Source organism: Pristis pectinata, chromosome 4 (assembly GCF_009764475.1).
Source record: "Pristis pectinata isolate sPriPec2 chromosome 4, sPriPec2.1.pri, whole genome shotgun sequence".
Taxonomy (NCBI): Eukaryota; Metazoa; Chordata; class Chondrichthyes; order Rhinopristiformes; family Pristidae; genus Pristis; species Pristis pectinata.
The window spans coordinates 35,845,319-35,989,497 of record NC_067408.1 but is presented as its reverse complement, the minus strand read 5'-3'; the positions used below and the strand labels follow the sequence as shown (position 1 = coordinate 35,989,497).

The 144,179-nt window shown below is 39.9% G+C and overlaps 6 protein-coding genes across 11 annotated transcripts; 3 read left to right on the top strand and 3 right to left on the bottom strand.

The window, feature by feature from the left end:
* Positions 1 to 13,519: 13,519 nt before the first annotated feature.
* Positions 13,520 to 21,986, bottom strand: thoc3 (THO complex 3). The gene is made up of 6 exons (XM_052014253.1): positions 21,787 to 21,986; positions 20,722 to 20,878; positions 18,845 to 19,049; positions 18,092 to 18,253; positions 15,791 to 15,891; positions 13,520 to 14,724 (listed from the first exon to the last, which is right to left on the bottom strand). The coding sequence occupies exons 1-6, from the start codon at positions 21,964 to 21,966 to the stop codon at positions 14,561 to 14,563; spliced, it is 969 nt and encodes a 322-aa protein (XP_051870213.1). The 5' UTR covers positions 21,967 to 21,986; the 3' UTR covers positions 13,520 to 14,560.
* A 9,014-nt stretch (positions 21,987 to 31,000) lies between these two features.
* simc1 (SUMO interacting motifs containing 1) lies at positions 31,001 to 78,621 on the top strand. 2 transcript variants are annotated; one of them, XM_052014999.1, is made up of 10 exons: positions 31,001 to 31,097; positions 57,422 to 58,429; positions 62,318 to 62,583; positions 66,262 to 66,331; positions 68,013 to 68,173; positions 69,411 to 69,530; positions 70,264 to 70,392; positions 70,511 to 70,667; positions 74,477 to 74,564; positions 76,010 to 78,621. In XM_052014999.1, the coding sequence occupies exons 2-10, from the start codon at positions 57,455 to 57,457 to the stop codon at positions 76,231 to 76,233; spliced, it is 2,190 nt and encodes a 729-aa protein (XP_051870959.1). In that variant the 5' UTR covers positions 31,001 to 31,097; positions 57,422 to 57,454; the 3' UTR covers positions 76,234 to 78,621. The 2 variants fall into 2 exon arrangements, with proteins under 2 accessions (XP_051870959.1, XP_051870958.1); XM_052014998.1 differs by lacking the exon at positions 31,001 to 31,097 and adding an exon at positions 48,167 to 48,722.
* Positions 78,622 to 84,916: 6,295 nt separating this feature from the next.
* Positions 84,917 to 96,776, bottom strand: kiaa1191 (KIAA1191 ortholog). Of its 5 annotated transcripts, none has more exons than XM_052013989.1 (8): positions 96,177 to 96,776; positions 95,573 to 95,661; positions 95,103 to 95,290; positions 92,894 to 93,017; positions 89,925 to 90,049; positions 88,761 to 88,867; positions 87,474 to 87,616; positions 84,917 to 85,649 (listed from the first exon to the last, which is right to left on the bottom strand). In XM_052013989.1, exons 2-8 carry the CDS (start codon positions 95,598 to 95,600, stop codon positions 85,435 to 85,437), a joined length of 930 nt encoding a protein of 309 aa, XP_051869949.1. In that variant the 5' UTR covers positions 95,601 to 95,661; positions 96,177 to 96,776; the 3' UTR covers positions 84,917 to 85,434. The 5 variants fall into 5 exon arrangements, with proteins under 5 accessions (XP_051869949.1, XP_051869948.1, XP_051869947.1 ...); XM_052013988.1 differs by having other exon boundaries at positions 95,573 to 95,664; positions 96,212 to 96,776; XM_052013987.1 differs by having other exon boundaries at positions 96,212 to 96,776.
* On the top strand, positions 94,816 to 119,849 carry LOC127569390 (ADP-ribosylation factor-like protein 9). The gene is made up of 4 exons (XM_052013990.1): positions 94,816 to 94,928; positions 108,875 to 109,046; positions 115,087 to 115,262; positions 117,090 to 119,849. The coding sequence occupies exons 1-4, from the start codon at positions 94,884 to 94,886 to the stop codon at positions 117,267 to 117,269; spliced, it is 573 nt and encodes a 190-aa protein (XP_051869950.1). The 5' UTR covers positions 94,816 to 94,883; the 3' UTR covers positions 117,270 to 119,849.
* A 148-nt stretch (positions 119,850 to 119,997) lies between these two features.
* nop16 (NOP16 nucleolar protein homolog (yeast)) lies at positions 119,998 to 128,553 on the bottom strand. Its single transcript, XM_052013991.1, has 5 exons — positions 128,378 to 128,553; positions 125,266 to 125,374; positions 123,723 to 123,783; positions 123,309 to 123,415; positions 119,998 to 120,404 (listed from the first exon to the last, which is right to left on the bottom strand). Exons 1-5 carry the CDS (start codon positions 128,482 to 128,484, stop codon positions 120,264 to 120,266), a joined length of 525 nt encoding a protein of 174 aa, XP_051869951.1. The 5' UTR covers positions 128,485 to 128,553; the 3' UTR covers positions 119,998 to 120,263.
* Positions 128,554 to 128,758: 205 nt separating this feature from the next.
* higd2a (HIG1 hypoxia inducible domain family, member 2A) lies at positions 128,759 to 142,871 on the top strand. The gene is made up of 2 exons (XM_052015170.1): positions 128,759 to 128,957; positions 139,392 to 142,871. Exons 1-2 carry the CDS (start codon positions 128,810 to 128,812, stop codon positions 139,559 to 139,561), a joined length of 318 nt encoding a protein of 105 aa, XP_051871130.1. The 5' UTR covers positions 128,759 to 128,809; the 3' UTR covers positions 139,562 to 142,871.
* The last annotated feature ends 1,308 nt before the right edge of the window (positions 142,872 to 144,179 follow it).

The window sequence follows — 144,179 nt, the reverse complement described above, 5'->3', positions numbered from 1 at the left end:
AGCAACAATTAGTAAATTTCATAGCCTCTTGTTGTCCTTTTGAATCACTTGTAGTTCCTTTCGTTGACAATACCTCCTATTTTGTGTCATGTGCCAAGTTTGATATTATGGACCTTCCATATAAACCCAGATCATTCATTCATAGAGAACAATTAACATTTTTTCAGCATAACACAACTTAAAATTGATCTCAACCATTTTCAGATGTTCTTACGTCACTCCAGAAATTTGATTTCCTGATTTCTGCACCAGGGGTGCTTGGGATGATACTATTCCCTCTGTGGTTTGGAGCATTGTGGGGGAGGTTAAACTAAAAGTTCCCTCCCAGTACAACAGAATGCTGGATTGGGACCTTATCAGGCAAGTTCCTTACTCACTTTACACCATCACTTCATTGCACTGACTCCCTCCGTTACTTCAATATTGCTCCTGATCCTCCGAGACCCAGGCTCCAATCCTCCCGACCCTCCAATTCTCTTGAACCTGCCATTCTCTCAACAACCCCCTCACCCAACCCAACAATCGCAGGGCTGAATGAGACACCAATCATCAACACCCTCCCACCAACCCTGCTGTTCACCTCAACACTGCCACGACTTTTCAGCCCCAACCACAGGCTCTGCTCTTTCTCCCTCCCCTTCCACCCCAGATCATCTGCGCCAGTCACCTTTACCCCACCACAGCACCAGCTGTGAACGTGCTCCATTTTGTTCCCAATTATTTTCCATCGCACCACCCCTCCCCATTTCACTCCACACTAACCACAGCACAGGCCTCGATCAGGCTTGTGGTTGGTGGCCCTCCCTCCCTCTCAAACCTTGAACCCAGCCCAGGTCTTGATTCTCAGGCAGCACACTTTAGAATACCATTATCCTTGGACACAACTGACATTTGCAATTACATATGCCCTACTGCAGCACCCATGTAGAATCTCCAGGTCAATGTCCCCAATACTAACTACTGGAGGACAAGAGTTTATATCTGAAAGTCAAATATAACCATTATGTCTTTTTTAGCCCAATTTCTATCCATGTTTTCATGTTTTCTTTCAAACCAAACACCACACTAGTACCGCTTTTCAAATGTCTATCAATAAATTACTTCAGTTGTACAGAACTGATGTGACTGATGAAGAAGTTTGATAGCATAAACATAGAGAATTCTTCCATTTGTGTCGGGTTCCAAAACAAGGGAGACATAAAGATGAGAAAGTCATTTGGGAGAAGCCTCTCTGCCATGAGGATAGTGAGAATGCACAACATGCTTGCATAAGACATGATTGAAGATTGCTCCAGATACATATAAGTACAAGTCAATAAGAGAAAATGAAATACAAGTCTAGATTGCAGATGACACCACTGTAGTGGGCGAATCTCAAATAATGATGAGTCATGGTACAGGAAGGAGATAGAGAGCCTCGTGACATGGTGTCAGCACAGCTCAGCACATCACAGAAACCAGCCTCCCCTCCATGGATTCTGTCTACACTTCTCGCTGCCTTGGTAAAGCAGCCAACATAATCAAAGACCCCACCCAACCTGGACCTTCTCTCTTCTCCCCCCTCCCATCAGGCAGAAGATACAAAACCCTGAAAGTACATACCACTAGGCTCAAGGACAGCTTCTATCCTACTTTTATAAGACTATTGAACAGTCCCCTACTACAATAAGATAGCCTCTTGACCTCACAATCTACCTTGTTATGGCCTTGCACCTTATTGTCTGCCTGCACTACACTTTCTCTGTAACTGTAACACTTTATTCTACATTCTGTTATTGCTTTCCCTTGCACTACCTCAATGCACAGTTGTAATGAAATGATCTGTATGGATGGCATTCAAAACAAAGTATTTCCTCACCCAACAGTCAGCAATGTGTGCCTTGCCTCACAATATCATTAATGACCCTTAAAAAAATTTCAAATTGCATGAACAATAATGAAAGGACAACTAAGACAACTCACTGCCAGAAAACAAAATATCATATAATTGAACTAGTCATAGCCATAAATGAAAGACTAGAATGAGATATTCTTTGGGTTTTTTTAAGCGTAGGCTCTTCGGCCTTGATTATAAAGTTCATGCTGCCATCTACTGTCGAGTTAGTGAAGTTTCACAACATACGCACAAGAATTGTACATAGATGATTAATTATTCCCTGTCCATTTTCTGAACTCTAAAGCAACCAATTCATCACATTCTATGGAAAATTGGAAAAGTGTTCACCAAGGTCACATTGACCTGAAAAACAAAATACTGATGGAAGTCCATTCCTATAAAGAGCTTTGTTGGCTTTGAATCAGAAAGGGGACTCTATAAATACAAGCTCCATCCTTGTCAATGAAGACAATGGAAGAAGGTAAGGTCATGATAGAACGAGCTAAACAGGCTGTGCATGAGTTATGTGCACTTTGTTCACTTTCCTTCTATACTCTTATTTCTAGATTGCTTAGCTGTTTGCATAAAGTTATACTAACCAAGTATTACAATGTAGTGTTTAGCTCATGCAAGGTTTTCCTTTATAGTTGTTCTACCTGTATGAAAAAATAATTGTGAATTCATTCCCATCAATGTTTCACAGATATTGATGTATCAAACCCTAAAGATGAGTATGATGGCCTTGGATGGCCTTTGATTTTTACATTGGATCACTGATATCTTTTAACGAGGATAAATTCCAACAGTTAAGAGTTTCATTGTCACCAGGTTTCTACCCTTGGTAACATTTCTGTTTTTGTTTACTTTGTAACATAAAATAAATAGAAGCAGGAAAAGGTTATAGAGTCATAGAGTCACAGAGCAATACGGCACAGATACAGGCTCTTCAGCCCAATGAGTCCATGCTGACCATGGTGTCCACTCATCTAGTCCCAATTTCCTGCATTTGGCTCATATCCCTCTAAGCCCCGCCCCTCCATGTACCTATTAAAGTGCTTCTTAAATGATACAATTGTACCTGCCTCAACTATTTCCTCTGGCAGCTCATTCCATATGCTCACCACTCTGTGTGTGAAAAAGTTGCCCCTCAAGTCCCTTTTAAATCTTTCCCCTCTCACCCTAAATCTATGCACTGTAGTTTTGGACTCCCTACCCTGAGGAAAAGACTGCTACCATCCACCTTAGCTATACCCCTCGCAAATTTTATAAACATCTATAAGGTCACCCCTCATACTCCTACTCTCCAAGGAATAAAGACCTAGCCTGGCCAATCTTTCCCTATAACTCAGGCCCTCTTGTCCTGGCAATATCCTCGTAAATCTTTTCTGCACTTTTTCCAATTTAACTACATCTTTCCTATAACAGGATAACCAATACTGTATAGAACACTCCAAGTGTGGCCTCACCAATGACTTACACACCTGCAACATAATGTCCCAACTCCTATACTCAATGCCCTGACTGATAAGGCCAGCACACTAAACATCTTTTTCACCACCCTGTGTACCTGTGATGCCACTTTCAATGAACTATGCACTTGTACTCATAGGTCCCTCTGTTCCATAACATTCCCAAAATTTATAGAGTTCCCAAAGTGCATCACCTCACACATCCATTTGCCACTCCTCGGCCCACTTCCCTAACTGATCAAGATCCCTCTGTAATCTACAATAACCTTCTTCACTATCAACAACACCTCCTAATTTTGTGTCACCTGCAAATTTGCTGATCAAACCTTATGCGTTCACATCCAAATCATTTATATAAGTGCTGCCTCACTGCCTCACTGACTCAGTAAAGCAGCCAGCATAATCAAAGACCCCACCTACCTGGCCCGGAGAGACGGAGGAGCAGCAGGTCCCTCACAGTTATGGGCTAACTGTTTAAAAAGCTTGTGTGTTTTTGCGGGCTTTTTCTTGCACAATCAGCCCAGGGAGACAGAGGAGCAGTGGGTCCCTCACAGGTACGGGCTAACTGATTAAAAAGCTCGTGTGTTTCGTGTGTTTTCGGAGGCTATTTTTCTTGCAGAATTAAGAAGGGCCAATAAAAAGGAGGTTGTGTAAAGCGGAGCAGCCATTGTGGAGTGGCCATTGTCGGAGTGGTCCGAGTCAGAGTGGTAAGGCTTTGGCTCAACAGGCTTCGGCAAGAACAGGCAAGAGGCGATGTAAGTGGGTAAGTTGATTTCTTTTTCCTTGTTACATTCTTTGTAGAATTGGGTGGCATGTCTGCAGGGTTAGTGCTTTATTCAGGGTGTCAGATGTAGGAATCCTGGGAGACTTCCAGCTTCCCCGATGGCCACATCTGCGCCAGGTGCGCTGAGATGCAGCTCCTTAGAGACCATGTTAGGGAACTGGAGCTGCAGTTTGATGAACTACGGCTTGTTAGGGAAAGTGAGGAGGTGATAGACTGGAGCTACAGGGAGGTAGTCAATCCCTAGGCTACAGGAATCAGATAACTGGGTGACTGTCAGAAGAGGGAAGGGAAATGCCCAGATAGTGGAGAGCGCCCCTGTGGCCGTCTCCCTCAGCAATCAGTATATCATTTTGGATGCTGCTGAGGGGGATGACCTGACAGAGGATGGCCGTGGTGACCAGGTCTCTGGCACTGAGCCTGGCTCTGTTGTGCAGAAGGGAAGGAGGGAGAAGAGAAATGCAGTAGTCATAGGGGATTTCATAGTGAGGGGAATGGACAGGAGATTCTGTGAGCCTGATAGAGACACCCGTATGGTGTGTAGCCTCCCAAGTGCCAGAGTACAGGATGTCTCGGATCGGGTCCAGAGTATTCTGAAGGGAGAGGGCGAGCAGCCAGAAGTCTTGGTACATGTTGGTACCAATGACATAGGTAGAAATAGGGAGGAGGTCCTGAAGAGAGAATACAGGGAATTAGGAAGGAAGTTGAGAAGCAGGACCTCCAGGGTAGTAATCTCAGGATTGCTGCCTGTGCCACGCGCTAGCGAGGGCAAGAATAGCAGGATCAGGCAGATGAATGTGTGGCTGAGACACTGGTGCAGGGGTCAGGGCTTCTGAGTCTTGGATCATTGCAATCTCTTCTGGGGGAAGTATGACCTGTACAAAAAGGACGGGTTACACCTGAACCCAAAGGGGACCAATATCCTTGCGGGCAGGTTTAATAGAGCTGTTAGGGAGAAATTAAACTAATTTGGTAGGGGGATGGGAACCGGAGTGATAGGGCTGAGGAAGGGGAAAACAGTAATAAATCAAAGATAGTGCGCAGTAAAGAGGACAGGAAGGACAGGCAGGTGATGGGGCAAATTTGCAACCAGTGGGATGAGTTGCAGTGCAATAGAGTTGCAGTGCAATCAAAGCAAGAAGTACCAAATACTGGACTTAAATTATTATACCGAAATGCACGCAGCATAAGAAATAAGGTGGATGATCTTGAAATACAGCTGCAGATTGGCAGGTATGATGTTGTGGCCATCACTGAGATGTGGCTAAAGGATGGATGTCTTTGGGAGCTGAACGTCCAAGGATACACAGTGTTTTGGAAGGATAGGCAGGTAGGCAGAGGGGGTGGCGTGGCTTTGCTGGTAAGAAATAATATTAAATCCTCTAAGGGGACCTACTCTCTCCCTAGCCAGCCTTTTACTCTAACTATAGCTATAGAACCTCTTGGGATTTTCCTCAGCCTTACCTGCCAGGTCCAACTCATTCCCTCTTTGCCCTCCTGATTTCCCTCTTAAGAGCATTCTTAATCTTTTTATAGTCATCAAGGGATTCACTCATCCTCGACCTCATAAACCCAATGTATGCTTCCTTCTTTTTCTTAATATCTCTCGTCAGCCAAGGTTCCCTAAGCTTGCCGGGTTTACCCTTCACCCTAACAGGAACATGCTGCCCCTGGACTCTTGATATTACACCTTTAGAGGCTGCCTATTTGCTATTCGTTCCCTTCCTTTCAAACAGGCTCACCCAATTGACCTCTGCTAGCTCCTGCCTAATTCCCCCAAAATTAGTCCTGCTCCAGTTTAGGACCCTAACCTGTGGACCTGTCCTATCTTTTTCCATATCTTAAAACCAATAGAATTATGTTCATTAGAGCCAAAGTGCTCCCTGACTGCCACTTCAGTTACTGCCCTGCTTCGTTCTCTAAGAGAAGGTTCAGTATTGCACCCTCCTGAGTAGGGCCCTCTACATATTGACTCAGGAAACTTTTCTGGACACATTTCACAAATTCCACCCGATCCAGGCCCTTATCTCTCTGGGTAGTCCAGTCAATAGCAGGGAAATTAAAATCCCCCACTAATATAAAGCTATGATCCTCATAACTCTGAGCAATTTCTCTGCACACCTGCTCCTCAAGTTCCTGTTGACTATTGAGGGGGGTCCATAATACAGCCCTACTAGAGTGACCCTTCCCTTCTTGTTTCTAAATTCTATCCAAATGGTCTCACTGGACAACCCTCCAAGAATGTCATCCCTAAGCACTGTAGTTATGTCCTCCCTTATCAAAAAGCCAACACCCCTTCCTCGCTTACCTGTTCCTCTGTCACACCTGTAGCGTCTGTATCCTGGAATATTGACCTGCCAGTCCTGCCCTTCTCTCAGCCATGTTTCTGTTATGGCTATAATATCCCAGTCCTCAGAGCCAATCCACACTCTGAGTTCATCCACCTTACCTGTTAAACCTTGTGCATTGAAATAAATGCAGTTTAACTGGGTATTCCTTTCCCTGCCTTTACTATCCCCAGCTATACTGCCCCTGGCTATCCTGACTACTAAACTTGCTGTCGCTGCCTACTGCTTTATCCCATGACTTTCTCCTGCTCAAAGTCCCATCCCCCTGCCAATTTAGTTTAAGCCCTCCCATGTAGCACTAGCAAACTTACTTCCCTGCAAGGATATTGGTCCCTCTCTAGTTCGTGCAACCCGTCCATCTTGTACAGGTCGCCTCTACCTCAGAAGAGATCCCTATGGTCCAAGAACCTGAACCCCTGCCCCCTGCACCAGCTCCTCAGTCACAAATTCATCTGGCTTATCTTTCTATTTCTGACCTCGCTAGCACGTGGCACCGGGAGTAATCCAGAGATCACTATCCTTGAGGTCCTACTTCTTAACTTCTTACCTAACTCCCTATAGTCATTCTGCAGAAACAACACGCATGAAATGCTGGAGGAACTCAGGTCAGGCATCATCTATGGAAGAAAATGAACAGAAAACATTTTTTGAGCCAAGACCCTTCTTTAGGACTGGAAAGGAAGAGGGCAGAACCTCATCCCTTGTTCTATCTATGTCATTTGTACCAACCAACGACAAGGTTGTCTGACCCCTTGAGCCTGCTCCACTATGCAATAAGATTGCGATTGATCTTTTACCCCAACACCAATTTCTTGCATGAACCCCTTAATCCATTGATTCCCTTAATGTCAAAACATTGCTCAACTTCCATCTTAAATATACTCAGATGCTAAGCCTCCACTAATGCTAAGCATTTAGTAAAAAATTTCAAAAATTCATAACCTTCTGGATGAAAATCATTCTGCTCCTTTCCAACTTGAATGGCTTTTATTTTGAGACTGTGACATCTGATTCTAAACACCCTATTTTAAGATTTACTTCATTTACAGTTTTGTTTAATGTTCAAGATTTAATTTAAGTCATGAGTCTTATTCATTAGCAGAACAAAATTAAATATAATTATACCACAAAAGCTTTGAGAAAGGAATACATTTGAGAAGTGGAAGGACATGGGAATATAGTTTGGAGGATTGTCATAAAAATGGCTCTGCATACAGTTACATTGGTTGTAAGCACATTGCCACCTCCTACAAAACACTGAGATGCAGGCAGTCAGGCTCTGGGGATTTATCAGTTTTCAGTTCCTTTAATTTCTCCAATTTTTTTTGCCAATGCTCTTTTCTTTTAGCTCCTCATTCATTCAATTCCTGGTGTTTTCCATTATCTCCAAGAAGGCACTATTTCCACAGCATTAAATTGCACCCAGTACAAAAAAGCAATACTCATTAAAGATGATAGTCTGTTCCTTAAAACCACAAAGGCTCATCTTCTGAGCAACAGCAGCAAATTCTCTTTTCCACTTGCTGTGTTCTGTTGATTACAAATGCTCTTCAACCTGGTCAAGCTTTCTCTCTCTGTCCAACCCTATAATTGTACATGCTTTTTTGCTGTGAACTGATATGTTAACAAACAATCTCTCCTGAGCTTCCTTACTCATCATCCTTTCAAATAATACAGGATGGTAGTGTAGTGGTTAGCATAATGCTATTACAGCGCCAGCAACCCGGGTTCGATTCCAGCCACTGTCTGTAAGGAGTTTGTACATTCTCCCCGTGTCTGCATGGGTTTCCTCCGGGTGCTCCGGTTTCCTCCCACATTCCAAAAGAAATACAGGTTAGGAAGTTGTGGGCATGCTATGTTGGCACCAGAAGCGTGATGACACTTGCGGGCTGCCCCCAGAACAGTCACACAAAAGATGCATTTCACTGTGTGTTTCAACGTACATGTGACTAATACAGATACCTTATCTTATTTTAAATTGTATTTATTTCTATCCCTGTTTCTTCTTTTGCAGCTGGAACTATCCTTCATCATCCTGGTTTTCTCTCTCAGACTTTGCTACTCTTGCCTGAGACCCTCACACATTTTTTTTGCAGTAAGCATGCCATTAACTTAACTGACCATCATACTTTTCTTCTCAACTTTACACCATGTCAAAATATGTTGTATTTGCTTTAACAGCCTTTACAACACCATTCCATTACAACAATGATATTAAAACGCTAAATTAGTCTTACACGTTTAAAATATTTCATTATATATTTGAGCTACCTCTTACAAATCCCTACCTTGAGAGCAAGCCACTTTTATGCCAATCTGCCAAACTATATCCCCATATACTTCCAATTCCCATATTTATTCCTTTCTCAGAGATTTTGTGTTCTAATTATATTTAATTGTGTTCTGGTCTGGTGTCTCAAATAGCAAGTGTAATAACTCATTAGCACCATAAGCTAGATTTTAACCGATAAATATGAGAATCTAATCCAAGGAGGAAGTTCCAAGCTTAGCCCTGTACTGAGCATGACATTGCTGTAACTTCTTTAGTTACTGTCTTCCTTTATTGCTCTAACGTGTGGTAATCCTGTCAGGAGACATTCAACATTTTAATGCTGTAAGGGTAATCAGTGGTGCAGGTATGTCATAGTGACATAATCCTCTAGGTTTACATTCAGGCCACCATTTGCTTTAACATCAGTTGTTCATTTGTAGCTATTCCAAGGAGATTTTGTCTCTCTTCCTTCTTAAACAAGAGAGTCACATTTGTGAGTTTCCAATCTGCAGATACCCTCTTGAGTTTTGAAAAACTTCAACCAATGGCTCTATTATCTCTGCAGCCTCTTCCTTTAATAATTTAATGATTCCGTTGGTCAGTAGGGCCTCATGACTTGCCTGCCTTTGGTCTCATTAGATTTTCCAAGATCTTATCCCTCATGATAAGGATTGTTACAAGTTCTTCCATGTTATCTGAAACTAGCTCATCTCTTTTCTGAGATATTTACGGTGTACTCAGTGTAAAGACCTAAGCAAAAAAAATGGTTTAAATTATCTGCCTTTTCCTTGTTTCCTGTTGTTAATTTTCCATTTCCAATCTTCAATGGTCACACACTTAACTTAGCTACCCTTTTCCTTTTTATATTTTCATAGAAGCTCTTGTTTTGACATTCCTTGTCACTTTTCTCTCTTAATCAATTGCCTTCCTTTTTCCCAGTCTTTTCGTCTGCCACGAGATTTTGCCATTTTCTATGCTCTAGCTTTTTATTTCATATTTTCCTTCACATAATTTGTTAACTATGGATAGCTCAGCTTTCTCATTGAGTTCCTATTTCTAATTGGATTAAATTTCTGCTGAGCACTATGAAGCATCTGCTAAAGTATCTGTCACTGCCCATCAACTGACCTTTCCTTTACCTTATTTTTCCTATCAACTCTAAACAATTCTTCCTTCAAACCTTTGCAACTGCCTTTATTTAAGTTGAGAACATTGTTTTGGGACTCAAAGTGTTTGTGCTCAAATTATGTCTGGAATTCTACCGCATGCTCTAATTTTGTTAAATAGGCTCTTTCACGGTACTTTATTGCAAGTTTTCTGAAAGTTTACCACATTCACAGGTTGCCCATTATCAATTCTGCTAGTTACAATCTCAAAAAAAATATTCATCAAACATGCCTTTAGTCCTATTCTTTGATCTACATTGACCCTGCCCAATTGTATCATAATATTCCAAGTACTCTGTCACTACTTTCTTAATGCTATTTTCTTTCAGCTCCCCATTCACCCAAGACCTGGTGTTTTTCATTATCTCCAGGAAGGCACTATTTCCACTGCATTCAGGAGTAAACACCAACCTTTTTCGAGAGATGGATTTGTAGTATACTGGCATTGATCAGATTAGACTGAAGATTTCTTGCTTCACCACTCATCTCCTTGCACCAAAGGCTTTTGTCACTGCTATTGTTCTATGAAGAAGAATGACATGAAATCCAGTGCAACAGAATAAAAAGGCAGATGTGTATTTGCATTATCAGGTTGCTTCTCACATAGAATCAGTCCCATTACAGAACAGGAGGATGCCATTCTCTCCATCCATTTTTGCAGAGTAATTTATTTAATCCCATTAGCATGCTTTTTTCTTGTAGCCCTGCAAGTTATTTTCTCTCAAGTAGCAATCTCTTTCCCTTTTAAAAGCCCTGATGTTTTTACCAACATGTACAGACATTGACTTTGAAATCATAACCACTCTCTGCATAAAGGTCTCTCCTCACAGTCCTTCTACATCTTTTCCCCATCAAATCTGTGCCCCCTGATCCTTAAACCATCCAGTAATGGAAACAGCTACTGTATATAATGGATATCTAATACATCCGTTTATTAATCTGATACTGTAGCTTGAAACCTTTTTTCAACATATTAAAAGCTTAATTAAATTGATATTCAGTAAAATATGTTGAAAAAAATTGTCTTTTCTCTATCCAGTTTAATTACTGATTAAAATTAGCTTGATGTAATAAAATGGGATTATGACCTTTGTATCAGGAGGGCCATCATGGCTAATGGACTGGACACTATATAACAGCAAATTCAGAAAGGACTTGATGACTAGCAGGACTGGCATGTTTGAGCATAATCCATTGGATTAGAAACATGTCAGCAAATAAAAGCCACCAGTAATTAACAGATATTGACTACGTAATTCTCAGTGCCTTAGCTTTAGATTCAAGTTGTATTAATCTCCTAACTTCAAAAGCACATCGTTTTCTTCATCTAAAGATGAGGTTTTTTTTTAAAACAACTTCACAGACAAGTGAGCTAATTATAACTGGCAGTCTCTGCTGAGGTGTATGCTGGATAAAAAGCAAACAGAATCATACAAGGACTATGAGAACTGTTGCTAGGCCTGGAGCACCCAATTTAACAGAGGTGCAAAGAGTTGTACAGGAGTCAAACATTCCACCTTAAAGGATCAAATAGAGGAGAATCTGGACTTATTAAGGGAATACCTGCCACAAATCAAAATTAAATCAGTACAATTATTCAAGATGGTCTTTCAGATGTGTCTCATTTGTAACATTGGCTGAACTTTCGAATCTAAGTATGTGTGCAGTTGAAAGGATTTTTTTTTACAACTATCTTGTATATTCTAATTACAACCCAGAATACTAAAAAACAAAATACCCCAAGTAGCATCACGATGAGGGGAATGTGCATAATTAGTGTTACAACAGAGCTACTGCAGTACCATTAGAGGGTGACATGAGAAACAATGAGTTTCTCATAGTTCCTGATACATGGACAAGAGAGGTCTGGAGGGGTATGGGCTGGGGGCAGGTAAATGGGACCAGAAGAATAATGTTTCAGCACGGACTAGAAGGGCCGAATGGCCTGTTTTCTGTGCTGTAGTCTTCTATGGTTTCTAGTATGTCAGTCCTTCATTATAGGTACCAAGACTTGCATCCATCAATGTACAATTAAAGTCATTTTCTAGCAGGCTATGTAAAATATTATTAGGCAGCCAAAACCTGATTCCTACTGAGGCCAAGGTCAAGAACAAAAGTGGTACAGTATTAGAGAAACTGCCAATAGTGCCAACTTCTCTATACTGAGTCAATCTTTCTATTCAAGAGCAAAATTCTTATGCAACAGGGAGGGATTAGTGGTCTGGAGGTTGGGATGAATGAAAATCACGTGGAGAAAAGGCAGCCTTACTTTGTATCCAAATTTATTACACTTAATTTAGAAAAATGCAATGCTGATATGGGGTGATGAATTGTTCAATCTAGACTTCTGCAAAACTGACAAAAGATCTCCAACCTGAAAGATTAACTCTTTCCCCCCCCCCACATATGCTTAATGCTGAGTTTTCATCATTTTGTTTTTAATTTCAGATTTCTAGCTTCTGCAGTTTTTCCCCATTTTCTGTAAAAATTAATCTAAGTATCAACATAATCTATTTTAAAAGGAGTTCTAGATATGCTGATTAAAATCCTTATTCACTCTACACTGTATAGTTAGTTATTTATTAATTCAACTATATCAACAGGATACAGTTTACAAAAATACAGTAAGCACCGAAAGTTAAATATCCACACCACTGCCATCCTGTTTCTGGCCTCCTCTATTACTCCAACAATGCCTAGCATGAGCTCAAGGAACAGCCCCTCACTTTCTGACTAGGAACGTAACAAGTCTCTGGATTCAGTATTGAATTTAACAAATTCTGGGAAATGATCCCATCCCTTTTCCCCCCCACAAAGGTGGCTGTATACCATCCTGTTTCAATTTGTTATGGTTTCAAATTTCTGAATTACTCTGTTCCAATGGTTGATATTTAAAGTAATTGTTAGCTCGACAAATTTGGTCTGCATCTTATTAAAGACAATCCCTCTGCTCTCTCCACTTTCTCTTTAAATTAAAGCACATATCTTTCATTGCTTTTTTCTCCCCCGCAGTTCTGATTAAGAATAATTGATCTGAAATGTCAACTCACCCCACTGGTGCTGCTTGACATTCTGAGCACTTGTTTTGTACTGCAAGTTATAACATGCCCTCAGCCTCACATGGGTCAGCCAATGCAAATTAAACACTCACACTTCAGGTTGCTGGAACGTAGTTATGATTCAACTTCACTGTGGTCAAAATTACAAAGACACCAGGGAAGGAAAGGTGAAAATCTGATATTTCCATTTGCAATTGACTTATCTGGGTAAGGATTCATATATTCTCAGAATCAACCTCAAATCAAGGCTTTTTTTTTTACAATGATAATATTCAAACTAACTTCATAACAACCTAGCATTCTAACTAATTTTGTAAATGAATTTACTTAAAACATGGATTTTCAAGCAGCCTTCATTTGTAAATATTTCATGTTTTGAATGGTAAACTGAGAGGTGGTCAAAAAGCAAGCATTTCTCATACCGATTAATATTCATCATTCTGCTTTCCCTCCCCTTACATTTTTCACTAGAGTTAAATCCTATAAACATTGTTGTACTAAATAAAGGTTCATAAATTTAAGTGCACACAAAAGATAAATTGAAATAATTATGCAAAACAAGTAAATCCAAAAGTTTATTCTTAACCTTAAGAAGTCAGGTTATTGCCAAATGTTTGAGTTGACATCTTTTTATAAAACAACAAGCAGGCACATTTCAGGCCAATATCATACAGAATCCATGAACAAAATGCCAAAAGCTGTCTTTTGCATCTCTTTGAAAATCCTGGTGCCCCTTTGATTTGATAACTGGTGTCAATTTTACACCTATCCTATTTTATTACCCCTTAGCTATAAGGTTGTGGCTTTACATGCAATGAGTAAAACCTTCCCCAAAATGTCAAAAACTGCTCCGATGGTATCAAGTTGATACCTGATGAGCACTGTAGCTATAAAACAATCGAATGTAAACCAATGTGTCAAAGAGTGAATTTAGGACAAGGGCCCCATTAATATATTTCTAGAACATTGTCATCTAATACATCTATATCAAGTTAAACCATTTCAGCAAGACTTTTTTTTGGAATGGACTAGTAAAAGCAAAAACTTAAGTAATTCATGAAAAAGTTCAATGATGTGATAAGTTGCAAATTTAACATTCAATAGCTTGGTTGCCAAATGACCACCCTCTTCTGCACTTAAAATTCCTGTGAAATAACCTTTTACAGCCCAAATAAGAAATTGAACACACAACAAATAAATCAACTGTGCATTAGATATCTTGTATATGGCATTTCATGTGTAGAAAATATTCAACAGTTAATTTCTACTCCACATATTTTAGTGAAATACTAAGTTTGCCTGCAATTTTTTTCAACAACACATTTGCACATTAATTACAAAAGTTTTATTTGCATCAAATTTGTCCAGGAACATTCATGAATAATACATTTCCACATTAAGTGGAGAACTATAGTATGAGCATACAAATTCAAAATACACTCGCATCATTGTAAAAAGAACAATAAAAAATTCTTTTTCTACAAAGATCTTCCAAAAATGAAACCAATCAAGTTTGAGTCCAAAGTAGTTTTTGCATGTTTCACTCTGCACACTGTTGAGCAACTGCACTTAAGTTTGGGAGTATTGTATCACGAATCATTAGGGAGTCCAAAAAGTTTAACAGTTCCAGCTTCCCGACTGTTATCATACTTGCCATCTTTGTCATCACAAGCAAAAGCCAAGAGTGGTCGCTTCGGATGCCATGCTACAGTAAAAGTAGGTGAGTCACACTGCACCTCCCATAGCTTTTCACCTATTGGAAGAATTAGAAAAAAAATAAATACATTGCATTAAAAGGCACTTAAGACAATTACTACTGCACTTTTCATAATACTGCCATACTCAAAGCCAGTCAGGATAATTATTCCACAGAAATATGTTCAGCCATGGGATGCAGATTTGTTTTCTCTCTTCCGAAACTTATTTTTACACTTCATGCTACTCTACTCCCTTAATTATATTTTCCATCTCTATCATTGCATTCAGCTTCCCAAAACTACCCAGTTCTCAGGCCTGCTACACTTCTTAGAATATTACACACTAATCTAGTTCTTATCCTTTTACAAGGGTGTTCAGGTCCAGTGGGTTAGGTATGACCCTTCACCTTTGGGATAAGTGTTCAAACTGACAAGTCTCTTCTGCTGGCTGAGGATACAAATAAAGTGTCTGGGAGCCGCGATCAAATTCCTATGGAGGTGGGGCCAAGGATGTGAAGCTGCTCTTGTATGCCATTTATACTCACAGAAGCCCGAATGGTTTCTGTGAAAAAGGAAAAATAAAAATCTCAAATGTACTATTGAGCTCTTTGTTGATTGGGTCTGAAGTAATTTGTTCAAGCAGTTATGCAGAGCTATGTTAAACAGGTTGTTGTGGTTATGAAACCCTTTCCATTTTGTTTACCCTATGTGTCCATCAAAACATGTTGATGGACATATAGGGTAAACAAAATGAAAAGAGTTTCATACCCACAACAACCTCCCCCAAACCCAAGAACAATATTCCTCACCTCAAAGTTCAACCTTGTTTATTTTGGACTTAACAAAAATGCTTCAGATCTCAACATTTGACCCCATGACAACAATTTGCAGTAGAATTCTAGTGCAAAAGGTTAACAGAGACAACAAGTAAATTTTCAGTCAGCCATTAGAACATCAGCAAGTTCCACTTAAATAGTATACACCCCATGCATATAATCAAATTAGCTTTCTAAAAAAGCAGCCTGGCACTTAAAGAGAAACACAAGTTTACTTCAAAAGAAATTTAACTTCTAGAATAATGGCAATGGTCACCAATTAACACATTGATTTGCAAATTTGTACCAGTTTCCACTTCTGCAATGTCTATGAAGTGATCCTCAGAAGCTGATGCTAGCATTTTCCCATCATGGCTGAAGCTTAACGTTCTTACAGGCCAGTCAAGTCTGAAGGAAACAAACAAAGCGGTATAAAATTTTAATAACTGCAAATTTGCAAAAGCAAAAATTTTATGTTGCCATGTTGGTGATGCAACACAGCAATGTAGCAGGTAAAGTCGTTGGCTCATGCCTTCAGTCTTGATTTCTAATGCTGCCTATATGTAGTTTGCACATTCTCCCACAAGGGTTTCTCCAGGTGCTCTGGTTTCCTCCCACATCTTAAAGAGGTGCTGGTTGGTAGTTTATTTGGTTATTGTAATCTACCCCTATTGTCAGGACGTGGTAGGCAAACTTGTTGGGGTAGGGGTGGGGGGGGGGGGGGGGGGGGGGGGGAGGGAATTGATGACGATGTGAGAGAAAATAGGTGACAGAGAAATAAGTGCAGGATGGGGATTGATGGAATTGCTCCAGGAGCTGACATAGACTTGATGGGCCAAATGGCCCCCATCCATGTTGTGAGCAATACAAGAAACAAGCAGATGGCAATATGGATCAAGATGCAAGGAAGCTTCAGAAAGGTATGAACATTTTGGTATCCTTGTGCATGGATCACTGAAAGTTAAAATGCAGGTAACAGCAATAGTAAGACAAATGATATGCTGGCCTTTATAGCAAGAGGATTTGAGGCAAGAGTCTGCAGAAATGGAAACCGGTGTGAATTTGCAAATCAATATATTATTAATTGATGACCACTGCCATTAATCTAGAAAAGTTTGGGACCTGAAAGGGGAAATGGCAGGACAGACTATCTAGGGTGAATCATGAGCACACTGGACAAAATAAAGCAGCTGCAAACCAAGAATGCACAATAAAGGGCCTCAGCATGAAGCAGGGAGAGTAGGAGTTTGGAAATGGACTGGGCAAAGGTGAAGAGGTGCAGGGTGACAAGGCAGTGCATCAGATAGAGTGAAGCGTGAGCAAGCTAAGGCGACAGAGCAAAGCACATAGAGCACAGAGGCAGTGGGCAGCAGAGAAAATTGCAGAGGTGACAGGATGACCCGAAGTGCACCTGGCAAACTGGGTGCCGACCCGGTAGGTTGAAGGTCAAGCGGAGATGGCAGTTTGGAGCTTAAGCGGACCTGAAAGGGCAAATTGCCTTGCGGACAGTGTAGGGTGAACCAGGCGCAGGGAGGGACAGAGCAAACTGACCAAGGAACATGCAACAGTAATCGGCTGCAGGGTGAAGCAGGGAGAGTCGGGCATTTGGAAGTGGACCTGGCCACGTGAAGTGGTGCAGGGTGACGAGCTGGTGCACCAGGTAGAATGAAGCATGATCAGGTTGAGAAGGCGAAGCAAAAGCAAACCACGTAGTTAGTGGGCTGCATCTAGAAGAGTAGAGGTGGTAGGATGACCCAGAGTGCATCTGGCAGTGTTTGTCAGGTTAAATGCAGGATTGATGTTTTACTTGGCTGGGGTGTCTCAATCAGGGGTCAGTCTTAAAATGACAAGTTGGAATTCTCTAGCCAAGAGAACAATAGATCCTCACCACTAGGTATATTCAAGAAAGTATGATGGATTAAAATATTAGGAGAAAAAACACAAAATGATGTTATTGAAGGAAATGTTTTAAGTAAAAGATCAGCCATGATCTTATTGATTGGGTTTTGATGTTATTTCTAAAGCCTTGTCAGTTATTGATTCACACACACTTAACTAAAGCACAGGAACAAATATGACAAAATCCATTACTGCCATTTTCACATTACCCTCATTCTTTTCACACTCCTTGGCCTGGGCCAATTTATGATCTAACTGTAGAATCAAAACAAGTACAACTAAAGTTATCCTATACACACAATTTTAAATCATGCAACACAATGGGATTTTATGTAATCCTATTGTCAGCTTAATGATACACCTTTGTGAACTGAATCCAAATTCTTTTGAATACGCCATAATTAATAAATGCAAATCTGGCTAGATCTCTCCAATCTTTTAAACCTGCTGAGAGGAGACATTATCTGACCTTTCTGCATGCAGAACAATATAAAATATCTTAACTGTCTGCATTAACAATTCTCCTCACAAAGTACAGATCCAAATGAATAAATTTTAATTTATAATTAATAAGATGAGAAACTTGCACCACAGATATGATTTGAAAAATAGCCAATGTAACAAAATATCAGATGCAGTACTTTGTCCATTTTTCATTCTCAGTCCCAAGTTAAGTCAATATTTTCAGCACATTCCAAAGCCCACTCACCTGGAGAAGCATCTTACACACACAAGTTCATCCACACTCCAAAGGCTGACCAGTGCATCAGCACTTCCTGTAGCAAAATATTTGCCTGTTGGATCAAATTTAATGCAAATGCAGTTCGAGGGATGTGCATTGATTGACTGAATAGGTTTCAACTCTGGATAACTGAAACATAATCAAGTAAAAAACTATATCAGATTATTTCACTAAGCTATTGTAAACAATCTCACTTAATTGCAAGAAAACACAAGATCAGACATGAATGGCAATAAATAATACTTAAGTTTTGTACACAAAATACACAAATATTAATTCCACAAGTTTACAATAAATGTATACTTGTAGAAGGGTTAGGAATAATATGCTTTTTCTTGCCCCCCCAAATCTGCAGAATTTGGTATCAAGTGATTATATTCTGTCCACAGAAGCTGCCTCAACACATACACCCTATTCCCAAACCTTATCTGAACAATTGATCAGATGCTAACATTCATCTCATTGTTATCTCTTGCAACAAATTAAAACCATTGGTGCAGTTCTTCCACAACCCCAAATTCACAAATTAACAACTTTTAATCTGGTTAAAAAAAATTCTAAACTAGTAATTTTACATAAAGTTTGAAAGTCGATTACTCATACATACAAAGATAGAATGATGTGCAACTTAAAAGGCAACATCTTGGGTTGATAATACCCTCAGTTCAATTACACACATCTTTGTCAGCCCCACTTTGAAAAGTTCAAAATTTATACTACCTGAGTAAGTTGATGCAGCCATTGCCATTGGTTAGGAAAAACATATCATTATCATTGTTCCAAGAGATCTCATTTACTTCAAACTTAAACTGTTCTTCAGCCCTCGATCGGTGTGATTTTGCATCAATGAAAGTTACCACATCGTCCTTGTTTCCTACAGCAATTGTTTGGCCATCAGGACTCCAACAGATGTTAATATTCTCACCTAAAAAAAATACATTCAGTCTCCAGACAAAAAACATTGCACACATTCTCCTTATTGTAACAATAAGTCAAGACAACTCAAGCAATACAACCCAAATTCCATATTCCTCAAGAAACACACCAGTCCTCATTGTGGGGTCAGTGGTGGAAAGGGTGAGCAACTTCAAGTTCCTGGGCATCAACATCTCGGAGGATCTCTCCTGGGCCTAACACATCGATGCAATCATGACAGAGGCAGGCCAGCACCTCTTCTTCGTTAGGAGTTTGTGGAGATTTGGTACGTCACCAAAGACTCTTGCAAATTTCTATTGATGTATGGTGGAAAGCATTCTGACTGGTTGCATCACAGCCTGGTATGGAGGCTTCAATGCACAGGATCACAAGAGGTTGCAGAGGGTTGACTCAGCCAGCTCCATCATGGACACAACCCTCCCCACCATTGAGGTCATCTTCAAGAGGCAGCATCCATCACTAAGGACCCTCACCATCTGGGCCATGCCCCCTTCTCGTTACTACCATCGGGGAGGGGGTACAGGAGCCTGAACACCCACACTCAACTGCTTAGGACAGCTTCTTCCTCTCCACCAGATTTCTGAACCGTCCATGAAAACAACCTCATTATTCCTTTTTTTTTGCACTATTTATTTTGTAATTTATAGTAATGTTACGTCTTTGCACTATACTGCTGCTGCAAAACAACAAATTTAACAACATACAAGTCGGTGATAATAAACCTGATTCTGAAACAACTGGGGAAAAAAGGGAACAATTTCCTACAATTAAACATAACACAACAAAATATCTACTGGCATTTCATAGAATTATCACACAAGCTGATCCACATATGACAGCGACCAAAAAGTTTGATTAAAGAGGTAAGTGTTAAGAAGCATCTTAAAGGACGAGAGAAGATAAAAAGGAAGAGGGGCTTAAAGAGGGAATTCCAGGCCAGACAACCATAGCCACAACTGCCAACAGAGCAGTTGATGGGAATGCGTGAGTAACAAAATAGGTTAGTCGGATTAGTGTGAAGGCAGTGCTTGATGGTCAGCATGGACCCAGCAGGCTGAAGGGCCCCCCATTTCTCTCAATTATTCTATGAAGAATGGTTATGGTCTTCAGAAAGGTATCATAAGAGATTCATCAACTTTGCCTCCAACTTCCACCCTGCCCTCAAGTTTACTTAGTCCATCTCCAACACCTCTTCCCCCCCCACTTCCCGGATCTCTGTCTCCATCTCCGGAGACAGATTAACCACAGACATCTTTTACAAACCCACTGAATCCCAGTTACCTTGAATACACCTCTTCCCACTCTGTCACTTGTAAGGATGCTATTCCCTTCTCCCAGTTCCTCCCCCTCCACTGAATCTGTTCCCATGATGAGGCTTTCCATTCCAGGACATCAGATGTCCTTTTTTTTCAGTAAACAGGGTTTCCCTTCTACCACCATCAACACACCCCTCACCCGCATCTCGTCCATACTCCAGACTTCCAAAAAGGTATATTAAGCTTTCCAAAGTCCAGCGAGAACAACTCAGTACATTGAGGATTTCAATTATTTATACTGGTGGTAAGTGACATAATTTCCTTAACGTAACTAATCTAATTATTCCCAATTCTGGAATACAAGAACCACTTATAGCAATGTTGACAAAACCTCCAGTAAGGTACCTTTTGTGTTGACAGTAGCAACACATTTTGTAGTTCTGACATCCCAGATTCGTACAGTTTTATCACCAGAAGCAGTCACAAAAAGGTCTGCATTGGTAGGATGCCAACAGAGTTGGTCTACGCTATCACCGTGACCACGATAGTTATTCTCCTTAACCTGAAAAATGCAAATAGAATTTACAAGAATAACTCTTTTAGAACAGCTTAGGAACTAGAAAATATTAATTACAGTAAAACTCCATTAATCCACAATCCGTCTACTTGGAAATCTCCTTTGTTCATCATTTGGTTCAACAGGTGATGTTTGCTGAGTCCCCTTTCCATCCACCGCGGCCCCAGTTTTTGGGCACCCTTTAATCTTACTTATTTGACTGGAAAATTTATCATAATACTGTGAAACATCTAAAAAAGCAAATTAATAGAATTAATGTCCAAAAGTCTGCAAAATTTGCCAATCCACTGGGGGGGGGGGGGGGTGGGAGTTGGGGAGGGGGTGAAGGGGGGAGGGGAGTTGGGGAGGGGGTGAAGGGGGGAGGGGAGTTGAGGAGGGAGGGGGAAGGAGGGAGGGAGGGGAGTTGAGGAGGGAGGGGGGGAGAGGGAGGGGGGGGAGAGGGAGGGGGGGGAGAGGGAGGGGGGGGAGAGGGAGGGGGGGAGAGGGAGGGGGGGAGGGGGGAGAGGGAGGGAAGGGAGGGGGGAGAGGGGGGAGAGTGGGGGAGAGGGGGGAGGGGGGGAGAGGGGGGAGGGGGGGAGAGGGGGGAGGGGGGGGAGAGGGGGAGGGGGGGAGAGGGGGAGGGGGGAGAGGGGGGAGGGGGGGGGGAAGGGAGGGGGGGGAAGGGAGGGGGGGGGAAGGGAGGGGGGGGGAAGGGGGGGAAGGAAGGGGGGGAAGGGGGGAAGGGAGGGGGGGGAGGAGGAGGGGAAGGAGGACATCTCCGGCAGGAGGAGGTGGGGTGGTTGGGGAGGGGAGGGGAGGGGGGAGGTAGTTGGGGAGGGCATCTCCGGCAAGTGGGGAGGGGGGGGGGGGTTGTCTCCGGTCCCGGCTCCATCCCAGCCCTCAGCCCCTCTCACCAGCCTGTCCTTCTCCAACACGAAGACGCTGGCCGTCTTGTCGAAGGAGCCGGAGGCGAGCCTGCGGCCGTCGCAGCTCCAGGCCACCGAGTGCACCTTGGCGGCGTGCGCCGAGAACTCCTTGGTGCGGCCGTTGGATTTGAAATGTTCCTGCGTCTCGAGCAGGTACGTGGCCGCCATGTCGCGCGGCGCGGGCCATGGCACCCGCCGACCGGGGGGGGGTGACGGGCAGCAGGGCTGCTGACACCTCCCCCACTTTCCGCTGCTAAACGTAGGATCAGACCGGGCCACTGTCGGCTAGTTACAGATTTATAAATTATAGATGCAATTTCTGGGATATTTCATAATAAGGTTTTTACTTTTAAACGTCTGCCGTTTAGTAAACCCCTGAAAGCGAAATGGTACAACCGGACTCAGCGAATCAAACTTTATTTATAACAAAAACTTTATTTATCATCTAGGGAGAGCAAAACAGTCAATGAAGTCTGGCGCCTGAGGGGTTAATGCTGTCTGACCTGCAGTAATTCCAGCATTTTTTAATTTTTATTTCATATTTCCAGCATTTTTATTTCATTCTTCCAGCATTTCTTATTTTTATTTCATATTTCCACCATTTTCTGTTTTTATTTCATCTTTCCAGCATCTATGGCAAATGGAGTATAATGTGGGAGAATTTGAAATGGTCCATTTTGGCAGGAAAAATTAAAGTGCATTATGTAAATGGTAGGGGGTTGCAGATCTGGAGGCAGGGAGTGCACATAATTAGGAAAGCTAATAATGTTATTGTTTGTTGCTAGAGGAATCGAATGCAAAAGCAAGAAGGTTATGCTTCAGTTATTATACAGAGCATTGATCTGGAGTACTCTGAACCGTAAGGTCACTCAGCTTTGCTATGCAGTTGGTTGCGTATCTGTAAAATCAGTTATTTTTCTCTGTCCATTAGCAAATCCTGAGCTGGTGGCTATTTCCTGCGGCACCACAACAACCTTTCCCTCAACGTCAGCAAAACAAAAGAGCTAGTCATTGACTACAGGAAGGGGGCGTGGTGCACATGCTCCTGTTTACATCAACCGTGCTGAGGTCCAGAGGATTGAGAGTTTCAAGTTCCCAGCAGTGAACATCACCAATAGCCTGTCCTGGTCCAACCACATTGACATCACAGCCAAGAACACTCACAAGCACCTCTACTTCTTTAAGATGCTAAAGAAATTTGGCATGTCCCCTTTAACCCTCACCAATTTTTATCGATGCAGCATAGAAAGCATCCTATTCAGATGCATCACGCTTGGTATGGCAATTGCTCTGCCCATAACTGCAAGAAACTGTGGGGAGTTGTGAACACAGCTCAGTACAACACAGAAACCAGCCTCCCCTCCATGGATGCTGTTCACACTTCTCACTGCCTCAGTAAAGTAGCCACCATGATCAAAGACCCCACCCACCCCGGATGTTCTCTCTTCTCCCCCCTCCCATCAGGCAGAAGATATAAAAGCCTGAAAGCACAGGCTCAAGGACAGCTGTTCTTATTATCCCACTGTTATAAGACAATTGAACTGTCCCCTAGAACAATAAAATGGACTCTTGGCCTCACAATCTACCTCGTTGTGACCTTGCACCTTACTGTCTCCCTGTACTGCAACACTTTATTCTGCACTCTGTTATTGCCTTACCTTGTACTACCTCAGTGCACTGTTGTAATGAATTGAGCTGTATGGACGGTATCCCAGACAAGTTTTTCACTGTACCTTCGCACATGTGACAATAATAAACCAAGTTACCAATTTATGCTCCTTTTTTTGTTTTTTCTCTCTCTAACTAACTGCCTCAACTGGATGACCTCATCTATAGCTTCTCCTTATGGCAACCCTGGCCTCACCATACCAGAGATATTCCATTTGCCGAATTCATCCCTTCCCTACCCTCTCTGTTAGTTAAAAATAACTTATTTTGTCTCTTTTCCAGTTCTGATGAAGGCTCTTCAATCGGAAATGTTAAATTTGTGTCTATTTCCACAGACCTGCTGAGTATTTCCAGCTTTTTCTGTTTTTACTTCATTACCTAGGTTCATTCCTCACAGGTGAGGAATTTGAATGAGTGGAAGCTATCATCAAATTAACTTCTCCTTTAACTCCACGCACTTTCTCTAAGTCAAAGGTGTAGCTATGGAAACACACAAGGGGTCAATCCATGCTTACAGTATCTCTTTGTTGGATACACGGAAGTAGCCTTGTTTCAGTCCTTTTCAGGATGCCTCCTTCAACTCTTTCCATGTTATATTGATGACTGTGTTGGTGCTGCTTTCTGCAGTATACAGAATTTCAAAAAATCGTTACCTTCGCTGCCATTTCACATTCTCACTCACACTTGATCCATAACTGACTTTCTTGACATCACTACCTCCAGCTTAGGGAAAAGGTTAGTAATATCCCTTATAAGCTATCTGGACAACACCTCACACCCAGCTTCTTGTAAGGCCTCCATTCCAGTTTCTCTTTCTCCCTCATATCTGCTCTGATGATGAGACTTGCCACATTGGTGCCTTTAAGATATCTTCCCTTTTGCCTGAACCATGGTTGCCCCTCCATTATTGTTGACAAGCTCTCAACAGTGTCACCTCTACCTCACACACTTCCTCTCTTGCCAGCCACAATAAGCTCCCTCTTGTCCCCACCTTTCACCTCATGCTAATGAATTAATCCCAACAGGAAGGGAATAGGTTGTTTGACAAAGGAGGAAGTATAAATTTCAAAAAATAAATTATGTGGTCAGATTGACCAGCACTAAGATACTATGTAATTTAGGTAAAATCTCATTGTTCATTTCATGTATATCAATAATGAATATAAAAACCTGATTCTGCATTGCATTCACTGTCAATGCAAGTAGCTTGTATGGAACAATACTTTGCATACTTTATGTTCGAACGTCTTTTAAATTAATTGTACTCCTAGCTTTATTTTCATGATCTGATATCATGTAAATAATACCCAAACACTGTGACCTTATTGTAGTTGGTGACTGCAATCTATTTGAACATCTATGTTTATATTTAATTGTAATGTTCAACAAATAGCTAAAATCGTTATTCAATTTCTATGTCTGTGTATCATGTGATCGTGTTCTTTGTGAGGTAGCCAGCATCTGTGATATCTGTACCTAATCTTGATACTGAATTCACTATTCCAACTGGAATTTCCTGGCAGAACACAGTACTGCACAACATTGATTCTTCAAACCAAATTGATCCTTCAGTCTTCAAACTTCAGAATGGTGACCGTTCTGAAACATTAACTGTTTTTCTCCTCACAGATACTGAAAATAATTACCTGTATGTCATGTTGAGAGCATATTTATTAACTGAGTAGATAAATGCAAGCTGTTGTTCTTTTGACAGATAAATCAAGATGATAACTGGCACCTATTTTCAAAAGTTTCAAACAAAATTGTAAAATTAATACAAAAGTCTTTAACACTGAAAGATTTTAGAATAACACTAGTCCTGATGCAGGGTTTTGACCCAAAACGTCGACAATTCCTTCTACAGATGCTGCTCGACCCACTGAGTTCCTCCAGCAGGATGTTTGTTGCTCCAGATTCCAGTATCTGCAGTTTCTTGTATCTCCTTAGAATAATGCTTATTGATTCTCTAAAATATACTATTATAATTTGTGAAATACATATCCTCTGTATTAACAACTGCTTTAACTAATGTTGAAATGAAGGGCAAAAATTGAGACAAGGCAAAGAGAAGACCATTGTGTATCTTTCAAGCAGCCATAATGGCCAATCACCTCTTGTGTTTATTCATATTCTATAGTTCTAGGAATAAAACAAGCTTTAGTACATGGCAAGGTAACCAAAATTTGGTTGAGATGAATTTCAAGCACAATTTTAAAAGTGGAGAAAGCAGTGAAAAGGGGGACTAATATAAGATGAAATACCAAAGGGCATGCCAAGGTAGCTGAACATTTGATTCTTAATGGAGTGGGAAGTGCATAAGAAAACTGCTTGACATCTGAGCATATAGGTTACAATGATAGAGTGCGATGCGGTTATGTTCTTGAAGAAAATGGAAAAGAGACAGGGAGTCAACTGGAGTCACTGAGGAAGCAAGTAATGGGCAAGTGAGGCTCCTCAGACAACGTGGGGAAAAATTGATTGCTTTCTATAAATCTAAAACAATGCATAATAAGTTTCCTGGTCTTTGTACAAACCTTAAACTTACAAACTACATATTAAAATATGCATGATAAAAACCAAAGGTGCCGGTCAGGCTGCATCCATGGAAGAGAAACAAAGTAAACATTTCAAGTCGAAGGGTCTCCAAAGGTTTTCTGTTTTTACTTTAGATATCCAACATTTGCAGTTTTTTAATTTTAACATATATATGATATTGGATGGGTTTTGGCTATTGATTGTCAGCCATTTAATTTACATGAATCTCTCACAGACTTTTAACAGGAAATTGTAGTACTTAGTTATCTCAGAATAACACCATTTACAGTGGATCTTTGACCCATATGAACAAGGCAACAGCTGTTTGTCTCATTGACCCTTCAGAATGAAAAATGAATAATTAGCAGAACAGGAAGTGTCAGTGGGAATAGTAAATTGAATGTCAAACTCTATTTCAGAAAGCATAATAAAAAGAAGAAAAGACAGACTGAATTAAGATAGAGATAAAAATAACAAAAGAAAAAATATATAAAAGCAATCTCATTTTTATTTTTTAAAACAAAATTATAACAATCCAGACGAATTGCATTCCACAGTCTAGAAATTAATTAGCACCTAAAAAGATGTATTAAAACAACATTGTGCTAGGGATATGCACCATTTATTGCATTTCCCAAACCCCACTTCAAATCTGCAACAATATTCTTGTCTGGAAATTCATCAGCTGTGTGCTTGCAGCATCAGATAACTTGTGTGTTGCACCTGCATCAAATGGATTCCTTTGAAATTGATTAGACATCAGACTACCTTCATGGTACAAATGCATAAGCCTTTTTATTGCCAGAGGAATTTCCATATATGAGAAGCAGCATAGATCATATTGCTTGCCCTTTGCCTCACAGCAATCATGGCAAAGCTTCAACATTTAAAGGAACACACTATGACTGCTCAGCAATAGTCTGAAGCCAACCCACCATTCCAAATGCCATAAGCATATTCAAATTTTAAAAAATACATACAAAAATTGTTCTCCTTCCATTCTGCTTTTTTTTTACACATTGTTTTCTATCATATTTCCATTTCAAGCAGAAGGTTTTCTGGGTTCTAACATCAGAGAACTTTGTGTTAGTAATGTGTCCAAATCCTACAAAACAAATTGTAATCATAATCAGGAGATTTGGATTGCAGTGAAGCATCTTCCTTGTGTTTATTGTGATGTACCAAGATTGCTGCCACAGAAGTGAACAAAGCATCCAGACATCCATACTATCGTGTGTCACAAAGCTTTGCAGGCAATGATGTCTTTTGTACCTATTTTATTCAAGGCTGAATGTAGGCAACCATTTTAATCATGGGCCAGAACTTGCTGCCAGTCGAGTATGGACTGAGCAGTTGGTGATTGTCTGATTTTCTCAGTACTTTCCTAATCCCAAATTAAAGCAAACTAGTTATTTTAAAATTATACTGATGTCTCTCACTTGCAGCTGTTCCTCTCCATTTAAGTGATTATGCTTGCTGTTCATGCTCTAATCTAGCATGGATTTAGCAGGTGGATCCACCCCGTTGAACTGAAGGGGAATTCAAAATTTCATGCTCCACCTTTGGATTCCTCCAACATCAGAACACAGCTAGGGAATTGCTGCCAAGACTTGGCAAGCAAGATCAATACTTCTATGTTTTGTATGCGAGCCCTGCACTTCATGGGATAAATGCCGACAATTCAGGCATTCGATCTTGGGGGGAAAAGGTGCTTAAAATGTCCAATATAGGAAGGAAAAAGGGACTAAAATCTTATTTTTCTCTCCCATAAAGACCTTGGATTTTTTTCTGTTAAAAAAGCAATGGTATGATCACGCTCATAATTTCAAAGCGCATATCTGTGAATGGACAGGAAAAGAATGTAAATAGGAAGAAAGCGCAGGAAAAATCAACAATTATTTGAACTTAGACCACTCAAGAAATACGGGGGAATTTCAAATGTTTATTGGGCGCAGCTGCAGTTATAATCTGATGCCACATAACATTGTGCATAATACACTTTAGGAAGTGACAATGATCTTACAAAGCTCCAATCACATTTTGAAATGTTTGTACAATGCAAAACAAGTTTTATATCAGGTATGGTGATGTTCTTTAATCCTTGGGTCAAGCCCCAGGGCACTTTAGCTCCTGTGCATATTCTCTACAAGATGCACTCTAGCATTCACTATAACCCTAACCCTTTGACAGTACCTACCAATAAGCTCTACCCACAAGAAGGTTAAGGGCAGCAAATGTATGGGAAGACACCACCATCTGCAAGTTTCACATTGCTGGATCAGAATGCCAGAACTCCCAGCCTAACAACACTGTAGAGGTAGTTTCATGAAATAGATTAGCAGTTCAAGAAGCCAACTGAACACCACCTTTTCAGGGAGAAATAGGGATGGGCACGAAACACCGACTTTGCTTCACACCCCATGAGTGAATGAAATAAGGCAAATGTTTGTTAACACAAAGACAACATTAAAAAAAATATGAAAACCATAACCAAATGTTCAATGAAAGTAACAACAATGAACTTTCTATGTTAGTAATTCAACTGCATAATCATTTAAATGAAGTGCAAAAAATAATCTATCTTCTATCTCTAATGTTAAATTCCACATCTTATTTACTGAGCTTCAAACCAACTTTGGAGTTGGGGGAATTAAGGCACATAAACCAACCAGCACTTGATAATAAAGAAATTTTCATGATGCTGCACCAAGCTAAAAAGTTGTGGTCTAGAAACTCAATCATACAGCACTGTTTATTTCAGCATTACGCAACTGAAAATGTCCTTTTACCCATTATCATGTTGTTTCATGTCACCCTGTAAATTTGACAGGGCACTTCGAGGTATATAGTGCTTGCAAAGATTAGGATACTCACATCTCGAGTTTAGAACGAATGCAATCATTGCCTGAAATGTGTAGAGTATTCTATTGGTCTGGGCCAACATCTACAAATTTTAGTGGCTCCTGAGTTTCAAGGTCCTGGGCACTGTTGATGCTTTGCATGCCCTGGAAGGTGTTAAGGAAAATGTGCTGTCCAGGACTAAAGCTGGATCCAGGAGTTTAGGGAGCAGTGAAGGCCAACAGCTGAGCAGGAAGGAGGTGGAATAGATCAGATATCAAAGGATTGGGACTGGTTGGGAAGGAGTGAGTGAGATTGGGGCCACTAGGGTAACAATGCCATCAGAACATCAAAAGATAGGAGGGTTAGGGATCAAGGCTACTGGAGCTTCAGGGAGCTAAAGGGTCAAGTAATCAGGCTCATCAGGCCCTGGGGATCAGAGCTTCATGGATTTAAAGGGTCAGGGCCATCTGTCATCAGAGAGATGGGAGTCAAGTAGTCTGGGCCTGAGCAAGTTGGAAAGATGATATTTGGCAGCCTCGGTGCCTCCACACCAGAATCATGAGCATTAGAGCTGTGCCCACACCCATTTCATACATGCACCATTAGAACCTATTTTCCCTTTCTCTTTCTAATTAAGATCTACCAGGATACTTGGGACCAATGGGTCAATAACTAAATTATTTCCAGAGCACCCACATCGTGATTGTACAGGAACCACTTGATTGTATCATAGGCAATTTTAATATTCAGAGCCATGAATTAGTGAAGCACAGGACACAAATTAATAAACTAAAAGAGAAACAGAGGAGCTGTAACAACTAAGTGGAAGCTCAAGGTAGATATTCCACTGTTGAACATCACAAGATTTTGGTGTTAAGTATTAGCTTGTCTAGATTTTCATAGATTTGATTAGCAGAATAGCTCCACATAGTTTGCTGAGAGAGATTAAAATGCATTGCTTAAGACATTGGAGAATCTGCAGTTCTGAAATCTCTATAACAACGCAGGCATTAAAAATCTGCAATCTATCATGGGCAAGTGTCAGATAATTGCAGGTAAGTGGATCTAACTTGAAATATCTGGTTGGGGACAAGTTTGCCTGCTTTGTTTTTCCCCAGGCATTCTTTACAAATATTAGATGTTAGAAACATCCAATTAATTGTCAAGCTGAACCAATTTGCTTTCTGCATGTGATGCAGCAACTGCCAGAAATAGTACTGTGGGAAAACATTTAAGAAAAATCAGTTTTGCAGTGTAATTAAGGCAAAGCATTAGCTCAGCAGCAAAATTATATGCTGTACATAATAAGACCATACAATGCAGAAATCACAAACAGAAACCAAAACTAATGTGCACATAATTTTAGCAGCAATGGTAAAATGTAAAACTTAACTTTAAGAAGGAAATTCTTTTTTAAAAATAATAAAGCAGATTGAAACTTCTTTAGGAATATCTGGGCTTTTGGCAGGGTAGATACAGAGTTGATGTTTCCCCTGGCTGGGGTGTCTAGACCAGGACAGAGATATGGAAAAGAGTTCTTCACTCGGAAGGTGGTGAGATGCCATTCACATCTCAAGAAAGTGTAGAGCAGCAGTTACTAAGTATATTCAAAGCAAAGGTCAATACATTTTTTTAGATATTAAGGGAATCGGGGAAAAGTAGCACTGAGATGATCTTATTGTATGGCTTATCCCTGCTTCTGGTTATTAGGTTTAGAGAAGTGAGAGGGTGAAAACAAATGTCTGGAACTTCAATAGAAGTTCAATTTGCATAATTTGTAACCGTAATAAGACTGTATGCACAAAAGTAAGATGAACATTTTATAAATTTGTGATTGCATGAAGTTAGTGATCACAAAGCATACCAACAATAAATGACCATTTGGTCTGTTTAATAAGACATATTTTGGCTGTGCTAAATTTACAGGTTCAACTTTAATTTGTAGGAAAAAAAAATTAACTGCTTTGCTCGAGATTTAGGGGAAAACTATTATGTAATACATTTTTTGAAAAGTAAATCCTGCCTGATTAAGGTTCATTACAATAAGGAAAACAACAGTCCAAATGTAGTCAGTCATATGACTTCAACGTCTTCATTTGTAATGCTAAAGGAAAGTAAAAATGTGTTTGCTACAGGAAGTGGTTATGGTAGAGATGGTGATCACTCTGTAGTATTTCACATAGCTGCAGATCCACATTGTTTCTGAACCGAGAGTCCAAACAGTGTGGTGTCAAGTCCCATTTTACAGCATTAAGGTAATATATTATTTTGTTTGTAAGTTTAATAAGACCAAGATTTCCCCAGTTTATTAAGAAACTGCTGCTTTGTTAACATATTGCATTGAGATACAAATGGAGGAGGCATGTCTGTGCTTTGCTCAGTTGTATGTTACAAGCACTGCAAGTGTGGATGAAATGTTAGTATTTATTAACCTGATATTTGGAATCCAATGCATTTGTAAGATTGTCAGACCAGATTAAGAAAACATTACGCACTTGTGCTCTCCTAGTGTCATTCAGCTTTGCTTAATTCATCTTCTTTAGATATTAGTTATTCAAAATTATAACCTGTATGTCTTGTATCAGTTCATTTAAATTTATGGATTAGCAATTTGTTACTTGGTGGAGAAAATTTCAAATGTGAATCTTACATACGTACATTGTGTTAAAGTAATTTTACATATTGGGTAAATAATTGTCACACTTCTTACTTGTTCAAGCATATTATTAACTTTGTATAAAATTGAGAGATTAACAGGCTATTTTGCAAACTGTCCTTTCTTCTGCATCACAATTTAGCCCTACTATAAGAACACAATTATAAGGTCCAATCAACAGTTTAAGGTAATAGAACTGAATAAGTGATTGTTTTCCTTAATAAATGTTTCCTTATTTTCCTCTATAAATTTAATTTTGTATCATCTCTAAACTGAAAACAAATGTAAGAATGAAAGATGCAAGAGAATTTTAGATACACCGTGAAAATATCAGGTTGAACAACAATTGAATTTTTGATTTTCAAAGGAGTCACAATTTATACTATTTGACTGGCAGAAAAACATCAAGTAGGACTATTCCAAAATATGAAAAATCTACAGTATTAATCCCAGGACTCAGATCCAAGACCTTATTTTCTAGGGTGTAAGCCAACTCACCAACGTAATAGCCAAATAATGACATAATGACTGGTTTGAGTTCACAATCAGTGGCTTAAAAATGTTCATGTTTTTTCACTTGCCTTATTTGCCTCATGCAAATATAGTCAAATAATGCATACTATGCCAGCACACACAACACACGGAGCATATACAGATGACATAAATTGCGTTTCATAGGAACTTTCCCTACGAAATTTTATCCTGTATATTTCATTCTTTTAAAGTTCCTTCAAACACTGAAGGAGGCCACTCGATCCATTGAATCTATGCTAGTTCTTGGAGCAATTCTACCAATTCCATTCTGCACTGATTTCCCTGTAACTGTATCCTTCATATATACACATCAATTCCCTCCTGTTCCATTTATCACAATCGATACCAGAAGTAATTTACATTAGCCAATTAACCTGCTAACCAGCACCTCTTTGAGATGTAGAGGGAAACCAAAGCATCCAAGGGGAGAACATGGAAACTTCACAAAGACAGACCAGAGGTTAGGATCGAACCCCATCACTTAAACTGTGAGACAGCAACACTCACTGCACCACTGTGGCAGCTGACTGATGACAAGTGTAAGGATAGATGATGATGGACAGAAGCAGTGAAAGGAGTGGAATGGGGGAAATGGGTGATGACAGAATTGCTATATTTTGTGCACACCATCAGTCTGAATGATTTCCACTCCTCCACTGTTCAATGGCAGATTAGCCCATCATAGCCAGCATTTGTTTCTGCAGGTCAGTCAGCCTCTGGAATGGAGGGTCCCACTTCATTTGCCTCCTTCAATCGTCTATTCTGAGCTACTTTCTCCAATTACTGAACTAGGGCTTTTCTCTTTGAGGATGAGAGGTGACCTGATAGAGGTGTACAAGATGATAAGAGGCATAGATCGAGTGGACAGTCAGAGACTTTTTCCCAGGACGACAATGGCTAACATGAGGGGACATAATTTTGTGATTGGAGGAAGGTACAAGGGGGATGTCAGAGATAAGTTTTTTACACAGAGAGCGGTGGGTGCGTGGAATGTACTGCCTGCAGAAGTTGTGGGGGCAGATACATTAGGGACAATTAAGAGACTCTTAGATAGACACATGAATGATAGAAAAATAGGGGGCTATGTGGGAGGTAGGGTTAGATAGATCTTAGAGCAGGATAAAATGTCGCCACAACATTGTGGGCCGAAGGGGCCTGTACTGTGCTGTAGTGTTCTATGTTCTAAGAGTGTATTCTATTATGTGTGCAGAAGATGGCTGCATGGTGAACTGTGTGAGTGCACGTGCACACATGTGCATGCCTCTGTGTGTGTGTGTGTGTGTGTGTGTGTGTGTGTGTGTGTGTGTGTGTGTGTGTGAGAGAGAGAGAGAGAGACAGAGAGAGAGACAGAGAGAGAGACAGAGAGCCGCAAGATCTGTGACCGTTGGTGTAGAGGAGAATTTGTGAAGGCAGCTGTGAAGGTACTATAAGAGACACCTTGTAAGTGATTCCACATTAACCCTGTTCAGGCGAGCGAGGTCATTAATGTTTTTCCCTGCTTTGCAACCAGGTACATGGAGATTCACTTTTAGTAGGGGGTACTGTTGCCACATCCTCCCCTTGGCACTTTATCACTTCTAAAGAAGCCTCCAGGGACATTGGCATAAAAGCTCTCTAACTCTTCCACCAGTTCTCCACCTGAAAACCTGGGAATCCAGGATAAACTTGCCTGCTCCTCCTCCTGATCTTTTCTCATTTATTCTTTGGTAATAAACCATGTACTGCACCACAGTGCCTTTGCACTTCTGTGGTCTTTATAAAATGACTCATGTCTTTGCAGTTCCAGTGGGAAGTAATAATTATAAATTTTGAAGGAAGTCATGAACTTTTTTTTCCAAAGAGAACATTTGGGAGAATTGAAAACTCCATTCCCTGCTGATGATATCATATTGTCCCTCATGTTTGAAGCTTCTATAAAGATTCATTTCTAGGTGTGCTTTATAGGGCAGAGGCAAACCCTGTTACCCCCAGGAACCCAGCATTTCACAACACTCATCATCACTCATCCAAGTAGTGATTAGCTATAATTACCTCAAGGCTCAAGAGAGCTGGAACCCACAGTCCAAAAGGACTTTTTTGTATCCCCTTAATAGATAAGTCTGGACATTCTGTCCTCAGTGAATATATCTTTAAAAAACAAATGATTTCTGAGAATCACTTAAGGTGGGGGGGGGGGAGGGTAAAGTTTTTACTGCTGGATGAGGATGAGTTTGGGAGGTGACAGCTATTGGTATTGGTATTAGTTTATTATTGTCACTTGTACCGAGGTACAGTGAAAAGCTTGTCTTGCATACTGATTATACAGGTCAGTTCATTACACAGTGCAGTTACATTGAGTTAGTACAGAGTGCATTGATGTAGTACAGGTAAAAACAATAACAGTACAGAGTAAAGTGTCACAGCTACAGAGAAAGTGCAGTGCAATAAGGTGCAAGGTCACAACAAGGTAGATTGTGAGGTCATAGTCCATCTCACTGTATAAGGGAACCGTTCAATAGTCTTATCACAGTGGGGTAGAAGCTGTCCTTAAGTCTGGTGGTTCGTGCCCTCAGGCTCCTGTATCTTCTATCCGATGGAAGAGGAGAGAAGAGAGAATGTCCCAGGTGGGTGGGGTCTTTGATTATGCTGGCTGCTTCACCAAGACAACGAGAGGTAAAGACAGACGCCAAGGAGGGGAGGCTGGTGTCCATGATGCGCTGGGCTGTATCCATAACTCTCTGCAGCTTCTTGAGGTCCTGGGCAGAGCAGTTACCGTACCAAGCCGTGATACATCCAGATAGGATGCTTTCTATGGTTCATCAGTAAAAGTTGGTGAGAGTCAAAGAGGACAAACCAAATTTCTTTAGCCTCCTGATCTAAAGGAGACAGCCTGTCATAAACTCAATAGCAGCTCCAATGACTTCCACATTTAACCCAAGAAGATTGGCAAGTTCACTAAGGCAACCACTATGATATTTAAAGGAGTTAAAATCAATAATTAATAGGAGTTTGGGGATTTAACTGAATATGCACAAGATAAGTACGAGAGGACATGGCTTTAGGGTGAAAGGGGAAGGGTTTGGGGGAACATTAGAGGGAACTTCTTCACTCAAAGAGTGGTGGGAGTGTGGAATGGGCTGCCATCTGATGTAGTAAATGCAGGCTCGCTCTTAACTTTTAAGAGTAAATTGGATAGATACATGGATGAGAGAGGTCTGGGGGGGTATGGGCTGGGGGCAGGTAAATGGGACTAGCCGAATAATGTTTCGGCACAGACTAGAAGGGCCCAATGGCCTGTTTTCTGTGCTGTAGTTTTTCTATGGTTCTATTTCTATGGTTCTAGAGGGGATCACCACAGAGGTGTAGCCCACAAGAAGTCATAACCCCACCCCCCCAAAAGAAAATACAGACCTTCAATATGCAGTGGTCAGGGTCTCCAGATTAGTTGTGTGTTGTGCTTCACACAAAATTGTAAACGTTGGACGCACAGGATGCACATTCAGGCACAGGATACTGCCCTTTCAAATGAGGATGAGGAGAAAAATAAGTTGCACTAGGCAACACAATAAAATGGGCACACATCACAGCCTGGGATTCCCAGCATGTCCTCATTAATGTAAGGTTCAATAGGCAAATTCAGTCCACCCGTCCAAAATCTAGTTTCCCAACTGCTTTCCTTCTCCACATCTACCCTCATTCCACTTCCTCCAATGTAACCCAGTCCTCCACAGAGCTGTGCACATTTTGCCCATCCTCTGTTGTTTGGCATCAGTCCATGTCTCATCAGTCTATATAAGTTAAACAACCACTTGCCAGGCACTAACTAAAAATGTCAAGATGAAAGGGTGGTATCAGTTTGCAATTTTTAATGGAGTCCAAAGAATTGCAACTTAACTCTTTAAACATTGCGTGAAACTTCCATGAGCATAGAACCAGAAAACTTTACTCTTTTTAAAGAGCTTCATCATGCTGGCCCAGGGAGTTCAGCAGATAAAGAGGCAGATCCATGCTTTGACACCTGAGATCCTTTTGGCCTAAGTCTACGTTTTGGAGTCCTTTTGAGCTCTGCCATAGACTCCACCACCTTCACAAGTGCGAAGCCCAGCTGGCCAACGGGACTCAAGTCATCGTGTGGAGTACTGTTTGGGGCAAGGGTAGAGGTTGAGAAGTGGAAGCACTTTGATAGACACGGTGTGATTAGGATAACTGCCAATTCAATGGGAACTGCTAAAGAGACACTTGAAAGAGGCTGTTCGGGTGCTGGGCAGTGGCACAACTGTTTTTTGCTTATTGCACTGCAGTTGGGGATGAATAGTTTTATACTTACAGGTTCAGTGCTGCTTCTTAAGAAGTATCCTACTCACAAAGGCTTCAAGGTGCAGTAGTAAAAGTTGGACTGCCCCAAGACCTCCTATGTGGGCTTTTCACTGTCCTTGTCTTCACTGTTTTATAATGTGTGAAACACCTGACATTTGTCTAGTCTTGCCTTTCAAACCACCAAAGTTTGACAGTGCAATGTTGGCGTGCATGAGTGCATCACAGATGAGTGGCCTTTGAGAACATTGTGGCTAATCCTGTGGAACTGTGTGAGATTAAAGACATTAGTAGAACAACCAAGGTAAAAGTCATGCAGCACATGAACATTTTTCACTAGCTGAAGAATTCAAGTCCACATAAGTGAGTTCTATATGCAGTCTGATTTGATGAAAGAGACTTTTGTCATGAGGTAGTTGTTACGCCATATCTCCCCACCTCAGATAAATTTAGTGATGCTACTGTTAGTCAAAAAATACTGAGATCGCATTTTGTGCAGATAATAGAGCTGTTTTTTTCTGATCCCTGGCAACATCTGTTCCTGTCCCTCTGTGACCCAGCTGAAAGTTTCTCCACCTTTTTAGTGGGATTGCATCAATAATGTTTAACCAGCATGAGGGAGTGAGGAACATTTATTGTGGACACATTGTTGCTCTGTTTTCTAAGATATTTCTCTCTTAGTACATTAAAAGAAATGATAATATTTGGGGAGATATTCTGAATTCTTTTCTGTAATAGTATGCCATCTTTAATTATCCTGTTAAGTTCTAGGACGTGGGTTCTGAAAAGTACAATGACTTCTTGGATGAAAATGTCAAAATATTGTTCGCTCTTCTATCTGAATGCATTGACACCTGTACCACGGGTTTTTTTAAACTTCAATGTCATTGAATGAAGCTTTAAAATTGGTCAAATTAGTCACTAATTATTGTCACTCTACTGAAGCCGACAACTACTGAACCAAAGTTTGTGCAATCAGTGAAGGTACAAAGTTTACATGAGCAGTGGAAAACTCAGTTAAATGAGTGAGAATAGGAATACAGAGAAATAAATATGGAGGTGCCTAAGGAGGAAAAATTGATTTATTTATAAGAAATTTTTGGCTTGAAAATATTAGCCTAGAAATTGGATTGCCCATCATTGCAAATTTTAATTTTAACAAAGTAGATCATTCCTGGGTGAAATCATGACACAAAATTAGACCAAGCTCTTCTGGGCACAATCCACTATTGCACGCTTAACAACTTTTCCATCATCGAGCATGCATCTAATAGACAGCCATGTCATAATTATGCCTCCAGTAAAGTGTGCTACCAGTATTTTCAACCCTGAGTTACCCGTGGAATGAATATCTCAGCAACTAAAAGTAGAGGAAACACTGTTAGTTTAAGCACATTCGTCATATTATTTGCCTACACCCATTTCCACCCATAAGGACATAAATTGGAGCTGACAGCTCCACACTGCAACCATAGTGCAATAGTCTTAGAAGAGCTGGGAACTTGCTGTACTGGTTTGTTGCTTTTCACTATTTAAAGAATACTCTGATGGTCAATCCACCTGACAAAGCAGCTGAGGAATGCACTGCAGACTACTCAGACATCTTCCAAAGTCCACAGAATGTGCTGAAACTAACAGTGTTTTCTCCACTTTTAGCTGCACAGACATTCATTCCAGGGATACCTCAGTAGCGACCATACAGGCTCCACTCCATTATTGGAGACATAGTTATGGCCATTCAGTGTGGGTTTGGAACCTCAGACCAGGAGGTAAAGACATGCCAATCGACAAAGAGTGATCTATTTGAGAGCTCTTCAGAGACACTACTTCTTAACTAATTCTCTCTGATGACCAATGTATTTGCAGGCTTAGGGAGTTTTGAGGAACCTTAGAGTCCATAGATTCTTGAAGTTGGCCACACAGGGAGATAATGTGGTTAGGAAGGCATGTGGGAAACTCTACTTCATTGGTTAGGGTATTGAATAAAGAAGTCAGGAGGTTATGCTCCAACTTTATAAAATCGGTCAGACCTGAGCTGGAGTAGAGTCATAGAGTCATAAAATTGTACAACAGGGAAATGGGGCCCACCTCATCCAGAACGACCAGTGGACACCCTTCTGTATTAATCCCAGCTTCCCAGCATTTGGTCATAGCCTTCTGTGGAGGACGCAACATGGATTTTATACTAAATTCAACCGTACTTTAGTGCAACAAAAATAGATGAAAAAAGCCATTTATATTTCGGGTGAATCAATGCTTGGATACAATTCTATAATAAAATAACCAAAATAATTAAATTAAGCTAACAATTGATAAATAGGTATTAAATAGTTTGGCCTGAAGTTACAGCTGCTGTTCATCTAGTTGCATTTCCAAGAGATATTGGCTGGCTAAGAAGGGACAAAGTCAGTGCTTATTAGCTACCATTGTGAGCTGTAAAGATTTGCTTTGTTGTATGCTGAAAGAAAAATAAAACCAGATGCTAATGAAAGAAGTAGAATTCTGGGGGTGTGCCTTGGTGTACTTTTGGTGAAAAGACAAGTAAAGGTCATTGTGAACTGAAATAATGACATCTACTCCAAAATGTTCTCTCAGCCTTGCTAACTGTCACTACTGCCAGTTGCAGGAGTATTTGATCAGGCTGATTGGCAGTGCATACCCAGGCCCTGTCAACATTCTGGCTGCAACCCCTCTGGAGGTTGTTGACCTGTTTACCACTGCACTTAAAAAAACAATGTTGAGTGTTTCAAGTTATGGTGGAAATTTCAGTTATAATTTATCCTCTGATTAAAAATAAAACTGCTTTGAAATTTGAATGACAAGTTAGCTTACTAATACCACTTCCTCTTAAATCTAGAACTCTGAACAAGAAGTGTGAATTTAAGAATAGCAACCTTTAAATGTCAAATGGTGAGTGTAATTTCTAACATTCATGGCATGTGCTATTTTTATGTATCCTCAATATAACTATAAACTCCCTTATTTTTCTATTGAATCATTTTAAAATAGTTTATATTATTTGAAAGAATAATCAATTGTTAATAAAAAATACTCATTATAATCACACGCTGTCAGTTTGTTCTGCAGTTGGCAATGCTATCAAAAGTACATTGTTCTTTCAATGAGTTTGTATTCTGTCTGATTTCCTTTTGTTTCTTTAAAGAGTACTTAGAGATCATTTCAGTTAAAAGTGCAGTGTGAATTTAAGCCACTTATTCATTCCTATTGGCTTTTCCTAAAGTCAGTGACTTGTCCTATGGTAAGTTCAGGCATGAGTCTGGTGCAATGTACAATGCAAATGGTTATTTTGCAAGTACAAACCTTAACAGCAAGTTTTAGTATTTGACATTGGGTTCAACCCTGTCCTAAGCTCGCTCAAGTACATGCATTTCTGGAAAGCAATTCTTTCAATTTTTATTAGAAATATAAGAACCTGGGATTAGGCTATTTAATCTTTCCATTCAATAAGATCATTGCTGATCTGTGACCTAACTCCACATACATATCTTTTCCCCATACCTTTGATTATCAAAAGGATAGGAAGCTCAGAATTTTAAATTAACAATTAATCTGGCATCCAAAGCTATTTGCAGAAGAGAGTTCTGACTTTATCAGTCCTGAAAGTCTTGCCTCTAATTTTTTTGGATTAATTTCACTATTCTGGAACTCAATTAGCAGACATAGTTTCTCTCCATTTACCTAACCACTCAGTTTATCTTAATATCTTGAAAACTTCAATCAAATTACACCTTAAACTTCTAAATTCAAGGTAATATAATACTAATGTATGTAATCTTTCCTTGGAAATTAAGCTTTAGATTCCAGACATCACTCTAGTAAGTCAACATTGCATTTCTTTCAGGACCAATATATTTTTAATAAGGTGTGGTTCTCAGAATCGCTCACAGTAGTCCAAGTGTGATTTAATTAGGGCTTTACATACCTGGAGCACAATTTCCATGGAAAAACAATAAATTGTAGTTGATCCATTTAGAGGAGATGAATGAGAGAAACAAAAAGTGCTGGAGCTGTGAGATGTCAAAGTTTGCCGTTGCTGGAAACCTGAAATAAAAACAGAAAATGCTTGAAATACTCAGCAGTTCAGGCAGCATCTGTGGAGAGTGAAAAACTGAAATGCTGATCTTTCATCATCAGAACCGGACAGTTTAGACACAAACTGGAAAGACTGGTTATCTGAATTGATTAATTCAATGTTGAGTGTTAAGGAGTGTAATCTGTTTATTAGATTAGATGCTGTTCCTCAAGTTTATGTTGGGCAACATTGAAACAGTGTAAGGAAGAATCAGCCAGCATAATCAAAGAGCCCACCCACCTGGGACATTCTCTCTTCTCTCCTCTTCCATCGGGTAGATACAGGAGCCTGAAGGCACGTACCACCAGACTTAAGGACAGCTTCTACCCCTCTGTGATAAGACTAGTGAACGGTTCCCTTATACAATGAGATGGACTACGACCTCACGACTTACCTTGTTGTGACCTCGCACCTTATTGCACTGCATTTTCTCTGTAGCTGTGACACTTTACTCTGTACTGTTACTGTTTTTACCTGTACTACATCAATGCACTCTGTACTAACTCAATGTAACTGCACTGCGTAATGAATTGACATGTACGATTGGTTTGTAAGACAAGCTGTTCACTGTACCTCGGTACAAGTGACAATAATAAACCATACCAATACCAGTACCAGAGTTCAGAGTGGGAGTGGAATGCAGATTAACGTGAAAGCTCGGGTCACCTTGTAGACCCTGAATCAAGATATTCTGAAAAGCAGTTTTCCAACCTGCATTCATTTTCTCCAACATAGCAGAGACCACATTGTGAACACCAGATTTAGTACATGACATTGGGAGAAGTGAAAGTGAATCACAGCGTCACCTAGGAAAGTTTGTGTCCCTTAAGGTAGAAGGGAAAAAGTAAAAGGCCAGCTGTTTCATTTCCTGGGTAGGGGTTGCATGAGCAGGTGCTTCAAGAATGGGAGTGCATGCTGATGAAGATGACAGAGTGAACCAGGGAGTCATGTAGGGAATGGTTCCTTTGGAATGCTGAAAGAGAGCGAAGGGAAAGGTGTGTCTGATGTGTCATCAAACTGAAGGAGGCAAGAAATATAGAGGATGATCTACTGGATGTGGAGGCTGATGGAGTGGAAGGTGAAGACAAAAGAAATCCTATCTTGCTCAGAGTGGGAGGACAGGTGATGAGGGCAGAAACAGATGTGACCAAGAGTCTTGTCAAATATGGAAGAGGGAAAGCCACAGTTAAGGAAAAAGGTAGACATCTTAGAAGCACTGCTGTGTAAAGTGTCATCATCAAAACACATATAACAGAGCCACAGAAACTGGGAGAATGGAGATCTTACAGGAAGCAGTGTGGGAGGAGCTATAGTTAAGGTAGCTGTAAGAGTTTATGGGCTAGCTATAGATATTTGGTACTAAACTATCTCCTGAGTTAGAGAAGTCAAGAAAGGAGAGGATAGACCCAAAGACGCACCATGGAAATTGGCAGCAAAGGTACCAGAGCAGGAAGTCATACCAATACAATCATCAATGTACCAGAAAAAGGGGTAAGAGTGGTGGCCTGTGGTGGACAGGGACTGGTTGGGCTTCTGTTCAAAAACGAAATGGAGAATCTTCAGGTAATCCTAATGGGAATGGAGGTGTGGAGCGATTGAATGTCCATGGTGAATATGAGCTAATTGGAACCAGGAAACTGGAAACTGTCAACATTGGCAAGGGTGGCAGAGGGGTCACAAATGTCAGTGGGAAGGAACTGGACAAGGACAATAAGAAGAGTCAAAGTAGGAAAAATAAATTGTGTGGGACAGGAGAACAGACTGGAACATGCTTTTCTTTGTACTCCAGTCCCCTAATTGTAAAGAGCAGCTTTCCATTGCTCTTTCTAGTTATTTTCCAACACTCTGGTCCATGATATTTTTTTGGTCTTTGTACATGAACTCTTGTCTCTTTAGGCCTTCACTGGTTCTAGCTGTTTGCCACTTGTAAAGTAAATAGCATCTAGCTTTGGGATTTTGAAGCCAAATGTGTTATTGCCAGAAAATAAGATTAGATCATTCCATATTGTTCAAGGATCAATCAGGTCATATGGCTTGCTACCATATCATGCAATGCATTTACACGTTGTGCTATCAAAGCAATGGCTATACACCTTTCGATTGTAAATCTTCCTTGCTACCTTCCAAACCTACTCTTGGCCTTGTCTTTGTATTGTATAATTTTAAGATGTAACTGAAATACTAGCAATATGATTCAAAATAACTGTTCTACAGTAAGGATTCATCTTGGAACACCAGAGATATAGAATCATATTGAATATATGGGCCAAATGTGGGCAAATGACTAGCCCAACTGGCTTAGATGGGAACTTTAGTTGGCACAAGTCAGTTTAGCTGAAGGGCCTGTTTCTGTGCTGTATGACTCTATGACTCTATTCTGTTTTCTCAAGTCTTAGTTTAATCTACACATAGATAAGGAAATGGTTAAACAATTCCAATTTGGCTGGAGTTTCTATAGCAACCTTTATCTCTAATTTATATGACATAGATGTTCTTTTGATCAATTAATTCATTTGAAAGGCCCATTAAAATCTGTAATTTGGCACCAATGCATTGTGCCTTATTGTGTTTTATTTTCTCTTTAAACTTTATAAGTTTGAAGTATTCTTTTGTTTGAAAGGAAGATAAATCCTACAACTTGAGTGTAAATCATTAATTGGGTGCAATTCCACAGAGTTCCAATCATATCCAAATAAAATATGCATTAATCTCAATACTTTAATTAGCATATTTAAAAAATACTTATCAAAATATGACCCACTGCCCACCAAGCCTGCCATCTTAATATCTATGTCTCTGCTACTTCCAACCTGGGAGTGGGTGGAATTAGAAGATGAGATTTGGTTAAAGGTTTGTTTCAGAGTTTTATTGGTTCTTCTAAGTGAAGCATAATTTTCATTTTTGATTTAAGTGCTTAGATAATACAGTTAACATCTATATCGATCTTTCTGTGCAGCTTCTGATAGGCTCACTTATCAGACAGCCACTTCCCAAAACCTACTGAAGCTTGCTGAAAGTCTGACTAGGAAAGGAAATTTATTTCTAAAATATTTTAACCCATGTGATGCTGAGAAAAAATTAACATCAGGTTCAACATTTACACGGTGTCAAATTATATGCAATTTAAGTATTCTTGTATAATGGTGGAGCGTGTTTAATGTGGGTGTGATAATATATCATTATTTTAGCATTTTATTTCATCTAAAAGTGAAATTGGAAAAATTTTTAAGTAATTTTGCTCAGTAATTGATATTAACTAGTACAACTCCATTGCATGGATATTCTTCTCCTTAATACCTGGACAATGCTCAGATCAGTGATGCAACTAAGAGAAAAATAAGGCAAAGCTTTACTTTAGACTCCTTTATATTGCTTTTCAAGGTTTCCAGGGGTATCCCAGAAAGGCAAACCTGGGCCATTACATATTATAGGTGCAAGGGCAGGGCAAGCAACAGTGGAAATTAGGTGTTGTACTTGAGTAAAGGGGGACAACCTTGGTACGATAGAAGGCTGCCCATTTTGAGAGATGTTGAAAGAAACATGATCTGTGTGCTTTTTAACCCCTTGGAACAGAGTGTAAAGGGAGAGAGCAGCAAGGCAAACGAGGCTTATAAATCAATGTTCTCATGTCTTTGCAGATTTTTGAATTTGGAGGTAGACAGATTGAACTTAAAAGCATACTGTTAAGATTCATTTCCATTAAAATGCAGTACCATAATCATAAAGAGTTTCCAAAAACCCACAAAACTGAGCAGCGGAGGAGTGTAACTTCTTTTCTTTGCATGATTCTCTTACTGGAAGATTACTGAAACTTGATTTACTTTTGATATGTTTTAGGTTTGGGTTTTCATAATCTTTCACAACTTTTTAATCAATTTCACCTGGACTGTGCTGATAAAGCTACTACAGATGAGCAAAACCTCTAAGTTGCTGTACTTAACCAACACCTGGGGAAAGCACAAGCAAACCCATGCATATGGATTGGGTAAACGTTACACCTTACAATTCAATAAGTACTGTTTATTTCTTGGTTACATATCATTTTCTAAAAACAGTATAGCCTTACTGCATGAGGGAGCAGTTTTAGAGTTGATTCATTAAAGATGGGAGAGTTTAACCCACGTTGAATGAAAGAGGAAAATGACCCAGATGACCACTATTGTATTCACACAAACTATCTGGTCAATTAGTGGCCAGGAATTTGACCAAATAGTGCTATGTGCATAAGAGCCAGTTATTTTCTGAAAGCAATTGCATCACTCCATAATCTTGACCAGGATTTATGCATCCGATGGATCTGAATTATGTAATTCCTTGCGCAACGCTCCTTCAGAATGTTGTCCAGGAAATTAGGTCATGTTAGGTGCACCTATCATTGTGCATTCACAGAATAACTATGATGTAATAGAACTGCTGCCTCAGCAGATTCCAGCCTGGGGCTGGGAACCCAACTCAAGTTGCTTCTCTTACTTACCTTCCTCCTTTGTCCATCGCACACACACATTGAAGGGAGTTGTGCAGGGAGTGATGCATGTAGAATGAAGTGCTATGTTAAAAATAAAGGAAGCCTAAAGATAGTAAGTAGGGATTGGAGCAGTGGATGGAGAGGTCAAGGAAAGGCTTTAAGGAGATAAGGTGATTAAATTAGGATCAGAATCAGAGTTATTATCACTGACATATGACGTGAAGTTTTTTTTAGAATTTTATTTACAGCGTGGTAAACGGCCCAACGAGTCCGCGTCGCCCATTTTAAACCCAAATTAACCTACCTATACGTCTTTGCAATGTGGGAGGAAACCGGAGCACCCGGAGGAAACCCACGCAGACATGGGAGAACGTACAAACTCCTTACAGACAGCGACGGGAATCGAAACCCGATCGCTGGCGCTGTAATAGTGTCGCACTAACCGCTACGCTACAATTGTTTTGTTTTGGGGCAGCAAACAGTGCAAAGACATAAAATTCTATAAATTACAAAAATAAATAATTAGTGCAAAAAGAAGATATAATGAGGTAGGGTTCATGGATCGTTCAAAAATATGATGGCAGAGGGGAGGAAGCTGTTCCTGAATCATTGAGTTTGGGTCTTCAGGCTCCTGTAACTGCTTCCTGATGGTAGTAACGAGAAGAGGGCACGTCCCTGATGGTGGGGGTCCTTAATGATAGATGCTGCCTTTTGAGGCACCACCTCTTGAAAATACCTTCCATGGTAGGGAGGGTTGTGTCTGTGATGGAGCTGTCTGAGTCTATGCAGCTGCTTGTGATCCTTTATTGTTTTATTAATCTTTATTGTTTTATTATTATTTAATCCTTTATTAGCTTGGAAAGTGCAAGAAATATTTCTGAGGGAAAGGTAGAGTTGATAATATCGGCTGAATTTTTGGAGGTTTGTTTTTGTTCTAGATATTTTGGACTTTCACATTTCAGAATCTTTATAATCCAAAGATTATTTAAATTTGCTCTGATGTGTGGTTAAGTTATATCTATGACCAGGAAACAATTGTTAGATATCTCTGGATACTTTTCTACATTGTGTCTTAATGAAACCTTTATCTGTTAGTGACAAGATAACACCACATAAACTTGGCCGTAGGTTTTAATTGATAAAACTATTTTGGAATTAGTGGTAGCAAAAGCAAAAAGAAGCAATGACATAAATATACTATTTCGGAACTAATGTGATGCTGTCTAACCAATGGAAACCACACTCCAGACCCAAGGCTACCCAAACCTTGTTAAGTTGCAGTCTGCAGACAATGTTTGCATTGGGACAGGCTTACTGATTGAGTTCCAAGTCATCATCAACATTATCACTGAAGCATATCAGAGGATGGGCCTTACACCCAACATCCAACGCCCAACACCCGCAATAGAATGGTCATCTACCAACTTGCCCCTGCACTACCCTGTGACAAAATAGGTTTACAGTGGCTCTCTGTTAAATGTCAGGCACTGGAAAAATACCACAAACACTGTCTCTGTAAAATCCTCTAAATTCACTGGAAGTACAAATAAACCAATATCAGCTTCCTCTTCCAGGCCAACTGCATTGAGGCTCTGTTTATATTCAGTTAACTACATTGGCCAAGCCACATTGTCTGCATGCCCAACACTAGAATCCGAAACAGACTGTCTATTCCAGGCTCTGACATGGGAAGAGATTACCAGACAAAGGAAAGGATTCAAGGATGTGCTTGAAGGCACTTTAAAGAAATGCAACAACCCCACTGACATGGGAATCCTCGATTCCAAGGGACTGTCTAAGAAGTAAGCATTCTACAGTAATTTCATTAGATTTGGACTAGATTTCATAAAATGGAAAATAATTAAATTCACAGAATATGCTCTTTGCTAAAGTAAAAGCTCATGGCATTAAAGGCAAATTATTGGCTTGACTCAAGAACTAGCTGAAAGACTAATAACAAGAGACCAGTGATAATGGGAATATATTCAGATTAGCAGGATGTCCCTGTATTTTTCCTGCAACTAATTGGCATATTTATAAATAAGAACATAAGAAATAGAAGCATGAAAAGGTCATTCAGCCACGCACGCCTGCTCCACCTTTCATGAAGGTCATGGTAGATCTCTTCCCTCAGAGCCACATTCCTGCACTACCTCACATCCCTTAATTCCAAAAATCCATTGATCTGTCTTGAATATACTCAGCAACTGAGGCTCCGCAGTCCTCTTGAGTAAGATCCACCATGTTCGGAAGGAAACAATTTCTTCCTCTTTCCTTCCTTAGCACCCAATGCCTTATTTTGTGACTGACCCCAAGTTCCAGACATGAGTCAGCAGAAATATACTCCATATATCTACTCTGTCAAGCCCCGTAAGAGTTGGATATTAGGATGGAAAGCTATGTGTCCAAGTTTGTTAGTGACACAAAGATAGGCAGCATTGTAAGCAATGGCAATAGAGGCATTAGTTTACAAAGATATGTGATAAGGTTTTAAGTGAATGAGCAAAACTGTGGATTTCAATGTTGCAAATGTAATTTCAATGACTTTGGACTTAAAGAGGATACATCTCGGTACTCTCTATTAAAGCTAGAAACAAATACATGGGAGTTTGCTTGTGAACACACATAATGAGATTGTCATGACAGGTACAAAAAAAATAATCAATTCTAATACAAAGCTATCTAGCGGACTGGAGTAGACGACAGTAAATTGTACAAAGCCCTGTTTGGACCACACCTGTGTACTATGAGCAATTCTCCCACCTCGGGAATGATAATATTGATCTTGCAGGGAGTGAACTATATCAGCTGAATGATGCCTGGACTCCAAAGATTAAATTCTGAGCAAAAATTACATAAACTAGGTTATAATACTTGGCATCTAAGAGCAATTTGAATTAAGTTTTCTTTCAAGATTCTGGGGGAAATTGATAGGTTGGAATGAAAACAAAATGTTTTGACTGGTTGTGGATTCCATTGCCACAAAACCTGTTGCAACCGTGAGCCTCAATTCAACGTCCCATCTGAAAGAGTTCTTGCATTTGCAACAACTCCTCGGTTCTGCATGTAGGTTTTTAACCCTAAAACTGCGCACTTAATTTCCCAGAGTGGGGTTTGAGCTCGTGATCGTTTGGCTCCGAAACAGACAATGTTACCACGAACCAGGACAGAGAATAACATGCTGCTGTGCGGAAGTCCTTCCACGCAGTACGTACACTGGAAGTGTACAGGGTGGGTTGCGTGGCGCGTCTAGTAGTTGTTTTTCTCTGCTGTGTTGCATGTGCATTTCGCAGGTGTTAGTTCGCATTAATTTGCTGTAGTTACATAGCTGCTTAGTTTCTTCTCTTCTGTATTAGTTGTAGTGTTTTGACACTGGTTGTCTTTTGTAGAGCTTTTAGTTAATAAACATTTATATAACAAGAAGTGCACAGGGTGGGGCGCTGCCGCAGCGCTCGGCTTGGCTACAGGGGGCAGTAGAGAGCAGGTGCCGACGGCCCTGCCAGTCTGAAAAATGGCGGCAGGCACCTCGGTAGCAGGCGGCCGAGCCAGCGTTTCCCATCCATTTCTCGAGTACCTCTCGCCATCGGGGTAAAACCGCGCAGCCAGAGCTCGAATGGAGCCTCGGCGGCGGCACCTGTGAGGGGAGAGGAAGCGGAGTCATGGGCGACGTGATCGAGATCGCCTCGGACTCAGAGTCGGACTCGGACGTGGAGATTGTCGGGGTGACGGTGACGGCCCAGGAGTCGGAGACCGAAAGCTGCGGAATATGCCGCGCCCGGCGCACCCGCTCGGAGTGGGGCAGCTACCGGCGGCTCCGGGAGCCGTGCTGCTCCTCTGGGGTGAGTGCGGGCAGGATTTGTGACTGATCCAGGGATTAAAAACAAAGCGGAAAGAGCCGAATGCCTTTGACAGCTGTGACAGTGCAGCGTGGCGCCATGTTGGATGCTGGCAGCGGCTGTGACGCGCCGTTGGCGTCACAAAGAAGCATCCACCCGGCCAGGTTACAGGGTTTAAAGATCAGACAATGGAGCCCAGTCTCTGGCAGGTTCCTTAGTTGCTGCTAAACAGTCACTGCTTTGTTTTGCATTGCAACTTATTCGTACAGATTTTGCTCACATCCTTCTGGCCCTTTTTTTAAAAAAAAATCTTATTGACCCATTGCCAATCCCCTTGCACAATTCAAAAACTTGCAGATACTGGAAATCATGAAATAAAAACAAAAGTTGCTGGAAACACACGGCAGGTCAGGCAACGTCTGGGAAATAATGTTTCAGATGGAAGACCCTTCCGTCAGATCTCGGCATTCCTTTCCCCTGTGTGTTATTTCACCTACTTTGTTTTCTATTTAGGCTTTCTCTTTTGTTCTTTGCTCTCCTTTTCTTCAGTCCCTACATCTTGTCAGATCTCTGAAATAAAACAGAACTGCCATCGTAAATGGATATACAAAGCAGACCAGAAGTAAACCACAGTTGCCTTGAGCTAGTCATATTGTCATAGAAAGTTACAGCAAAGAAACAAGCCCTTCAGCCAACCGAGTCTGCACCGAACTTCAGCCACCTATTTACATTAATCTGATTAATCTGATTTCTTTTTATTCTTCACACTCTCACAACAACTCATCCCAGATTCTGCCACTCACGTACACACTAGACAATTTACAGGGGCCAATTAACTACACATCTGGGAGGAAACCAGAGCACGCGGTCACAGAGAGAACGTGCAAACTCCACATAGAGAGCACCCAAGGTTAGGATTGAACCCAAGACTCCCTACCAGCTGCACCACTGTGCCGCCCAAAAATTAATTGAAGCAGGAAAGATCAAATACTATTTTCTTAATAAATTAGATTAAATAAATTCATGGTTGATCTCATTATAACCACAACTCTGCATTCCCACCTTCTCACTGTATCATTTCACCCTCTACCTCTGCCTTAAAAATACTCAAAGACTTCTAACATCACTCTTTGAGGAAGACAGTTCCAAGGACTCATCACTCTTTGAGAAGAAAATGTCTCATCTGTATTGATTGGGCAACCTTTAGTTTTAATCAGCGACTTGTAGTTCCAGAGTGAAAAACAATTACCATTGCAGACTGATACTGTGGTATCCACTTGGTGCTATCCCATATGTACTCAAATATACTCCAAAACAAAAAAAAATCATTACAACTTTGCAGTTTACCAGTTTGCTGAATGTGTCCAAGTTGTTCATATTTACTAGGCCATCGAGAGCACCATACATAATGGCCCCTTTTCAATTGGCACTCTCGCTCCCAGGAATACATAAGATAAGATATCTTTATTAGTCACATGTACATTGAAACACACAGTGAAATACATCTTTTTGAGTTATGTTCTGGGGGCAGCCCGCAAGTGTCGCCACGCTACCGGCGCCAACATAGCATGCCCACAGCTTCCTAACCTGTACGTCATTGGAATGTGGGAGGAAACCAGAGCACCCGGAGGAAACCCACACAGACACACAGGGAGAACGTACAAACTCCTTGCAGACAGTTGCCAGATTTGAACCCAGGTCGCTGGTGTGTAAAGTGTTACGCTAACCGCTACACTACCGTGCCTGCCCTCATTCTGAGTGCTAAGTGAGATACCAATGTATCTTATCATGATTGGAAAAGATTTAGATTAAAAGAGTTCGAGATAACTAAGAGGCAAAGAAAGAGGAACGGGAAAATTAAGTGACAATTTGGAAAGAAAGCAGGGAAATTTAAATGACCAAGTTGATGTAGGTGCAAGAGTATATATAGGGATGAGTAAACAAATGAAAGCTGTCAAGATGTGGTATGAATGGGAATAGAAGAGACCTACTGCAGGGTTCTCCCAACCCCTTGCCCCCAGTGGCTGAAAAACAGCTCTCCAAATCATTATGAATTCCTTCCATCTCGAGTGACGATGGAAATTTTATGCCATTTCCAAGGGAAATACAGAGAGCTCCATCAACCATTGTACATGGCCTTAATGAAAGCAGGGAAGTTACTGGAAGTACTTAGTAGATGAGGCACCATCTGTGGAGAGAGAAACAGAATTAATGTTTCATTCGATGACCTTTCATCAGAACTTGGAAATGTTAAAAGACAAGCATTGTTCATTTGTAGGGACAGGGGGTCTGTGGAGAAACAAAGGAATTGTCAGTGATCCATGATAATCCTGAAGACAAAGATGGTGTTGCTGCTGTGTGACAAAGGATGGTGAAGGCATGTTAGTCACTTCTGAACTATTTGGGGGAGGTGTCAATAGAAGCAGATGAATGAGAACAGAGGAAAGAATAAATGGAACTGGAAATGGCATAAATGGCAGAAGGAACACCTTCCCCTCCCAAACTTCCAACTGCCCACTCTACCAAATACCTCCTGCTCCACCTGTGGCAGAGTCTGCATCAGCCACCTCAGAAACCACTGAACTGAAGTGGAAGCAAGTTATTCTCGACCCTCGCCTGAGAAGGGGAACAATAGACGCTGGCTGATAAAATATATCTTCTGCTCTGAAATTGTTGAGCTCATTGCTGAACTTGGACAGGTGTGTCATTGAAGGATGTCTTGCTGTTCTTTGGGTTTAATTCAAGCTCATTTGGGGCTGGGACAGAGAACTGAAATTATTGGTGACCGAAAGCTTGGCCACACTCACGGACTGAATGAAGGTGTTCAACAATACAAATCTTAATATCCCAGTATAGAGGTTGCTTTGTGCCCAGAAAACACAGGATGCCAAGTTGGAAGAAATACAAGTAAATCAGATTCACCTGTAAGGAGTGTTTGGTGCCTAAACAGTGGAAAGACAGAAGTTAAAAAGTAGCAGCACAGTTGCCCTGGGTCAAAAATGGGAAGAGGGTACTAAAGTAGAATATCAGCCATGATCATATTAAATGATGAACCAGGTCAGAAGGTCCTTGTACTGTATGTTACTATGCAAAAGTAAGGGAAGAGTGGATATTGGAACCAAAGCTGATGGAATTTTTCACCTAGAGTGAGAACAGGATTTGGTACCCAAACATTCATCAAATCATAACACATTCCAGTTCTGATGGAAAGTCATTAACCTGAAACATTCTGTTTCTTTCTCTGCTGGTGGGTATTTATAATACTTTCTGCTCTTTTTTCCACAATTTTCAGCATCCACAATATTTTCCGATAATCATGCGGATTATGTGAAGATCACATGAAAATATAGTTCTGTTTGTATAGGTTTTCAGTAAAGTTCATATTTTCTCATCAAGTTCAGTTGTTGAATATAAACAAAAAGAACTGGCTTTAAACTGTAAACTATGACCTCACAACAGCCAATTACAATTTATATTTAGAATGAAATGAAGTTACAGTTCTTTGTTTCAATTTGTAATTATAATAAGATTCTGGAGCATCACTAAGTTATCTACGTATGTTATCTAGAGAGTTTGTCATCAGGAGGTTAATATATTGGCCTGGATTTTTCAGGGTAACAGCAGCAAAACTGTGAACATTGTCAGCAACTTGGGAATTTCTGCTTACGGACTTGTGAACTTTAGAAGTCCCAAAGTTGCAGTCAGCTATCTGTGATTGATTTGCCAACTGTGCTCTGACGGTGGACCCCTGATGGAGAAAGGTGAGAGCAGAAGTGCTTTCACCGGACTTGACAGAGTGAAGCATGGGAGTACAAAATTGTGGAGGTTCCTTATATGCTTATTGTGGGGAATCTGCACATTGTGCTGTGCCTGAGTGGACCTGGCATTGTGAGTGCCAGGCCATTAATTTTAGTGGAGGGTATCAACAGCAAGGGAATTAGCTAATTTAGATTTCTGTTTGAATGTATTTAAGTGGTTTAGGTGATTTTAATTGTTTTATTTTTAATGGTTTGGAATGTTTTCATTATTTGACAGTTCTGGCTAAATCAGAATTAAAACCCTTTTACTGAACTTGTTTGGTTTAAAAATTGTAAGTTATTGGAATTATACATTTTCTTAACAGCTTTATTAAAATTGAGAATAATCAGCAATTTTTAAAAAATTGTTCAACAGGCTATTCTCCATCAATTATTGTGTCTAACAGATCCCAGTTATGTGCTACAGAATATTCTCTGGATGTAATCATTAGGAAAATCAAGCAATCCTAGCCAGGAATGGTAGTGTCAGCATGTGCAGCCAAATACGTTTTTCACTTGCAATTAAAGCTCTTGTATCTGGCACGAGCTGGCTTCGATAGACACCAGTTCTCTCAGCACTGACTCCATCTCCGCCCCCACACTCATTGTCACTGGTTCTCTCAGCACTGACCCCTGTCACCTCAACCCCTCCCACAGCACTGACCCCCTGTCACTCCAGCCGCTCTCTCAGTGCTGTACACCTGGCAGCTCTGAAATGCTGGGTAGAGGAGCCCTGATTAGTTAACTGCTGGTTATCTGCTTTTATTGCATAGAGCAACTATAACAGAGCTGCTTAGAAATGTGCATGAAAAATGTACACCAGTAAAGAGCAAGGGATCTAATGCTTTAGCAAATGAGTGGGTCTTAAGTAGCTGCTGAGAGGCTGGGAAGGAGGGTGGGGGAGGGAAAGAGAGGAGGGAGAGCAGGAAGATACTAGGAAAAGAGGAGGGAGGGATAAGATGGGGATGAAGGGGGAAGAGTGAAAGTGGAAAGGTGATAGTAAAAAATAGGAAGGAAGGTGAGATGGGGAGGGAGAGGGAGGATGGGGAGTAGGGGTGAAGGGAGAGGATGTGCAGGAAGGGGAAAGGGTGAAGGGAGGCTGGGAGGGCTAAGAGAAGGTAGTCAACATTGCTGAGAGAAATGGCAAGAGGACAGAACAGGCTGAGACCAAGGATGGGGACAAGAGAGGGAGGGATAATGTGGGGAGGAAGGAGGGAGCAGTGGAGGATGGGGGGAATGGGGATGAGAAAGGGGATGGGCAGGAGGGATGTAGAAGTGGGATGAGGACGGAGGGTGAGAGTGAACAGGCAGGAGGGAAAGAGGGAGAATGGGAAGGAGAGGATGGGGAACAGAGAGGAAGCTGGAAAGGAGGGAGGGAGAGGATGGGCTGGAGAGGTAAAAAAAGGATCAGGGTGGAGAGGGCAGAGAGGGAATTGAGTGGAGCAGAGGGAAGAAAATGAGGAAGATGGGAAACAGTGAGGTGAAGGTGAGAGAGAAAATGGGGAGGAAGAAGTGGGCGAGAGAATGGCTGAGAGATATGGAGGGGATGGGGTGGGGAGAGAGGGAGGGTGAGCATAGTATTGAGAGGAAGGAAGGGGAGGATGTGGAAGGGAGGGAGAGAAGGGGGAGGATGCGGAGAGGGAGCTAATCTGGAGGGTATGAGAGCATGGGGAGTGGGAGAGGATGGGGAGAAAGCAAGGAAGAGCGAGGATGCGGCAAGGATGGGCTAGCGAGAGAGAAAGGGAATGGGAAGCGAAGGAGTGCGAATGTGTGTGAGAGGAGGTGGACAGAGGGTGAGGAAGGATTGGGTAGTGGTATTGGCAGAGAAAGGGAGAGGGTAAGGGAAAAGGCAAGTGAAGGTTGAAGGAGGGAAGGGAGATAACTGAGGGAAAGGTGAGAGCGGGGCAGGTTTGGGCAAAAGAGTAGAAGGATGGAGTCAGTCTTGGGGTAGGGTTCTGGAGAGGGAGAAGTACATGGGAACAGCAGAGGAAAGGGACAGAAGACTGGGAATGAAGAGCAGTGGGGAGGAGGAGAGAGGATATGTGTGGGGAACAGATGTCTGCTTCAAGCAAATTGTATCATTGACAGTAAACTTGGTGGTTTAATTTGCATTTAAAGCTTCTTGATCTATTGCTCTGGTTCAGTTGGTTCTAAGTCTTCAATCAGTAAGCTGACAAACCTGTGCACTGTCAATGCATAGAAAGGCCTGTTACCTGCTTGAGGTCAGTGGAGAAAGATGGTATTGTTAACCTGCTTAATGCAGTTGTGAATGGCAGAAAAGGAGGCATCCCCCAAAAACCCAGGGCACTGGTAGATCTTTAATGATCACTGCATATGAGGCAGCAAGTCCTACAGAAGTCTACAATGGGTACAGCTCCTCAGATAATGCCTGTTGCTCCCATCCCCCTAATCTATAATTTCAAAGAGGTGCAGGAATTGGCATACTGATGATGATGGTCATCCCTCCATCCAAAAATGGCTCTTGTAAGGGCTATGAACATTTGACTTGAAGACATAAAAGTGGGGGAATCTATTGATCTAGAAATTCTTCTTGCAACCCAGTAACAGATCATGATCTGGTATGCAGCAGTTGAGATCCCCTTGTATACCAACTGGGTTGCTACCAGAACCAGTACTCTAAGGTTTTGGTAACAGATCAGGACTGATTAGGCATTTATAATTTTAAATTAAAATCATTGAGGGTGAATGTGAAATCACAGAATGGATCTTTGAGTTTATACAGTTATAGAAAGTCATTAATGGCACAGGTGGGCCCATCCACTCAGAGCAATCCAGTCAGTCCTATATCTCATTTCCTTCTACTGTATATCCAAATTTCTTTTGAAATCACTGAGTGTCCCCTTCCAGCAGCCTCATAGACAGAAAATTTCAGATTATCATATGCAGTGTAAAAAGGTTCTTCCTCACATCCCTCAAATCTTTTGCCCAGGACCATAAATCTGCTTTACCTTGTCCTTGTGTCTTCAGCTAATGGGAATGTTGTTTTCTTTATTCAGTTTATTTAAATCTAATATGATTTAGTAATCTTCCTTCACCCTCTTTACTTAAAGGAGATTAACCCCAGATTCTCCAGTGCAACCTTGTAGGCAAAGCCCTTCATCTTGCAACTAGTCTGGTAAATCTCTCTACCCTCTCAAAGTTGTTCACATAGGCAGGCACGGTAGAGCAGCGGTTAGTGTAATGCTATTACAGCCCCAGCCACCCGGGTTCAATTCCGGCTGCTGTCTGTAAGGAGTTTGTACGTTCTCCCCGTGTCTGCGTGGGTTTCCTCCAGGTGCTCCGGTTTCTTTCTACATTCCAAAGACACACGGGTTAGGAAGTTGTGGGCACGCTATGATGGCGACGGAAATGTGGCGACACTTGCGGGCTGCCCCCAGAACACTCTATGCAAAAGGTGTATTTCATTGTGTATTTCAATGTACATGTGACTAATAAGGATATCTTATCTTATCCTTCCTAAAGTGTTGTGACCAAATCAGAATGCAGTCCTCTACTTGTGGCCTAACTAGATCTTTATAGAAGTTCAGTATAATTTACTTGCTTTTGTATCTGATAGCTCTATTTAGCATTCATAATCCCATAGGCCTTGCAAATACTTTCTTAATATGTCCTGCTGCCATAAAATAAAATTATTTAAATGAATCTTTGCTCCTGAACACTCTTTAGACCAGTTCCATTAAGTCTACGTTGTCTCTCCCCATTCTTTCTGTCAAAATGCATTACTTCACATTTCCCTGTATTATATTCCATCTGTTATTTGTCTGTCCACTCTGCCAGCTTATCTACGTGTTGTTGCAGTCATCTTCACTGTTTGCCACAATTCCAAGTTTGGGACCATCAGCACCATTTGAAAATATTGCTGTATTCCACTATTCAAGTCATGTGTATGAGAAAAGGGTTCCCTGGGAACAGCACTGCCTATTGTCCTGCTGTCTGAAAAATGACAATTTACATTGATTTGCGGTTTAAGTCAATTTTTTATCCAAGTTGACACTGACTTTCTTAGTTCATGGGCAGTTTTGTTAACCAGCTTTTTAATGCGGTATTATGTAAAACACTTCCTTAAAATTCATATAATCAGAATCCTGTCTTTCCCATTCCTCCCAGGGGGACTGTATTAAGGTTAGTTCTGATACCCATTTTACAACTGCTCCAGTTGTCTATTGGACTTGCCAAAATAGTAGATCACATACCAGTAACAGAAATTGTGCAGAAAGTATTATCATTTTTTTTCAATATACATGGGCTCCCCAGGTTGCAGATGACCTGACTTACGGAAATATAACCATGCTAATTCTACCATATATTTTTAAGCATTTTCAAGATAGTAGTAATAATTATAAAATGTTTTGTGATATTCGTAAATGACTGGATACAGTATATATTCTATTAGTTTAATTTTATGGGTAGTGTTAGGTGAATAATCAATGAAATGAAAGAATTACAGCAAATGTATGTTGAGCGATATGATATGGGTTACTATAGAAAATGGACGTTTCTGACTCACAGAGAAATCGGCTTAGGAACAGAACCCTTGCGTAGCCCTGTACTTCCTTTTAATCCTTGTCATTTGTAGCAAGTGCTGTCACCAAAAATGATGTGTCGCTGTTAATCTGAGGAATTAGCATCCAGATTCTTTGTCCTTTCATTCAAAACTGCATCTTCTCTTCAATTCAGAATGACATTGGGGCAATAGGCTGAATTTTCATTGGATTTGTGATGCCTCGTGTCACTGAGTAATTGATTCAAAGAATTTTATCTGACAATCACAATGCAAAGTATGTCCAGACTGTATGGAACTATAGCTTGAGCATAACCTTGCTTCAATGAATAGGTTTCTTAAATCCAAAGTAAAATATTTGGACATTTTTTTTCTGCTTTCAGGAAAATATTGATTTGACAGAGGATGAGAATGAAATGCACAATCAAGTGAACAGCACTAAAGACATAGGAAGTACGCGGATCAATTTGACAAACTATTACGAAGCAGAGCAAAGCCCACAGATTTCTGTTTCCAACAACCTGAATCATTTTATGCTGGATTCTGATGGAGACCTGACAGATGGTAACGGAGGGCACCTGTCCCCTGGGTTCCAGTCTGATTGGATAATGTTCAAGGAAGAACCTGACCTCAAAGCTCCTCCTGTTCTAACAGTTGAAATTACAACTGAAGAGAATTCATCGTTACCGATTTCCAGTAAATTTTCTAATGAAGACCCTTTGCCAGAACTGGACTTCATTGGCCTTGATGAAACCTGGGATTCTCACATCACTGAAACAAATGGGGACTCCTGTAGAACCTCAAGTCATATGAGTAGCAGCTCTGTTTGCAGTGTAGATTCTGACACAAGTATAAATAGTGATGTAGAATCTCTGGAAACATTTTCCCCAGGTGCGCCTATTCCATGTTCGTCACCAAGTAGTACTGGAGGCCTTTTGGAAGATCTTAAAAGCGGCTCTGAGGAAACTAATCACACAATTGATGAATTTGAAGCAGGTTCAAGTACGGATATTGAAGATATACCACCATTGATACCTCAGGACTCTGAGGATTTTAAAATGAATACTTACCACTTTCCTCCCAACCTAAATATGCCAGTACTTAAATCTTGGCAGCAGCCTCCAAGTCAGAATCAAGAAAATGAAAATGAATTATGTTCTTTACCAATTGAAAACAAAGCACAGGACTGTGTCCTGGCTGTGGATCAGCCTGGAGATCAGATTCTATCACCAAACAAATCTGAAAGCCATTTACTGACTTCAAATGGAATTAAGGAAGCAAGCCCAAACTGCTCAGTAGACAAAGAGTTGTTGCAAAGTTTTCGCTATTTCACGGGAGTACCAGTTCAACATTTGTTTGTTAAGCGTCGTAGAACTGAAAAATGGCACAAGGTGAGACCTGTATGATAAAATATGACCACTAAGGGATGAAGGTTAAAACAAAGTGTAACGCAGATGAATCTATATATTTAAGGTATTGTTTCTCATGCTTCTTTACATTCAGAAACAAGCACAGTTTCAAAAGGAGGTTTGTAAATCAGGCCTGTTCATCGTGAATATCTGCCATTTGAGCCACTAACCCCATTGCAGACATAGAGTGAATATAGAGTGAAGTCTCTCCTCCTAAGATGCCTGGTTTAATTTTGCTAAGTGGATCATGATGAAATCTGTCAAAGCATTGTCATTTCAATAAATTTAAGTTTCTTCACTTCTATCACCAAGCCTTTGGACCCATCCAATCAGGCAAGAAATTATATTGGTGATGATTCTGACTGGAGTCTGGCCTGGAATTTATGTTTGAACTCTCTTGTGAATCTGCATTTTTATCAAATAAGAAGTTCAGATGTGACTATTGCTGTTACTCCGTCTCAAAATAACACTTTCGTGTAATTTGTCCTCCCCCTTAACCTCTGATTAGGTCTTGTGCTTTGGATGACCTCTGGTTTGTAAGGGATATGAAGAGGTGCATGTAATAATTAAGTCGGGTAACAACAACATAGGCGATTGTTTTCATGAGCTGAGGCAGGGCTGGAATTAGATGATTACACAAGTGCCTTCACTGTTCTCAAAGTCAAAATCAGCCTCGTACTCAGAAATCTTGCCTCAGAATCTGTCTGCAATGGATATGCCACATATCACACTTTGTAGCTCATTGCTGCATTGCAGAAGAACAAAAACATTCCAAGAGTAAAGTGGGGATCCTCTACATTTGCACCTTTTGCATTCACACCTGGAATGAGCATTTGGCTGCATTGAATGGCTCCAAAACAGTGCAGGCATTCATAGAGCACTCATGCTCTTGTAGACACTTCCCTGTCCACTGTCCTGCACAAGCAACCTGCCTCAGCGCACTTCAGAAGCCTGCGCAAGATCCTCCCCCAATCCCCAGGAAAACTTTGCCACTTCTCTTCCATTAATGTAGCTCAAACTCATTCCTTGTCAACGCTCCCCACAAGTGTTGTTTGTTTTGTGGTATAGGTCTCTTAAGAGCTACTTCCAGTGGTCAGAGTTCTGAGGAAAGGTGGAGAAAGTATTTAGTCCCACGTTTTTTGTCAGGTGTCTTTCTCCAGTTTTTTTTTAACACATTCCTGATGTAATGAGCATGCCACCACTGCTCTTTTTGCAGGATTTCTTCAGGCATTTCTGTCCAGTTAATTTTGAGGTGGAACCTGCCAAAACCTCCTGGGGGTGACTGGAATCACAGTTTGAGTCACTCTACTTGAGGTTTGTTTTGCAGAGACTTGTACAGCACTCTACCTATGACTGTGGGAGAGAGGCATATGTGTCTTTAAATAATGTTCAGCTTGAGCCTGAAGCTGGTTCCGTGCATGAACAGCACCAGTCATGTGGTTGAAAGTTTCACTGAAGTGAATCTTGGGCACTATCATTGATGTCATTTGGGTGAGCTGAGCAGCAGAGAAATAGCACTGGGTACAGGAAAATCTCACATCAAAAATACCATATGATGTGAATGACTGACATTAACTCTCCTAAAAATGGGCAAAATTTGGTGATGCTACATTAGTGTGCTTTTCATCATTGTTTTTTCTGCTATTGCACAGATGAATTTCTAGGCCCATATATTTTAAGTAAGAGTTCTGTCTTTTTTTCTGCCTCTCATAAACATTGGCTCGATGCTATTTCTGCAGCAGTGGCATCGATTTCAGTTATGTTGTACTGGTGATGTCTTCTTGGTGATAGAAACTCTGTTTTAGTGATTCAAGGTGCTGGTTCTTTATTCTGATGGAGCACCTTCACTCTTTGTGTTATACCTTTGTGAACTAATTCTACTGTGGTTAAAGCTTGGATTTGTTCTCCGATTTTTTTGGTTCCAGAATACTTGTTATTTTGCAGGTTGGTTCATCTGTTCATTTCTTTTTTTCATCTTGCGGCTTTGTGTCCACTTTGCTTTTACCTGGAACAAATAAGGCACACTGTCTCCTATGGTTTTTTACTTTTTCCAACCCTTGGCGTAATATAAGAAGGAAGCCACAAATTAGAATCAAATAAGAATAAGATAAAACAAAGTATATTATTTCCTCTAGTTGTCCACTTGAGCACTTCTGAGAGTTGCTAATGAGTTGGGAGTACAGAGCCAGACACAAGCAATTAGTCCTGTGTCAACCTTTTGACAAGGTATTAGTTGTACTCTTGAGGAGAGTGTGTGAGATATAGCGCTCAGTTTTTTTTTCCTCATTATTTGTAGATGATTAGGGAATGTGGTATTGCCATTGTAATGTCAGGAAATGCTAATTAAAAGGTCTTTAAAGATTTGCTCCATTTTAATGTTGTAGTGCTCTTTGTAATACCAGAGCATTGTATTTTATATGTAATACATGCATCAAAGCTTTACCATATGAGACAGAATTGCTGACTGACAACAGCGACTTAAGATCAGCTTGTCTTTTTACACATGTTGAGTTCTCATTCTCGCCGGGGTTGCCTTTACCAGGCATTGTATGTACTTGGGTTCATAGCAGGAGGAGAGATATTGTACAGCAAGTCAATATGTCACTGACCAACCTCCAAATAGCTAAATTGCATACAGAGTTGGCAGAGATTTGGAAATGATTGCTGGCCATGTAACATAGGTAATGTAAGGAGAAGAAAATAACTTGCAAGTGAGAAGAGGTACAAATGTTTATACAGTAAAACACCAATAATCCACAATACAATTGTTCGAAAATTCCAATGGTTCAGCATCTGGCTCACCAGGCTCTGTTTCCTATGCTCCCTTTAAGATAAGATAAGAGAAGATTTCTTTATTAGTCACATGTACATCGAAACACACAGTGAAATGCATCTTTTGCATAGAGTGTTCTGGGGGCAGCCCGCAAGTGTCGCCACACTTCTGGCGCCGACATAGCATGCCCACAACTTTCTAACCCGTATGTCTTTGGAATGTGGGAGGAAACCAGAACGCTCGGAGGAGACTCACGCAGACGCAGGGAGAATGTACAAATTCCTTACAGACAGTGGCTGGAATGGAACCCGGGTCTCTGGCACATTGTAAAGTGTTACGCTAACCGCTACACTAATGTTTAAATGTACTGGGGTCCCATTTCCTGCATTCTCTTTAAACTTAGCAGGTTCATCAGAACATATTTTGTATATCTAATAAAAAGTGAATTAAAAGTGTGATTAGGTGTTACTAGGAGTAATATCCAATAGTCCAGAAAATCTGCCTATCCATCACCACCAAAGTCCTGAGGGTGCCAGATTATCAGAGATTTTGCTGTAATTACACTCAATTTTCCAGTGAATTTGGCAACTCACAGCATTTTTTCTCCTAATCTTTTATTTCAAGAATTTTCTTACTAGTTCAGGCTGTTCCTGCAAGCACTGATGCCTGGCTCGGGTATCCTCCCATTTTGACACAATCTGGTACCTTCCCTGTATGCCCACCATTCAAATGTGAACCTTAATTATAAACCAGCTTCTTTTTGACAATGGAGGCCTCCAGGCCAAATCCCTTTTGTTTCTCGCCTCAGTGTCAACAAAGGCAGCCTAGAAGATAGAGGAACTCAGTGCATTCCTCACTTGTGGTCCATCAAATCACTCCTGGTGAGATCAGCTAACTCATTACTGACTGTGATGTGTTGTCTTTCTGGTCTGCATGAACTTCCTGGCCTTCTTGACCTTCCTAGTCTGTATGACCATCCTAATCAGGACAAAGCAACAACACCACAAACCAGAAGGTCAGTACTTCAAATAGCTTGGCAACTACCATGCTTTTCTTGATGCATTAGTTGAATGTCGTTTTTTTTTCCTTTCTGTCAGGTAAATCAAAATTCCCCATCATCGGCAGCTTATCGAAATAGATCAAAGGAACCAGAGTTGATCTCTCAAAGACAGTGCAGTATGATAAACAGCACCATTGATGAAAACTTTTGTCAAGGAACCCTTCAGTTTCTGATGGATTTTGTATCCCCTCAACATTATCCGCCTCATGAGGTTGTGCAGTATATAATCAAGAAGATATTACTGAGCAATGAATCCTCCAGCGTTATTATGTCTGCTTATATGACCCTAATGAAGATCCAACAGTATGTACTGATTTGGCTTTCATTAATAGAGTAGATGAAAGTTTATACTGTTTAATTTGGTGTAATCAATCCGATTAGTGTTAATTTGACTCCTTGCAGAAAGTATCATTCCGTCATTTTTGGGCAAATGTCCACCATAGTTTAAATATTGGCACAGGTTGATTCACTAATAATAATGTATTCTGACCCAGTTGGAAGTTACCAGAAAAGCTACCAGTATTACAGAAATTTTGTATTCTGTGTTCACTAGAGTTAAGAAAAATGAGAGAAAATCTCATTGAAACTTAGAAAATTCTTACAGGCTCCTGGCTGATGTGTCTACAACTAGGGACACCGTTTCATAATGAGAGGTGGGCCATTTAAGATTGAGATGAAGAGAAATTTCTTCATGCAAAGGATGGCGAATCTTTGAAACCCTGTATTCCAGAGGATAGGAAAGCTCTATTATTGAGTTCATTCTACACAAAGATCAATAGACTTTAAGTCACATGGGATCCACAGTGAGTTGGTAAATTGGATTCATAATTGACTTGGTCATAGGAGACAAAGGGTAAATTTGGATGAAAATGTAGGTGAACTGATTAGTAAGTTTGCAGATGACATGAAAATTGATGGAATTGTGAATAGCAAGGAAGGTTGTCAAAGGTTGTCAGGATGTAGATCAGTTGAAAATTTGAGCAGAGAAATGGCAAGTGGAGTTTAATCCCGACAAGTGTGGAGCGTTGCATTTTGGGAGGAAAGGATGCAGTAAATGGTAGGATCCTTGGGAGCATTGATGTATTGAGGAATCTTGGGGTGCAAGTCCATAGCTCCCTGAAAGTGGCATTAGAAGCGGATAGGGTGGTAAAGGAGGCGTACGGCATGTGTGCCTTCATCGGTTGGGGCATTGAGTATAAAAGTTGGGAAGTCATGTTGCAGCTGCGTAAAACTTTGGTTATACCACTTTGGAGTGTTATGTGCAGATCTGGTTGCCACACTAAGGGAAGGATCACTAGAATGTTGGCTGGATTGAAGTGTATTAGCTATAATGAGAGGTTGGACAAACTTGGATTGTTTTCTCTGGAGAGCTGGGGGTTGAGGTGCAACCTGATAGAAGTATATAAAATTATGAGAGGCAGAGATATGGTAGATAGTGAGTCTTTTTCCCGGGGTGGAAATATCAAATACTAGAGGGCAGAAGTTTAAGGTAAGAGGGGGAATATTTAAAGGAGATTTACAAGGCTACACAAGAGATTGGTAGGTACTTGGAACCCGCTGCCTGGGGAGGTGGTAGAAGCAGATATGACGGCAACATTTAAGAGGCATTTAGACAGGCATATGAACAGGCGGGGAATAGAGGGACATGGACTGTGTGCAGGCAAATGAAATTAGTTAAATTTGCCATTGTGGTCATCGCAGACATGGGGCCAAAGGGCCTGCTCCTGTGCTGCACTCTTCTATGTTTCTGTGGATACTAAGGAAATAAAGAGATATGGGGATTGCGCAAAAAATAGTATTGAGGTAAATGATAACCCGTAATCTTGATGAATGGTGGAGCAGGCTTGAAGAGCCAAAGGATCTATTCTCATTTCTTTTGCTTCATCTGAGAGAGCAAATGGGGATTTTGTTTCTCTCATATCGTTTGAACGATGGCAATTCCAACAGTAATGCATTCTTTTAGGGCTCCACTGGAGTATCAACCCATGTTCATATGCTCAAGCCTCTAAGATGGGACTGGACCCTGTTCTAACTCTGAAACAACGGTGCTACTGCCTGAACCACAACGGTCTCATGGAGGACATGTAAATATCCCAAAGATAACAGATGGGCTAATTTCAAATAACGGAGAGGAATTTGTAAAAATTCCAATCACAAGGGATAAAGTATTAGAGAAACTCACAGGGCTAAAGGTAGAGAAATCAGAGGGACCCAATGGCCTGACCCTAGGTTTTAAAGGAAGTGGCTGCAGAGAGAGTGGAACCATTGCTTGAAATTTTCCAAAAATTGCTAAATTTGGAGGGTACCAAAAGATTGGAAAACTTTGGATGTGACTCCCTTGTTCAAAAAGGGAGGAAGACAGAAGATAGGGAACTGTCAAGCCTAGTCAAATGGTAATCAAGCCTAGTCAACGTGGTTTTATAAAAGGCAAATTAAAGTATATTTGACAAATTTGCTCAAATACTTTGAGGATGTGATGAAGAGTTGATAGAGGAGAACCTGTAGTTTGCAGTGTATTTAGGTTTCCAAAAGACATTTGACAGGGTACCATATAAGAGGCTGCTACGTAAATTAAGAGCCTAAGATATTATAGGAAGTATGATAGCATGGATTGAAAACTGGCTGTCACATAGATAACAGTGTTAGAATCAATGAGTCATTTTCAGGCTGGAGGAACATAACTGGCAGAGTAGCTCAGAGATAGGTTCTTGGCTTCAAATGTTTACTATTTACATTAATGACCTGAAGGAGAGAATGAGATATAAGTTTCCCAAGTTTGCTGATGATATGAAAATAGATTGAAGGGCACGTTGTGATGAGGACATTGTGATATGAATAGATTGATATGACAAAAACTTGGCAAATGGAGTTTACCATGGGCAAGTGTGAGATCATGCAATTTGGTAAGAATCAAAAGGCAGATTATTATCTGCACGGAGAGAGACTTAAAATGAGTGAAGTTCGGAGAGATCTGGGTGTTCTAGTGCATAAATCACAAAAAGTTAGCAGGCAGGTTAAACAAGTAGTTAAGAAGGCAAACAGTATGTTGCAAAAGGGTTCTAGTTTAAGAACAGGGAGGTTATATTACAGTTGTACAGGGTGTTGGTGGGGCCACACCTGGAATACTGTGCACAATTTTGGTATCCTTGCTTAAAAAAGGATATAGTAACATTGGAGGCAATGTAAAGGTGATTCACCAGCTACAGTACTTCCTACGATTAGAGGTTGTCCTGTCAAGAGGCTAATTTGGGTCTGTATTCCTTGAAGTTTAGAAGAATGAGGGATGATTTTATTCAGACAGATAAGATGCTAAGGGAGCTTGACAGGTAGGTATTGGGATGTTTTCACTAGTGGGAGGGTCCTGAACAAGGAGAAATAGTTACAAAATAATGGTCAGTCATTTAAAACTGAGATGCTTAGAAATTTCTTCTCTCAGTGGGGAATGAGTCTCTTTGTCCCCGAGGATGGTAGAGGCCAGATCATTAGATATATTTAATGTGGAGATAAATAAATATTTGAAAGCTTGAGAGATTGAGAATTATGGGGGACCTGACACAGAGGAGGAGTTGAGGGCAGTATAGATTAGCCATGATCGTATTGAATGGGGGAGCAATCTTGAGGGGCCTGGTTGCTTACTACTCCCTTTTTCTTGTGTTCTTGTAACTTCACCCATCATCTGCACTTTCCACCAAGGATCATTGGGGTGTCAATAATAAGCAGAATTCCTTCTCTTACACAAAGGTTATCAAGGTAAAGTGCAGCACCCTGCCTCTATCAGCTGAACAAAATCAACCGACCAAGTTCAGTAAAAGGATTGAAGCTAGATTCTACCTCAGTCGTGGCTAGAATCTGGAAAAAAAATCAATTCTTGAATGCTGTGAATTGTTGTGGGTTACATAGTATGAATTATGTGTTTAGCCATTGACCAATGGACTGTTTTATAAAATAAGATCTAATAAAAACTTCTTTATATTTAAATAGGCTACATCCTGCAAATATTTCCACAGTGCAGTGGGACTGGCAACTACTGGCTTATCATGTGGAGAATAAGGTAATTTAGATAGTGAGTTTTTAAAATGATAATTATCACTGTAAATTCTTTTTAAAATGTTAGAAAAATGCATAGTTTAACAATTTTTTAGGTTTACATTTTTTGCACACTTCATACATCCTTCATTTTCATCACTTATCCTGATAGTACATGGTTCCATGAGTTGTCGAGTTACTGCCAAGGTTGAAGCTAAGATATATCTTTCTTGAGTAATGGTAGAACCTCTGCTGTTGTGAGTGGGGAATCAAGAACTAGAAGGCATAGGTTTAAGGTGAGAGGGGAAAGATTTAATAGGAACTTGAGGGTTCACTTTTTTACACAAAGGTAGTATGTGTGTGGAATGAGCTGCCAGAGGAAGTGGTTGAGGCAGGTACAATAACGACCTTTAAAAGACCTTTGGACAGGTACATGGATTGGAAAAGTTTAGAAGGTTATGTGCCAAACGCTGGCAAATGGGACTAGTTTGGATGGGCATCATGGTCGGCATTGATCAGTTGGGCCGAACGGTCTGTTTCCCTGCTGTATAACTGTATGACTCTGTTGTCCCTTATAGGTTAGGCTATGTGTGATTACGCCATCCAAGCTCCCTTGTGCAACATCCACATACTCTTCAATTAATGGCAATGGAATAGCCCACTGAGTACCCATTTTCTGTTTCTATTATTTAAAAAAACATTGACGACAGTGCTCCTGCCCACCACTGAATATATTCAGAGAGCAGAAACATTGTTGTTAATGCCCTGGCTGATATTTATCTTTCACTCACCATCACTAAAGCAGATTATCTGGTCACTACAATTATGTTGTTTGTGGGAGCTTGATGTCTCCTAATTTGTTATCAGGTATTCTACTTGACCATCACAAAGGTACTCCAAAAACTGCACTTTATAACAATGTGGTGTTCTGGGAAGTCCTGAGGTCATGAAAGCTGCCCTATAAGTGGAATTAAGCTCTTAAAACTAATGCAGGAAATTAAAATTCAGAACACTGTTGGAACAAGCCTACAATTCTAGCCTCATTATTTTGTATTTCATGAGAAATCTTTGCATTTATTTGTCAGTTTTATTAGCTCCAGAGTTATTACTTGCTGCATGCCAAATGAGTGCCAGCAGTTTTATTCCCAGTCTAAGTGACGACCAGGACAGTTACTGTCATTTAATAAATAAAATCCTACTGTGACATATCCCTTTGGATTACAAGTTGAACTGGTCATTGTGCTTCTCAACCCCCACAATTGCAAGCCACAATGTCACTGAAGGTACCTATGGTAAGTACCTGCCACAACCCACACAGCAGGATTTCATACAATGGACAGCAGGTTACTGGTACTATATGCAGATTTATCACAGGAATCCTGATTTATTAAAAAGAATCCCTCTGAAAATCTACCCATTTGCAATCAACAACACTAGTGACTTCCTTAATCTTGTTTTAAAATAAAGTTGCCTGTTGGGTGGTATCATGAGAATGGAAGGGTCACTGCTTATGGGAATTTCTGATTACTGTGATAGAGACGGCTACAATTTGATTTATCAAGTGTGATAGTATTCTTTAGTTAGAAGACAGAAGTAAAGATAAATGCATTGCACTATTTTAGAGCCAATGAACAAAAATAAATGCATTTTTTAACTTTGTCCTTATCTAATCCTGTGTCTGTGTGTATCTGTCTGTGCATTTCAAGGGCCCTCACAAGAATGATTCACTGACCAGAAGTAATCGACTGTTATTCCTGCAGTATGTCGTTCAGACACTTGAGGATGATTTTCAACTGAAACGTGACATGCCCCAAAAATCCATAGCCAAGTCTGTTCTATCCTGTGACGACAAATTTTCGAATGTAAGGTATTGAGACCTTAACCTCCTTGAATCTACAATTTTCCATTTCAGTAACAGGAGGACATATTGTAATCTGTTGAAAGACAAGTATTAGTAAGTACATTGTAGATCCATCAGCAGGTGTTAAATGCATGACATAGTAGCATCTGCACATTGTATTTCATGTCTTAAATTTGGTTGTATTAATATCAATAGAATCTCAAAAGGAACTACACCATCCTGAAGATGCAAAAAATTGATCTACGTAAGTAAGTTAGTCCTTAGTTTGAAAAGCAAAAATCTACAAATATTGAAAATCTGAAAAAAACAATAAATGTTGAAAATACCCAGTAGGTCAGGCAGCATCTGCGGAGAAAGAAATGGAGTCAATATTTTAGGTCAATGACCTTTCAGTAGAACTGTCCTTTTTCAGTTTTTTATTAATACGCTAAGAAACTCATTTTACCCAATACACTTTAAAAGCACAATCTGCCTCTTTAGTTTTTCGCCTTAAGTCTTTTCTTTCAAGTAGGAAAGGTTAGCCAGAAGACCTGAATATTCATATCAGGTTGCAGTAATGTTTATATTAGTCAATATTAATTCAGAGGCCTGGACTCATAATCAGGAAAATGTGATTATCACACTGACAATTTGAATATTTAATTTGAGTTTAGAATAAAAGGGTTTACTGGAACTATTTAAAAAATAAGCTGTATGATTGTCATTAAAACCCAACTAATCCACCCTTGTTTTTATGAAATGAAATCTGTATATGTGACTCCAGCTCACACATCCTTACAATAAAATAAAGTTCTTAGTTGTATAGAAACATCTCAAGGTAACCAGAGATGGGCAGTAAATCTTGAAAATAAGTTTTAAAAATCCAAGTTGATGTAATAGTACAAGATCTGTGATTGCAAAAGTACTGTTCATCAAAATATATCAAAGATTGCCATCAGCATGAAATGTGATGTAATCTATGATACTTCTAAGGAAGGTAGAGAAGAATAAATCTATCCCTTATCTAAATGGCTCCTTTGCATTTGTTCAGGAAATCTAAGCTAGGCAGTTAACAATTAAAGTAAAATGGTACCTTCTCTTCAAAAGTGGGAGTCTATGATTATTTTTCTTGAGAAAGAGAATGAATTATTTGAAGTATTCTTCATCTGATCTCAGACTGGGTTCTTAATAAATTAATATTCAGTTTTTTCACATTCGGCAAGTGACTAACAATAAATTAAAATACTGTTATTTTCTATTCCAGGAGTGTCATTAAGTGGCTCATTGATACTGTCTCCAAGGACACTGAAGAAATACAAGAGGGAAACAGTCCCACATCATCAGCATCTAATAACCTTCTGGTGGTGGACACTAGGAATCTAAGGTGAATTAACAAAGAATAACTCAAATTTAAGAAAAGTATTTCAATCTATTGTTACCCATATTACTGAGCATGAAGCTTTGCAATGAGCATAAAGCAGAATATTTTAGACAACTGTAGTGACTTAAGTAGCTGGTGAGACATGGACCAAAATTATGAAAAAAAATGCAAATGAGCACCATCAGAAGAAAGTCTGGAATCCCATCGTCACTAAATAATGTTATGGTGATGGGGTTGGGTGGTTCCTGGTTCTGGTAGCTCTCAGTGCAGGTGCACATCTGATTCCTATGATTTGAATGAACAGTAACTATGCCATATTACTTGCATGTCTTATGTAATTTGGAACTCCCTTCTCTTTGTATAATGAACATTACTTGAGTCTATTAATGATCCCCATTCATTTGATGTTGAACCTTGAATGTAAATACATGGGAATCAGCAGCACTCTTTTACTTTTGTACTGCAATTTATGTGTGTGAGATCCATTTAATAAAGTGATTTGTTTTGGAATTTAAAATTAATTATTAAATAGAATATGCACTAAAATCTCAGCAATGGGTACCATGACATTTTGATAGCACGTTGAAAGAGACTAGTAGTGTTTGTTATTGCTGTCCTGAAGCTATTATGTAATAATGATATTAATGAGAGATTTTAAGAAAGCAAATTATGATATGCCTCTGTTCCTTATCTGAATCTAATGAATGCTTGTCACTTGCACTGCTTTATTCTCCAGAATTATTTGTCTTCTTCAGAAGATGCTTACTTTGGCTGTAGAAGTGGACAGATCTCCAACCTGCAGCTCAAATAAAATTGCAGAAGCAATATTTCAACACTTCATTTATATTTCTAAAAGATCACATAGGTAAACAGAGAAACTCCTTTATTTATTCACGTTTTGGAATGATACAAACTGTTAGCTATGCAGCCTGTATCCGTTGACTGCTCAAATGTAAATTATTATTTTCCTTACAACTTTGAAGGTTAACAGTGTTAAGAAGTATGGAGAGCCAACTCCTGCGCTGCAAGTTGCTAGAATTTCTCTTCCACCATTGCACTAAAAAACAAAATACTCTGCCAATGTCATTGGGAAAAGTACTACATTTCCTTAAATATGCTAAATTTCCCTTGGACACTGATGTAAGTACATTTTCTTTCTTTACTTTTATTTTTTATATTTTGCTTTAGTCTTTTAGACTACATTCAATACTTGGGGGCCTGAGTTACAAGGAGAAGTTGCCTAGACCAGGACTTTATTCCCTGGAACATAGAAGATACCTGATAGAGGTATATAAGATCATGAAGGGCATAAATAGGGTGAAATCACATAGTCTTATTCCCAGGAAGGGGGGTGCTAAAAACAAGAAGGCATAGATTTAAGATCAGAGGCGAGGGATTTCAAGAATCAAAATCGATTTAGATGGTGAGATTGGAGACATAAGAAATTCTGCAGATGCTGGAAGCTGGAGCAACACACAAAGTGCTGGAGGAACTCAGCGGGTCAGGCAGCATCCATGGAGGGAAATAAACAGTTGACATTTTGGGCCGAGACCCTTCATCAGAACTGGAAAGGAAGAGGGCAGAAACCAGAATACGAAGGTGGGGGGAGGGGGAGGAGCACACGCAGGCAGGGGATAGGGGAGATCAGGTGATAGGCGAGTCCAGGTGAGAGGGGGAAGCTGGGGGAGGGGGGAAGATGTAATAAACAGAGGTGATGGGTAGATGAGGCAAAGGGCTGAAGAAGAATGAATCCGGTAGGAGAGGGCAGTGGACCATGGAATAAAGGATGGAGGAGGGGAGGAGAGGAGGTGGGCAGGTCATCAAGGTGGGGGAAGGGAGCCATAAGAATAAGGGAAGACAAAGGAATGAGGTGAAAGAAAAAGGGGTGGGATTACTGGAAGTTAGAGAACTCGATGTTGAGGCCATCAGGTTGGAGACTCCCAAGGCGGAATGTGAGGTGTTGTTCCTCCAACCTGCCTCTGGCCGCATCGTGGCAGTAGAGGGTGAAATTTGTTGTTTTGTGGCAGCACTACAGTGCACAGACAAAAAAAATCTATAAATTACAAAAATAAATAAATAGTGCAAAAAAAGGAATAATGAGGTAATGTTCATGGGTTCATGGATCGTTCAGAAATCTGATAGCAGAGGGGAAGAAGATCTAAAAGAGACATGAGGGGCAGCTTCTTCTTTTACAATATTTTTATTAAATCCATGAAAAAAATAGAGTACATGCATCAAAAAAGAGAGTAAAAATACTACTGAATACATTGTGTTAAATCATACTTAGGATCACAATACTCTAAATTAATAATCACATGTAATAGTTAGTTAATAAAGGAAAAATTGGAATAATTTATTATGAAAAAAACTACTCCCACTACCAAAAACCGAAGCTGTTTAATAAAAAAAAGGAAAAACCCTTGAAACGTAACAATGTCAGCCAATGTCTGTACCAAATCAAAGGTTTTGAAAATCATTCAAAAAAGGTCCCCACAGGGTTTGAAAGTCCAAGTTACATTCAAGAATTGAACAACGGATCTTCTCTAAATTTAGGTATTGCATAACATCCCGTAACCATTGAGCATGAGTAGGTGGAGTGACTTCCTTCCATTTGAGCAACACAGCTCTCCTGGCTATAAGAGAAATAAAAGCTAGAATGTGTAGATCAGAAGCCTTCAAAGTTATATCTTTTTCTCCAACGATCCTAAATAATGCAGTCAAAGGATTAAGTTTAAAATTTATTTTAAAAAGTACAGAAAAAGTTTGAAACACCTCTGTCCAATATTTTTTAAGACTCTGACATGTCCAGAACATGTGAGTTAAAGAAGCTTCTCCGCTATTGCATTTGTCACAGTAAGGAGATATATCGGAATAAAAACGGGATAGTTTATCTTTAGACAAGTGAGCTCTATGGACCACTTTAAATTGAAGGAGAGAATGACAGGTACATAATGACGAAGTATTAACCAATTTAAAAATTTCATTCCAAGTTTCCTCAGAAATTGACATCCACAAATCTTGTTCCCAAGCGTTTTTAATTTTACCTAGTGGCACCTTACTCATTCCTAGTAACCTGTCATAAATATTAGATATTGAGCCATCGTGAAAAGGTTAGGGGCAGCTTCTTCACGTAAAGGGTGGTGCATATTTGGAACAAGCTGCCAGAAATAGAGGCTAAAGTGGGCCCATTAGCAACATTTAAAAATCATCTAAAAAAATACAGGGATAGGAGAGGTTTAAAGGGCTATGGGCCAAACGTGGGCAGATGGGACTAGCCCGCTGGGCAACACAGTCGGCATGAACAAGTTGGACCGTAAGGGCTGGTTTTATGCTGTATGACTCTATGACTTTATAAGCAAGGTAACAGCAACTTATATATTCAGTGCAAATTTCAAATGTATACTGCGTATTGTTTAACTACTTAGAAGCTGCTGTTTTTAAAAATTGTGCTTGCATTGTAAGGTTTAGTCTTTATTGCTTATTTTGGTATACCATTTGATGAGTAATTAAAACTTGTTTATAAACCCTAACTTCTCTTCATTGGACGGGGCAGTAAGTAGAGTGGATGGGACCAAAATGTTGCAAAGGGACAGAGGTTGATAAAATGGCCAGCACCATAGCATGTGGATTTCATTGTGAGTAAGTAAAACGGCATCAGCTTTGGATTCAGGAAAATAAATCGGAGCATTTTCTAAATAGTGAGAAACTAGGAACTGCAGAGATGTAAACAGATACAAAGCATACTCGTCATTAAAATCCAATAACAAAACCAGAAAATGCTGGCAACTCTTAGTGGATTAGGCAACATCTGTGAAAAGAGAAACAGATATGGTTCAGGTCAAAGAAATGTCATCAGAAATGGGAAAGAAAATAACTTTAAGTTACAGAAATGTTGGAGAGGGATAGATTGGACAAAGGGCATATCTCTGATAGGGTGAGGCCAGGATTGGCATGGGGATGAAGTTATCTGGTTGATGGGTTAATAAGAATAGTTGGGGGGTGGGGGAAGAAGCACTAAAAAGGAATGTAAATGCTAAGAAATATAGGAGATGCCCATAAATTCAGGCTGTTAGTGGAGAGAGAAAAATTGAAGCAATATTTCCAGCACTGCCCAATCGGAGAAAGCAATTTACCTGAAGTTATTGAATTCAGTACTGTGTCTGGATGGCTGCAATGTGCCCAGCTAGAAGATGAGGTTCTCTTCCTTGATGTAGCATCCAGTGGACAGCTACTAAAAAATAATTAAAAAGGTTGACAATGTTTGTCTTTATTTTAGAAACATTGTCTTAATTATGCTAAATTTCGCTTTGAAGCTGATGTAAGTATCCTTTCTTTTTGAGGAATGAATGTTTCTGTCACCTAGGGCTTTGTTTCTGATAGTCTCGCTTCATTGTCCAGTTTGACATTGCTGTAAACATTAAAACCCATGTCCATTTGAAGTAAAGTGCCTCAGATATCTTAATCCACACGGGTTCGTTAAGTGGATGTCAGGACTAAAATGTGAGGATTAGTTGCATAAACTTAATTTGTTTCCTTGAATATAGGACACTGAGGAGTGATCTGTTTTGGGTGTTTAAGATGTGATTGGTGAGATATAGCCAAACTAATTCTTGTCATGGTGAAATACAGATCTGAAAATGAGTGAAATCACGAAGCTCATTTGAACACGAAGTTGGGAACTTCATTTCTCTAAAAGGGTACAGATTCTGGGACAATTGGAGTGTTCAGGAATGAGATTGATATTTTCTTTTCTGTTAAGTAAGGATATCAAAGGAAAAATAGAAAAAATGATAGGAATTGGCTAGACTAATTAAATGCTAAAGCAAGCTCTAGGGCCTAAATGGCATATTCCTGGACTTATTATGTGGAAAAACAACTTAAGCTTACGCATGTGAGAAGTAACTCTGAAGCAAATGTTATGTATTCAACATCAATGTTCGTTTTCTCAGGAGCACCATTCCAGCAAATGGCAATATTGGGATGAACTTGTCCACCTTCTCTCTTTATTGCTTCTGAGCTATCAAGAGGTGACAAAGCGTAAGTCAAGAAAATAGTTTTGTCTCTGACAGTCTCAGTTCATTGTCTAGTTTGACACTGATGTAAACACTAAAATTCATTTCCAAGACCCTTGGGGGCAGCACAGTGGCACAGTAGATAGTGCTGCTGGCTTAGAGTTCCAGGAATCCAGGTTCAATCCTGACTGTAGGTGCTATCTGTGTGGAGTTTGCACATTTCCCCTGTGACCACATGGGTTTCCCTTCTAGTCCCAATGAGGTGCTGTTAATTTAATTGGCAGCTATAAATTACTGCAAATTAATCGCAAAAAGACTCCAAAGGGTATGAGAATGTGTGATGCATGGGTGCAGGGAAATAAGGACAGTCAGAATGGGACTAATGGGAATGCTCCCTGGTAACTAGCATGGACCTGATGGGCCAAAGAGCCTCTGTTGTTATATGTATGGGGTACTATAAGACAAGGACACTAATCTCTGCGCCAATGTAGGCTGGAAATTACCTTACTTATAGAATTTAGATTTGTTCTTATAAGAACAATTTTATGGTGGTATATTAAGTAATAGCTTAACATAATATTTTACATTGAACTTCTTCATCTTTATTATATAGGTCAGAGCTAGATTTTAGGCTCTTTTTTGAATGTGTGAAACAAATGTCTTGTTTTTCATGTAAAAAAATAAAGCGACTGCAGAGTGCAATAACTTCCAAGTATGATGCTCAGATTCCATCACTGGGATTTGGAGGCAATCAGCCAAGACTGGGGATGATGTAATTAAAGCCTTTAGGGTTATGAAATGGTTTGAAAGGGTGGACATAGGGAAAATATTCTACTTCCAGAGGAGATGAGAACTATGGTCCGCAAATATAAGGTACTTATAATCCAGTGAGTAACTGAGAATAAACTTCTCTTGATCAAGAGTATATTTCCTTCCCTCTCATGTAATTATCTAGCTTCCTCATAAAAATGTTTGTGCTAGTTGCCATAACTATACCGTGAAGCAGCAGGTTCTTGATCCAAAACCCTCTTGGATTATTTTGTATCATGCTTATTTAGATAAAAACATCAAAAAAGTACCTTCTCCATGGAAAAGTCTTCTTTCTGTAACTTTGTTCATTGAACTTTAAGTGTTAAGGAAGCGGCAAAGGAAACTAAATTGGTTCAGTTATTATTTTTCCATTGACGTGTTTGATGATATCTGAGAATAAAGGAATGTGGAATGTTGATTGTACCTTGAATAATTTCAGACTACAATCGATGTTTTGGTATGTTATATATGATTCTTCCATGTTATTCTAATTTCATTTCAAGGCTTTGTGGACATAGTTCCATATTGAAGAGGTAGTAGGTGGCAATGAGTATCCAGAATAAACTAGCATTTGACATTAGTATTTATTTTCCATTGTTGCTTGCTTGAGTATCTGTCTATTAAAGTATTCCTATAATACATCTTGAATATGTTCCTTAGGTCGCCTGAGGCTTTCAATCACAGAACGGGTGAAATATGTTCTTGCTGACACACCTCCAATGCTCACAACACATGATGTGATCACTGAGAAAGAAGTTCTGAAAGATATGGAGGAATTCTACAGCAGAGTATTCAGTGATTTGGGAAGACCACTGAATCCACAATTAGAAGAGCAGATCAGTCTACTGAAGGATCTACTGCTTTGTGCAGCGACTGGAACATAATTTTTTACATTTAGTTTAAGAGGAGCATTCTATATACAATATAAACTGTGATTTGCTTTCAACAAACTATCACTCCCTGCACAAAGTGATGCACTGGAATTTTGGATCTCAATTCTTTAACATATTTTTAAAACATAGCATTAAGATTTCTCCCAATGATACAGTAGTCAAATATATTATTAAAAAAAACTACTGTGGTTTTATTATTTTAACCTTGAACTGTATTCCTAATTCAGAATCGAAAGACTGTGATCAAATCTGTTTTGCCTTAGTGGATTTTTCCCTCTGGATTCTAAAATCCAGTTGACATACAAAATGTCGGTTATTTTCAGGTTTCTCCAATGTATTGAAATGGAATTTGTATGTGGGAGATGGTGGTCTTTTGTTTTTGTGTGATCTATTTGGTCTGAACACACAAATTCAGGGTTGATCTGAGTTCAAACAGTGGTGTTTATTACATATCATGCACCTTTTGGTGCTTTGGATTAATGGTTTTCTGTTTGACTCAAATGATAATTATTTCTGTATCTCAAAGAGTTTCTCTGTACTTTTTTAAAGGAAGAATTTTATTTTAAAGTTTGAGGCAGTTGAAATTGTGTACCTGCTGCATATATATTGTCTAAATTTATGAATTTAGAAGTGATTTATTGATTTTCCACCTCCATGTCTCTTTTTCAAATTAACTTTTGTGAGATAGCTCTACAAGTTTATAAACTTGTGTACAGTGGAATATTCATTGTCCAATAGAATTTTATGCAACACGAAGGCTTTGCATGAAACAACAATCGCTCTTGCTTTGTTTTATGCCACTCTTCATGGTTGTTTTCATCATAGTCAATAACTTCATAATATTGCTTATATTCAAGCCACTGTACACAAGTATTGATGTAGGTAAAACTAAAATATGGAGAATGTTATTCATCCACCAATTTCTGTTGTATGCAAGGGAAGGTGGAACCCCTACAATGGCAAATAATGAAGATTCTACTGTAGGATAACATTGCACTATAACATTTTTGATTTAGCTGAACATAAATGAATTAAGAGCTTCTTTGTTATTCATTGAATACTAAAATGCTGAATAATGTATTTCTCATATCTTTTTAATGTAATAGATATACCTGTTAATGATGTAAGGTTGTATATAGAGTTACAGAGCACTACAGCACAGAAGCAGGCCTTTGTCCTTCTAGTCCATGCCAGCCTGGTTTTCTGCCTAGTCCCATCTAACTGCACCTGGTCCATAGCCCTCCATACATATCCAAATTTCTCTTAAATGTTACAATTGAACCTGCATCCACCACTTCCGCTGGCAGCTCATTCCACTCTCGCACCACCCTCTGAGTGAAGTAGTTCTCCCTCAGATTCCCCTTTAAATATTTCACCTTTCACCCTAAACATATGACCACCAGTTTTAGTTTTAGGCTATTCATTGTCAGTAGCATGTATTAATCTTAGACAGTTTCATAAGTCACCTGAAATGCTGCTGATAATAATCCAGATGTTGGATGTAAAATGAGCTTGTTAGCTGTGTGTGATAATTGGTTTGAACTGTCACTGATGTTCATTTGTCATTTGGCACTACTGGAGGACACATGTTAATTGAGGGACTGATCCAGGTACCATTGGAGCACAAGGAAAGGGATGGGAGATTACTGAGAGCTTTTTATCTAAACTTTAGACAATCACTTGTTCTAAACTTTCTATTTTGCAGGGATCCAAAGATAACTGTCACATTCCAATCCAAGCCCAAAGTTGACAGTTCAGCTCATCTGTGTTGCCCCAGATCCTGCTGCCAGTGAGCTGTGATTTTGTCGTCTTTGATGGTTTAATAAAGGTAGCATTAAAAATGAACATTAGTAAAGGAATCAAGTGACAGCCATCCATGGACATCTGGAGACAATTCTATAATAAATTAAGGCCAATGTAACTGGGTTAAAACTAATCATTTCAGATTCAGCAGACAATGAGAAAAGACCTAATTGACTAACTGTTTCAATGGGAAAATAGATTAGATCACCCCATGCTGTTTGATTCATTGACTAATTTACGTTGGGGTTTGCAGACAATAGATAAACATTTTCATTACATCAATCTGAACAAGATTCATAACCAGGACTCTGAGGTGAAAGGGACGTATACGCTATATATCCACTATCCTGACAAAAGCTTTTTAACAAGGTAACTAATTTACAAAGCCAAAGTTCATCTATTTCAGGATTGTTAAAGCAACAATACAAATAATTTATTTGCAGTAGTACCCCACCGATGTTTCAAAAGTTAATTACACAAGTTGTTTGTCATTGTGTTCCCTCACTGCACTGTAGAGTTGATGGTCAAACAATGGTTGGAAAAGAGAAGAAAATAAAGCTGAACAAAATAAAAGCACTTGGGACTGGAAACTATTGTTTTAAAAGAAAAATTTTCAGAGGCAGGAGGCCCTTCCCAGTGTGATACAAGGATGTGAGGAATCAATATTCAACCCCTCAAGATTCCTAATCCATTGTTTGAGGTGTTTGTAAAATGGGCCTTGCTTGAATAACAACTCACAAAGCTCCAAAGACAATACTGTCTCCCATTGTACCTGAGAATGTAAATAATATGGATAGAAATGGGAAGCCAATAGGTTTTGAGCTGAAAGATTGGTGGGGGAAAAGATCATAGTGCTGAGCAAGGGTAGATTAGCTTGGAGATCATCAGGGATTCAGGAAGAGGATCTTGTTGAGGTGGGATGCTAGGAGAAGATCAAGAGGAAAGATTGAGAGGAGTGAAGAAAGCTGGGGGTGCTTGGAAAAAGATTGTTTTTTTTAAAAAGAGATTAGCAAGAGAGGAGACAGAGTTTGAGGGAAGAAAGTGTCAGGATACTGGGGAGAAGATCAGTGAGAGGAGATTCAAGTTGCATGGATAATATGGTTGAGAGGATGGGGGTGATCACTCAGGATAGATGCAAAGGAAGAATTTACCTTGACAAAAGTTGACATATCCTAGTACCTGCTGGTGGTAAACAGGGTGGGAAGGTCCCTTTTTCCAACAGACAGGCAGATCTTAACCTTCCAGCTAAAACACCTGCTCCACTGATAGAGGTACAGAATGTTTGTAACTGAGTATACACAATAAGAATGGTGCATGTGACATTAGTTATGTCTCATATGCTGATTAACTTAAGATGTAAATTTGATGTATGGTCTACTGGGCGTTTCAAACTGTGACCTGCACACAAGGTAAAATTCTGTTGTGCAATCTGTTCGACAGCATTTGTAGGCCTTGGTATTTTTTAAATTAATTTTTCCTACCACATTTTACATAAGAAGGAACAGGAGTAGATCAATCGGTCTCTTGAGCCTGCTTCACCATTCAGTGAGATCATGGCTGATCGAATCTTGACCTCAATACCTTTTTTCCGCTCTCTCCCCATAACCTTTGACTCCCCTTGTTGATGAAATGTTCTAATGGGGAGACTGGAAGGTATGGCACTGGTTAGCACTGCTCAGTACATAAAGTACACAACCAGAGTTCCATTGTTTAATTTCCAGCAGCCAGTTTTTGTGCAGAATAGCTAAGGCTCTGCTGTATAAAGAAAAACAAGAAGAAAGCAAAACTCTATAAAACCAAACTATAGTTAAATGTAAATGGAATCCAGAGGTTAATAAGTGCTAATTTACAAATTTCCTGAAATGAATTGTGCTTTAATGGTACACTAGAATCCTATTAGATCTAAAGTGTTCACATATCTGGGGCCTAGAGTGTGGGATTTTCTCATCTGGTGTCCTGAATGGTCTGTTTTCAGGCCGATTGATATCATAACAGTATTCATCTGACAAACCATAGTATTCCATGGGTATCTCTAATCAGTGTATCTGGGTTTGTGATCTCAAGACTAATCACTGCCTCTCAGTATATATTCAATAGAAGGGAAAGGTGAAGTCAGAGCAATAGTGATAATGGACTCGATAGTCAGGGGCGCAGATAGGCGTTTCCGTAGCTACAATTGAGACTCCAGGATGGTGTGTTGCCTCCCTGGTGCCAGGATGTCTCGCAGCAGGTACAGAACATTCTGAGAAAGGAGGGTAAGCAGCCAGAGGTCATGGTCCATATGACATCAGCAGGAGCAGAGATGAGGTCCTGCAAAGTGATTTTAGGGAGCTACGTAGAAAGTTAAAAAGCAGGACTTTCAGGGTTATAATCTCAGGATTACAACCCATGCCACGTGCTAGCGAGGTGAGAAATAGACATATAGTTCAGTTCAATACGTGGCTAAGGAGGTGATGCAGGAAGGAGAGCTTCAGATTTATGGATCATTGGGCTCTCTTCCAGGGCAGGTGGGACCTGTACAAACAAGATGGTTTGCATCTGAACTGGAGGGGTATTAAATGAGTGGTTTGCATTGCTATTTACCATGGAGAAGGAATTGGAGGATAGTGAAAACAGAGTGGGGCATGCTAATGCACTGGGACATTTTGAGATTAGGGAGGAGGTAGTACTGTTCTGGAAAGCATTAAGGTGACTAAATCCCCAGGGCCTGACGGCATATATCCCATTATAGTGAAAGAAGCAAGTGAGAAGATCGCTGGGGCTTTGACAAGGTTCTTTGTGTCCTCACTAGCAACAGGCAAGGTCCCAGAGGACTAGAGAGTAGCAAATGTTGTTCCTTTGTTCAAGGAGGGATAATCTAGGTAATTATAGGCCAGTGAGCCTCACGTCAGTGGTAGGTAAGCTATTGGAGAGGATACTGAGGGATAGGATTTATGCACATTTGGAAAGGCATGGCCTGCTGAGGGAGAGTCAGCATGGCTTTGTGCGGGGCAGGACATGCCTTACAAACTTGAGTTTTTTTTTGAAGAGGTGACAAGGGTGCTTGATGAGGGCAAGGCAGCAGACGTTATCTACATGTTAGTAAGGCATTTGATAAGGTACCTCATGGTAGGTTGATTGAAAAAATAAAGATGAATGAGATCCAGGGTGAATTGAAAGTTTGGATTCTGAACTGGCTTGCCCATAGAAGACAAAGTACGGATGGAAGGCTGTTATTCTGGCTGGTCGTCTGTGATCTGTGGTGTACTGCAAGGATCAGTGGTGGGACCTCTGTTATTTGAGATATATATCAATGACTTGGATAAAAATGTAGATGGGTGGATTAGCAAGTTTGTAGATGACACGAAGATTGGTGGCATTGAGGACAGAGTAGAGGACTGTCAAAGAATACAGCAGGATAGAGATCAGTTACAGATATGGGCAGAGAAGTGGCAGATGGAGTTTAATCTGGGCAAGTGTGAGGTGTTGCACTTTGGGAGGTCAAATGAAAGGAGAAAGTATACAGTTAATGGTAGGCCACTTAATAGCATTAAGGTACAGAGGGATCCTGGGGTCCAAGTCCATAGTTCACTGAAAGTGGCTACGCAAGTGGATAAGGTGGCAAAGGCGGCCTATGGGTTTGCTTGCCTTCATTGGTAGGGGGGTTGAATATAAGAGAAAGGAAGTCATGTTGCAGCTCTATAAAACTTTAGTCAGATCACACCTGGGAGTATTGTGTGCCGTTCTGGTTGCCCCATTACAGGAAGAATGTGGAGACTGTGAAAGTGTGCAGAAGATGTTTACCAGGATGCTGCCTGGATTAGAGGGTATGAGCTATAAGGAAAGGTTGGACAAATTTGTGTTATTCTCTCTAGAGCATCAGACACTGAGGGGAGACATGTTTTTAAAATTATGAGAGGCACAGATAGGATAGACAGCCAGAGTCTTTTCCCCAGGGTAGAAATGTCAAACAGCAAGATGACATGCTTTTAAAGTTAAAGGGGGAAAGCTTAAGGGTGACATGACAGGCAAGCTTTTTTTTTTAAACAGAGTGGTAGGTGCCTGGGATGGGTTACCGCAGGTAGTAGTGGAAGCAGCTAGTCTGGTGGAGTTTTAAGAGGCTTTTAGATAGACACATAAATGTGAAGGGATTGGAGGGATATAGATGATACACAGGAGGAGGACATTTAGTATAAATTGGCATCAAGATCGGCATAATATCGTGGGCCAAATGGCCTGTCCAGTGCTTTACTGTTCTATGTAGAAGTAGATTAAAGGCTGTTTCTTGGTTCTATCAATGGTTCCTATTATTAACTATACCCTCTACAGCTCTCTATTCCCTAACGGATGGAAAGGGAACATTACACATCACTGCTGTCCTGAGGTCAGCTTCCTCAATAGGGATTCAACAAACTTGATCCAATTTCTACAGAGGTTCCACGTTGCTTCCTGATTTCTGTTTGCTTGTTTCAGGTTTGTGCACCATCCCATAAAACTGTAAAGTCTGAGTGTTCCATAAATAATGACCAATTATCTTTCACAGATTCCATACAGTCTAATTTGATCATTGCTTTTAAGAGTCTGAAGTTCATCAGGGACCAAATATAAATAACATTTGGACTTAAACAGAATAGATGAATAGAGAAAAAACAGAAAAGAGACTTGGACTTTTGAAGGTCAGTCAGTGAAGATGGCAGTGGCTTGTATAAACCTGCACATATAACCTATATACATACAATAACAATATATTAAGACTTCCTGAACATTGTGGCCAAAATGTAATTTTTAGAATGGTAAATGTAAACCAACCTTCAATAATTGATGTCCACCATCCCTCTGCCTCCAGAGATACTGCCTGACCTGCTGAGTTCCTTGTTTCTTGCTCCAGATTACAGAATCTGCAGTCTTTAGTGTCTTCAATAATAGATTTATTAATGAATGAACCTTAAGAGAAAAAATATTATCGTAGTGACTATGACAAATACACCAACCTTTCAAATTGAAGTCAGTGAGGAACTTGTCCAGTTTCATTTTGATTGCCTTTTAGGTCAAAGTTGCATTAATCAAGCAAGAGCAGTACATACACTGCTATACTCTGTTTAAATTAACTAATGTGCAGTTACAACAGCCCTATCAATTTTTATACTGACTGCCAGTAGAAAACGGTATTTTTCCCACTGACACTCATCTGCTCGCCACAGAACGATCAGCCAGATCAGATTCATGCCCCATGTGTGATTTGTTTATCAATTTCAGCTCAATTCCAGTTTTATGTAAAGGCTATTGCTGGTCAGATAATATCATCAATGAAGCATCATTGCTGAAATAGGTCAATGTAATTTCTTAATTGCATTAAAATCTTATCTTAATTGTATCTGATCTGGAGATGTAGATAGGAGATGAATGAGGACAGAGAAAAAGGATTGAACAACTAAAGGATTATTGTGAAAAGGCAAAAAGGCAATGATAATGGGACAAGACTGGATCGAGATGCAATTTGTTACATTAAAATAGTAGAGGTGGGAAGGAAGCATTGAGAATCTGACAATGAGAAAGTCATTGGTCTCCTCCATGGAGAGAGGCACCATGCCAATACCCATATCCTACAGCCAAGTTAACCATGTCTCTCTCCAATCTTTTGCACATATTTATCCAGCATGGCCCCCTTTTCCTCAGCCTTTCACGCCCTAGTCACTCTATCCTCTGGTGTCATCCACCGCGCCTCCCAGGGTTGTTGTAGTCTTATGATTATGGATTGTTACTGGGTGGGTCTGTACTATCATGTTCTCGTGTAAAACCCTGCTCATACCTCAGCGGAAGACCCTCAGGACCATCATTGTGCCTAGTGTCGGGGTCATACCATATATTACCATACATTCCAGCTGTCGGGGTCTGAACCCTTGGCCATTCATGCCCTTATTCTGATGAGATCAGATCCTGATTCATCAGCTTTGCCCAATCTTCTTGGTATGCTTTAATCAGTTTACATGCTAGGGTGGTTTGCTGAGTTTCAGTTTTGTTGGGCCCATTCGTGGGCTGACTTAGCCAATTCAGTTAAGGTGACACTTTGTTGTTCTAGGGTTACCACCTTCCCCAGTGAGGGTGGCCATTCGTTGCTCTGCTGCCTGTCGCATCATCCTCCTTTTTCAAGGTGCACAGCAAGATCCATTAAGCCACATCCTTACTCTCCTGTTTGGGAAACCCTACCTTATTTAACAGAGTGGCAATTATACCCGGGATGTCACCACTACTGCTTTCCATCTTGGCTCTCCAACACGTGGAAGAGCAACACGCAGACAATATGTTGGTCACTGCTCCGAAACAGTGGATGTTGCCCGTCCACCCCGGTACCCTAAACTCAGTCCCACCTGTGAGTACGTCCTGTTGTTTGCAAAACATTGTGCTGAATCCTGTAGACACCAATTTTGTAACAAAAATATTTTAAAGTTCGTACCTTGTTCTTTTCTGATTCACCAGCAAGAGGTATTTGCAAACAACGGATGTATTATATATGTGTTAAAGGTTATAGAAACTACTTTATTGGAGCTATATAAAGAATAAAATACAGAAAGGAAGAATAATACTTAACAAAATACAGAAGGAAGCAAAATAATACTTATCAACCAATCAATGAACTGATCTATATAACGCCGGAGGGAACTTCAGGTGTCCAACAGCCTTCTGTCTGTGTCTTAACACTGGTCACGACCCAGCCTAAGGGAAGATTCCAATTTGCACAAAGAAGGTGCCCCTTTTTGGAGGTTCCACTGAGATTTGAACTCTGATTCCCGGATATTTTCGTTACAGTCAGTAATAATTTTAACCATCCATTATAAATATTTATATATACAAATTATTGATTCAAAAAGAAAATAGAAAAAGTAGCATGAAGTAAGTCACAAAATTATATTCATGTTTATTTAACATTAGATAGATACGCACAGGCAACATTAGTAAACACTGTTATCCTATTAGTGTCTCTCTCTCTCTCTACCTCACACAAACAAGTGCATTATGCTGTAATACCATTTTAAGTTACTAACTTCTAAGTTCGGATAACCAGAAACCTCAGCATGCATTGTATGTCAAAACTTGGGCTTTGGTAGTCCGTTAAGCTTAGGTTCTTTCTGATGAGAACTGAAAATATTAAGAGAAATTTTCAGTACATCCTTGTTGGTGCAAATAAGCATTTGTGGGGTTCAAGTTCTTCATACTGGTTTTAATTCTACAACAGAATTCAAATTCCTTTTTCCTTCCAAATCTCTCTTCTCCCAGTTTAAAAATAAAATTTCTACACGTAGATGTAGTCAGATACAACAAAATGAAGTGTCATAAGATGACCAGCAAGTTAATATCTTAATGCATTTGAATGGAGGGCACACATTTGATGCACCTTAACTACAGTTTATATTAAAATCCAGTAGGAGCAAAAGCATTTAGGTCTCTGGGTTCTACATGATGACTACGAACAGAGCGTTTGTGTCTTTCTAATATGGTTAGATCCATTTTGGGTGGGTTTAAATTTGCATGATCTTCTGCAATTTTAGCAACAGTCCCCTGAGTACGCATGATGTCCATTGGTGATGGTTTTTGCATGCCTTTGTACTTCTGAATGGCAAAACCACCTGCGGAGAAATAACCTGTGTGTTAGCATCAAATGTTGGCAATTAATGAATTTAACAATTTTTTTTAATCCTACAACTGTTAATTAAAATAATAATCTTCCCCCTTTCACTTCGTTTCAGCTACTCGAGTTGCACCTCAGAGCTTCAGCAACTGGGTTCAGTCCTCGTCTCCAGTGCTGACTACATGCAGTTTGTGTGTTCTCCTGTGACAGCAGGGTTTCTTCCAAATGCTCTGGTTTCCTCCCACAACCCATGATGGGGATGGGGGTCAGTATGTTAACTGGCCACTATAATTTGCCTCTAGTATGTAGGAGTGGTGGAATCTGAGCAAATTGATGGGAATGAGGGGAGAATAAAAAAAAGGGATAGTATAGGATTTAAGCAGATGGATGCTTGATGGTCGACGCAGATTTGGTGGGCTCTAATTTTTAGATAGTGATGATAAAATCTATAAAATGTGATTAAAAAACTGCATTCCTCAATTCTGCTACTTTACTGGGAGCTTTTATATACCAACATGTCCAAAGAAAATGTTTTGATTGAATATGTTTAATTTTCTTTTTTGTAACTATATTTTCCACTAAGTGGTAATAGGTTACTGAGAAAATAATAACAGGATTGGGCAGCTGAGTCAGCATAGATTTATGCAAGGGAAGTTATGTTTGACAATCCCAATGGAATCTTTCAGGATATAACTAGCAGATTAGATAAGGTGGCAGTGTAGATTGTAAGATGCAGAGAAGCTTCCTGAGGATTTAGACAGGCTAAGTAAATGGGCAATGTGTGGCAGCTAGACTACAAGGTGTAAAGATGTGAGGTCACCCATTGGCAGAAAAAGAAAGAAAAGTTTTTTTTTTAAATGATGAGAGATTGAAATGTCTTGGTGTTCGGAGGAACCTGGATGTCCTTGCACACAAATCACTGAAAGGTAATGTGCAGGCGCAGCAAGCAATTAGAAACACAAACAACATGGTAGCCTTTACTGCAAGAGGATTCAAATGCAACGATGGCCTACTGGAATTGTATAGGGGACTGGTGAGACTGGTGAGACTGCAGCAGGAATACTGTGTACAGATTCATGTGATCGGATTGTCTGATGAGGAAAGGTTAAGCAGACTGATCAATATTCCCTAGAATTTAGAAGCTCGAATGGTTAGCTCATTGAAACAAACAAAACTCTTACAGTGCTTAACAGGGTAGATGATGTTTCCTCTGAATGAGATGTCTAGAACCAGAGGTCACAGCCTCAAAATAAGACAATCAGCCATTTAGAATTGAGAGGAGAAAAAAAAGTTTCACCCAGATAGTGAATCTTTGGAATTCTTAACTGAAGGGTTATGAAGGCTATAAAGAAAAGTATTAGACTTGAACAAATAACAGATTATACTGATAAAGGAATGGATTTTTAAAGGACACCTCAATGTTGTCAAGGAACTTTAATTTTCATGTCCATTCTTTCTTCAATAAATAAATTAGGAGGTTAAAGAACATAGAGTCATAAAACACAGAAATATGCCCTTTGGTCCACCATGTCCACATTGACCATCAAGTACATTCTATACCTATCTCATTCATGAGCACTTGGTCTGTAGCCCTCTATGCCCTGGCAGCTCCAAGTACTCATCTACATACCTCTTCAATGTTGTGAGTGCGCCTGTCATAATCACCTGTAAGTGTAGCACAGAAATTTATGTGCTTATGAGTCTGGAATTGGATTTCAAACCAACAGCTTCTGATTCAAAAGCAAGCGTGCTACCAACAGAACTGCACTTGATACATGGATTTAATCAGTACTTAATAAATGAATTTTAATGCTTTTCCTACCTGGTTCAATTCCTCTGTAATTCTGTGAACGCATGAAAGGCTTCCATTTTTCAGTGGTAGTTGTTTCACTAACTAATGTGGTGGAATCTCCTTCAAGACTTCTACTGCTCAAATCAGAAGATGCTCCATGGCCAAACAACAATCTGAAACCATCACCACAAAAGCAATAAAAATATTTCTTCTCCTCTAACACAATATAATTAATTCAAATAAACAATAAACCTAAAGTTATTGCACTGTTTGTAAAAACATAGGTTAAGAAAGTTCTCTGCACACTTTGGTGGAAGGCCCCTTAGCTCCAATATTAGGCATGAAGTTCAAAGCCTTGCAGTTCCACGTGCACAAACACACACACACAAAGACTTTTGCTCTGTTATAGAGATTGCAGGAGAATGGACAGGGATTTGGGGAGAGTATGAGTTGATGGGTCATTAACAAAGAAAGTTTAAAGGAGGACCTATCTGGCATAAGATCACCGTCTCAGAATCCCCAGAAGTAGCCCAGGTAACACCACAGACTGACCCATTTAACGTAATAGCAAACCTGTCCTCAACCCTATGTTTAGGACTTATTTCAATGTTCAAGGCCTGCACTATGCATGGTAGAATTTTACAGAGGATATCAAAGTAAGTTTCATACCACATCTGGGGTCACTAGCATTTCCCTTGCACAGGTGGATAAAACAAAATATGTGGGTGTGACAATTTTACATAAAAATGCCCAAATACAGATCTTAAAATATTTTTAAGATGTTGCACTATTCAATAGAATTTTTAGGCCATGAAAACCTTAAGTAATCCTATCCAGGGACTATAAATACCTATGCACCTGAAATATATACTGTATATATTTCAGTCATAGAAATGTACAACTTCAAGCTAAAAGATTGTTGTGCATTATGTTGAAGAACTTACTAAATGAACTCAATTTTTTTTTTCACCCTCAGTCATTAAGTTGCCAATAACCTAAACCTGAAAAGTATTGATTTAGCTCCACCCTAACAATGACTCACATTCCTAACTACTGTACAGCAAGTTAAATGATGGAGTCCATCCCAACCAAAATCTTTCATCACTGCTAACAACTTTAACAATTTCATCTCTACGAAGGATGAGCAGTTTCTTGCATGCCATTGATCATCACTGTAGAGTAATCCAAGGTCCAAACAGTAGAACTATTTCGTTTCAGGCAGGTTTTTTAAAGTAGTGTTTGATAATGGCTGTAGCTATTTTATGTTAACTGAATGAACAGATACTCTATTTCAGTTTCTACAACTACTTTCTATACCTGCGATTTGGCATTGGTGAAGATTGTGGAGATCCGCAGGGAGACGACTGAGTGGAGGATATCTGCTTATCTTCTTTACTTAGGTCCACACTCTGTGCTTTGAATTTCTGAAGAATCACAAATCACAAACAAATACTCAAGGAGACAATGAAGAGGTGTAATCTAGCTAGTACACAAAGCTCATTTAATAAAGATGGTGAATGACTTGCAGTCCAGAAAGTTTTATTGTCTTCCCCGGGTTAAATGAAATTAGCAAAAGGAATGGATTATAAATTTAAGGCAAAAGGTTAAGAGTAAGTAGTGTTACTGTTTTAGATAATTAGCCTGAAAGCTTGCTGAAAAATGCAAAAATACTGAAAAGAACACAGATGTTGTCCATTTGGCCCTTCAAGACTATCTGCCCTTCAAAATGTTCATGGCTGATCCATCTTCTCAATTCCATTTTCCATCTTCTCTCCCCATCTCTTGAAGCCTTTTGTGTCTAAAGATCTATCCCCTTCTTAGATATAATCAGCCTGTCAGATCTTTCCTCTTATTCTTCTAGAGTGAATACAAGCCTAATCCACACACTCTCTCCTGATACAACAGCTCCACAATCCCAGGAATCTGTCTGTTGAACCTCTGTTGCATTCCCTCCATGGTAAGCACATCCTTGTTTTGAAAAAGGTAATAAGATTAAACTTGCACACTACTTCAGGTTTAATGCTTTAATACTCCAAATTTAAACATCTAACAAGGATAAAATTTAAGATTCATTTGTGCTTGAATAGTCTATCACTTCGTATATTGGCTCAAAAATGTAAAATGACAAAAAGAAAACGGTTGATAACTTACCACTTACAACACTGACCAAGACCAACTTCTGTCAATTATTTCAAGTTCTACATGAGACAGATTTTATTTCTGTAAATACCCTCAGTATCGATATAGAGATAAATACAGAGATGAAAAAAGTATTCTCTTTTTGCTATCCAAGTCCAGTCCTACCATAACTGAGATTACTGGTTTCAACATAGCTTTTAAGCAAAAGTACTAGAAGACTAATCACCAAATCATCCTTTAGTGTGGATGGTTTTGCTCATAATGGGGAGGTTTAATCTGTATCATACATTACCATACTTGCAGTTCATCTGATTTATAAATGTAAAAGTGCCCCATTGTTACCTGTAATGCCTCGCCTACACGGTGATAACTGGCCTCTTCTGCAACTAGGCCCTTGTGTGGTTGGTAACCAGCATCTGTTAGACCTGCCTGCTTCTCAAACCGTTGTATACTTTCCTGCGTCTGCTCTGGTAATCAAACATAAAATTAAATACATCAGAAATGTTAATACTTTACCAACCAACAAAGAGGAATCAAGAATGATCAGTGCATATTGCAGAACAATTAACAGAGAGCTGATACTTAATACACATTTCCCTTCAAATATACCAAAACTATTTAAATTGAACATTTCCAACAATTTTCATTTAAGAAAGCACTCAACTTCAAATGAAGTCTCCAGGGGAAATTACAAATTTTTTTTAAAAAAAGTAGAGCATTAAACATGTAGAACTAAGTGAGAGCTTGAAAAGGCCTTTGAAAACAGAACTGAGATACAAATGACAACAAAAGATGACAAAATAGCATGAATTACATACAATTTAACCAGTTTCAGTATATCAAAGGGCAAATATGTATTAAATATCAGCTCTTTATGTCGATTGTTGTTCTGTAATATACAAGGAGAAACTTGTAAAGGACATCACAATCATAAAAAATCTGGATAATTAGGATAAGAGTGCAATATGGATCTCTTGAATCATTAACTGATAACTAAATGAAAATAAAGAAATCAGAAACAAAATTACATGATTGCTTTGCATCAATAACAACTACACATCCAGAGAAAATTAATATCGAATCAGGTACAGGGAACACAAACAAAATAATAGCAAAAAATATTGAATGCCACTACAGAGTAACAAATTCCCAGGACCAGATGGTTTCCATCTCAGATTTCCATTAATGGAATATTGCAGAAACCTTAATTATAATCTACCAGAAGTTCACACTATTCAGGAAGTTTTAGCAGGTCTTTACCACTGAATTACCTGCTAAATAGAAGAGAGCTCACTGTAGACCGAGCTAAACAACTGCTAAACCAATGAATCAGATCAAAGCTCTGCAATCCTGTGACAGCTAATTGTGAAACACAATGGACAATTAAATAGATAAAAGGAGGCTGCTCCATGACCAATAATGGCAGGCCCCTGCACATGAATACAAGACACTAGACTTAAGCATTTGCAACCATCTTCAGGTAGAAGATCCACCTCAGCATCTTAGAAGTGCTCTAGATAATGGAACAAATCTTAAGTCAACTTGATCCACTCCATGGGACATCAAGGCAAAGCCAAAGGGACAAGACAGCATCCTTACTGTGGCACTAAATACATGCTTCAGAACTGGTCACACCTTAAATCAAGTTATTCCAGTACAGTTTTAACATTGCCAGTTATTCAACAAAGTAGAAACTTGTCCATAAACAACAGGATAGATCAAATCCAGCTATCATCACACTGCAATCAATCAGCAGAGAAATAGAAGGTTGAAAGTGCTACCAAGTGGCACCAATTGGTCAATAATGCTTACTGACATTCAGCTTAAATTGTAAAAGTGTCACTAGACTCCAGACCTCAATAAATCTTTAGACCCAAACATGGACGCAAGAGCTAAGAAGGGAGCGGTTGCCCCCATCGTCAAGGCAGGGCCTGACCATCAGAAGCATCAGGGTGACCAAGTAAAATAGAAAGAAAATTTTCCATTGGCTGAAATCATATTTTGCTCAATGGAAGATGGTTTTGGTTGCTGGAGGACAATCATCTCACCCCCAGAACATCTCACCAACTTAACAGTGTTTCCACTCCTGCCTCAACCTGCAGCATCTGTGGAAAGCCTCTGTTTCTGATCAAAGACTCTTTTGGTCTTTGGACAAAGGGTCTTCAATTTGAGTTATTCATTCTGTTTTTCTTTCCACAGATGTTGCCTGATCTGAGTGTTTCCAGTATTGTTTTTATTACTTTAATTTGCATGGTCCAGTTTGCTAATCACACCAATAGCCACTGCCTAGCCTTGCTCTTAATATTTTCATTCTTGTTTTTCAAATCCCCAAGCTTTGGAATTGAACCTGTAAACCCCTCTCTCCTTCTTTCTCTATATCCAAAATCCTACCTCATTGATTAAGCTCTTGATCACCTCTCTTTTTTGGTTAAAACTGGAATTAAAAGATGTGATGAAAGGTCAACAGACAGAAACTGTTTCTTTCCACAGGTGCTGCCTAATCTCCTGAACAATTCCAGTATTTTCAACTTTTGTTTCAGATTTCCAGCATTTGCAATTTTTTTGTTTTTCAAATTGTATTTGACAAGCATGTTTAGAAGTGATCGCATGTTAAAGACCTTATAATAAATCCAAATTATTAAAGTAAGATTCAGTCAGTGAAAGACAACAACTGCAAATCAAGCCAGATCTGACAGTGAACCAACAAGCTTTTCAAACACCACATACATTTGACCAGTGTTGTGAAACCAAGGTTATGGAAGTAACTGGTGTACTTGCAGAACAATAGAGAGAAGGTAATACAATGTCAAATGCAGTCATGACTATTAAAAGTTAGAGATGGGCCAGTTATGATCAATGTAAATGCACGTGGCAAACCAAATAAGTGAATGGTGGAGCATTAGAAAACCCTAAACAAAAAATTGTGGAAGCAGAAATTAGAAGTTATCACCAAGAGTTACAATGATACAAGTCTTGAAACAACAATGACCTTGTACAAGGATCAGGGAAATTGACAGATTGGCAAAGCTAATGGAGCAAGTGAGTAGGTAAATCAGCATCAAGGAACGGCAATAAATGGCAAAAGGCTGGAATCAGCAATTTAACCAAAAGTTGAAACAATCAATTCAATAATCATACTTCAGGACTGCATAACCGTTTGAAGACAAGATGGTTGGAAGGAATGAATTTGATATCAAGTGAAATAAATAAAACTATCAAACTGGCAGAAGCATCATCCTGAAGTAGTTTCCTCAAGATCTTCACTAAGAAATTAAGGTTTACAATCAGCACAGTGATTTAAAATGCCTTACGTGTCATAAGCGACTTCATAATGACAGACGTTGCTTTGGCTTTCACCACATGAACTTTGCTTATGTTTACACCTGATGATGGAGCAACTACTGAAGATGGAACACCATTTTCTCCATCTTCCATCTACAATAAAATACAACACAAAATGAACTATTTCTCTTAATACAGAATCAGTAGCCCAGAAGTTACGTTGAAATAATAGAGCCCATCAGCATCCAATGCTAATAATCAGAGTACAGTTAAAAACAGAATCCCAGTTAAATACAGAAATCCAGAAAATACTGTCAGCTCATCTGCAAGGCATGCTATTGCAGCTTTCTCCTGTGTAATTGACAAGAAGTTGAGATAGTTGGGAATCTGATTTGCCCTGCCATTCAATATGATCATGGCTGATTTATGCTGGCCTCAACTGTGCTAGTTTTCCACAACCCTCAATTCCTTGCTCTTTCAAATATTTACCTTTCTCCACCTTAAATATATTTAATGATGCAGCCACCACCACAGAGGCAGAGATTCATTACCCTCTGGCAGAAGATACAACAGCAGATGGCATCAAGATATTGGAAAGGTCTGGTACACAGATTATTGAAAATTTTTTGAGCAAACACCATGACTTCATTGCAGACTGAAAAATCTTGGCCAGTGCAATTCTTTTTTTTTACTGATCAAGAAGTCTGCACCCACAGGTATTTTTGAAAATTTTTATAACACAAATATCAGCATTTACATCATGTTAATTGTAACCATAGAACACTTCTAAAACTATATCTGACTGGTATACTTTTGTACAGCTATTTTATGATATTCATTGCACAAATTATTGCATTGTTGTACCAGATACTTCACTGATTAAATAAAAATAATTCTCTCAATTGTTTCCCTAATCTAATAGGAAATTAATGTTAATGTAAGTTAATTGAGTTATATTTAAGCTGTTGACAGATAGATTGAGCAAATAAGCAAAATAACAGGGATTTTCTTCTAGCATAGTAATTAAAGATCTAGTATTGAAGACTAATATCCTGAACTATAATTTACAGGGCTATGGGGCAGCAACAGCAGGAAAATGGGAATGATGGAATTGCTTTAAATATGAGCCAGTACAAGCATGATGGAACGAATGACTTTCTTCTATGTCCTAATTACTGCACAGTTCTGAAGGACTGTAAAAGTTTGTAAATCACTTTTGAAGATCACTTAAGTATCAACCTTGTGAAATTAATATTCAACCTAAAAGATTAAACCTATCATTTGTCATGATCTCAGAACAAATCAAAATACAACATAGCCAATGAAGCAATATCATAGTAGCTGCTGTCTACAGAAATAGTTCCCACACTTTTTTCTATGAATGTCCCTTTTGTTCACACTTGGCAAAATATGCACCCACTCTACAAACACACAACGACATCTTGGGCCATTAACAAGAAACTGGGGATTCCTGGGGAATGCCAGGAGTTCTAGGGTCAGGACAGCCAAAGTGCCTGGTATATGTGTTTCAGAATTTATTTTTTAGTTTTTTGTGAGCTTTATAACAAAATTACCTCAACATTATTGAAGCCTTATGAGCTCACTCTGGCCCACAAGAGGGTCATGCACCCTAGGTTGGGAGACCACTGTTCTGCTGTTACCTTTAAGAAACACCAAGCCTCTAGTCCACATAACAGTTTTTAGGGTTTCAGGAGATACATATATTTAATAACAATGCTACCAAGCATTCAGAATTACATATTACAACAGATAATTGGCAGAATAGAGGGGACTGAGAATTCTAATCAACCACATCTTGTGTTACTGCAGGTGTGATTGGTAAGTCCCATACAACAGTCAATTCACTCAATAAGTCAATTCAGTTTAATTAGGAATAGTTACCCAATTCAATTTACTGTTGGTTTTAAACGTTATTAAGTTGGTTTTAAATAGACTGTGTTCAGTTTGCTACGTACTATAAGTCCAAAGTGAAATCCAATCCTGACTCTAAACCACTGGATGACATTAGCATCTGACACCACCGGAACTTCAACAGTAATCAATGTAAGTAAATTCATACCTAGTATTAAATGAGAAACTAAAGCAATTAAGCCATGTGTAAAAAGATAATTTTCATAATTCCCTATCCATTATCCATACGTGCAAATCATTAATTGCAAAGTTGTTATTTTGTAGAATTAGATACAAATTGTAGATGTAAACAAAATATAAATATACCATAGACAATTGTTGGTATTTCCGCTCAGGAATAACTGGTTGCTTCCACAAAATATTGCTTCCCATATCAGAAGGTGGAGGAGTCATTGGTGACAAATCTTCTAAGGCATCATCGTAACTGAATGCCCTACGGTGCATCCCAATCGGCAAGGACATCTTTTCTAGCAAGCCGGAGGAATGTTCGATTGCTGCAATGTACACGGAAGCTATATTTAATTTTATTTACGTGCCAGTTCCAACGGCAATGTGCCCAGATTACACGCATTACTGATTAATAACGGCACGCCTTACTGCACAAACAAAGTTGCATTTTTGAAAACAATTAAATATTTGAAACTACATTACTTTAGAAAAGCGAAAACAAGTTTCAAAACGCAAATAATCTGCGATGGCAACTACATACAAGAACAGGAGGAATTTAGTTTGTCTTTTAAAGCACGAAAGTGAGAACAGAAGCGATCCTAAATTACCAGGCACGTTGTGTTCATCTGAAGCCATGATAACTCATATAGTTAGGTCCACTTGACGAAACTGCAGGAAAGGCTTCAGATTTCTCCACCTGCTGGGACAGAGAAAGGTGGAAGCATTAAATCCCTCCTCTCTGAGTGGAAAGGAACAGTATGCGTACACCCCTGTTCTTCGGAGCAGACGTGGTAAATGCAAGCCGCCAGGAGAAGGGCGGGCGGGGGGCCGTCTGCACTGCGCCCCTCAGCTCTGCACTCGCCCGGGAGACGCGGACAGCGGGCCGGGAGTAACGAAGATGGACTTACTCGAGCTGAGCGGCCGAAGCGCAGGTCCTAGGGCAGCCGGGCAGCACGGTGCGGGATGGCACCGGAAAAGAGCCGATGGCACTGAAGCATCGCCGCCAGCTGCAACAAACAAACCGGGCTTCAGGGCCTGCTGGATTCCGCCATCGCGCTGAGAGTAGCACCGCACGTTTTCGGGGGGTGGGGTGTGTAAATGTGAAGGCGGTGGCGCCGCGACCACACGCCTGCCCAGAACAGCTCGGGAACTAACGGCTCGGCCCGTGCAGCCGAACGGCTGCCCCCCACCAGCCCCCGAGCTGTGACGTACCGCCCCGAGCCGCCAGCCCCCGAGCTGTGACGTACCGCTCCGAGTCGCCAATCAGCAGGGGGCTGAGGTCCGCACCCCCAACTACCATGGAAACGGCGGACGTTGAGCAAACGCGATTTGGCTCCGGTAACGATGAGCCGGATGGGTCATGGTTGACGGATTTTTTTTACTAGTTCGGTGCTTTCGCTGGCATCAGGTGCCTTTCCTTTCAAGGCTTGAACGCAAGGCTAGTGGAGAAAAATAAGGGCAGGTATGGAGAAGAAAAACATTGAGACTGTCGCCAATATTCCCAAACCCCTTATCCCGACTAGTGACGTCACCGCAACGAGTGGTGGCGGGGGAGAGAATGACTCGGCGCATGCGCACTAGCCCTGTTTACAATGCGGTGCAGCGGGAGCCCCAGCTGGGAGAAGCGGATTGGATATCACTGTTACCAATGCATTCCCACCTTCATATCAGCCTGCGGCTCTCGCAAACACCCACCCATCAACTCCCCTTTGATTCTTTTTGCCATTAACCTACTCCAAATATTTCACAAGATCACAAGATAAGGGAGCAGAAGCAGGCCATTCGGCCCATCGAGTCTGCTCCAAGGAAAAGGGAAAAAGAAATGGGGTGGGAAAAAAAAGAAAAGAAAAAAAAACTATTCTAATCCCATTTGCCAGCCTTATCCCCATATCCCTTGATACCCTGACTATTTAGATATCTGTCTATCTCCTCCTTGAATACCCCCACTGATCTGGCCTCCACTGCTGTGCGTGGCAAGGAGTTCCACAATTTCACCACCCTCTGGGTAAAGAAACTTCTCCTCATCTCTGTCTTGAAACTGTACCCTCTAATTCTAAGATTGTGCCCTCTGGTCCTGGACACGCCCACCAAGGGAAACAGCCTAGCCACATCTACTCTATCCTTACCTGTCAACATTTTAAATGTCGCTACGAGGTCCCCTCTCATCCTTCTGTACTCCAGCGAGTACAGTCCAAGAGCCGACAAACGCTCATCATACTTAAGCCCTTTCATTCCTGGAATCATTCTCGTAAATCTCCTCTGAACCCTCTCCAACGTCAGCACATCCTTCCTAAGATGTGGGGCCCAAAACTGCGCACAGTATTCCAAATGAGGCCTCACTAGCGCCCCGTAGAGCCTCATCAACACTTCCTTACTTTTATACACTATACCTCTCGAGATGAATGCCAACATAGCATTCGCTTTCTTAACCACCGATCCAACCTGGTGGTTAACTTTTAAGGTATCTTGTATGAGTACCCCCAAGTCCCTTTGTACTACCGCATTTTCAATCTTCTCTCCTTCTAGATAATAATCTACCTGCTTATTTCTACTTCCAAAGTGTACAACTGCACATTTCTCAACATTGAATCTCATCTGCCATTTCCTTGCCCATTCTCCTAAACTGTCTAGGTCCCTCTGCATTCTTTCTATTTCCTCTATGCTCCCTACTCCTCCACTTATCTTGGTGTCATCCGCAAACTTAGCCACACAACCATTTATTCCATCATCCAAATCATTGATGTACAAGGTAAAAAGGAGAGGCCCCAACACCGACCCCTGCGGCACGCCACTAGTAACCGGTAACCAACCAGAACGAGATCCTTTTATTTAATTTACATGACCAAATAACTGACCATCAGAACTCACTTAGCAGTCCTCAACAAAGGCAGCAGCACTTAAAGCTCTACTTTGGAAAAGTCAGCGGAAGAAGCAGCATTATAGCACCCAGGATCCCTGTCTTCACCCACTTTGCATGAATTCTTCCAAATCCCTTGTTATTCGTGGAAGGAAAATGAAATGTCTATTGAACAGTTTAGTTGGAATTAAGCTGATGCAATTAACAACATCATGCATACTTCTGGTTTTGACAATATCATAATCTAACAATATATTTTAATCTAATTCTATGATTAACTTCTCTAGTTAATCGCAATTAGTCCACTTTATTGCTATAGAACATTATTTTAGGGAATGCATGTTTGCTCAGAATTATAAATTGTTTCCTTATAAGTGATCATCATTGATTAGCCACGATCATGTTTTAATCTAATTTTGCAATTTACCTTAGCCGACATACACCCCAGCCCCGTGTATTCATAACACCTTAGTCATAGAGTTATACAGCACAAAAACGGGCCCTTTGACCCACCACATCCATGCTGAACTATCTGCCCGTTAACACTGATCCTATTTGCCTGCAGCAGCAAACACAAAATGCAGGAGGAACTCAGCAGGTCAGGCAGCATCAATGGAGGGAAATGAACAGTCGACGTTTGTCAGGAAGGACCTCAGCCCGAAACATCGACTGTTGATTTCCCTCCATAGATGCTGCCTGACCTGCTGAGTTCCTGCAGCATTTTGTGTTCGTTGCTCCAGATTTCCAGCATCTGCAGTCTCTCCTTTGTCTCCTATTTGCCTGCATTTGCTTGATTTATAAGCCTGAAGTACAACACCACCAGGTTCAATAACAGCTACTTCCCTTCGGTTCTTGAACCATCCAGCACAACCCTAATCACTATAGTTTAGCAATGCTATGATCACTTTGCACTAAAATGGACTTTTTTTTTCTAATTGTGTTCTTTCTTGTAAAGATTGTGTATAATTTATGTTTTTCTTGTGAATGCTGTTTATATGATACTATCCCAAGAAGTTCTGTAGATATATTAAGAGTAAAAGGGTGGCTAGGGAGAGAGTAGGTCCCCTTTGAGATCAGCAGAGCTACCTAAGTCTTGAGACGCAGGAGATGGGTGGGACTTTTAATGAATATTTCTCCTTGGTGTTACTGAGGAGAAAATCACAGTTGCTCAAGAAATAAGGGAAACAATAGAGATGTTTTAGAGAACATTCACATTACCATGGAGGAGGTATTTGCAGCCTAACAGCACATTAAAGTGGATAAGTCCCCAGGGCCTGACTGAGTACATCATCAGACTTCGTGGGAAGCTAGAGAAGAAATTGCAGAGGCCCTTGCAGAGATATTTGTTCGTCGTTGGACAATGATGAATTTCCTGAAAACTGGAAGGTGGCTAAAGTCATTCTGTTGTTAAGAAAAGTAGCAAGGACAAGCCAGGGAACTATAGGCTGGTCAGCCTGACATCAATGGTGGGGAAGTTACTGGACAGAATTCTGAGGGACAGGATCTACCAGCATTTGGACATTCAAGAGTCTGATTAGGAGGAGTCAGCATGGCTTTGTGTGTGGTAAGTCATGTTCGACTAATCTTTTAGAGTTCTTTGAAGAGATAACCAAAAGGGTAGATGAGGGTAGGGTAGTGGATGTTGTCTATTTGGACTTTAGCAAGGCCTTCGACAAGGTCCCACAAGGCAGGCTGGTCTGGAAGGTTAGGTCTCCAGGAATCCAGGGAGAGCTAGTTAGGTGGATTCATAATTGGCTTGGAGGTAGGAAGCAGAGGGTGGTGGTTGAAGGTTATTTCTCGGAATGGAAACTGGGTACTAGTGGTGTGCTGCAGGGGTCAGTGTTGGGACCCTTGTTATTCATTATTTATATCAATGATTTAGATCTGAATGCACAAGGCTTGATCGGCAAGTTTGCAGATGACACAAAATTAGGAGGTGTTGTTAATAGTGAAGAAGGTTATCAAAGATTACAGGGGGATCTTGATCAGTTAGGAAAGTGGTCTGAGGAGTGGCAAATGGATTTCAATACAGATAAGTGTGAGGTAAAGCATTTTGGAAAGTCAAACCAGAGTAGGCCTTATACTATGAATGGTAGGGCACTAGAGAGTGTAATGGAACAGAGGGACCTAGGAATACAAGTGCATAGTTCATTGAAAGCGGTGTCACAGGTAGACAAGGTGGTGAAAAGACATTTTGCATGCTGGCCTTCATCAGTCAGGGCATTGAATATAGGAGTTGGGACATTATGTTGCAGTTGTATAAGTTGTTAGGCCACACGGAGTACTGTGCACAGTTTTGGTCACTCCAGGAAATATGTGGTTAAAATGGAAAGGGTGCAGAAAAGATTTACGAAGATGTCGCCAGGTTTAGAGGGTCTGAGTTATAGGGAGAGGTTGGCTAGGCAAGGTCTTTATTCCTTGGAACGTAGAAGAATGAGGGGCGACCTTATAGAAGTGTTTAAAATTATGAGAGGCAGAGGTAAGGTGGATGGTAAAAGTCTTTTCCCCAGGGTAGGGGAGTCCAGACCTAGGGGGCATAGATTTAGGGTGAGAAGGGAAAGATTTAAAAAGGACCTGAAGGGAACTTTTTCACGTAAAGGTGGTGAGAGGAAGTGGTGGAGACAGATACAATAGTATCATTTAAGAAGCACTTGGATAGGTACATGGAGGGGAGGGGCCTGGAGGGATATGAGCCAAATACAGGAAATTGGGACTAGCCGGGTGGACAATGTGGTCGGCATGGACTTGGTGGGCCGAAGGGCCTGTATCCATGCTGTATTGCTCCATGACTCTATGTACCTGTGATGCTGCTGCAAGTAAGTTTTTCATTGTATCTGTGCATACACGTTCTTGCGCATTTGACAATAAACTCAACTTTGACTTTGGCGATAACATCCCACAGCCAATTGATCAGATTAACTCTCTGCCATTGCATCCTGTTGTGAATGATGGTGGACAGTTAAATGTCTAACAAGAGAAGGAGGTTCAACAAATGATGGTTGACCAAGGCATGAGTACAGCAAAGGAACAGGCCCTTCTGCCCACGATGTTGTTCCAAACTAATTAAACTAGTAACACCTAATCCCATCTGCCTGCATATGATCCATATCCCTTCAACTCCTGCATATTTATGTGTCTATCTAAGAGCCTTTTAAATGCCTCTATCGTATCTGCCTCCACCACCACCTCTGGCAGTGCGTTCCAGGAACCCATCACTCTATGTGTAAAATAACTTGCCCCACACATCTCCTTTGAACTTCCTCCCTCTCACTTTATATGCCCTCTAGTATTTGACATTTTGACCCTGGGAAAAAGATACCGCTGTCTGCTCTATCTATGGCTCTCATAATTTTATAAACTATCAGCTCTCCCCTCAGCCTCTGCTGCTCCAGAGAAAACACCCTAGTTTGTCCTAGCTCTCTTTCTAGCACGTGCCCTCTAATCCAGGCAGCATCCTGGTAAACCTCTTCAGAACCCTCTCCATAGCCTCCACATCCTTCCTATAATGGGGAGACAGAATGGAATGCAATACTCCAAGTGCGGCCTAACCAGAGTTTTAAAAAGCTGTGACATAATTTCTTGACTCTTGAACTCAGTGCCTCAGCTACTAAAGGCATGCATGCCATATGCCTTCTTTACCACCCTATCATCTTGTACAGCCACTTTCAGGGAGCTATGGGCTTGGATCCCAAGATCCCTCTATAATTAACACTGTTAAGGGTCCTGCCATTAACGATATACTTTCCCTTTACATTTGATCGCCCAAAGTGCAACATTTCACACTTGCCCGGATTAAACTCTAGCTGCCATTTCTCTGCCCATATCTGCAACTGCTCTATATCCCACTATGTCCTTGGGCAATCTTCTACACTATCCACATCTTTGTTTACATCTATGATTCTATCATGATCACTCTTCCTTTGTCAATCTTTTACCATAGTATTACTAATTAATTCAATATTTTATGAAATGTAAGCAAGAATACCAACCATAATCTTACTGACTAATGGAAGAAGCTTGATGGCCCCTTAAGTTTGCTGCATTAGTCAGTAAGATTATAGCTTGTTCTCCAATTCATGTCCATTTTCCTGCCTAATGCCCACATTGATTGATTTTCTCAGTATCCAAAAGACTATTGACCTCACCCCTAAATCTGCTCAATGCCTGTGTATCCGCAATCCTTTGAATTAGAGAACTCCAAAAGTATGCAATCATCTAAGTAGAGTTTTTTTCCTCAACTCGGTCCGTGTCTCTGCCCTTTCATCCTAATACCATTACCCCTTAATTTAACCTCCAGCCAGAGTTAACAGCCTCTCAATATCTACTCCCAGTCAGAATCTTACAATTTCCAATAAGATCACCTCTTACTGAACTCAAGTGAGTAGATGGTTAAATAAAACATAAAACAAATACTCAGCCAAGAAGAGTTCTGATGAAAAGGTCATCAACTTGAAACATTAACATTTCCAATATTTTCCATGACAGGCATCATCTATGGAGTTATTGCAGATTTTCACCATCTTCAAGATGCCCAGTTGTTTTGCCCTAGAATGAGTCTCAAGAACTATCTTGCACTGCCCCTAGGGCAAGTACATCCATGTTTAGGCAAGGCATCTAAAACTGCATGATGTCCAATGGTTGCAGTGGTGAAATTAATAGAATAGTAAGCTGGAAAACTGAGTTCATATCCCATTATGGGTGCTGTGGAATTTAAATTCTGTTAATACCCCAGGTTTTTTATATTAAAAAAAAATGCTGGTCTAAGTTGCGATGACCTCAAAGTTACAACATTGTTATGAAAAAAAAGCTTTAATAATATTTTTCAAGAAGGAAATCTCCAATCCTTACCTGGTCTGGCCTATATGTGACTCCAGAAACAGAAGCAAGCCTCCAGCCAATTTGATCCACTCCACGTGATCAGAAGAAGCAGCTGAAAGCACTGGATATAGCAATGGCCACAGGATCAGAAACATCCCAGCTGTAGTACTGAAGATCAGCACTCCAGAAATGGAGGCTCACCAGGCTGTGCATCTAATAAAGCCAATTCTAACTCTAAGAATGTTGAGTGTTTCAATGAGGTTACCTCTTATTGTTCTAAACTCTAGAGAAGAGAGGTTTCGCCTACTTAATCTCTCCTCATGAGACAGACCTGCCTTCCCAAGAACCAGTCTGGTGAATCTTTGCTGCACTCTCCCTATAAAATGTATATGTCTTTTTTAAGTAAGGAGAACAAAATTGTACACAGCATTCTAGTTGCAGTCTCACTAAAATTTTACAGTTTTCCACATTATATTCCATCTGCCTTACTGTTCCCTGCCCTTGAAGCCTCTTTGCATCTTCTTCACTACTCGCATTCCCACCTAGTTTTGTGTCATTAGCAGTTTTGAAAATGTTACATTCAGTTCCCTCAGCCAAATCATTGATATATATTGTGAATAGTTAGAGATGAAACAACAATCCTACCTGACCTCACCAGTCACAGACTCCCACCTGGCTCTCTTTTTTGCCCATCTAGTAATCAACTCTCAATCCACACTGGTATATTACCCCGATTCCATGTTCTTTTGCCTTACTCAGCAACCTCCTGTAGGAGACTTTACTGGAAGCCTTCTGAAAATCCAAATACGCCACAACCGCTGGTACCATCTAATCTACCTCGGAGATCAGTCAAACATGATTTCTCATAAATCCGTGTTGACTCAGCTCAATCACATTATTATTTCCCAAGTATCTGAATATCACATTCTTTACTATAGATTCCAGCACTTTCCCAACTACTGATGTCAGGTCAAGAGATCTGTAGTTCCCCAGTTTCTTTCTTGAACAGTGGAATCACATTTGCTACTTTCTAATCTGCACCATGCATTCCAGAATTTTAGAAAACGATAACCATAGCATCTATTATCTCCATAGCCATCTCCTTCAGAATTCTGGGTCCTGGTCCTTTAAAAATTTTCAGGCTCATTAATTTCTCTAGTGATATTTCTCTACCACTATTGGCATTAACTCTGGGATGTTTGTATGTTTTAATCTGTGAAGACAGACACAAAGTACTTCTTTAATTCCCCTGTTGTTTCCTTATTCCGCTTTTGAAATTCTCCGATTAAAATAGTTAGAGCTTAATCGATCTAAATCAACCTGCTCCCTAGTTGGCTCATCAAAGTACCATTTGCAAATCCATCTAATATATGTTAGTGAATTTATCCGGTAACTTATCCTACAACTAATGCTATCGTATATCCGTATTTTTACGCATATTTCAGATTTCCAGCAACACTGTGCCTTTGTTATATTTGCGTTGTTGTTAGATAGTATTTTCTTGTCACTGACAACGAATAGCATTCAAACAGGAATTCAAATAAAAAGTAATAAAATCACTAAATTGTTTGTCACCGTGACAATTTGAGATATCTTCCTTCCTCGCAGTAATCTGAGGATGTTAGAGCAGTTGATTTATTCCCAAACAAAAAAAATCCATAAGCGGATTCCCACAATGCACGCACAGAAGATCCTAAACCTCTCTTAAACTCTGCATTATGCCTTGCTTGTTTATAAATTGGATGGGATTAGTTTGAAGTAGAGTAATGCGGCGGACGTGTTGCAGAAAAAGACGTGGTGTGTAAACTGGGTTGTGTTTACTGTCTTGAGTTTTGGGACTCAGCCTGAAACGATGGCTCGCTTGGGACAATTTGGAGCCGCAGTGGGAGCTGTGGTTGCAGTCCTTGGCAGTTTTCTATTTATCTCATGGAAATATTTTTACAACAAACGACGTTTTTTCGAAGAGAATAAAATCATTAAGGAGGTAAAAGGGCGCGTGTTCTTGCGGAAATCAGATCTTATTAAGATTATGCAGTTTATGAATCTTTATCCTTTACAATTAGAGCATTTAACTCTGCGACAAAGTGTAACTGAAGTGGAGGTCATCGCACTTTCTAATGAAAAGTAACTAAAAATCTGAAATGAAAAATAAAGGGATTTGGTGAGCTAGGGTACAGTAATGGATATGTTATAAATTGTTCCCATAAGGAGATGGCATTGCTGAATGTATTTGTAAAGGGCAAGTCATGTCTAATGAACCTAGCTGAATTTTTTGAGGAAATAATTATATTAAGATCAGGGGGTGTCAATGCATGCGGTATATGTAGACTTTTGCAGGCATTTACTAAGGTTCCACAAGAAAAAAATAAAGCTTGTGGACTTGAAGGAAAATCATTGACACATGTTAAAGATAGTAGTGATAATGAGCACATACTCAAATTGTAAGCGACTAGTAGTGTGTTGTGAGGGTCTATGTGGGATCTCTCCAAATCTCCATCAATGATTTTGATAATATATATGTATATATGATAATATAAGATATATGTTTGGTAATGGTTCAAAATGCATAATCTAGATGGCAGCATAAAATTACAAAGAGAAATGGATTAAGTTATGGCCTTTGAATATAAAAATAGTTCAGTGTGAAGTTATTTTTTGTGGGTTGGGAGCAAAAAATTATTAACGCAAAGTAATATTTGAATCGTGAAATTCTGATAACAGATTTGAGTCTATGTAAACAGATCACTTAAAGATAGTAGTCAAGTACAGGAGATAGACAAGTGGAACATTTGCCTTAAAAATGGAAGTCTAGAATATTATGGGAGGACATTCCTCTCAGCTACACAAAGACCTGGTTAGATCACATCTGTAGTATTATGTTCATCTAGGCCACAATACTTCTGGAAGACTATATTGACCATGGTAGCATATATTTAGCAAATTGTTTCCAGGCTTGTAATGCCTGGAATATAGATTATGGATAATTTGTTTAAAGATTTGGAGAGAAATTTATATGATTATAAAAGACAGAAGCCTATTTTCACAAGATTCTGCAGAGGAGCAGAAGTAGGCCATTCGGCCCATCGAGTCTGCTCTGCCACTTCACCATGAGCTAAATTATTCTCCCATCTAGCCCCAATTCCTGGCCTTTTCCCCATATCCCTTGATACCCTGACTAATTAGGTATCTATCAGTCTCCACCTTAAACACCCCCAATGATCAGGCCTCCACAGCTGTATGTGGCAACAAATTCCATAAATCCACGACCCTCTGGCTAAAGAAATTTCTCCGCATCTCTGTCCTAAATCAGTACTCTCTAATTCTAAGACTGTGCCCTCTTGTCCTGGACTCACCCACCATGGGAAACAACTTAGCCACATCTACTCTGTCCAGTCCTTTCAACATTCGAAATGTCTCTATGAGGTCCCCTCTCATTCTTCTGCCCTCCAATGAATACAGTCCAAGAGCTGACAAATGCTCCTCGTATGTCAGCCCTTTCATTCCAGGAATCATTTTCGTAAATCTTCTCCAAACCCTCTCCAACATCAGCACATCCTTTCTAAGATAAGGGGCCCAAAACTGCACACAGTATTCCAAATGAGGTCTCACCAGCGCCCCATAGAGCCTCATCAATACATTCTTACTTTTATACGCTATTCCTCTTGAAATGAATGCCAACATAGCATTCACTTTCTTTACTGCCGACCCAACCTGGAGGTCAACCTTTAGGGTATCCTGCACGAGGACCCCCCAAGTCCCTTTGCACTTCCGAAATTTGAATGTTCTCCCCATCTACATAATAATCTGCCTGTTTATTTCTTCTTCCAAAGTGTACAACTGCACATTTTTGAACATTGTATTTCATCTGCCATTTCTTTGCCCATTCTCCTAAACTGTCCAAGCCTCTCTGCAACCTTTCTGTTTCTTCAACACTTCCTGCTCCTCCACCTATCTTGCTATCATCTGCAAATTTAGCCACAAAACTATTTATTCCATAATCTAAATCATCGATATACAGTGTAAAAAGAAGCGGCCCCAGTACCGACCTCTGCGGAACACCACTAGTAACCGGCAGCCAACCAGAACAGGATCCCTTTATTCCCACCCTTTGCTTTCTGCCTATCAGCCAATGCTCCACCCATTCTGATATCTTTCCTGTAATTCCATGGGCACTCATTAAGCAGCCTCTTGTGCGGCACCTTATCGAAGGCCTTTTGAAAATCCAAATACGCAACATCCACTGCTTCTCCCTTGTCCATCCTACTTGAGATTACCTCAAAAAATTCCAATAGGTTGATCAGGCAGGATCTTCCCTTAAGGAAGCCATGCTGACTTGGATCTATCTTGTCATGCACCTCTAGGTATTCCATAACCTCGTCATTGAGGATCGACTCCAACAACTTTCCAACCACCGATGTCAGACTAATAGGCCAGTAATTTCCCTTTTGCTGCCTCCCTCCTTTCTTAAACAGTGGAACTACATTTGCAACCTTCCAGTCCTCCGGAACCATACCAGAGTCTATTGATTCCTGGAAAATCATCTCCAATGTCTCCACAATCTCTAAAGCCACCTCCTTCAGAACCCGAGGGTGCTTTTCATCCGGTCTGGGAGACTTATCTGTCCTTAGTCCATTCAGCTTCCCGAGCACCTTCTCTCTAGTAATCTTGACTGTACTCAATTCTATTCCCTGAGACCCGACTATCAGGTATACTGCTGATGTCTTCCACAGTGAAGACTGATGCAAAATACTCATTTAGTTCCTCTGCCATCTCTTTGTTATCCATTATAATTTCTCCAGCATCATTTTCAATTGGTCCTATATCTACCCGTGTCTCTCTTTTACTTCTCATGTATTTAAAAAGCTCTTAGTATCCTTTTGTATGTTATTTGCCAGCTTCCTTTCATAATTCATCTTTTCCTTCCTAATGACTTTTTTAGTTTCTTTCTGTAAGTTTTTAAAAGCTTCCCAGTCTTCTGTTTTCTCACTAATTTTTGCTTCCTTGTATGCCCTCCCTTTTGCTTTTATTTTAGCCTTAACCTCTCTCATTAGCCACATTTGTGCCATTTTTCCATTCATAATTTTCTTCTTTCTTGGAATATACCTATCCTGTACTTTCCTCATTTCTTGTAGAAATTTCATCCATTTCTGCTCTGCCATCCCTCCATCTAGCTTACTTTTCCAATCAATTTGGGCCAGTTCCTCTCTCGTGCCACTGTAATTTCCTTTGTTCCACTGAAATATTGACACACTGGAAGAGTCCCCAACAAAAATGACATGTTAAAATCAAAATGGAACCAGACCATTTATGAGTAAAGTTAGGAAACTGTTCTTCACACAAAGAGTGGTGAACTCTCTCTCAAAATATCAGTGGTCACTATGTCAGTCAATAACTTAAAAGCTGACAGTTGATATTTATTGCCAGACAAGGGTACAGGAGAATATAGAGCCAAGATAGCCTTTACCTCGTGATCTTGTTTAATTCCAGAATAGGCCTGAGAAGCTACTCCTGTTAATCTGATACTATCTGTTATTTCAATGTAATTATATTTCTTAAATCTTATATGGTCACAGTTGAAGTAAATTTAATGCTCTTTGGCTTGATGATGTGTGATAATGATTTAAATAATTCAAAATGCAAACTCCTCTTTGTTTTGTCCTTCCTAAACATTTTTACCTCATTCCAAATGTTGCTAACTGCTCTGCAAGCCTTCACCTACTCACCCAAGTGACTGTGTTTCAGGTGTGTGACAAGAGTATTGGCAGATTTAATCTGTTTTGATCCTGATTTACATTCTCACAAAATATCTAGACATGGGTTATTTTTGAAATGGACGAATTACAAGGAGATGTCATTCAGAAACATCCTTGACTTTTTAACCTTTTTAAACTAGGGAGATTGAAGCCAACTATAGAATTATTTTGGTTTGCAGGGATTGGTCCAGATGATTTCAAAATCTGAAAGCAAAGTACTGCAGGTGCTGGAAATATGAATATGTTAGAAGTGATCAACAGGTCAGGTAACATCTGAGGCAGGGATAACAGAGATAGCATCCTGATGAAGGATCATCTATCTGAAGTAAGTTCTCTAGAATGCTACTTGACCTGCTGAGTATTTCTAGCATTTTCAGTTTTAAAGTACGATTAGCTTAGATGTAAGAAACTGCTGAGCCACAGGAGATGTTCTTAAAACGCACACTTTTTAAATATTAAATGTTTTGGATTTTTTTCCCAAGCATCCACATCCCAGGGAAAAACAGATCTTGGTTCTTGGTTTAGACGGTGCTGGAAAAACCAGCATTCTCAACAGTTTGGCCAGCTGCAATGTGAAACGTAAAACATCACCTACCCAAGGTTTTAATGCAGTCTGCATACACACTGGAGGCTTCAAATTAGACTTCCTTGAAAGTGAGTATAATATTCTGGATACAATCTTCTGATAGCATGCTGGGATCAGAAGAGTTGTTAAAAGTTTGGTGGTCAAGTCACCGGCTTTCGTCCAAGTTCTAGTCTATTGAAAAATTGGTTGAGTTTTGATAATCTTTGCACTTGTTCCTAATAGGATACAGAATATTACTGAGAAACCGCATTGAAACACCAAACAGTGGAGTAAATGGTAGGGCCCTGGGGATTGTTAAAGAACAGAGGGACGAAGGAGTACAAGTACATGGTTCCCTGAAAGTGGTATCACAGGTAGGCAGAATGGTGAAGGAGGCTTTTGGCATGCTGGCCTTCATCGGTCGGGGCATTGTATAGAAATTGGGATGTTATGTTGCAGTTGTACAAGACATTGGTGAAGGTGCATTTGGAATATTGTGTTCAGTTTTGGTCACCCTGCTATAGAAAGAGTTCAGAGGAGATTTACAAGGATATTGCCAAGAATCAAGGGACTGAGTCATGGAAAGAGGTTGAGCAGGTTGGGACTTTCTTCATTGGAACGCAGGAGAATGAGGGGTGATCTTATAGAGGTGTATGAAATCATGAGTAGCATAGGGTCAATGCGCACAGTCTTTTCCCCAAAGTTGGGGAATCATGAATGAGATGACATAGGCTTAAAGTGGAGGGGAAAGGTTTAATAGGAGCCTGAGAGGCAATATTTTCACACAGAGGATGATCAGTATATGGAATGAGGTGCCAGAGGAAGTGGTTGAGACAAGTATATTAACAACATTTAAAAGGCTCCTGGTACATGGGTAGGAAGGGTTTAGAGGGATATGGGCCAAATGTTTACAAATGGGACTAGCTTAGTTGGGAATCTTGGTTGGCATGGACCAGTTGGGCCAAAGGGCCTGTATCCATGCTGTATGACTCTGTGGCTCTATAACAGAGGTGAAAAGAATAAATAGAGATAAATTAAAAACAGTTAGCTGAAACTAAAATGCTATATGACCTAGAAACAGGCCGTTTGATTCAACCAAACCATGTTGATGTTTATTGTCCAGTTACGCTCTATCCATCTGTCTTCATCAGAACTGGCCATTTTGGCCATAGGTCATCCATCTACAACACTGGCTCAGTTCCTCACTCTTTCCATTAGTCTGGCCTGATTTGCTGGACATTTACCTATAGCTTTGCATTTCATAGATTTTACATTCCTTTGTTTGTATTCCCTCTCATTAATTATCTACATTAATCTATCAACCAGATGACCATATACAGCTTATCCCAACAGTAACCCTGGCCTGACCCTATCAGAAATATTCCCTTTGGCCTATTCATCCTTCCCCCTTGCTCTCTACAACTTAAAACTACCTTGTTTTCTCATTTTCCCAGTTGTGTTGAAGAGTCTCACCTGAAACATTAATTCTCTTTCTCTTTTCACAGATGTTGCCTGATGCTGGGTGTTTCCGGCATTTTCTGTTTTTACTTAAGGCTTTGTACAAGTTTAATTTATCTGCTTTGCAATTTAATTGCTCCAGAATTGAATCTTAGTGCTTAAATGTTTTCTTTAAATTGCCTTATTAGGGACCATCAAATTTTTTAATGATTTATATTTGATCTCTGAAGTCACACACACATGTCTATGTTGAAATCAATTTGCCAATTATCTCATTTCCTTTGTTGAAGTCCTCCAAGCATTGACTATCATTTTCAATATGGTGTCAACATAAATTTGGAGAATGTGTTTTGATTCCAATGTTTACATCAACTGTGAACAAACTGAATAAACTCCAAACAGACAGTGGTTCCTTTCTTTTTCTTTTTCAATATTTTTATTAATTCCAAATAGAAAATACAAAGTACCTGAAACAAAAGAAAATACAAAATGTTACAAAATACATTGTATTGGATCACACCTGAAATCACAATACTTCACATTGATAAACAGAAATGATATCTAATTAATATTAATAAATTGGAATAATTTTATTATAAAAAAAATCTAACCCCACTACCAAAACCGAAGCTGTTTGGTAAGAAAAAAAGACAAAAAAAAAAACACCCTAAAGACATAGTAGTATTTGCCAATATCTGTACTTTAAGCACCAAATCAGTGGTTTTGAAAGTAGTTCAAAAAAGTCCCCATAATATTTGAAAGTTCAGAATAGATCCAGAAATAGAACAACAGATCTTCTCTAAATTTAGATATGAATAACATCCCGTAACCATTGAACATGAGTGGGGGGAGTAACTTCCTTCCATTTAAGCAACACAGCCCTCCTGGCTATAAGAGAAATAAAAGCCAATATGTGTAAATCAGAAGTTTCCAGAATTATATCTTTTTCTCCAACAATCCCAAATAATGCAGTTAAAGGATTTGGCTTAAAATTTATTTTAAAAAGCACAGAAAAGGTTTGAAATACCTCTATCCAGTATTATTTTAGACTCGGACATGACCAAAACATATGAATTAAAGAAGCCTCACTATTATTGCATTTATCACAATAAGGAGATATATCCGAATAGAAACGCGATAACTTGTCTTTGGACAGATGAGCTCTATGGACCACTTTAAATTGAAGGAGGGAGTGATGCGGACATAATGATGAAGTATTAACCAGTTTAATAACTTGATTCCAAGTTTCCTCAGAAATTGAAATCTGCAGATCATTTTCCCAAGCATTTTTAATTTTGTCTAAAGGAACCTTATTCGTTCCTGATAACCTACCATAAATCTTGGATAGTGGTTCCAACACTAATCTTTATGGGACTCAACATCCCACCCTCTGCCACTTTGAATAGCTACCCTTTACACCCAATCTCTGCTTTTGGTCTTGTAGCCAGCTAACTATCTGTTCTGTTACTTGTCCATTCGCTGCATGCTCTGGCATTAATCACTTTGAAATCTCCATAGTTTCGTCCATTGAATTATTCTCATCTATTCTCTCTTTTTCGCTTTCTCTCTATCTCTCTCCCTCTGTCCCCCCTCACTGTTTTTAATCCATTTGGATGGTTAGTCAAGTAAGTCTTTCCCTTTTGAGGTCTTAGCTAATTATTTATTATATTTTTGTTCCTAGATGGTTTTCTACTTTAATTTTTAGTAGGGATTTGATTACTTTCCCTGCTGCCAATGTTAAGATGGCTGTTCTATTGTTCCTTGGACATGCACTATCTTCTCTTTTTAAATATAGGTAATACGTTAACTCTCTACATGATTTTACATCTTTTTCTAAAGAATTTTTAACTATGTATAATTGCGCCTTTGCTATCAATTTCATAAATTACTTAAATGTACAGGGCTAGGGTTTTGGCATCTTTGAATTTGATTTGTTTATTTAATATTACTCCTTTTGTAATATTAAATAATGTTTTTGTAATTTCTAATTTCATATTTGGATATTCTTTTCCCCTTCATACATCTTCCTGATAAATAGTAAATCAAAGTATATATGTCATTTTAATGTAACTGCCTGTGGATTTTTCCAGTCCATCTTTTGGAGCTGTTCCTGAGTGCTCTAAGACACCAATCAACAAAACCCTTGGGCAGTGACCTGAAGAACCTAAATAGTTAAATAGTAAAAAGTTGACAAAAACAGTAGAAATATATCTATAAATTTAGAATACAATGGAAGCAACCATAAAGTGGATTTCAACTTTGCAAAAAACAATTTAAGACAATCAAGATACTTGCTTATCATATTCCAATAATCTTGAATTTCTTTCTTAGTTCTGACCAATCACTTTTACTTCTCTGTATCCTTCTCATAATATAGTGACCAGAACTGTATGCAATCCTCTAATCATGGTCTAACCATGGTTTGATAAGGCTTAGCATAATTTCCCTATTTTTCAACTATATCCCTTTAGAACTAAACTCTAAATGACTTTCCTGAACAATGGCACACATTTAACAATGGGTGTATTTATTCCCTGAAATCGTTATTCCTCTTCCCCCACCTAGACAGTACGTTTCAAGTAGTAAATGACCTCCCTTTCCCTCCCTCCTAAATTTGCAGCAGTAAAAGCCTGGTTATTCAGCACTCCACAATGGCACGTTCCAGTAACTGGCACTTCAGGGCCAACATTGGGACAACAACAAGGAAGCCCCTGGGCTGACATCAGGACAGCTCCAAGAGCCCCAGGCTTAGACCTGGACATCAAGGAGGGAGCCCTGGGCCAATATCGACATAGAATATGGAGCCCTCAGGCTGACATCATGACAGCTGTCAGCCTGGGAGCTTGGTATTAACTTCCCCGTTAGAAATTCTTCAACTGACTTTAAGGATGATGGAATATACTGTGATGGTAATAGATAGGCATTGTAATAGACCTGTTGGTGTACACAGATAGGGAGATCCTGAGCCAACATTGGGTTAACCAGCATAATTGATTAACTGGCACCTGTTAAGTCTGTCATAAAGAGAGAAGTCAAGATTGCCAGAAAGATTATCAGCAGAGGTTTACATATAGTAAAGGCACATGTTCTTGATGGTAATGGTTTTCAAGTCTTTCTGGTGGCACAGATGTAGCTTTGCAGTTCCATAGACAATCGCCTTTAAGATTTTTCTTTCTTCAGTTACATAACCATATGGGTGATGTTGATGTAACAACTTATCATTGGCAGCAAGCTAAGAATTGAAGCTCAGCTTAATCTTTAGGATAAATTGAGCCAAAAAGATCAGAGGAGATTTACAAGTCAATTTTGATATTTCTAAGGATGTGGGGACTGTTGTCATAGAGGAAAGATAGTTATTTTGTTTCAATTAATATGTCCTTAGCATTCACTTTAAGTAATTGAATTTGGGTTGGATTGGGTTGGGCATTGGAGTGGGGGGCCTTGATTTGTGAAGGAAACACCAGAGGGAACTGTGGAAAGAGAAACCATTGCAGATCATTTTTTGTCTATGACTGTCTAATAAAGATAGGTGATTATGTTCCTACCCAGCTGGGCAACAATAGAAAGCCACTAGTCAAAGGTCTGAAGATAGCTTGAGAAGGACAAAGAGGGATAGATCACCTAATGCCACTCGTGACTTTAATAAGTGCTCTTTTGGATCTACAGTATGACAGGGGAAGAAGCCTGACTGGGGAGATTTAACATGGAATTCTGGGGAAAAAATGAGCATAGATTTGTAAGACCACAATATAGTAAAGGCCTATGGAGAAGAAAGGAAGGTCGGAGATGGAGTGCTGTCATATTAAAATGTTTTAGTATAGTATTACAGTCACACTATCACTTTTTCAGCATAATTCAATCTATTTATTGTGGATTTCTTAGGGTACGAATATTAAGGTGCTCCAATGAACATTAAGTTTCTCCAGTTTAATATTGGTGAAATTTCTTTAACAGTGATTTGCACCCAGGTTCCTGAGGCAAAAATTCCTATTTTCTAACCATCTCAGACTGAATCAGAATCTTATTTTGTGACTCTAATTGTTTTTTCCCACCATGTTTAGTTCCCTCCCCCATGTCAATGAAATCCTAGTCCATGCCTTCATTCAATTAAGAACAACTTTTCCAATGAATACTGCTTCACTCCTTGTGTTACAATTATTTCAGGATGTGGCACTTCGTATTTTCAGTTTCCCTGTCCGTCATCCTTGTCGCTTAGCCCCATTCCATACTTCAAGCTCAGGTTTGTAGTAGCTAAGTACATTATTCTGCATTTTTGGTCTCACTTTCAAATTCCTTCACTGTGATGCTTGACTTCCTCCAGGTTCAGATTAATGTGTACATAACTTGCTCTTAAATCATGCTGCTCTTTATCCTTTACTCCAAAATACAGCATTTATTCATTCTACTTGTCTCTGAAAATACCTGGTTTGCTTTTCTACCTTACCATCTTCCTTCCTACTTTAAAAAGAGTCATATCTTTTCTTTATGACTAACTTTAGTCCTTTGACCTTTGTCCATTTCCTCTTTTCCATCTAGCTTGATACCCATATAGAATATTTCTGAGACACCTTGCTGCAGAAATAGAGTTCTCATAGTCACTTTATTGCAAATCACTTGAAAATGCACAAAATATCATAGGAAGTGTAAGATGCATTATCATTTTTCTTATAGTTGGTGGCAACTACAACTTGCGATCATACTGGAATCTATACCTAAGTAAAGCTCACTTGTTAATCTACGTGGTGGATTCCACAGATCAGGAACGTTTGTCCCTTGCAGGGCAAGAGCTGCGGCAGCTGCTCAGAAAAGATCCGTCACTGCCTCTAGTGCTATTGGCAAATAAACAGGTTAGTGAATCCTCTATATGATGTTTAATAAAGGTCCTCATTTGGGTGGATTGAAAGCAGAATGGATTATTACACTGCAGGTGTTCTTGCCTCACATAATATTGCCTCACATATCTGTCATATTTTTATTCATTTGTGGAATGTGGATATTGTTGGTAAGGTCAGCATTCGGAGAAGCATAGGCTGATTAGGGACAGTCAGCATGGCTTTGTGAGGGGCAAGTCATTGCTCATGAAACTGATTGAATTCTTTGAGGATGTCACAAAGCACATTGATGAAGGTAGAGCAGTGGATGTGGCGCACATGGACTTTAGTAAGGTGTTTGATAAAGTTCCTCATAGAAGGCTCATCCAGAAAGTCAGGAGGCATGGGATCCAGGGAAACTTGGCTGTGTGGATTCAGAATTGGCTCACCTGTAGAAGAATGGTTATAGATGGAGAGTATTGTGCTTGGATGTCAGCGACCAGTGGTGTTCCACAGGGATCTGTTCTGGGACCCCTGCTCTTTGTGATTTTTGTAAATGACTTGGATGAGGATGTGGAAGGGTGGGTTAGTAAGTTTGCAGATGACACGAAGATTGGTGGTGTGGATAGTGTAGAAGGTAGCTGTAGGTTACAACAGGACATTGATAGGATGCAGAGCTGGGCTGAGAAGTGGCAAATGGAGTTCAACCTGGAAAAGTGTGAAGTGATACACTTTGGAAGATTGAATTTGAAGGCAGAATACAAGGTTAATGGCAGGACTCTTTAGCAGTGTGGAGGAACAGAGGGATCATAGATCCCTCAAGGTTGCTGCACAGGTTGATAGGGTTGTTAAGAAGATGTATGGTGTGTTGGCCTTCATTAGTCGGGGTTTGAGTTCAAGAGCCGCGAGGTAATGTTGCAGCTCCGTAAAACTCTGGTTAGACCACACTTGGAGTATTGTGTTCAGTTCTGGTCACCTCATTATAGGAAGGATGTGGAAGCTTTAGAGAGGGTGCAGAGGAGATTTACCAGGATGCTGCCTGGATTGGAGAGAGCATGTCTTATGAGGGTAGGTAGAGTGAGCTAGAACTGTTCTCTTTGGAGCGAAGGAGGATGAAAGGTGACTTGATTGAGGTGTACAAGATAAGAGGCGTAGATCGAGTGGACAGTCAGAGTCTTTTTCCCAGAGGGAAAATGGATAACATGAGGAGGCATAATTTTAAGGTGAGTGAAGGAAGGTGGAAGGGGGGATGTCAGAGGTAAGTTTTTTACACAGAGAGTGATGTGTGCGTGGAACGCACTGCTGGCAGAGGTGGTGGAGGCAGTTACATTAGGGACATTTAAGAGACTCTTAGGCACATGAATGATAGAAAAATGGACCGCTATGTGGGAGGGAAGGGTTAGATAGATCTTAGAGCAGGATAAAATGTCGGCACATCGTGGGCCGAGGGGCCTGTACCATGCTGTAGTGTTCTATGTTAATTGTTCATCCCTAATCACCCAAACTTGCTCATGAGGCCATTTCAGTTCATAAAAAATAAACTACCCTGATGGAAGTAAAAAACTGAAAGTCAAAAAAACTATTGACCTGGAATCATGGTTGTCAGCCTAAGTATGGATTTCCTTAAACTCATTTGTGAACCAGAGGGGTTTTTTTTTTAATGACAGTTCAGTAGCTTTGTTGTTGTCTTGAATGTGTTGGGCCTTCCCAAATTCATGTCCTTTTTATCCAGAACTACTTGCATAAACACAGAAACAAAAATAAATGGTTGCCACCTCTCTGAGATGTATGGTTCCTTCTGCATTCATTGATTGTTGTTACAAATAAAAATCTTTATTCATTTGTTATTAATTTTACCCCTAGGACCTTGCTGGAGCCCTCAGTATTTATGATCTTCAGAAAAAGCTCCAAGTCCAGGACATGAAACATGAAAGAAAGCTTTTCCTTATGGCTACTAATGTCAGTGATGATGGAACCAAGATCTCTGAAAGTATCTGTGATGTTAAAGACCTTATTACTCAATTGATTTTGCAGAAGATTTGAGCAGAGATCAATTCATAGTTCTGGAGGACTTTTTAAATTTACTAAATACTGTAATTCTATCAACAGTATCTTTTCATAATTTCCTTCTCCCACACAAGATCCAAATAAGTGATTTACCTTTGCAAAAAAATTATCTAATAGTGTCTGTACTTAAAACAGTTTCAATATAGATGCAAGAACTAACCATCTCAGAACTGTTTCAGCATTCATCTCATCATAATTTTCAATGATGTTGGTGGAAGAAAACAACTTCAATTTTTTTAAAAATGTAATTGTAATATTGGTTGTTATAATTTATACTTCAGCCAAGCTGCTTAAGTCTTACACAACAGCTGAATTCTTGTCTGCTCAATTTTTTAAAAATAATGAACAGGAGCAGGTTCTGGTGCTAGGTAATAGTGGTCTAAATATACTTTTCCAAAAATCATAGGTAAACATCCTGAAGACTTTGTGTGGAGGTATCCTTTATGAATCTTCAGGAGGATGGTGTAGTGGCGGTGCGTGGTGGCTAGATAGAATTGTTAATTGCTCCAGTCAGGTATAAAGTAATTCTTATTCTCGAAAACAGCTGTGTCAGGGGTGAGTGAATTCAAATATTCATCATATATGGATTTGAAATTTATAACTTGTTTACGTGATTTGGCCACAGTGGTGGCAAATAGTTCAATAGGTTAACTTCAAAATGCAAAACAATTTTGTTTTCTTTATCATGAAACTAGATTCTTTTTTAAAGACTGTAACAATACTTGGGCGGCACAACATGGTGGGCCAAAGGGCCTGTATTGTGGCGTATTGTTTTGTTCTATGGTACTTTGAATTTCCATTCATCTACTCTCTAAAATTACTCTAGCCATTCAAAGACAATTGTTACTTTAATTCTTAAATAGTTAAAATGATTAAATAAGACTTTACACTTTACTAAACACTTTACAAGTTTTCCACTTCTAAAATTTTGGGATAATTTGAACCTGGATCAATTAAGCTGTTCTAGTGGTTGTACAAATCTTCTGGTTTCTAAATTACTGTCTACACCTTCAAATTTATGACTTGATTCCAAGCCATAATGCACAAACCTCCTCTAGTTGTCTACCTTTCTGCTTGGGTGCTAAAAACAGAAGTTCTTCCCAGGGAAGTGAGGGAGGAGGAAAGAGGAAATAAAAATTAGGAGAAAAACACCTTAACCAACTATAGCTTGTTTGTTATTCAAAACTTACGGAGGAATGCAGTGTAGGATTCAAGTCAGGATTGTGTTGATAAGCTTAATGCAAAAAGCAAACCAAAGTTGAAGAAATGACAAAGCCAATTTTTAAGACATTCTGAATCTACAGTAACTTTATTTTTAAGCTTCATTTAAATGGTTTAAGAGTTCAATAACTGGCTTACTGGAGCTAATAACAGACAGACAAAAGCAAACAGTGCAAGTGGCAGAAGAATGTTTTATTCCGGTAACCATTTTAGTTGACAGATTATTTACAATTATTGGAGGAAGATTTAAAGATGCAAAATAATTTGTAATGATGCAAACGTTGTATCATTTGTACTAACCAACTTTTTTGCTATTAGGTATGTATAAAAGAATATGCTCATGCTGCTGAATCAAAATAAATTTACAAATGGATATTTTCAATTTCAACATGCTTCAAAATTACACTTCAATCTGTGTTGGATTTGCTTATTTACTACATTGTATATCGAGCACAGAAACTGGTCAGTTTACCAGGTCCATGACAGAAAACAAAACTCAAGTCAGGGATCCTTCCTCAAATGGGCAGATGTAAGTTTTTAAAAAGTAGAGCTGAGGGTGGGGTGGGGGGGGGGCAGTGTGGAGGAAGAGAAGGGGGAAAGATGCAAGACAAAAAACTATAATCAGATAGGTGATAAGGAGCACGAGTACTGGCTATTAATGTGGCATTTTAAAGAAACAGAGCAAGAAGGGGACACAAGCATGAAAATGGGAAACAGAGAGTAACTCATCTGAAATTGGAAAATTTAATGTTCATTCCAGAAAGTTGCAAAGTACTAGAGGAAAGATGTTGTAGTTTATGTTGACAGTGGAGGTGGCCACAGACAGACAGGTCAGAATAGGAGTTGGATAGAGAATTAAAATAGCATGCAACAGGAAACTCAGTATTGTCCCTGCAGACCAAGTGCAGATGTTCTGCAAAGTGATCACACAATCTGCCTTTGGTTTCTCCAATGGAGAAGAGGCCACATTGTGAATAACAAATGCAATAGACTAGATGAGAAGCATACTGTCCATGTCAATGTCTATGCCATATACAACCCTTTTTTGTTAAAAAAAACCCCAACAGATCTTATCTCCCTCATGATTATCTGGCTTCCCACTGAATAAACCTCTGCTGTTCGCAGTAACAAGTTTCACATTTTAAGTACTTTGGTAAAGAAGGTTCTTTCAACTTTCCCTTTGCATTTATCAATAAACTCTTATTTATAGTTCCTACCATAGGGCCCAATGAGAGAAACATCTCTATGTTTGCATCCTTTCACAAGACTTCTTGATACATGATCAAAGATGTAGGTTAATAGGTTATTTGTTTGCAGTATCAGCTTAAGATTTTAATAATAGACAAATAAGAACATTTTTTTCTCCCCTACCTCGGCTCCCATTTTTCTTGCTATCTTATGCCATTATGAAGCATCAGTTGGACATGTATAGAAAACATGATAGAGGGAAAACTCATTACTAATCAAATGCAAAAACTACCCATTCACTGTTAAAATACATTTTATTCAGTTTGCTTACAGTGTGAAATATAAAAACAAACATATATAGTTACTTTATGGCAACACGATTTAGCAAAAAAAAAGTTTAATTTCATGATGTCCAGCAGTCAGATCACTAGAATGGATATTCAAAGACAGTCTCAATACTTTAAGAATGGTCCTTTTACTGTAATATATTCTTTTGCGAAACTGAATGGTATACAAGGACAACAGAAAAAAACTGGGCAACAGCATAATTGAAAAAAAGTCTCAAGATACATCCATCTTCTCCTGTAAAGCAGCAACCAAAGTAGCATATTCACTAGGATAAAAGCGTTTGTAAGAGTCAATTTTTTTCCTGATCTGATGGGGCGTGTCCTGGTAATAGTTCATCTCATCTCTTGCCATTGCCTAAGTGGAGAAAATGTAAAGCACATGCTCAATGGTTCTAAATTTAAAACAACACTTGAGGTTGTGATTCAGATCATTAGTATGTTCAAGTTAAAGCATTCACTTGCTGACCTTTACTGATTAAAGTGATCATAGCTACAGATTCAATAATGTCTAACAGTTGCAGAGTACAGAATATTGGTCAGAATTTGTGCAATCCATCCCTCCCCAAGTGTCCAAGGATAAGATTAAATGTACTGACAATAATTACTTCCCTCTCACAAGGGGAAGAATTACCTGTTACAACATTTTAGGTTGAGAAAATTTGGCTTACCAAAACATTTAATGCTTTTATTCCCCTAGCCTACTAACTAACTTCAAAGGCTCTTAATAAGTGTCTTTTTTTAAAATCCCTTCTACCTGGCAGGGATCTTCCCTCCAAAACACATTTTAACATTTGCCTTTTATTACTTCCCCATCTCATGCTATATAAAAAAAAATTAAATTCCCTGGTTGCTACAAAAACATTTTCTCTAAGCATGGATATGGGAGTGCAATTTCAAATTTAACCAATGCTTGCTGCAAGCTGATTTGAAGTTGCATCCTCCCATTACTTGCAAAGAAATTGTTTGGCTTTATTTAAACAGCTAGTTCATAACACTCAGCAAAAACTTATTCCAATTAGAAAGAGGGATCCCAGGAAAAAGATGAACAAATAAATCAAGAAAAATATTAAATAAAAGACTAGAGCATATAAAATGGCAAGGGCTAATGGTTGACCAGAGGACTGGAAGTTTTACAAGAGCCAGCAGCAAGAAACTAAAACGTTAACAAGGAGGGAGAAAAATGATTGATATTACTTGTCAATTTTCTCTCAAAGTCAAACAGCAAAGGCTTTAATGGATATACAAAAAGGAAGAATAGCCGGAGCAAGTGTGGGGTCCTTAGAGAGAGACACTGGGGAATTAATAGTGAGAAACAAGGAAATAGTAGATAAAGCAATACTTTGCATCAGTTTTCATGATGGAGGACACTACAAACATCCCAAAGATTTCTGACGAGCTAATTGCAAATAAAAGAGAAGAATTTGTAACAATTACTACCAAAAAGGAACAAGATATTAGCTCCGTCAGATTTTCTAAAGGCAGATCCCAATAGCCTGGACCCAAGGTTTTAAATGAAGTGGCTGCAGAAAGTGGAGCCATTGGTTGAGGTTTTTCGAAACACATTTCCAGGGAGGTACCATTGGAAAACAGCAAAATGTGACTCCGTTGCTTAAGAGAGGAAGATAAAGAGGAGGTAACAATAGGCCTGTTATTAGTTGTTGACAAGAAGCTTGAGTCCATAATAAAAGAAAAAAAGCCAGCCATTTAGAGAAACAATATAATCACACCTAGTCAACATGGATTTATGATAGGTTTGACATTTGCTATAGCATGTTGGCCAACATGCTACTTGCCTTCCTAACAACTTGCTGCACCTACCTGCTAACTTTTTGCAATTCATGTACAGTTGTACCTAGATTCCTCTGTACTTTGCTCATCTGCAATCCTTCTACCTTGGAATAATGATCTGCCTTTAGATTCCTCTTACCAAATGCATACCCTCACACTTTCCTACACTAAATTCCATTCTAATTGACGTTCTAGTGGCAGCAGGTTCTGCAACATGTTATAGTTAGGACAGATGTGAATCAAAGTTATACTGGTGTTCTCATTGATTTTTCCTTCTCACCCACAAACCTGCCCTGCCATTCACTATGATTGTGGCTGATCTTCCCTAGGCCCCCTTTCCCCTTTTCAGCCAGTTTCCATACCATCAATTCTTTGATCTTAAAAAAAATGTATCTACTTTTAAATACACCCTAAAGATCTAGTTCTAACAGTCCTCCGGGGTACACAATTCCAAAGGCTGTCCCCTAATCTTGTAACTACAAACCCCCTCATTCGAGATTCTCCAAAAAGTGGAAACATCTCAACATCTGCTCCATCATGCCCTCTTGGGATCTTGTATGTTTCAAAAAGATCACCCTCATTCTTTTCAACTCCAAAGAATATATATCTAGTTTGTATAGCTAGCTGTGACAGGACAACCATTTTATTGAAGGAATTGGCCTAGTGAATCTCTTTTAGACTGCTTCCAATGCCAGTATATCCTTTCTTAAATAAGGGGACCAAAATTGTGCACAGTGCTCCTTTTGGTGATAATCTTCCAATGCCAGTATATCCTTTTTTAAATAAGGGGACCAACATTGTGCACAGTGCTCCTTTTGGTGATAATCTTCCAATGCCAGTATATCCTTTCTTAAATAAGGGGACCAAAATTGTGCACAGTGCTCCTTTTGGTGATAATCTTACAAATTATTGACTATTAGAAGTATACACATTGAGAGTCTAATGGACATGAATGATAATTAACAGACAATTGTCAGGGACTCTGTTCAGCAATAAAAAAAATCACTAGCAAACATTTTTCTAGGATGGTTATCATATTTTAACAGGTGAGAACGAAAAGACAATGAGAACAAAATACAACTTAGACTCACTTCTGACTTAACTGCAAGATGTTGCAGAACCTGCAAACACTAGAAAAGATTGAGAACTGTTACACGCACAATTTTGTGTCTATAATTCAGGAATTCAGTTAATAAAACTTGAGAATGTTCCAAGCATTTGTGATGGAAAACACGTTAAGCGTTCTAATTATACAGTCAGAATGCAGCCAATAATAGTTTTAATGTTTATATTTGTAAAACAAAAGGTTAGATTTTCAGAGTAATTGTTATTAAAATAATCTTGCAATGAGTTTGCCGTATTATAAAACTAATTAAAAGCTACACTGTATGCTCATTTTTAAAAGTAATGCACTAATCAGGATAGTCAGATTCGCTCTGCCTATTGGAATACTTTTTCAGAAGTACGATACCTTGTAATTATCTTTATATTTCTCAATCATATGCCGTACATAGTCAATGAATTCTTTGGAAAGAGTGGACTTGGTTACTTCTGGGAGGCTTGCCTCTGCCTCTAGCTCTGTAGTGGAAAAAATGTGTTAACGATTGTACCTTACAAACATTTTATATTCACACATATGGGTGAATGACCTTGCTTGATTACAAGTGTCTAACAGAGCAACATTTACTGAATTTACCATGAATCCCAATACCAAAATAACATTTCCTTTGATTTCAGTTTTGCTCTCTGCTAATCATTACACATAAATCCCTACTAAGTCATCTTCAACGACTTGCAAAAGTTAAGACAGACAAAATGATATTGCTGATAAGGGTATCTAAAAATAAGGATATCCAAGAATGAAAATTTTGATAACGATACAAACCATCAATGACATATGGCTTAATAACAACCTGCTTTCCACCTGTTGAGGCCACTTTCATTTTCTGAAAAACAAATTAAACCATTATAACTTAATTTTGTTATAAAAGCATTTTAGCAAAATACTAACTCAAGACTAAAATGTTGGTCACGATCTTCCCCAAAATAATTCTCTCCCCTCCCACTTTGGGTAAAGAAATATTGCAGAATGTTTTGTTGAAACCTATTGTGCTGCTGTATTGTTAGTTATCCACATTGCTTACTGGACACAGTATGCTATGAGCATTAAAAGATGCAGTGTAACAGACCAAATATCAGCTCAAACATATTCTGCAGTGACCAAGTGAAAGGAAGTAATACTACTATATAATAAAAAAAATCAAGCACTCCACATCACCAACATTCACTGAATATTTCAATACGCTTTGGTGTAGCTAGAATAACTCAGCAATCATGAAAAGTAGATTTACACCACAAGGCAGATCATGAAGTTCGGGAGGGAGGGAAATCAATTGGATGGTCCATCTCATCATTATTGGAATCAGACCATTCTGTTTTCTGCAATTTTGAACAGGTCAAAGAAAGAAAAATAATTATTACTGTTCAATGGCCATCACTGGCTTCTACTATAATTCTCTACTATATGATTAATTCAGTGCATGTTAATTTGAGATCGACAATAAGTATTGGCATGCCAGTATGACCTAGAGGCCAAACCACTTCCTCCTAATTTTCAATGGTATTACCACTGCCAAGTTTCCCCATCAATATTTAAAGGGTCTATTATTTGAATCATGCATAATTGACCAAAAGTGCAGGAAAAGAGGCTAATTACTCTCAAAATTGGCAGTTTTGAAATCTCAAAGCTAAAGTTTAAGTCATTTGCTTGTGTAATCCAGCCACAACATTTAAGAAGTTTATCATTCAGGTCAACACCGTCAACTTGATTGGTACCGTCGCTATTTGAATTCGAATCCATCCCATCACTGATGCACTGCAAGTCCACCATCTTCAGGTAGCAATTTAGCATCCTTACTTCACTAGTAAAGAACTTCACAACTCCAGGAGAAGACAGAGGTAACAACGTCATTGGAACACTATATCCAAATTGTAGACTAAATAGAGTTGAACATGTCAATACATGGCAAAAGTTCTTAGTCGCCTAATAACAACATTTTGGGAGTACTGGCCATTAAAGGAGTTAGCCAATTGACAATGCTTAATAAATGCATCTTTGACAACATCTTCCACATCACAGAATTAAATCAGATTATTTTTCCAGCATCCTCTCCACTTACCAGTTAATCAAAGGAAACAGCTCGATTTGTGCTGTCATCTATATACAAGTGAATTTCAAGTATGTTTTAATAATCAAATTTTATGAACTATGTAAATTGATGAGTAAGTACAAAATAATTTAAGTGACAAAACAATGCAAGTTATACACAGGACATCATGAAATATTATCCTTAGTCTGTAGCTTTACAGAACACATATTATATCATAATAAGATTTTGGCATTAATACAGAACAACAGTAGCACATACCTCATTTTTCTTAATGGGAAGTGTGCGGTTTGGATCACACGCCAAACCCATTTCAGCTAGATTTTGAGCAACTGATTTCCTGTTGTTCCATGCATTTCTTATCTGTGTACTTTAAAACAAAATCAGGATTCAATTAAACATTATTGCTCGGTTAAACTTTCCTCCAAACTCATCACCTGTAAAACACTGGAACATCAAAGGAATAAGTGATACCCCTTTTTAAAGCCTTGCTACAAAATGTTTTTATTTAAAACACATTCCATACTCAAGTACCCTGCTCCCTAATTTATTAATTTAAAAGACCAATTACAAAATCAAAATAATGAAGATGCTGGAATAAAAACAAAATGTTGGACATGCTCAGTGGGCCAAGTAGGATCTATTTATCTCTGTCACAGATGAAGGAGCATTCATCAGTACTTGAACTCAAAGAGAGTTTAAAAATAACTCTTTATATGAAAAATAGAAAGAAAGAAAGAAAAAAAGGGGGAAAATCTGTGTAGACTGAAGATTAACTGACAAAAGTAATAGTGCATGACAGAAGAGGTTAAATAAACTGATGGATGGGTGTACCAGAAAAGGTGCTATAGGAACAGAATCATAATCTGAAATTGTTACTCAACAGTTCAAAGTTTTCAGAGAAACGGCAGCTTTCCACAATGCACATGTAAATACAAAAGTCCAGGACCTGCTAGCCACTCTTCAACCATCTTTTCTGAAATGCACTCCAATGTTAGTTTCCTCATGGAGTCCAGCAGTGGAGCACTAAGTTACAAAAACTGCTCTGGAAAATCACTTAAATGACCCACACCAACAGCATCTTCATTCATATGAAGATGAACAACTGCAAAGAATCCAAAAAAATGTGAAGAATAATTTACAATTTGGTAATGAGTAATCAGTTGCCCCATTAATAGGAAGGATGTGGAGGCTTTGGAGAGGGTGCAGAAGAGGTTTCTGTGGATGCTGCCTTGGATTAAAGGGCATGTGCTAAGGAGAGGCTGGACAAACTAGGGTTGTTTCCTCTGTAATGGCAGAGGCTGAGGGGAGACCTGATAGAAGCTTATAAACTTATGAGAGGTGTAGATAGAGTATACAGCTGGTATCTTTTTCCCAGGGTTGAAATTGCTAATACCAGAGGGCAAACATTTAAGGTGAGAGGGGGAAAAGTTCAAAAAGAGAAGTGCCAGATGTACAGAGGGATCTTGGGGTGCCAGTCCATTGCTCCCTGAAAGGAGCAATACAAGTAGATAGGGTGGTAAAATGGTGTACACCATGCTTGCCTTCATCCATCAGGGTGTTAAGTATAAAAGTAGGCAAGTCACGTTGCAGCTGAATAAAACTTTGGTCAGGCCACATTTGGAGTATTGGGTGCAGTTCTGGTCACTGCATTATAGGAAGGATGAAGAGACTCTGAAGAGGGTGCAGAAGAGGTGCACTCAGATGTTGCTAGACTCAAGGGTGTTAGCTACAAGGAGAAGTTGGGCAAACTTGGATTTTTGTTCTCTGGAGTGTCAGGGGCTGAGGGACGACCTGATCAAAGTATACAAAATTATGAGAGGCAGAGAGAGTAGATAATCAGAGTCTTTTTCCCAGGTTGGAAATGTCAAATACTAGAGGGGATAGCTTATGATGAGAGGGGGAAAGTTTGAAAAAGATTTACATGGCAAGTCTTTTCTTTTACATAGAGTGTGGTAGGTGTCTGGAACACACTGTCAAAGGAGGTAGTGGAAGCAGATATGAAAGTAATGCTTAAGAGGCATTTAGACAGGCAGGGAATTCATATATATATATATATACACACACATACACACACACACACCACGTGCAGGCAGACATACAGTTTAAACCGGCATCATGGTTGGCAATAGGCATCGTGGGCCAAAGGGCCTGTTCCTGTTCTCTACTGTTCCATGTTATATGGCATCCAAGGGCTTTAAATTTAAATTTTCTTTTAAAAAAACAACCTTAGTGATATTGACTACAAAACTGATGGATTATCATATATATCTGGTCCACTGATGTCCCTCAGGCTAGAAATATGCCATCCTACATAGTCTAATATATATTGGAATTGGTTTATTATTGTCACATGCACAGAGGTACAGTGAAAAACTTGTTTTGTGTGCCATCCATACAGATCATTTCATTACAACAGTGCATTGAGGTAGTACAATAACAGAATGCAAAATAAAGTGTTACAGTTACAGTGCAGGCAGACAATAAGGTGCAAGGCCATAACAAAGTAGATCGTGAGGTCAAGAGTCTATATACACACACACATATATACATACAGGTATGTGTGTAAGTGTGTGTGTGTGTGAGAGAGACTTGAGAGAGCAGCCATGTGGCTGACCCTTATATTTCCTCTGCAATGGCAAGGAGAACCACTCAGTCGGATCGTAAGCACCACGTTGGAACAGAATAAAGCAAAATATTGGGAGAGCCACCCAGCTTTGACCTAGGAACTGAAATCACACACCACAAAGTTCCTCCCAGCCCAGTCGATTCCTTCTTCTTCAGCCCTTTGCCTCTTCCACCTCAGACCTCCCAGCTTCTTCCCTTCATCCCCTTTCCCCCACCATCCACCTTCCAACTGCCAGCTTGTGTTCCTCCCCCCTCCCCTTTTATTCTGGCTTCCGCCCTCTTCCTTTCCAGTCCTGATGAAGGGTCTCGACCCGAAACGTCGACTGTTTATTTCCCTCCATGGATGCTGCCCGGCCTGCTGAGTTCCTCCAGCATTTGTGCGAGTGGACCTTACGAACCTTCTCACAGACACGTGGGGATCGGAAGAACTGTCTCACAGACCGCTCAGGCAACAGGCTGGCAGCCGTAGCCACAGAATCAGCCTTACTGGCCATTCTTATAATACCCGCGTCTGTCCCAGCCCAAAGGCACGGCAGACCCAGAGAAGATGGTGCACTGATGTAAAGACCAGGGGGTGCAGCCGCAATTCCATGTTCCCACCTGCCCCACGACGCCCAGGGAGTTAGATAAACTAAAAGCAACCACGTTTTGTTGACCGTCGGAGGTTTCCGTGTGAAGTTAGTTTAATGAGAAGGTCGCCGCACTGTAAAAGGACGGCGTGTCGCCCCGGCACTCACTCACTCACCACTCGATCCGAGGAGCCGCTTTCCTCGCCATCCTCCGCTTCAGCTTTTTCCGATTGCTCCTGTAGTCGAACTTCTTCCTCCTGGTTTTACCTTTGGCTTTCGGCATCTTGCAGCAAATCCCAGACCCGGAGACCGACCTCACTCCCTCAGCAACGCGGCCCAACCACCCTTCCACTCTGACCTCCGACCGACGTGGGCCGGACCGCCCACAAATGTCGGTATTAATTCCAGCGCCAAATCACTTATTCCACCCATATCGCAATACATAGCCAATGATCCTCCTAATATTTTTATTTATTTTTTGTTACATCGTAGTTACATAAATAAGACTGGCCCCGCCCTAAGGTGTGATTGGCAGTTTGAGGCGTCCAATCGGCGGCGAACTCGCCTGTCACTCCCCGCCTGACTTTGCTTCCAGGAGGCGAGGGACAATGTCGAAGCCGGTTTCTGTGGCCTCGGCGCTTGATTTAACGAAGCCTCCAGCCATCGAGGGCTTTACTCCCGTGCCCAAGCCCAGCGAGGAAGGGTTTCGGGACAAGTTTATCAGGAAGACGAAGGAGAATCCATTCGTGCCAATCGGTGAGCGGTTCAGCGCCTTGTGATGCTTCATCTTTCCCTGATTAGTCCTGTGGTGGAGCTTGTTCCTCCTGTCCCTCTGCACACGGGTGCTGCCGGGCTTGCTGAGTACCTCCAGCGCTGTTCCGCTTATTTTAGTTTTCGGTTTAAGAGGGGATCAAGCGACTGGGAAGTATATGTAGACTGCAGGAATTTAGTGCAAGTGATTGGGCCATGATTTTGGAGGGCTCCGATGATCCAGGTTTTAAAATTCATTGCGACATTATAGCATCTAAGCTATGGTATATGATCTGTAACCAGAATGGTGAATATTTAAAATGCTGCGCAGAAGACCAGGCAACTCAGCTGTCTTGACCTGGATGGGATTCAGTTACTCTTGTGTTATTGGATTGGACCTATCCCCGCTCGTAGAGAGTATTTTATCGCGTTCCTAACTTGAATCCATAATATAAAAGCTTTGGAAAGTCAAACTTACTGGAGGATATCCAATCTCTGATCTGCTCTTGTACATGTGTTTCTGGTTAACAGTGAACATCATGCTGCCAAGAGTTACTTTATCAAGAGGTGGATTGCTGTCTGACCTGAGTTCCTCCAGCATTTTGTGTGTGTTGTGGGTGGTTAAACCTTGTTAGTTTTGACTGATATTAAAATAGGAAATAATGTTCACGCTACACAATGGCTCTGGACACGGAATATGAGAGAAGTTGCAAGTGCAATCATGATAAAATCTTCACATCTAACCTTTTGATGGAGGTAATGTCATTGAAGTTAAAGTCAGTCGAGTTTATTGTCATATGCACAGGTACATGTATGCACAGCTGCAATGAAAGACTTGCAGCAGCATCACAGGCACGTAGCCTCTGGTTCACAAAAAAAACATAAACATAAATTATACAAGAAAGAACACAATTGGAATAAAAAGTCTTTTGCAGCGCAAAGTGGTGATAGTGTTGCTATACTGAGGTAGTGATTAGGGTTGTGCGGGTTGGTTCAAGAACTGACTGGTTGAAGGGAAGTAGCTGTTCTTGAACCTGGTGACATGGGACTTCAGGCTTCTGTACCTCCTGCCTGATGGTAGCTGCAAGAAGATGGCATGCCCCAGATGATGGGGGGGTCTTTGATGATAGATGTTGCCTTCTTGAGGCAGCACCTCATGTAGATACTACTGATGGTGAGGAAGCCAGTGTCCTAAGGAACTTCTATAATTAAATGTTATCATTTGGAAGGGCAGGAGCCTGAGTATTAATCCAGGAGAATTTACCCCTTTATTTTCATTGACTTCAATTTTACTTGATGCCACATACTGTAAAATGATGCCTTGGTTTCAAGGGAACTTGGTTTTTTTTCAGATCTAGAATTCTGTTTGCCCACATTTAGACCCAATCTACAGTATGGTCTGGAGATTAATGGTTCTGGCAAAACACAAATTTTGTATCAGTTCATAGCATTATTAATGACACCTTCCACCACATTGAGTACAGACTGGGGTGCTGCTTGGCAGGATAACTTGGCGTTTAATCGAAGAAAATGCACAATGTAGGGAGCCAGTCAGCCCATTATGTCTTTGCTGGTCAAACAAAAAACTCTAGTCTAACTGCTCCTTCCGGTCCTGCACATCATGGCTTTTCAAGTACACATACAAGAACTTTTTAAACATTGAGGCTTTAAGGTCGCTGTAAGTAAAATATGTCCTTAATTGATCTTCAAGATCTCTCTGTTCCTCCACACCACTCTCTTTGTGTATGCTGAGCCTCATTATAGCTCTCCAATTGCATCTCTGTACCTTGTACTTTACTGTATTAGAGTCCATTAGCAATTTTCTGATTCTCGAACCAGAGTATCAATTATCTTCCTTGACACTGTCAACCAAAAGCCAATTTTTTGCAAACTTTAATGATGCCACTGAGATACAGTCATAATCATTTAATAAACATTACAAAAAAATGAGGAGCTAAGCACTGAGGAGTCCTCCTGGTAACAGCCTTCTAGTTGTAAAAACACCTACCAACCATTGCCCTTTCTGCTACTGAGACTATTTTTGATCCAATATGCCACTTTCCCTTTTATTTTATCAGCTTGCCTGCCATGCAGGACCTTGTCAAAAACTTCGCCAAATTCTATGTGGATTTGCATGAAAGGCACTGCCTTCAGACCCTCCTTGTCACCTCTCAAATAATTCAAATCGAGTTTCCCTAAACAAATCTATGCTGGCAATTCCTGATTAATCTGTGCCTTTCTCAATTGCCTACTACTGAAGTTGAACTAACTGGCTGGTAATTACTGGTTTATCCCTACCTCCCTTTTCCATGAAAAAAATCAAGATGCTGGAGGAACTCGGCAGGCCAGGCAGCATCTGTGGAGAATAACAGTCAATATTTCAAGTCAGGACCCTTCTTCAGGACTGAAGATAGGAAAAGGGGAAGACCAACATGTATTGGGGGGGGGGGGGGGGAGCACCAGGTGTACAAAAGAGGGGAGGTGGGTGGGCACAAGGTGGTAATAGGTAGATGCAGGTAAGAGATAGTGATAGGCAGATATGGGGAGGAGGGGAGAGCAGATCCACAGGGGATGGGTCAAAGGTATGGAAGCAGGCGGTATGGGGGGAGGGGAAGAGAGGAAGAAGAGTGGAAAAAAAATGGCGAGGAGGAGAGAGGAAGGCTAAGAAAGGGAATAAAAGAAGAGGCAAGGTGGTCGTGGGGGGGTGGGGGGGTTGGTTTACTTAAAGTGGGAGAGTTCAATGTTCATGCCGTTAGGCTGTAAGGTCCCAAGATGGAAAATGAGGTGCTGTTCCTCCAGTTTGCATTTGGACTTCTGGCAGTGGAGGAGGCCGAGGACTGACATGTCAGTGATGGACTGGGAGGGGGAGTTGAAATGACTGGCAACTGAGAGATGGAGATCGCAGTTACTGAGTGTAGGTGTTCTGTGAAACAGTCACCTAGACTGTATTTGGTGTTGCCAAATGCAGCAGATGATATTAGGGGAGCTGCAGGTAAATCTCTGCCTCACCTGAAAGGACTATTTGGGTACCTGGATGGAGGTGGTGTAGGGCAGGTGCTACACCTATGGTGGGGGCAGTGGAAAGTCCCCGAGGTGGGAGTGGGATGGGTGGGGAGGGAGGAGTGAACTAGGGACTTGTGGAGGGAGCGGTCCCTGCGAAAAGCTGAAAGGAGGGGGGAGGGGAAAATATGCTTGGTGGTGGGGTCCCTTTGGAGGTGGCGGAGAATGATGTGTTGGATATGTAGGCTGGTAGGATGAAATGTGAGGACAAGGGGGACCCTATCCCTGTTGAGTTTGGGAGGGGTGGGGGTGAGAGCAGAGGTGTGCGAAATGGCAGAGATGTGGTTGTGAGCTCTCTTGACCATAGTAGGGAGTAAGCCACAGTTAGTAAAGAAGTTTGACATCATGGATGTCCCGGAGTGAAAAGCCTCATCATGGGAGCAGATGCGGTGGAGGTGGAGAAATTGAGAGAAAGGTGTAGTGTCCTTGCAAGAGACAGGGTGAGAGGAGCCGTAATCAAGATAGCTGTGGGTGTCAGTGGGTTTGTAGAAGATGTCGGTGGATAAGGAATCTCCTGAGATGAGATTGAGAGATCAAGATAGGAGAGAGAGGTATCAGTGATAGTCCAAGTGAATTGGAGAACCAGGTAAAAATTAGTGGTGAAATTTATGAAACTGTTGAGTTCCACATGGATGCAAGAGGTGGCACCAATGCAGTTGTCGATATAGTGGAGAAAGAGTTGAGGACTGGGGCCAGAGTAGGCTTGGAACAGAGACTGTTCAATGTAGCCAACGAAGAGGCAGGCATAGCTGGGGCCCTTGCAAGTGCCTATGGCTATACCCCTTGGTCTGTAGAAAGTGAGAGGAATTGAAAGAGAAGTTGTTTAGAGTGAGGACAAGTTCAGCCAGACCGAGGAGAGTGTTAGTGGAAGGGGACTGGTTCTGTCTCTGGTTGAGAAAGAAGCAGAGGGCGGTGAGGTCGTCATGATGGGGAATGGAGGTATATAGGGATCTTCCATTCTTCTGGCACCCCTTCCATAGCTAGAGAGGATTGGAAAAATGAGTTGGCCAGGTATGAATGATGTGTGATTCGGAACCTACAAGTGGTGATATTTCCTTGCATATGTGGGTGTTGGCCTCCTTGGTGGGGGTATTGTTTTGGAAGGTCTTATTGGAGAAGCCTGGGCAAGTAACCGCAGTGTATTTTGTGGATAATGCACATGCAGCCACAGTACACTGGTTGTGGAGGGAATGAATATTTAGGTTAGTTGATGGGGTGCCAACCAAACAGGGGTGCTTTGTTCTCACTGATGATGAGCTTCTTGAGGGTTGTTGACTGCTTTAACCCAGATGGTTTTGAACTTCAACAATTACCTCAGTGACTGTAGTTGTAACAAGCGGTGTCACCCTTCTGATCTGTGACCTACAGATAGTGGGCAGGCTTTGGATGTCAGGATGTTTTGATAACAACTTTTAAGAGGCATTTAGACAAGACACCTGACCAGGCAGGTAGGTAATATGGGAATACGAAACATTTGCGGGCCCATGGATGGGAAAGGTTTAGAGGAATATGGGCCGAATGCAGGCAAATGTGATTAGCTTAGAAAGGCATCTTGGTCAGAATGGATGAGTTGAGCCAAAGGGCCTGTTTCTGTGCTGTATAACTCTATGGGCTTGGGCATGATGGACTGATGGCTGGCTCCTGTGTCATAAATTTTCTGATTTTTTTTTTTCCAGTGCTCCTAAATGCCTTATTCATGCCTTGATATCAAATACATTCATTTTTACCTCGCCTCTGGAATGCAGCCCCTCTCTCCATGTTTGGACCAAGACTGTTCAACAGCCAAGTGATCTTAGAAAAATGTACTTTATAGCGAGTAAATGCTGCTTGATATTACTTTCGATGCCCCCTTCTCTCACTTTGAGTAGATGGATTGGGAAATATTTTTGACAACATCGATTTTGTCTTTGACTTTGATTTAGCTGCTTTTTGTGGATAGGACATAGAATGACAATTTTCCATTCTGCCAGTAGATGGCAGTAACTGTAGTGGAATAGCTTAGCCAGAGGCATGGCTAGTTCTGGAATGCAAGTTTTCAAATCTATGACCAGGATGTTGTTTGGTCCTGCAGCTTTTGCTGGAAGTAGTGCTCTCAGCCATTTTGATATTGTGTAGAATAAATTGAGATGGCTGAAGATTGGCTTTTTTTTTTGGAGGAAATTTTCTTTGGGGCAGCATGGTAGCGTAGCGGTTAGTGTAATGCTATTACAGCGCCAGCGAATCCGGTTCAATTCCCGCTGCTGTCTGTAAGGAGTTTATGTTCTCCCTGTGACTGTGTGGGTTTCCTCCCGATGCTCCGGTTTCCTCCCACATTCCAAAGATGTATGGGTTAGTAGGTTAACGTGGGTGTAATTGGGCGGCGCGGGCTCGTTGGCTAGAAGGGACTGTTACCGTGCTGTATAAATAAAGTTTTAAAAAAAGAAATCTCAAAGATGTGATTTTAACTTCCCTAATATTGACTGGGACTGCCATAGTGCTAAGGACTTGGATGGGATGAAGTTTGTTAAGTGTATCCAGGAAAGTTTCCTCAAGCAATATGTAGAAGGCCCTATAGAGAGGGGGGCAACACTCAATTTCCTATTGGGAAATGAGGCAGGGTGAGTGACTGATGTCAGTAGGGGAGGAGTTTGGGACCAGTGACCATAATTCTATTAGTTTCAAAATAGTTACGTAAAATGATAAGACTGGTCCTCAAGATAAAGTCCTAAATTAGGACAAGGCTAATTGTGTTGGCATTAGACAGGACCTTGCAGAAGTTGATTAGGAGAGGCTGTGTGCAAGTAAAGGGACTTCTGGCAAGTGGGGGTTTTTAACAGTGAGATGGGGAGAGTTCAGAGTGAAGGGCAAGGCTGAAAGGATTAGGGAACCCTGATTCACGAGGTATATTGAGGCTCTTGTCAGGAAAAAGGAGGCATATATCAGGTTTAGGCAGCAGAGATCAAGCAAATCCCTTGATTACAAGGGATGGAGGAGTAGACGAGGGAAATCAGGAGGGCAAAATTAGGACATGAGATAGCTTTGGCAGATAAGGTGAAGGAGAATCCTAAGAGATTCTACTAACATATAAGAGTTAAAGGGTAACAAGGGAGAAAATAGGGCTCCTTAAGGATCAATGTGGTTATCTGTGTGTGGAGTCACAAGACATGGGTGAGGTTTTAAATGAAAATTTCTTGTCTGTATTTACCGTGGGGTAGGTCATGGAAGCTAGGGAATTCAGGGAAGGGAATAGTGATGTCTTGAAACATATCCACATTATAAAAGAGATGTTGGCGCGCAAAAGTAGATACACCTGCTCGGGACCTGAGGATTTATCTTTGGACATTGTGGGAGGGCAAGGAAGCTGGGGCCCTGTCAGAGAGATTTGTATTATCATTGGCCATGGCTGTGGTACTGGAAGACTTGAGGGTGGCTAATGTTGTGTCTTTATTTAAAAAGGGCTGCAAGGATAAGCCAGGGAACTATAGGCTATTGGGTCTAACAACAGTGGTGGGAAAGTTACTGGAGGGTATTCTGAGAGACAGGATCTACCTGCATTTGGAAAGGCAAGACTGATTAGGGATTGTCAGCATGGCTTTATGCATGGGATATCGTGTCTGACGAATTTGATTTTGAGTTTTTTGAAGAGGTGACCAAGAGTATTGATGAGGACAGGGTGGTAGATGTTATCTCCACTTAGCTCAGTAACAAAACAATCTAGAAAACTTGCACGCAAAATTACAGATATGCTAAATCTAAGGATGTGCACTGCACTTTTAGTTTTAAATAAAAAACACCCATTGCTTCAACACTCTTGTAATGGGGGAAAATTGCACATTTGACTTTTAAATTCACTTTAAATTTGCCAGTTGGATACAAAGTTGGCTTGGTGGTAGGGGTCAGAGGGTGGTAATGGAGGTTTGTTTTTCAGATTGGAGGTCTGTGACCAGCGGTGTGCCACAGGGATTGGTGCCGGGTCCACTGTTGTTCGTTACCTTTATTAACGATCTGGATGAGAATGTAGTTGGCATGGTTAGTAACTTTGCGAATATCACCAAAATTAGTGGTATAGTGGACAGTAATGAAGCTTATTTAAGATTATAACAGGATCTAGAATAACTGGGAAAGTGAGCCACCAAATGGCAGATTGAATTTAACTCAGACAAGTGCATAGTGGTGCACTTTGGGAAGTTAAACCAGGGCAGGACTCTGCACAGTAAATGGTAGGACTCTGGAGAGTGTTGTAGAACAGAGTGACCTAGGGGTACAAGTACATAGTTCCTTGAAAGTGGTGAAAAAGGCATTTGGCACAATTGCCTTCATCGCTCAGGACATTGAGTATCAGAGTTGGGACCTCATGTTACAACTGTACAAGATGTTGGTGAGATGACACTTGGAGTACTGTGTGCAGTTCTAGTTGCCCAGCCTTTGGAAGGATGTCATTAATCTAGAAAGGGCGCAGAAAAGACTGGAGGGGCTTGAATTATGAGAGACTAGATAGGCTGGGGCTTTTTCTCTGGAGCGTAGGATGCTGAAGGATGACTTTACAGATGTATATAAAATCATGAAGGGCATAGATAGGGTGAATGGTTACAATCTTTTTTCCAGGATAGGAGAATCTAAAACTAGAGGGCATAGATTTAAGGTGAGAGGGGGGAAAAATTTGAAGGGGATGCGAGGAGCAACTTTTTCACACGGAGGGTTGTGGGTATTTTTTTTTATTTACAGCGTGGTAACAGGCCCTTCCGGCCCAATGAGTCCGCACCGCGCATTTTCTAAACCCAAATTAACCTACCCGTACGTCTTTGGAATGTGGGAGGAAACCCACGCAGACATGGGAGAATGTACAAACTCCTTACAGACAGCGACGGAAATTGAACCCCGATCGCTGGCGCTGTAATAGCATTGCGCTAACTGCTATGCTACTGTGCCATATGTGGAATGAGCTTCCAGAGGAAGTGGTAGAGGCAGGTACAACTATAATTTTAAAAAGGTAACTTGGTTGGCATGGACAAATTGGGCCGAAAGGCCTGTTTCCAAAGTGGATAATCTATCTTAGCTCCCCCCATGTCATAATTCAATGACTCTATGACGTGGGAAAAGCTAAGATAAATCATCCACTTAGCCCCTCTGGCTGAACAGAGCTGCTAACTCTTCACTGGTACAAATGCCAGTCAACTTGGCTTCTCTTAGGGGCATAAAGTAATCCAGATGCCTGGACTAATGATTTAGAGATATTCAAATTCTACCATAGCAACAGAGGAATATTAAATTCAGTGTATTAAAGACGAGAAGCTAGTTTCAGTAATCATAATCATGTTACTGGTCACTAATCACATCAACCTCCTAGCTGAACATGATGGTGGCTGTGGAAGATCTATGATGAGCACCAACTGATCTGCATGATTCATACTCCTGGAAAACTACCACCTTTATGTTCAACTGAGGACAACGTGGCCACTGTTACCTGCACCAAAATGGTATACCGAAGGAGATGCATTAGCACTTCTGCTCTTTACACAAATGACCAGCCAATCCATTTTAACAGTGTAGCTTTATGTTCACTGGCATGGCAATAGTTGTGCATGTAGAAAACCTTGTCCAATTAAAATACAATATAATAGTTGCAGTAGACGAGCTGGATGACAACCATGCTGTTAGTCAACTTAAACCCTAGTAAAGAACAAATCAGCCTCTTCCACTGTGCAATTGTGCTAAAAGTAATAAGTTAAACATTAACTGGAGTGGTTTTCATCTTGCTTACTGCGCAAACCCAATTTATTTCACAGTAACCCTGAATTGTACCTCTTACAACTTTGTGCTTGAAAAACATCATGCAGGAGCTCACACAGCCATAATTAGTATCTCTGTGCTCACCTCATGTTATCCCAGTTCTAATATACTTTCCAATATATAGTCATTCTGCCTGTGCAAAAAAAGTCAACAGACTGCAGATTTATCACTGGCTGCTTATTGGCAATGAACATCAACAGCTTGTGCAACCTAACTGGAAACCCCCAACTATTTGGAGAGCCATGGCCAGCTAAGGAGAAAGGAAATGCCACACTGACTATACCAATATGCTCAAATTAATGCAGAAAAATGCCAAGTTGCACAATAACATATAGCCAAAATTACAGCTCCAATCACTCGTGTTGTCACAAGTGTGACTTGCAGACCTTGACATGGGGTCAGTATGGGCATTAGGATGAATGAACAGCTTCCTGCTGGACAGAGAAGTGAATTGCATAAAAGACATTCAACCTTCAATTTCTCCACCATCCTCAGCCTTAGCTTTGTCTGCCCTGTCTGTAGAATATGGATACTCCCAAATGCTCTCTCAAATCTTTGACCAAGGTTTGAATGCTATCCTTGTAGCTACTAACTTTTTTTTCATTTTATTTACTAATAATTGTTAAGTGACAGAAGTTTGTCTAAGTTACTGCTTTTGAATTGGTGAGGCTACACCTCAACTTGAATTATTTAAAACATTGAGTTAAGTAGTAAAAACATTATAATGGTGTGAAAAACTATTGTTGCTGAAATAAAAGTGGAATGAGGCATGTTGTTCAAAATGGAAGGCTCTGCATAGTTCTTGGAGGATTTCTATTGTGTTTGTGATTTTGCTTTTTAATTCAGATGTGATCTCACTAATGCCCTATATAAGTGAAGCATAATCTTCATATTTTTGTATTCAATTTTTTAAATTAACAGTAACTTAATTTGCCTTTTGAGAATCATGCACGAGACAAACAGACTCCTCTGCAGTCTCACACCATTTAGATAAAACCTTTTCTATTTTTTCTGCCTAGTCAATTTCACACTTTCATACATTATACTCCATTTGCCACATCTTTGCCCAATCAACATGTCAATATCCTTTTGTGGCTTTGTGTCCTCTTCACAATTTACTTTCCTACCTTATCTGTGTGTAATCAGCAAATTCAGCATCTATATTCATGTGTTCACCCAAGCTATTTACATTTAAAAGTTATGAGTCCTTATGGCGCACTACACTTTACATATCACCATCCAGGGAATAAAAACATTTACGACATACTGTACTACATACTACATACTCTTGGCCAGCCATCTATCTCCTATGCCTGAAGCTTTCATTACCCACAATAACCTTTGATGTGACACCTTTACAAATACTTTATTGGAAATTTCAGCATAGTGTATCTGCCAGTTCCTCTTTATCCACAGCACATTATTATTAAAGGTGGTATCTATTGCTGCTGCTTTTTAGTATCAGGCTCCACCAGGAATAGAAACAACTTGATTTCTACAAATTAATGGGACACTTTTCACATGCGTGCAATTCCCAGTAATTGAAAACAAAACCTCAAATGCTCCTTAACAATAGTTATGAGTCTTAAATTGTTTCTTTTTCTTTTGTAGGAATGCTAGGTACAGCAGGTGCCCTTACCTATGGTTTGATCGCTTTTAAACATGGCAAGACTCGGCAGTCTCAGCTGTTAATGCGAGCGCGAATCTTTGCCCAAGGTTTCACTGTTGCTGCTATCCTGGTGGGTGTCGTAACTACTGCAATGAAGCGCAAGGAAAAGTGAATTTCTAACCTATGAACAGAATCAACTGACAATGTTGGAAGCTTGTATTCTTTGCATTTAAAATGTGTGATTGTAACTTGCCATAAAAAAATTAAACTATATAGTGATAATTTTAAATACATTTCCAGTAGAAAATGTTACTATGAGCATTGTTTTCTGCATTATCATTTCAAAGTTCTATGATAAAAGATGTTGTTTCTTTTTTTTTAAAAAAAGTGGCTCTCCATAAAGCCAGGATTAAATCTTGTTTCACATTTACCTCCCTGCCAGTCCCCCATCTTAATTGTACTCTTGCCCTACACAATTTAGACTATTCCTCAAGCAATAATCCTCCTGTTCTTCATTGCTAATCACCATTTGCTGTTTGTTGCTCTGGATTCCAGCATCTAAAGTCTCTTGTGTCAGCATTTGCTGTTTGATGGGCCCCTTTTTCACCTTTTTCTCAGCAGGAATGGATATCATGCCTATATATATATATATATATGCTGCCTTTTAAAAACCTGAATAGTTCAACTTATAAATGCCATACTAGGAAGTACATAATCAAACCAATAGTGCTAGATTAAAGCATTTAAGATTGTGCTCAGCCAGAATACCACTATCTTTTAAGATAGCATGGTGTAGCGGCTGCTACCGCGATGTGAAAGCAAGACACTAGTCAGTGGGCTGCAGAACAAAAACTGATTTATTTTCCCGCCTTGCACGGACCTTTGAAGAGGAACGGTTCCCACCCACCGAAAACAGAAATGACGTATGCACTACGTCATCAAACCTTTCCCGTGTGCGGGTTCTCCCCGTCACTCGGGGAAGATGAAGGCCCAACGCCATCTTGGGCCTCGCCGCTCCGACGACGCGTGACCCGACTACCAAGCTGGTTCGTTTGCTCGGACGGTGAGTCAGTACAATGGTAAATTTTAGCAAATAATGTTCACTTCCATTTCCTGAAATGGGCACTTTTCTGAATTTGCCATTAATTTTATTTTCAATGTAATACTTCTTTGTTTTAAATTTACTGTCTTGCACACTTTGTCACAGTCAAGTGTAACTTTTGACATATGTAGTAGAGACTTTGAAGACTCCAAAGGAATGAAATTAGGGAGAACGTTAGTTTAAATATTTTCTTGTTCTCCAAAATAATGTTATCTGAATGTAACATTAGGCAATAGCTTTTCCTTTAGGATTAAATAAAGGGTAGACAAAGTAACTGTAATTTGACTTTTATATGCCCTGCTCTTTGACTTGCTGCTGTTACTCAGACAATCCATTTAAAGTCTGTAGATTATTGCCTGTTTATAATTGGCCATGAAAGAGATGTAGTAAAAAGTACTCTTACATGTTTAAGTTCACGTCTTATAAAGGAATAGTAATTATCAAGTTTCCTAAGTCACATAGCATTAAGTGGCAATGATCATGGGTGTGAGAGGTGCTGTCAAAATAGTTTTGGTGAGTTGCTGCAGTGGATCTTGTAAATGGTACATACTGTACTGAAGCCAAGATGCAACAGTAGTGAAGATTCAGGGTGGTAGCTAGGGTGCCAATTACATCAACTTTGTCATACATAACATTGAGCTGCTTGTAGGTTCTACATGCATCCAGTCAAGTGGAGAGCATTTAGTTATACATCTAGTTGTTTACAAGGCTCAAGTTTCACAGTGCAGCATGAAAAGCACCTCATTTTTAAGAGGTACTACTTGCCCTTCTCATCAACAGCTGCAACGAATCACAGTGTAAACATACCTTTTTGGAACAAAAATGTGGTAGCAAATAATCCATATTATCAGAATAGGGGAAAAAAACATACTTTTGGCACGCGAACTAGACTACGTATTGAACTGTGACTGCTCATTTACTGTATAATGGTGCAATTTTGATATCACAACCAGATCACTTGAACTACAAAAATAAATCTCTGCACACATGCATAAAACTGCTAAACTTGTTTGAATGCATTGATAGAATGTTTTCAAGTGGAACCTTCAATAATTCTTTGAGTAAGAACATTTTAATTTGGCAATATTCCAGAACCTTCTGATTCTTTGGATGTACCCGAATGCACTTCGATACCCCCACTAGTTACTAGATGGTACAAGGTGAAGTTGCCTCCTGATCCAAAGTGAAATTTAGATTTTCTTTTGGTTTTGTCATCTTGAACACAGTTCATGTGCTGAAATGTCCTTAAAATTCAATGACTTATTGTTGTGCTTCATAAATCTCAAAAAAGGTCATGCTAAAAAGCAGTTGATTAGTCAGTTTACTTCAATTTAGAGTAAACTAGCTACTATACCTGGTGTTGCTCAGGTTACTAGGCTGGCAGCCATGATGTTTGCATTTATTTCCATGCAATTGGGTTAGTGCATTTATTGTAATTAAAATACAATCTAAATATGTAATTATTCTCTGAATAACAAATAGAAGTTAAAATTATGTAGTCTAACTAAAGTTAGCTACACATGCACACAAAAAATACAAAAATTATACTTAATATAGTTCTGTTTAATTAGGTATGTACCTGAGCAGAGTGTGTAAAGTTTTTGATTTATGTTTAAGTGCTTTGGAATACACTATATTTCTTTCTTTTGAAACCAGTGTAAAAATATAGACTATTTTTATCTCCAGCTCTGGAGCAAACAAAATATAGCTGACCATGGGAGAATCATTGAGTTTTGTGCCAACAACTGTTAGTGAGTGCCTTTGTGCCTTGTTAGTACTCAGCACAACTAAGTTGAACAGGGAACTGAAGTCACTTGAATTGAAAATGTAGATTAGATGGGACAATTGGTATTGGAGGATGAAGACATTTTCCCCAACAGCATTACCAGTCATTATTGTAGCTTTAACTACATGTGGTAGTAATTTTTGAACTGATAATATTGTGTAGTTACGTAGTATTGATGGATCCAAATTCCTAAGTAGTATGATTGGAGCTCCTTTTAATTCAACAGGGAAATGTACAGCCTCAATGTTTGTCACACTGGCAATAGATTTACATTGTACAAGTTGTCCAGGAAGCTTTGAAAGGAGGTCATGGTCTGCACTGCATCAATTTTTGGTGTGAAACTTGCTCTTTCATGAAACTATTGGTAATTCAAATAGTGTTGAGTAACATTTGGAAAAACAGCTTGCATCAGATTGTAAAGCTATGCAACAATTTGTCCCAGGTTTTTCATTGAAATCATTCTTATTGAGTCTTTGTGTTTAATTAACCCATTTATTCATTTAGGTAAATTTGAAGCAAATGGATCAGCTGTCAAATGTACTCATTTAATATTTTCCCAAATATATGATGCTTTAATAAAGACATTCAAATTCATCTGCTTTAGTACCTTGTGGAATTACTGGTAGCATTTGAAGAAAATCTCCAGCTAGCACTAAAGTAACATCTCCCATTAATCTATTGTTTAAAATCTTGCAGTATTCAATTAAATGCTTCAGTGGCTGTTTTGTGAGCTATTTGTTCCACACAATAAGTTTAAAATCTTTTGGAGTATGTTCCTTTGCAGCAGTTCCCTAACCAATATTACATCAGTCTCCACATTTGTCAACTTTAAAGGGAATTTAAAAGTGAAATGTGCGGTTTTGCCCTGTTACAAGAGTGTTGAAGCAATTTTTTTTGAAAAAACTAAAAGTGTAGTACACATCCTTGGGTTTAGCATAATGTGCATGCAAAAGTTCAGATTTCTAGCATATTTTGCTACTGAGCCAAGTGCAGGAATCAGATATTCTATTTTGTTATATTGGCCATACACAGGTTATGAACAGCTGACTTATGGACATCCATATGAATGACCTCTCAATGTTAAATTCATAAATCTGACATAAAAACAAATGTGTTCATATGAATAGTGTCCTGTCTCCACTTTTAATAATCATTCTTTCTTATGAGTCTTGTGCTTTTGATGTCTTTCATTACAATACTGTGGAGTGATAATGATGTGTGTATTTTCTAATATGCACAAAGTCAACTTATGGATGTCAGTAAAAAAAATGGAACTAGTTTGTTTCAGAGGGATAGCCTGTATAGCTCTAGATATTTGAAAGTTGTATGAATGTGAGGATTTAAAATCTGCTACTTTTTCCCTGAAGCAAAACCATTGCTTCAACACCTTTGGATTTGTACTCTCACTTTTTGTTAATGTCTTACATGTATAGTAATCTTAGTGCATTTTTATAAAATGACATCCTCACCAATGCCTCTTTCCTTAGCCAAACAAGGACCATTCATTTTTGTTTTAAAACTTATCCATTTGTTGAGCTCCATTTCCTTCCTACCTTATTCTAGAATTATTTTCCTCCCTGTGCCTCTTGGCACTATTGATGGAAGCTAGTTTTTGGTCCAGAGACAAAAGAGACTGCAGATGCTGGCATCGGGAGCAACACAAGATGTTGGAGGAACTCAATGGGTCAGGCAGCATCCAAGGAGGAAAATAAAGTTGATGAGATGTCCAGATGAAGAGTGATGACCTGAAAAGTTGACTGTCCATTTTCCTCCAAAGATGCTGCCTGAGCTGTTGAATTCCTCCAACATCTCATATGTTGCTTTAGTCAATCCCATGCTGCTTGTTCAATATCCAGTCCTGCAGGTTGCAATTTGTGGTTAAATAGCAGGGAAACAACACCA

Coding starts and splice junctions, on each gene's coding strand:
- thoc3 (XM_052014253.1), bottom strand. CDS start 21,966: ATGGCGGCCACGTACCTGCTCGAGACGCAGGAACATTTCAAATCCAAC. Junction 15,892..18,091: donor TGTGTAAGATGCTTCTCCAG/GTGAGTGGGCTT, acceptor TGTTTCCTTCAG/ACTTGACTGGCCTGTAAGAA. Junction 14,725..15,790: donor CATTGCAGAAGTGGAAACTG/GTACAAATTTGC, acceptor TTCTTCCAATAG/GTGAAAAGCTATGGGAGGTG.
- simc1 (XM_052014998.1), top strand. CDS start 48,543: ATGGGCGACGTGATCGAGATCGCCTCGGACTCAGAGTCGGACTCGGAC. Junction 66,332..68,012: donor CTTATCATGTGGAGAATAAG/GTAATTTAGATA, acceptor GTGCATTTCAAG/GGCCCTCACAAGAATGATTC. Junction 70,393..70,510: donor ATTTCTAAAAGATCACATAG/GTAAACAGAGAA, acceptor ACAACTTTGAAG/GTTAACAGTGTTAAGAAGTA.
- LOC127569390 (XM_052013990.1), top strand. CDS start 94,884: ATGACATTAGCATCTGACACCACCGGAACTTCAACAGTAATCAAT. Junction 94,929..108,874: donor GAACTTCAACAGTAATCAAT/GTAAGTAAATTC, acceptor TTTTTTCCCAAG/CATCCACATCCCAGGGAAAA. Junction 109,047..115,086: donor CAAATTAGACTTCCTTGAAA/GTGAGTATAATA, acceptor TTTTTCTTATAG/TTGGTGGCAACTACAACTTG.
- kiaa1191 (XM_052013989.1), bottom strand. CDS start 95,600: ATGGCTTCAGATGAACACAACGTGCCTG. Junction 95,291..95,572: donor AGATGAACACAACGTGCCTG/GTAATTTAGGAT, acceptor TGTACATTGCAG/CAATCGAACATTCCTCCGGC. Junction 88,868..89,924: donor GTGTAGGCGAGGCATTACAG/GTAACAATGGGG, acceptor GTGATTCTTCAG/AAATTCAAAGCACAGAGTGT.
- nop16 (XM_052013991.1), bottom strand. CDS start 128,484: ATGCCGAAAGCCAAAGGTAAAACCAGGAGGAAGAAGTTCGACTACAGG. Junction 123,416..123,722: donor TAAGCCATATGTCATTGATG/GTTTGTATCGTT, acceptor TTTCCACTACAG/AGCTAGAGGCAGAGGCAAGC. Junction 120,405..123,308: donor AATATAAAGATAATTACAAG/GTATCGTACTTC, acceptor TTCTCCACTTAG/GCAATGGCAAGAGATGAGAT.
- higd2a (XM_052015170.1), top strand. CDS start 128,810: ATGTCGAAGCCGGTTTCTGTGGCCTCGGCGCTTGATTTAACGAAGCCT. Junction 128,958..139,391: donor GAATCCATTCGTGCCAATCG/GTGAGCGGTTCA, acceptor TTTCTTTTGTAG/GAATGCTAGGTACAGCAGGT.